Source organism: Eublepharis macularius, chromosome 14 (genome assembly GCF_028583425.1).
Source record: "Eublepharis macularius isolate TG4126 chromosome 14, MPM_Emac_v1.0, whole genome shotgun sequence".
Classification (NCBI taxonomy): domain Eukaryota; kingdom Metazoa; phylum Chordata; class Lepidosauria; order Squamata; family Eublepharidae; genus Eublepharis; species Eublepharis macularius.
In genome coordinates this window covers 46,148,778-46,292,956 of record NC_072803.1, presented here as the reverse complement: position 1 = coordinate 46,292,956, position 144,179 = coordinate 46,148,778, and the positions used below count along the sequence as shown (strand labels likewise).

The following is a 144,179-nucleotide window of genomic DNA, read 5'->3' as shown; positions in this document are numbered from 1 at the left end:
GCCCTTCTCAATTCCTTTCAACTGAAGAGGGATGGCCAACTGCTGATTCACCGGTCCAGGTTCCTGGGACAGTTTTATAGGCCCCGTGTGTTCCCACCAGATTTTCACTGATTTGTCGTAAGTACATTTGCCCAGACGCTCACTCTGAAAGAAAAGGAAATGGTTTGTAAAAGCTGTAAGTGATGAAGATCTTTCACATGAATGTCTCTTGTTGGTTTTTGCATGGATCGCTCATATGCTTTCGCACCGTAACTATGAGGCCTCCACTCCGGAATGCCATCAATTTTTATCATTAAGTCTGGGCAGGGCTTTTTTTCTGGGAAAAGAGGCGGTGGAACTCAGTGGGGTGCCCTCGGAGAAAATGGTCACATGGCTGGTGGCCCCGCCCCCTGATCTCCAGACAGAGGGGAGTTTAGATTGTCCTCCATGCTGCTCCAGTGGCGCAGAGGGCAATCTAAACTCCCCTCTGTCTGGAGATCAGGGGGCGGGGCCACCAGCCATGTGACCATTTTCAAGAGGTTCCGGAACTCTGTTCCCCCGCGTTCCTGCTGAAAAAAAGCCCTGAGTCTGGGAGGAGATCAGTGCCTGTGGCAAACTATACTTGCCTATCCCCAAAACATGTGGTGAATAGAGCGGCCTGCAAGAATACAGAAATTGGTCTTTGGGTCTCTAGGACGTCCCAATGGATTGGTTTCTTCCATTGAAATAGAAAGGGTGAAATGTGATGTTGGAATTCTGCGTGTGGAATTGCTGATGTGTCCTTAGAAAGTACATGCAGGGAGACCCAATATTGGAACTCTAGTACTGCAAAGCAGAGGGGCTTGTCTCTTACCCCAGACCGTTTCTTCAAGTGAAAATGGCTTCTTTGACTTACTTCAGATTCCAGCAGGGAAAAAGGCAGGTACCCATATTGCATCAGTATTCCTCCCACTCTTCACTTTGGCTTAAAGGAGCCAGGGGACTTTTCCAAACTGAGGAAAGATCACAGGAGGAAGGCCCAAAGCCCAGTCCATACAGGAGTCCCCCACAGCTGTTTTTTAGGACTAAACATCCCATTGGAAGATGCAATTATAAAACTCTAACATCACATTCAGTTTGGCCCTAAGTTATCCCATACATGGTGCGCATTGCACACAGTGAAGCACTTACAGGATGGTGGACTGGGACGCTGGCAATGGCATTCAACACAAAGAGTTTGAGGAATGCCGTCAACTTAAAATCAACATGCATGAGAGAGATGGTTGAAGATAGTCCAACAGTTGTTCTGGATAAAAGCAATGTCTCATCCTGACGATCAAAGAGTTAACCAAGTTTGTCTGAGCACACAAATAAGGGCAGGCGAGATAATTAGGAAACAAATTCTGCAGACATCTTGAAAGGGGCCGGAGACCTTTGATCTTTATAGACAAGAAAGCCCTCCGCTACCCCTTAAGGTTTCAGGGGCATAGCACATGTCATGAAAAAAAGTCAAATGAGAGGACGATACCGTTCACAAAAAAATCAAGTCACACATAATTCCATAGTAGCCTCATTATCTTAACCGGCTGCATATGTTGCAAGGTATTTGGCCGAAAGATTAGAGGGGAAAGCAAGACTGACAAAATAATTAAATCTGCAATTTGCCAAGCTTGGTCAATATGGCTTTGAAATCACCTTTTCAGGAAGTTTTACGGCTTGTCCCCTGACATATATATTGCGGCCATCAGATTCTCAGCTAAGCTCTTTTGATTACTTTAATGGATTAATACCTGAGTACCATTGGCTTAAAGGACGATAACGTAACCTGCTTCTAATTTGGCTAAAATTGTCCCAACTTCCTCTTTGGAGCTCTGACCTCCCAAAAATATTATCCTTCTCCAAAGCCTTTCTACACACACTATATGCAGAATTTCTGGTCTTCTAATCACAAAAAAGCATTTTCCATTGGTGGTTCTGTGATCCTTAAAATATGCCTGTTTTGAGTATCATGTTGAGATTCTTTAAGAGCTTTTATACATGCAAAACATTCAAGAACAGCATGAGAATCTAGTCAAGCAGTTTAAACTAGGGCCTGGTTTAGGGCACCTGAGCCAAATAGGATTACTTCTTTATTCCTCCAGGACTTATCTTGGATGGTCTAACTTCATGTGTGGGAGTCACAAAGGACTGTAACAGTTTTTAAGTTCCACAGCTTGTATATGGCACATGTGAACTAACATTAAGGACATCTTTGAGCATGCTCAGCTGGCATTTCCTGTCAATACTGAAGCCCCCTTCCTGTTGTGCTCTTGTGGCTTATTCCTGCTGGTATCATTTGAATCTAGAAAACATGTAGGCAGCCATATGATTTATTCCTCCCACATTGCTGACTGGTGGGATCAGGCAGAAGGAGCCTGATTAGCACCACACAATTCTTGTTACCAGTGTGGTGTAATGGTTTGTGCTGGGCTAGGATCTGAAAGAGCTGAGTTCGAATCTCCACTTTGCCATATAAGCTTCCTGGGTGACCTTAGGATGATCTCATCATTCACAAGCTGGCTGGTTTGGTTCACATATTTCCATTTTTCTTCCTTATGAGAAACAAACCCGAGACCCTTTATTGTCTCCCTGGTTTCTCTTTCCTCATGCAAATCCACCCCCCCATTAAAATGGACACATTTTGAATATTTCTGTGTCCATTGCATAAAAATAGCTTGTAAGAAAAGAATCATCAACAACAGCAACAAAGATTATGTGGATTGAAAGGAACGAAAATAGCCATATCAACTGAGTCCTAATTGTATTCAGACTGTTACTAGAGCTATGTGGGAAGTCACGGTGTCTGCTCTGGCCAATCCCAGGAGCTTTTGGGGAGCAGGGCTTGGGGAGGAGGAAGCATCACGGACACTGTGATGTCACTTCTGGGATTACCTGGAATTGATGTTATATAGCAGTTGCAATGTGTCCCCCCATTATTTCTCCCAGTGCGCCACGATTGAGTGTGGGCAATGGATGGCAAAGGCAGGAGTTCGCCTGATCTGAGTGAGCAAATGGTAAGCCTATCACCAGATTCACCCTTTAGCTACTATGGCTATGAATAAGACAGCTGCTTGAGTGGGGTAAGAAAGGAGGTAAGTAATGGTGGAGTTCAGTTTGGAGGCTGAATCCCCCCCAGCCAAGCTGCTCAAGATCCAGATTCTCCCAGCCATGATGCCACCAATCCTGCCCCCCCCCTTGGCAAAGGAGGTTCCAGTCCTACCTGGAAATATTGCAGTCCCACCTACTGAGAAATGATGGCTCTGGCCCTGTTCTGCAGAAGAACTTGTGACTGTCTCCTCTAGGGATAACATTACACACAGAAGGCTGTCTGGAGAGACACTGCGATTGAAATTAGGCAGTCAGCTGTATTTGAATCTACTCCAGCCACATTTGTTCAGCTACACCTCAATGTCATTGGACAAAGCTGTGCATTTGAATTTTGATCCAGAAAATGTTACCCAAAGGAGGGGAGGATCTCCTTGTGAATTGGAGGAATTCGCATTCAAGGAGACGCAGCGAGAAGGGGTAACTGGGATCTCCACCAATGTATACCAGGATATTCCCTTAGAGAACTCTCAAGTAAACAGACGGGTGTATTAACAGAGCAATAAAAGGAAAGCATACAGGAAATACACACAGCATACACACAGAGCTAGCTAAGAAAACAGGGAGGAAAATGGGAGAGAGTAGTAGAGATCGGGTGACATTTACCAGTCTCGAGGAGAAGGAGGAGAGGATCCACGGAGGAGCAGTAAAGTGACCTGCGCTTCACGGCAAGAAGGAGGCTCAAGCAAACCTGAGGGCACGTGGATGGGTACCAACACACACACACTGAGCATATGGCTGGGCAGTCTAGTTATAGTGCAAAACACACCCTGGAGCAAGACTGGCATCTTGCCTCCAAAACAATGGCTTAATTGCTTGTCCGACACTGGGACAATAAGTTGGGAAAAGTGTGATACGATTATCTTGGGCTGGACTGTAGGTTAAATATTGCTTGATGACCTGGTAACTACCAGATAGAGAGGCTATCAGATGCATTGAATAGCCTTCATTAGGTAGGTGGGAAAGGAAAGGTGGAGGGAGGTGTTGATGGGGTTAGGCAAGGAGGTGTCTCAGGAAGTCTCGTTATCTCTGCTGCTCTCTGGGGCGGGGGGCTGAACAGTCAGTCATCTCCTATGACTCATGTCTTGGTCATTTTCCAGTCTCTACACCACCTGGCATCCATGCTGCCTTGCTAGGCAATGTCTGGAACTGCTGGCAAAGGGGTTTAGGATATTCCATATCCATAAACTACCCTTCTAGTATGAGAGAGGGGTCTGACTGCTAACAAAAGGGTTTCATGGACTGCTTTCTATTGACCCTTGTTCTGTCAGGGTCAGTTCTGTCTCCTCTGCTCTCAGGCAGAGGTCTTTCACATCACCTGTTATCTGACTAACATTCCTCTGTCAACGCTGAGCAAATAGACCAACAGTCAGTGTTAGACAGCTTCATACACACACTAGCTATTAAATGCTATCCTTGCACATCAGATATTCAGGACTGTTGCAAGCCAGTTCACCCATCATCCTGTTTCACACAGTGCCTACCCAGTTGACCTGGAGGGCTGGCAAATAGAGCATAGAAGCCAATGCCTTCGCCTGAGGCTGCCGCCAGCACCGGTATTCAAACATATTCATGATGACCTCTGACTACAGAGGTTCCCTTTTGTCACCATGGCTAGTAGCCATTGATGGGCCGTTTCCCCCATGAATCTGACTAATCCCCCTTTAAATCCATCTATAAGAACATAATCTCAAAAGACAAATCCAATCTTGAGATCAGACATCAAATTATGTTATTAAAAATCTGGGCAAGATTTGACAAATCATGGAGAATATGCAAACTGCTGAGTCCGCAGTAGATTTTGCTGAGGTGAATTCTGATAAGAACTTGAAGGAAGTTGGCTTAAATTCGTATTAAGTCCCCTATCCTTCCAAGAACCCCGTGGTTGCATACAAGGTTCCCCTTCCTCCGTTTTATCTTCACAGCAATCCAGTGAGGTACAGGTTAGGCAGAGAGAGCTTCGTGACCTGGAATCCAGGTCCTCCTTGCTTTGAGTCAAAATGCTACTCGCTTCAGCGATCCTCACTGGAGCTCGTGTCTACCACCTTGGAGTTGTTCCACCTTCACCACCATTTTAAACAAGAAACTGGGGGTGGCCACAAAGGAAGCGACAAAATACTGAAAATTGGGTTATTAATATTACCAGAGAGGGAAAAGTACAACAGACAGAAGCTCAGACTGAAGTTCAGGCTGTACGCTCTCCGCCCCCCCCTCCATTTAAGACCACAATTTTATGGTGACACAAGAAAACAACCTTATTACAAGTACCCAGAGACCCCATCATTTAAATCTGGAACATTAGATACATTCCATTTATTTCAGGGTCAATTTCTCCCGGCATGTTCCCTTCCTACCAGCACATAAGCAAAAAGAAAAAAAGAAAAGAAAAAAAGCACATACCCAAGACATATTTATAGCAACCGCTACTTATCGGCTTGTTGTAAATATGTCTGTGCTCAAATAAATCAGCCTCAGGATTATACAGAGAAGCAATCCCACGGCTGCACTGGAAGTGTTGGTGAGATGCTGGACTGCCAAAGCAAAACCTCAAGCCTTGGCAATGGATTTATTTATTTAAATACATCTCTCAAGCTAGCTCTTAAGTTCAGGGCAGCTCCCGGCACTCAGAAGAAGTCTCTCCCCCCTCCTCCTGCAATCCAGAGCTTTGAAGCTTGCCTGCATGCACAAATCGGGTTTGCTTTATAAGAACTGGCATTTCCATTTGTGCAATGTGCACAATACCTGAAACACCCACAGCATGAGCCTTATGCACACATCTTTTCTGTTTCTCGAAATAAACAGGAACTGTTTTGCAAAAGGCAGGGGCCATATGTATGCACTGGATATTTTATGCCCCAAAGGAATCTCTGCGGAGAATCTGGAAATCGTCCTCACTTCAGTTAAGCTTAGGGCTCATTCACGTTACTTATTTCATAATTTGGACAAATATTTTGTGGAGAAGGAAGGGGATTTGGGTGTTTGATGTACCATGCATAAGATCAAGGAAGTCTCCAGATGCATCAAAACATTCAGCAAGCACATAATTCCATAGTGCAAAAATATAATATGGAGAACGTTCATATTTGTGCAATTGGTCATACAGGTAGGGCTGAATGCATTCTTTCCTCTCTTGTTTCTTTTTATATTCATATTGTTTGTCCACAGGTTCAGATGCTCCACTTTTTCCTCTTGGTTTTCTATCATGTATGCCTGCTTATATGGACTTCACACACACACAGTAAATATCGTTTAGCCATATAAAATACAGATAATCTGCAATACTGATTCATTGATGCACAAAAAACCTTGATAGATGCTTCTGGCAGCTTTCAAACATTCAACCTTTCCCTTCCGCAGAGCACCCTGCTTGCTCTAATAGCCTAAAGGACCAGGCCTTGGTTGGGCTGCCTCAGTCTTATTTACTAAATAGTTAAGAGTCCAGTAGCACCTTTAAGACTAACCAACTTATTTTTAGCATAAGCTTTCAAGAACCACAGCTCTCTTCGTCAGATGCTTACAAAGAGAGCTGTGGTTCTCAAAAGCTTATGCTACAAATAAGTTGGTTAGTCTTAAAGGTGCTACTGGACTCTTTACTATTTTGCAACTACAGACTAACACAGCTAACTCCTCCGGCTCTATAGTCTTATTTACATAGAACATTTTATATGCTGCCTTCTCTAGAGAACCTGCTCAATGTGGCTTACAAAGGAAAACACGATAAAATCATTAAAAAGCATAAAAACCAGCATGCTATGTAAAATACCAGCCAGAGCATAAAAACAGCACAAACCATTTAGCTTGGAGTCTCGGCCCCACAGAGATTCACCTGGCATCAAAGCTGGTGACTTCTCAGTGCAAGGCAAAAACATCCCCTGGCCCTTATGTGAGTTCCATACTGCTTTAATCTTCCAGAGATCCTGGAATACTTTAATTGTGAGAGTTTTTATAAAGATCTATAATCTCACGGTTTTCTGTGTTACTTTTACCCGCATCCTACACTAGTCTTCAGAGTGGATGCTACGTAGACTGGAGATGAAAACTGGCAAAAAGCTTGGATTTGGACACAAACTGCAGATTTTCTGCAGTATGGTTTTGAAATCTAAATTGGATAGAATTTATAATTTAGAGGCATTCCCTAAATTGGGGAACTGGTTGTCCTTGCTCTAACAAAAAATAACCATTGTTAGTTAACTGAGGCCGAGACAATATAGTGTGGGGATGAGAGCATCAGACTAGTATGTCGAGAGACCCAGGTCTGAATCCCTGTTCTGCGCCATGGAAGCTTCCTAAGTGACCTTCTAGCCTGACTTACCTCTCAGTGATGTTGTGAGGCTAAAATGCAAGGAGAACAATATAAACCAAAATGGGTCCCCATTGGGAAGAAAGGCGGGATATAAATGAAGGAAATAAGTTCTGGAATGAGGCTTTGAGAATGAGCCATTCCTCATTCTGGTAGTCTTTATATGTAGACTCAGGAATATTACAAGACACTTTTGAAAACCCAGATCTTTACAATGTAATCCTAAAAACACTTTCCTGGAAGTAAACCCTAAGAAAGAAAACTGAGCAGTCTGAGGAGACCTGCTCAGGTTTGCTTTCTAAGTCTTGTTAATAGACATTTAAGACAACAATGCCAACATTTCCTCTCTGCCTTAAGTATTCTGCATTCTGGTTTTTATTCTATAATCTCTAGATCCAACTATATATTTGGAAATTCTGTCATCTACAGCATTTTAATACCACCCTCAATCCAAAAAGCTCAAGGCAGCACATGCATTTCTTTCCTACACCACTGTATGTTCAAAACAACTTGTGAGGTTAGGCTGAGAGAGGTCGCCAATGAGTCCCAGGGCTGACTGAGGATATGAACTAGCAGCACCCCAGCCCTAACAATGGCACCACACAGGGACTCCCAAATGGTGGAAATGACTCCCATAAAATGTCGTGATGGCGACTAGTTTTTCAGAAGTAGCTGACTGATTCATGAAGTCCCCATTTCTTAGAGAACATTAGCCATAATCACTAAAACAGAACCTCTCATAATAGGGCGGTGGTGGTGCCCTCCAACCACTAGGTCACAGTACCAATTTGGCTTCTATTGAACCCTAGCCACCTGACGTTTCTCTCTGGCCCTGCCAGCCTGATGGCCTTGTGTTTCTTTAATTCTGCTATCTGCCCTATGGAGAACAGGCATGTTCCTAATGAGGGCTGGAGATGGATCCAAATTACTGCTGGCTCACTACGTTTTGTGCCAATTAGGGTATAATAAAAGTATGGCGGGGTCATAGCTCAATGGGTAGGGCACCTGCTTTGCACGCACAAGATCCCAGGTTCAGTCCCCGCCATCTCCAATTCAAGGCTCTCTGCTCTTGTTGGGAAAGATCCTTCTCTGCCCCAAACTTAAGCCCCTGCTATTCAGAGGATGCAATACTCAGTGCAACAAACCAACAGACTGAATGGATATAAAGTAGGTTTCCACATCCAGCATAACAGCATGCTCTCCTTTCCCTAATTTGATTATAACCTTCCTGGGGGCATCTGGCTGAGAACTGGGTTTTGAGCCAGCTAATCTTTCCTTCCTGATGCAGCAAGTGCGTTCTCTTTTGCTTATGACAGTTTTAATCAATGCTACAAAAGCTAAATGGAACCTCCATGTGCAGAGGCAGTGTATCTCTGAATATTGGATAGTGCACATAAACAACACGGATCTTCACGTTCTCCTTGTGAGCTTTCCAGGTGCACCTGGCTAGCCGCAGAAGGATGCAAAATGCCTGACTGATGGAGGGCTCTGGTGTGATCCAGAAAGGCAATTTTTCACAAGCTTGCATTCCAGTTAGGAAATGTGTTTTCCAATGGCTGGGAAAGTGAGATGGAGAATCCCTCCCCTCTTCTGTTTCAGCCCTAGTACTACTCACATCCCAGTGGTGCACCAGCACTGGCAGAGGTCATTGCTGGGACAGCCACATAGCCATAAAGTGTGTGTTTTAAGAACAACCATTTCCTGACAAACAGGGCCCCTGGGAAGGGCCTTCCTGCCTCTGTGTGGACACCAACCCAACAACAGTTGGGAGGATTGTTTTACTCTCTTCCAAGGCTTCAGGGTTTATTTTTCTCCCCAAAGAGAGCCTGTTGACCTTCATTCACCTCTAATTAATAACTCAATTCCTACACCAACCTTGGTTTTACTCTTTGGTCCTTGACACAAACCAGAGAGTTAATTAGGCTTGATCGCCTTTGTAACGTCAGAGGCTCAAGCACTGTCTTTCTTGGGCTGAAAAGCTTTCGCTTCAGATGCAAGCCACAGACACCGCTAGCAAAGCGGGTCTGACGTATGTGATGAGGAACTGGATCCTGCAAGCTGGCTGGCTGATTGGATTCAAGTATCCTGTAAAGTTTTCCTCATCCCTTGTGAGGACCACAACCAGCGGGCCTTCATTTCCACGTCATTTTTAAAAAACCTTGTGTGGAACTTCCCACCCATTAAAATATTCACAATTTTTCAACATTATTTGTTCATTGTTTGATATTAAATGTTGGGGAAATGCTGTTGAAGAAACAAAGATGGGAACAAGAACGAGGCACACTAAAAATGCCAACGACAGCACATAGAATCCAAAAGGAAGCAATGCAGCCATATCAGAGCGGTGTAATTTAAGCTATTGGACTAGGATCTGGGGAACCCAAGTTCAAATCCACAATCGGCCAGAAACCTCTCTGGGTGACTTTGAGCCCATTGCTCTCTTTCTCTCTGCCCATCAAGGTTGTTCTGAGGATTAAAAGGGAGGAGGGAGAACCATGCATCCCCCCCCCCGCCCCCACCAAGCAATTTCATGGAAAGGCAGGGTAACAATGTACTTAGTAATCATATTAATTTTGGATCCTCCCCAACATGCATACAATTTTAAGGCACTTGAGAGAGGTGAACAGGATGTCAAGTGGAAGCATTGCAAGAGAGATGATATTCAATTTTTCATCGCCACTATTTCAACTCAATCCTATTTCAGCACAATGTCTCCCTTGTGCAAATCAAACTTGTTGTTTATTTCCACACCATCTTCTGGCTGCTTCGATACAAAGGTTTTTCTTCAGTTGGCATCACAAAGATGTTTTTTCCCAGGGTGAGGCTCATCCTTTGCACTGTGGGTGTGCGGACCCCTGTGATTTCCTCAAATGTGGGAAACTCAACTACATAATTTGTGGTTTTTTGAGCTATCCCCTAATTCCACTTTCTTTCCCCTGCTTTGGTAAGAACTTCCTGATCCTGGTTTGATACAATCTCTTTGGAAAGATCACAAAATGCCTTTGCACTTCACATCACATTTCTGAAGGTTCCAGTCACATTGGGGCCCATTTGCCTCGCTCCATTCTGTTGCAGCTGCCATTTTTTCTCATGCTGCTTGAAGACTGGGGGGAGGGGGCTTTTTAAAAACCAGCTAGCTTGCTTTAGTGCAATCAGAGTACAGCACTTAATTGCCATGATCGATTAGTGCCTCTGAATCCCCAGTTTCATTTTTTCGAAAAGGTAAGCCTCCAGCATCCCTTATATCTCCACAATGAAAAGGGGTTGAGAGTTGCTTTAAAGGAAGAAGAATCTGGGAAATCAGAGGAGCTAGTAGGTCATGGCAATAGGTTGATATAACATTGTGGTGCAGTGATCTAGCAATTACTGTTAACAAAAATCCCCCCAAAGCCTGTGGGTGGTCAGTGGGGGAATGGTAGTCATGGGCCGAGGCAATGGAAGTGCCAGAAACACTGCCTTGTGGATGCTCCACTGCTGCTGCAAGTGCAATGACAATGAGAGCTATACAGAAAATTGTCACCATGTGGAAGCCTCTGTTTACACACATTGTATTCTCCCCATAAAATGTACACATTTTTCAATGCAGCACTGTACATATTATCATACATATAATGTACACTGTATGCATAAATTATATGAAGTGAATCTCAGAAATGCATAACAGGTATATACACAGTAGAACCAAAACTACAAAACCCACACTCGAAAACTGAGTACCTAAACTGTTGATCAAAAACTTGAACAAATATTCTTAAAAAATGAAACTTGGTATTTGCACATACCTACATGGCAATTTATTGAAAACAAAAGCAGCTTTGCAAAGAGCAGAAAAATGAATTGGCACACAAACTTAACAAACTTATGACATTCTAGCACAAACTCAGTTTTGCCTACTGGCTGAGCTTATATGATGTCACAGAAGTTTACATAGGCACTGGAAAGATAAAGATGCTGGAAAAGGAAAGGATACTGAATGTGATGGATGTGAGAAGGATGGGGACTGGCAAAAGACAGAGCTTATGGGAAGGGATACAGAGAGTCAGAAGCCTGAGGAAAAAAGTGGGAAAAGCCAATAGAAGTGAGAGAACCTGCCAGGTTTTCTTTATTCTTTGCATCACTACAGTGCATCACAACAGTCAGAGAACTGGTCCATAGGATATGCCTCCATTCTGCAATTCCCTCTCCTCTATAAAACCAGCTCTTCTGGTTTGTGTCAGGCTCTAGCTAAGCTGATGTTTGCAGGCTGATCTGAGGCAAGAAAAGTTGAAACACAAGAAAGCAAACCTTCACTAGCTACCCCTCCACCCAGTTGGATCAAAATCCAGCTATAATGATCTAGGGAAGCTAGCCAAAAACTAGACAAATCAAATTCAACCATTGATCGAGAGATCCTTAGAGTTCCCCCAAATTTCTGATGGAAAAATAATTTGAGTTATGAAGTTTGGTCTCTGGAGAATTCCACTGTGATTTGATTATTTTTGTTCCCTTGATACGGTGGGTCTTTTATTAACCACTGCTTTGCTTTCTCCAAAGAAACCCGTCATAATGTTTAAAAAAATTTCTGACTCTCTGTATTGTAATTCAAGTGTCAGGCTGGATTATGTTGATGGGGCTGTGTCATTTCCCAGGGGGATGGAACTTCAAAACAGACAGTGTTTCCCCCCTTGTAACATATCATGGATTGCATTAAAGCTGCATGTGGAATTCTGTCACTTAATGTGTTAAAGTTGGCACGCATTTGTATCCTGGCGCAAGGTGAGAAATTACTTAGCGAACAATACACTTTGCTAACCCGCTCGGGCATGGTTTCTCCTCCTCTCCTTTATGAGCCTCCAAGTGTGACTCCTTCGCCAAAAAATCCATGCCTTTAGCCGTGAAAAAATGTACATTAAACTCCCCCCCAAACACATCAAATGGAAAGAAACGACCAGCTGGTTTTATTCACAACCAGAATTAATGGTCTTTTCAAACTCTTTATAAATATTAGAAGCAGATGAGTTTACCGTAATCGAGAAAAAGTTTCTTTGTGTTGACAAGACAGCTAATTATCTTGAGTTTCTACCAAATAATAAATTGACGTTTCCTTTGGGGAGGGGGGAAGAGTGGGGAACTTCCAGATAAATGAATATTTTTCACAGGCTAAACATTTGGAAATGACTTCCACCGTCTCCCCGCTTACCAGAGCTATTTTGAAAACTGCTCCTAAACCCCAAAATGGCAAAATATTGATTTTCTTTTGTGGGCACCCTCACTTTTCACATCTTTTGATAAAGCCTGCAAGAAAATGGAAACATCTGAAGAATGGTTACATCAAAAGAGTGAGGCTCAGCGAGTGAAATCAGGATTAAACCGTGGCCATCTTTATCTCCTTAAGATCTAGAGAGCAGGGCTTAAAGGGTCCTTGAACTATTAGCATCACTTTTAGGCCTGAAACCTTAAAGTTACCACACAAGTCAGGGTAAGAAGCAAAATTTGTAGAAAGAGGGATAGTTGGCATTTCCCAGACAAGGGGATGAAACATCTCCCATTTGAGGAAATGCTCAAGTGTCAAGTCATCCTTGAGTCTTGGGGTGTGCATTCATTTCCAAACACTGTTTCATTATGCAATCTTTTCCACACCGCAAAGTCAGCATCTGTAATAACCAGGGCTTTTTTCAGCTGGAACGTGGTGGAACGGAGTTCCGGCACCTCTTGAAAATGGTCACATGGCCGGTGGCCCCGCCCCCTGATCTCCAGACAGAGGGGATTTTAGATTATCCTCCGCTCCAGTGGCTTAGCGAACAATACACTTTGTGTATTGTTCTCCCTCCCACCAGTGGTGTGGAGGGCAATCTAAATTCCCCTCTGTCTGGAGATCAGGGGGCGGGGCCTCCGGCCATGTGACCATTTTCGCCAAGGGCAATTTAAACTTTAAAAAACTCCCCCCTTGTTCCAGCTGACCCAAAGTGACATCATTGTGCAGTCCTGAGTTCCACCACTCAGTTCCACCACCTCTTTTCCCAGAAAAAAAGCCCTGATAATAACATTATAATTACATTCGATTTATATACCGCCCTTCAGGACAACTTAATGCCCACTCAGAGTGGTTTATAAAGTATGTTATTATTATCCCCACAACAATAATCACCCTGTGAGGTGGGTGGGGCTGAGAGAGCTCCAGAGAGCTGTGACTAGCCCAAGGTCACCCAGCTGGCTTCAAGTGGAGGAGTGGGGAATCAAACCCGGCTCTCCCGATTAGAGTCCCACGCTCATAACCACTACACCAAACTGGCTCTCTACCTTGTTGATTCAAGACATCCACAGGCTTTTAATATTTCCTGACCCAATGTTTTGATATTATCCTAGATTAGCTTCCTCAGAAGACTTTTGGCTGAAAAAAAAATCTTCCAAAATAAATAAATGCACAATGAAAAAACTGAACTGAAAAACTTCAACTGTCATATCATGGAAGTCAATGAAAAGAATAATGGATGCCATTCATTTGGTTTCCCTTCATTTTGCCTTTAATTATGTACAGAACAGGAGCTCTTCTCCTTAATTTTCTGAAGTTTAGCAGAGGGGTAAGGGGTACGCTCCCTTAACATTTAGTCCAAAATAGACAGAAAATAAACAAGTTACAGCTGGAAATGTCTCCCTCCCTGCCCCGCCCCCAATCCACAAAAACCGACAATAACAACAGAAGGGCTGGATCCTCTGATTCTCTTTCACCAAGTCTTCCTGCGCTGGAAAAAGAGTTTCCCCATCAAAGGGGTCTTTTTCCATTGGAAAAAGCCTTTCTTCACTGGAGGAAGTCTTGGCAGAAATGAGACAGAGGACCCTACCCAACGAAAACAAACACTGCTAATAATGAATACAACAAAAATAATCATGAAATGAATATTAAAAAAGGGTGGAAAGCACATCTCTGTGAACCTCAAACAATGTGCGGATGTGGTCTTAAAGTCATGAAACTTGGTGCCCACGTTATACCTTGTAATGTTTCACAACACACGTTCACCCAAGGAGAAGAAATGTTTGATCTTAACCCTGTCTCACTGGGTCAGATCAAGGCCCAGCAGGTATGGAATTCTATTTTTTTAAGGGTTGCCTGCCAAGCAGAGAATGATGGTGGTGACCTTGCTTGGTTGTTTGTTCCCAAGCCCATTGTTGGTAATTCAGAAGCAGGCGGCTTCAGCACATGGAAATTCCATCCAGCAATGGCGATTACCAACCACTTGATAGACCCCCCCCTTTCATTTTTAATGTCCATCTAATCTAATTGTCCGTCACTGTGCCCTGAAGTAGTGGATTCTACCTTGTGCGAGGGAGCACCCAGTCCATCCTGGGTTAGTTTGGGTGATCTCACATGGCAGTATCATGAGAGACTGTTGCTGTTATGCTCTGCTAGTGGGCTTTCCAGAAAAACTTAGCTGACCATGTCGGAAACAGCCTTCTAGGTCAGATGGATATGTATCCAATCCACCAGGGTCCTTCTTGCATTCCCGTAAGGAGTTGATTCTGATGTCTATACTAATGCACATAGTCTGAGAGCGGGACCACAAGTGACGCCTGACACAGGTTGGACACTTGCCAGCTTCCCTCAAGTTTTGATGGGAAATGTAGGCAGCTTGGCGGAATGTTGGACAAGTGACAGTTGAAAAGTCCATTGGACAGCAGTCGGAGAGCCAAGCTAGAAGACCAGGATGCCTACATTTCCCATCAAAACTTGAGGGAAGCTGACAAGTGTCCAACCTGTGTCAGGAGTCACTTGTGGTCCCGCTCTCTGAGAAACAAACAAGAGGAACTTGAAGTCTTGATACAGGAACGGGACTAAGGCATTACTGAAACCTGGTGGATTATTTGGATTGAGGGCTATAACTTGTTTAAAAGGAATCGACTAATAAGGAAAGGGAGAGGAGGAGCGTTATATGCCAAGGATGTATATACTTGCCAGGAAATACATGAATCTGAGCATGGAAGGTCAGTTGAGAGATTCTGGGTAAAAATAAAAAAGGAAGAAATAATAGGGATATTTTGGTGGGGGTCAGCTATAGGCCACTGAACCAGGCAGAGAACTTTGATGATACACTTCTAGACCAGACTACAAAATTTACATCACGGTCATGGGAAATTTGAATTACTCTGATATCTGTTGGAAGTCAAACTCTGCCAAAAATGTAAGGTCTAATAAATTTCTGACCTGTCTTGCTGGCAACTTCATTTTCTAAAAGGTAAAGAAGTAAACAAGGGGGTCTGCTGTCTGGGACTTGATTCTCACCAACAGGGAAGAACTGGTTGATGTAGTGAAAATAGTGGGCACCCTGGGCAGCAGCGACCGTGTAATTTTAGAGTTTAAGATCTTGGGTAAGGGAAAAGATGAACGTAGTCAAGACATATAGGCTGGATTTTAGAAAATCTAATTTTAACAAGCTCAAAGTTATGCTAGGTAGAATCCCACGGTCAAAAATACTCAAGGACAAGGGAGTTGAAGAGGGGTGGGAGTTTCTTAAAAGCAAGAATTGATGGCACAATAACAAACGATTCCAATGAGAAGGAAAAATGGGAGGGATCTAAAGAAGCTAGGGTGGCTCCATAAACAGCTTTCTAAAGATCTGAAAATTTTAAAAGACAACATTTAAGAAATGGAAGGAAGGCTGTATAAGGATAGATATAAACAAATTGCTACTGCTTATAGAGAGAGTGTTAGGACAGCTAGAGCTCAATATGACCTTAGGCTAAGCAAGAGATACTAAACACAAAAAAAAGGGTTCTTGTTTGGAACAAGAAAAAGAATAAGGAAGTGATAGGCCCATTGTGGGGCGAGGAAAGTGAAATGTTAACAGGTGATTCGATGGAAGAGGGTCCCTTACTCATAAAATCCTTGTGACTAAGGGCATTAAACAGGGGTGGGTTTTGGCCCTCTTTCTTTTTAACCTTTTTCTTTCTGATCTCTCTTCTTCTCTAGCAAAAATTGATGGCCATCCAACTGCTCAGTTCCTACATTGCCTTCATCTTCTCTTGCAAGGGGAACTGTGCTCAGTCTGGCAAAAAGAGAACCCACGAGGAAGGAAGGGAATTGCAGCCTAGCGTAGGCATAGGGGTGGTACATAAACACCTAGCTTCTTTACATGAAATCAAGTCCTCAGGGCCAGATGAATTGCATCCTAGGATACTAAATAGACTTGCTGATGTAATTCTGGAGCCTCTGACTATCAGCTTTAAGAATTCTTGAAGAACAGGTGAGGTGCCGTAAGATTGGCGGTGGACAAATGTTGCCCTGATCTTCAAGAAAGGGAAAAGGGAGGATCCAGGTAACTACCAACCCATCAGCTTGATGTCCATACCTGGAAAGGTTTTGGAATAAATCATCAGTCGGTCAGTCTTCAAGCATTTAGAAAAGACAGCTGTGATTACTAAGGGCCAGTACAGGTTCCTCAAGAACAAGTTATGTCAAACTAACCTTATCTCCTTTTTTGACAGTTCGTGGATCAGGGGAATGCTGTGGACAAAGTTCATCTTGATTTCAGTAAGGCTTTTTATAAGGTTCTGCATGATATTTTTGTTGACAAGTTAGTAAAATGTGTTTTGGATCCTTCTACTGTTAGGTGGATTTGTACCTGATTGACAGATCAGACCCAAAGAGTGCTTGTAAATGGTTCTTCATCCTCTTGGAGAGGAGTGATAAGTGGAGTGCCTCAGGATCCATCCTGGGCTCTGTGTTGTTCAACATCTTTGTAAATGACTTGGATGATGAAATAGAGGGGATGCTTATTAAATTAGAGGATGCTAAATTGGGAGGTGTAGCAAATAGAGTAGAAGACAGAATCAAGATTCAGGAGGATTTTGACAAGCTGGAAAACCGGGCTAAAAATAACAAAATGAATTTCAACAGAGATAAATGTAAAGTTCTGCATTTAGGTAGGAAAAAAATCAAAGTCATAATTATAGGATGTAGGAGAACTGTCTTGGCAGTAGTCCACATGAAAAGGATCTTAGTAGATTGTATGCTGAACATGAGCAGTAGTTAAAAAGGCAAATGTGATTTTAGGCTGTATCAACAGAAGTGCAGTGTCCAGATCACGTGAAACGATGGTATCATTTTACTCTGCTCTGGTTAGACCTCACTTGAAATAGTGGGTTCAGTTTTGGGCACCACAATGTAAGAAGATGTTGACAGGCTGGAACGTGTCCAAAGGAGGGCAACAAAGATGGTGAAGGGTCTGGAGACCAAGTCCTAGGAGGAAAGAGCTGGGTGTGTTTAGCCTGGAGAGGACTGACAGCCCACTTCCAGTATTTGAAGGGCTGTCACATAGTGGATGCAGTGGAGTTGTTTTCTGTTGCCCCAGAGGGTCAGACCAAAACCAAGGGGTTGAAATTAAAGCAAGAGTTTTCAGCTAAACATTAGGAAGAACTTCCGGATAGTTAAGAGCGGTTCCTCAGTGGAACAGGCTTCCTTGGGAGGTAGTGGACTCTCCTTCCTTGGGATATTTAAGAACCTAGATGGCCACCTGACAGCATTGATGATCCTATGACTCAATATGAATGTATGTTGCTCAGGAGAGGGAGAGCATGAAGGGCTAAACTGGTGCTAGGGGTCCCATGGCCCTTTCTTATGTGCCCAGGGTATAATGCTGATTGCCACTTTAGGGTCAGGAAGGAATTTTCCTGCAGGACAGATTGGCTGGGGATCCCAGAGGGTTTTTTGCCTTCCTCTGGACATAGAGCAGTAGTCACTGGGGGAGGTAGCTGTGAATTTCCTGCGTTGTGCAGAGGGTTGGAATAGATGAGCCTTGGGGTCCTTTCTAGCTCTATGTTTCTATGAATTGATGGTGGACATAGGTGAGATATAATTTGCAGAACTGAAACAAAGACGCATGGAACCTCCATGTTCAGAAGCAGTGTAATTCCGAGCCTCAGATGTCAGGGACAAAGAAGGAAGATCTATGGCTTTCATGCCCTTCTTGTTGCTTCCTGCAATCCTCTGGTTGGCCACTGTTGGAAAGAGGATACGGGCATAGGTGTATCTTGGTCTGATTGAGCAGGGAAGCCCCTTCGTGCTGGCGATGGCAAGGTATAGAGCTGCCACTTTCAGCAGCAACCCTGGGCTTAGTGTGAAAACACACAGTTTGTTTTACTGCATCCAGACAGGAGGCAAAAGGAGATTCCTGTCCCAGAGAACAGGTCAGGGTAATTCTGCTTAACATTCTCCCTGCACTTCTCTGCCCACCTCCTCCCACCCGCAGTCCTTGATATTCAATCAGGTGCTGGTGATGAGTCCCACAGCAATTGGAAAGACGCCTCCTCCCCCAAGCACCCCCCCCCACCTCCTCTGGGATGGCTGCCGTTCATTTGGAAGACGAGGTTATAAAAACACAGACTGTCAGAAACATAGGAATTCATCTCATTTAATTCGAAGGCCACTCAAGGCGAGGAGTGGGAGGTGGAGGGGTTCTTGGGGGATGAGAATAAGGAGAGCACAAAAAATTCAGACACGTCACTTACTCAGCCAGGTTATGTCAGGTTTTGACAAAGCGAAGTTCCCCAGTGCGAAAAGCCCTCTGCATTTCAGCATGACAGGATGCATCAATTCCTCTCTCTAGCTCACAGGGGGGTGGGAACCCCTTGGACTTCCAATCCCCCAAAGAGCCACTTCTCTGCAGTTATTAATATAACATCAATAACAATAATAGAATCATACAACGCCCTCATTGTGCACAGCTTTTTATAGAGTACCAGAGAACTTATATTCGAAGTGCCAGAGAGGTGTAGTTATTAGAAAGTCAGATTAGAATCTGAGGGATCCGGTTTCAAATCTCCACTCCACCATAAACCTCACTGGGCAACCTGGGGCCAGTCCCCCTCTCTCAGCGTACCTCACAGGACAGTTGTGCAAATGAAGCAGGGGATGGAGGACCATCTACGCTACCCTGAGCTCCTTGGAGGAAGGGTAGAATCAAAATGTGAGAGGTGTTGGTTGGGATTTAGTTCTTAGAGCAAAAAAGGTAGTCAGGACTCCTGTCATACTCTGCAAGGCCCCCGTGTACTGATTGCACTTTGCAAGGCCTGTGTGACTCTAGGGTTGCCAGCCTCCAGGTAGTGGCTGGAGATCTCCAAGAATTACAACTGGTCTCCAGGCCACAGAGATCAGTTCACCTGAAGAAAATGGCTACTTTTGGGGTGGACTCTACGGAATTATGCCCTGCCAAGGTCCTTTTCCTCTCCAAACCCCTTTCTCCACGTTTCACTCCCCAGATCTCCAGGAATTTCCCAGCTTGGAGCTGGCAACCCTATATGACTCTGATGTTAGAAGCTGTTCACTGCCTGGATTGGGACAGCCTGCTGTTATCCGTTTCTCGGTCTGTGGTTTGCCTTTCGCCTGAGAAGGCCTTGAAGTTACTTACACATCATCTCAGCTGGGTTCTGCTGTTCATCTATTAAACTTTGCTAACTGTTGTCTGAAGGAGGGGAGGGGCTGGGGCTGCATTTAGAATCCTATGCACATTATGTGCTTGTAGAGAAAGGCCATTCCTGCCAAGGAATGTAATAGTGTATGAACTAGTAGCTTATCAACAAAATGCTTTAACTCAGGCAGTTCCTGGGCTCATCATGCAGTGAAGACTCTGAGTTACTTGGCAGAACTTTACAGTATGTATGTGTGACTGAGGGGAGATGACTACGTGGGTTAGGTCTATACTGCCTCACAGCCTTTCCCGCAGCTGAATTCACTTTAAATAGCACTAGAAAGAGTTCTGTGATCAGTGAAAAAACAGGAACTGGGGGAGATTTGAGTTCCGATCCCCATTTAGCCATTGTATGTCCTTGGACCAACTGTTCTAAGCCTTACAGGGCTGTTGTGAAGATAAAATGAAAGTAAGGAGAAACATGTACCCAGTCCTGAGCTCCTTGGAGGGAGGATGGAATACAAATGTGACCAAGAAAAGGGGGGGACAGGGAGGCTTTCATCTCCTCTGCATTCCTGTTGTCCAACAATCTGCCCCCCCCCTTATACATGACTAACGCAGACCTAATTTGAAATAGGTTCCATCATCTCTAGCTCAACCGAAAGACCCACTGATTTCAGTCGGAAGCGCTTCCAAGGAAGCCATCTGTCCTAGTTTAGCATTCCTTTTTGGGGGGCAGAGAACAGTTTTTCAGGGTCTCACTCAGCATCTGCCGGCCATGATCTTTGAAGAGGTGTCTGGGATCAAATCTGGGACGTTCTGCATGCAAAGCAAAGTTCCTGCGCCAGGCCATTCTCCCAAGGACGCCCACTTGAGATTGCAGCCTTAAATTCAAAACGCTGCCCTTCTGAGTACTCATAATGCTTTTTGCACAATGGGGTTACTCTAAAGGGGTTTATTTAAAATCAATTATCATTTCCCCTTATGTGACAGACATCTACAGAACTCGATATTGTACAGATGGATGAGAAAACGAAGGACTCTGCCGGCAGGCTTATGTGCTGAAAGAGTTCTGAGCGCAGAATTCTGGGGTAGGGGGACACCACATGCATTACTTTTGAGTTCCTCAGAACAATAGGGTCAGAACCTGCACGGCATTGCATCCGCACCTACGGTCCTGTTAATAACAAAAGATCAAACTATACAATCAGAAGGGCAAGATGATACATATTTGTTGCTACTGTACTGCTTTCAGAATTTGAAAAAGAAAAATCTCCCTGCTTGTAAAAAACTAAAACAGGGAAAGCACTAGGCCTGCCTGATGTGCTGGTTGTCTACAGTCTGTTTAGGATTGCATAGTAAGGGGTCGATTCACATATAAGTCTGAGACCTCCACTAAGACTTTCTATTGAACATGAGCCTGGAGTTCCCTGCCGGGAAGTTACACGCCCGGGCCCAGCTCAGACAAGCCTCCAGCATGTGGGGAGAAGGGGCTGGAGCCATTTCCCTGGCCTAAAACAACCCTGGGGAGGCTCTATTTGGCCTGCTGGAGACACTTAACACGTGCTGATTGCTATGTACAAGGATTCCCAACAGAGCAAGTACTAGCTCCTGGGGGGGGGGTGTGCTTCAGATCAGGCAAGTGGCATGGAGGCAAAGGGAGGATTAACTTTTTTCTTGTCGTATGCCGCAGTCACAATCCCAATCGCATCTGCACACACCTGGGAATTAAGTTCCCAGTGCAGAACCCTCATACCGTGTCTGGTGGCCGCAAGGACTTTTATCATGTTGAATCAGGCCAAAGTGCAGAGAACTTTTTAAAAAAAAATCATAGAGGAGAAGCATCCAAACAGACCGAGCCTGAAGTAGTATAGCCCCAACAAAATTTTACCATGCATTTTTTTGAACATGTAGGGTCCCCCCCCCCCCCCCCGTCCCTGAGCTATCGCTTCTCCCTGGCATTTGGTCTCAAGCTTTCAGAATAAGCTCCAAGTTGAGTGCCACATGTAACATTTGGTTATAAAAGTGTTCTTTCCCTACCACATCTGAATAAGTAATAGTTGCCTTTTGGGTCCTTGAATTGATTTGAGAGCATTGTTTCTCTCTCTCTTTCTGTCATGCAACTACACGGGGTCATAGAGGCAGCCCAGCTCAAAGTCAAGGAGGAAAGTTTGGAATGGAGACAGGCCTGCTAGGTGGCAAGCGGATGATGAAATCTCTTTAAAAAAATCTCAAATACATTTTCATTGTAGTGGGATGAATTTTCAATAAACATCATGTTTCTATTTTAAAAAAGGAGTATTTTTTCTTGCGGTTTGATTGCTGTGCAATGCAAGAAGCCATCAGAGCACAGGAAAAATAAGGCCAAAAAAGGGAACCGACAAGAATGGGCTCCACTAAAGATTTCCCCCACTTTAATTGCCATGATGTTCAATATAGCAATGTGTACCATGGATTACATGGATAATAAAAGCCTCTACACCAAAGCAGGGCCACAGCCAAGGAGACAGGGGGTAACACAGACAGACCATGCATGGGGGGCATCAAGGACATCTAGCAAGGCTCTTGGGTTCGGGAAAGGAGGCTGCACATCTGCTACCATATGGTCTGCTTATGTCATTTCAAAAATAGACATTTTTCTTTAATGGCTTTGGAAATTGGCATGATAAATTCCCCCTCCCCCCATGTCTAGAGAAACGATGCTTATGGAAGCCTGTCCTCTTCCTCCAAAGGAGGAATCCAGAGGAAGGGGAGCACAAGAGGTGGGCATAAACAAAAGATGATTCTGTGTTAATTTTAGATAGGTACAGGCACCATTCAGACAACACACAAAACTGTAGTTTAACTCCACCAACTATGGTCAGTTAGGATCCCTGAAACCAGGTTCTGAAACCAGGGCTTGAAGTTGGTTTCTCAACTAGTTTATTATAACCGTAGTTTCCTGTGATGCCCTCCCTGCAGCTGTTCCCACCTGGCCAAAGTGGAGGCAATGAAACCAACATTTGTTGAGGCAAACTCAAATTTAAGTGATGGTCAGTGAGCCATAAACCGACGATCATAAAAATAAACCATGGTTCCGTCTGGTGTCTAAACCGAGCCATAGTGAAAATATGATCACCTAACACTTGTGTGCACTCCACTCTGTGGTATGGGAATAATAATCCTGACCTATCCTTGCAGCGGTGTTGAAATGACAAGGTAATATACGTGAAATGCTTTCAGTAGTCTGTGCTCATATATAAATGCTCCATCTTACCGAAAGCAGGGGATATATTGGATGGGTTAAACAAGTGGATCTTCCAAAATAAAAAATTGTACATTTTTGCAGTGGGACATCTTCCCTAAGAAACTTGCAAAAACTAGAACCCGAGGATGAAGTATATCCTTTGGAATAGCAGGCGGCAAGTCCTCTCACCACTTCAGAATGAAGATAGAAGAATCACGTCTGGACACCCAACGACTCTCATGTGTAAATCCAACACCTCAACAAGACCAGAACTCTTTCCCTGGTGTACTAACTTTCTACATACAGGGAGATATTCATTTGGAGCACATCTGAACATGCAGTTCCTCCAAATAAATGTTCTCACACTGTCAACCCCTGATTTATTAAATGCTGCTTTTGAAAGAAAAAAAAAGTATATAGGGGCACAGAGGTTAGGGCTCAATTTTACAGTATCGCAAAAAATACTTCTGGTCTTTCAAGCAAAGAAGAACAGGTTAAAACAAACTTTTATTTAACAAATTATATTAAGAATACAGACTAAATTCTCACACACAAAAACTTCCCTTTGCAAAATACAAGGAAGGCCATCTAAAAATAAATATGAAAGGATATTATTAATAGGATTAATGAACAAGTTAATCCACTTTCAACATTCCAGCACAAATAAAATGCATAGCATCTTAAAAAAATAGAAACAAATACACACATAGAGACACACAATACAACCAAAGATTTCCAACTGCATAACACAATGTTATTCTTTTCGCCTGTAGGATCTGAGAGCTAAAAATAAATGCTTTTCTCGAGACATTTCACATTACAGAGTCCCAAAAGACTCTTTTCACCTCTGGTGGCCCCACCCCATTGAAATAAACACCCAGACAAGTTTTAAGGAAAAGAGACAAAACACTGACCATTAGTGGAAGGTAATTTTCTGGCTCTCTCAAACTTTATTTTATACGCCATTTGAAAAATGACATATTCACGCCACAGGATTTGTCCACATTGAACAAGTTCATACCATCAAATTCCATAAAACATGAGTGACCATGAAATCACTGAAGGAAATTCGTATGAATCAGGCTGTACATGGGGAGACAACTGGTAACTGTTACCACAGTTTCAGCCTTTTCCATCTACCACAATTTCAAACACAGTTGCTTCTGTGCCCATCGACAGCCTGATTCACACTAGAGTGTTGCCTGGGCAATCAGGTGGTCAAGACTTGGCCATGGCGGCCTGAGTGCAGCAAACATAATTTTATGTATCTATCTCCCCCCAATGGCAGTGTTTGGGATAACACATGGGAAACACTTGGAAAGTTCCACAAAAAGGAGGAAAGCATGCACTGGGAAGCCACCACTGGCCAAAGTTTCTTAGCATGCACACACACAAAACTGGACCATGTGTGATGGTTATATGAGATACTGTACATTTGGGTTGCATGTTCCTTCTAAAGTGGAAAACATTCATTAGTTTTGAAGCTGCCCAAAGTACTTCAGGCATGGTATCCCAGAGCAACCACCACTATGGAGAAAGTAGAGATTCATAACTTGTGCATTTCTTAGCAACTGCCAGTGGGGAAGAATGAAGGGTGCCTCAGATCTGCTATGACAAGGCGGTTCAGCGCAAACTGCAGAGACGAACCTGCTTGCAGGTAAAATTGTGCTTCCTGTTCTGGCAGACCCCAGTACAGTGGCCTTTCCAAATTTGTGAGAAAAGGGATTAACTCATAAAATGGTGGAACAGTAGAAGATACTAGGCAGAAAAGAACTCCTCCTTTCAAGAAATTGCTGACTATAAGAAGGCCATTTTTTTTAAATCAGAAGATAACCAAATGTTAAATGTAGAACAGGGCAACTAACTAGAAAAGGAAAGATGCAGTCATCACACCCAAAGGCATGCCTGCACAGCTCTAAGCAAAAGGCTTGACGGTACTGCATCGATGCATTTGAACATGCAGGACACATGAGCAAGAAACTGGTATCTGCCAGGCCCTCCTTGTCTATGTAATTGAGTTGACACAATTGATAGAGAGCAGTGTGGATGGCTCAGTGTGCCAAACAGCTGTGTGTGTGATGTGTGTGAGAATCCAGACTACGTAGCATTACAGCACCAAATTGGAAGTCTGGGGAGCTGCCAGTGGAGCGTGCCCTTGAAATCTCTGAGAACTTCATGGTCCACATTTTGGACACCTCTTTTCTCAGCCATAAAAAATCATCTGCATTTCTGGAATACATCTTTAGGAAACAACTGCACTTGTTAACTTCCCACCTATCATTTTTGGGTACAAATAATACTTTTTTTCTCGGTTAGCTGCTAATGGCCACACATTTCAAATAGTACATTTCAGCATCTTGGGAAATAAAAAACAACAGCAGCAAGGAATAGGGTGGGACAGAAGTGGAGACTCGGAAGAAGTTGGAATTCTAAGGGCGCAACGCATTTTTCTGTGTCTTTGGATTCAGCCCTGAGAGCTGAACCAGAAACACCGAAAAGGCAGATCACATTTCTTCACACTTGACCCAGTGCCTAGAAACCAGTTATACAGACTGAACAAATCCTGCAACAGCAGAGGACGATAACCTACGCCAGAGGTATCTGTGCAACTGATTTGTAGGGCCAGAGGTGCTGTGCATAAACATCCAGCTGTTATCCGAGCTGTCAAATACGTACACTGAGTGAACTACCAGTTGATTTTGCTACAGGTCTGCAATGGCAACATCATCTTCCCAGAAGCCAAGCTTTCCAAAAAACGCCATTCTGAATGGGGGGTGGGTGGGGGTGGAAGCACCCTGGCTAAGAACAATACAGAATGGGACTCTCTCTCTCGACCCAAATTACCTGCTAAACTCTGCAAACGGCATCAAAGGAACAGGAGAATGAGAGCCAAACAACCCACATTTGAGCAACATGACCATGGCAATTAATTGCATTTTAATACAGTTAGACAATAAGTATTTACAGGTTCCGCATTTGAACCTTTCCCCTTTTTGTTTCTTGCTCTTAAAAACCAAATACATCCCTCAAAAAGCTCCACCTGCCATAATGCAGTGCTTGTTCTCTGGCAGGAACTCGTGAAGCAGCACAAAAGATCTGACAGGCTTGCCGAAATAACTTGTCAGTAACACATTTCACCATGACATGCACTGGGGAGGCTCAAAGGAGAGTGTGGCTGGAGCTCCCCATCACATGCATGCTGGAAGCTGAAGCTTCATTGTTCTTGGTCTGGCCAAACTGGACCAGCCGTGTTAAAAACTGAAGTCTTAGGATCCTTCCAAGAAGGCTTCTGGAGGCACACATGGTGGTCGCTCTCATTTTAAGCAGCCAACAGGGGTCAAAGACGTAAGAGGCAACCAAAGTAACCAACACATTCGAATGGGCCTTTTGTTCATCGCCACGTTCAAGTAGTTTTGGGGGCAGGAAGGAAGTCGAGACGAACTTTCAGGCTTGCAATGAAGTGGCAGTTCTGAGAGAACTCCACAGAGTATCTCCATGCAAACATCTCGGCTGGTTCCTCTTGAATGAAAAAGGGCTTGACAGCAAATCTGTGAGGAAACTGGTTTGGGAGACCTCTTGAACGTAGATCAGAGCAAATACAATTCCAGGATTCATGAGCCTGAAGGAAGGCCAGGCTACGAAAGGTCGAGAGTTCATCCCAGTCATAAATGACCAGTTGTGCGATTTTCATCACTGAGAAGGCAAACGATTGGCTTTTCCCTCCCTTCATAAGCCAGTACTGAACGAAACAACCACAGGTTATACAAGAACACTGGCCCACGGAAGCGATGAGCTGACTGTCCATATACAAACCGGAGAAAATCCCATCCTGTACCGAGATACAGGTGCAAGTTTAGGGCAGATGATGCGTCATTGTTCTGGAGACCCATTTAGGGACGGCACCGAGTTCCAATTTTGATCTCCCTTACAGAACAAGCTGTTTCCACTGAAGTGTGGATAACACTTAAAAGTCGAGGGCTAGAGGTCCATTCCTTCTTTCTAAGTGTATCTATAAAGGTAACTGGGGTAAGGGGCAGGGATGTAAGATGAGATGGACAGAAACGTCCATCAGGGTCTATGTAAATTCAGTTATGATGTGGAGCAATTCCAGAGGAGGTTGGAAGATCAGGGCAACCGACGAAAAGGGTTAACCCCAGTCCAATCCAAATCTCCAGAACAAGAACAGGTACAACCCCTCCCACCCAAAGATTAAGACATCCCAGACAGGCATATGGTACAAAAAAGGATGATTTGTTAGAAAAAAATGTCCCTTTTGCTAGAAAATGTTCTCCCGTAACACTGCTTATCAGGGACATGGGGAGGGTGGAGGGTGAAATGAAGGAAGGGGTCAGTTTCACGCTCAGTAGTACATGTGATTCCCTTCCGAGGAGGGGAGGGGCCTCAGGACTGTGGTAGCTGCTGACATCTAGTGGGGCTTGGCGGAAGCCTGGCTGCAGCGCTCTGCTCCGTCCTGAAGCTGTAATCATACTACAGGAAACAACATCAAGAGAAAGAAATGGTTAATGGGATTCCAAGAAAATGACCACCCTGCGCACCTGTCAAAAGTACAAAATTAAAAACAAAACAACTCATGAACAAGCATGCTGCTATTCTCCAGCTGCATTTATTTTTAGGTATATTATAAATGGTTCTTGCCTAATAAAAGAAACTTCAATTGCTTAACACGGCAGTTTTGGTGGACCAATTAAATCTACATAGTCATGCAATAATGCTTCTGAACAACAACAACAACAACAACCCTTTGTTTTCAGAGCACGCATGTCATCATAAGCACAATCTTGGAAGACTTATTCCCTCCTACGGGGGAGAGATGGAGAATGCTGGTTCTACAATGGATCTCGTCACCTATTGTTATGTTCTTGTATCAACATTATTAAAAATCCTTTGTTTAAAAACTTCTTGCTGCACTGTTCACTGGAGACTTTTTAGCCAAGTGAATTGGGGAAGGGGGGAATCAATTAACAGCCGTTCCCTGCATTCCATCCCACACTGGTGCAACCAAGAAATGGGAACTTGGTCTGGGTGCTGCAGGCAAATGACTGGGGCTACGCAGGTTTGATTCCTGAGTGATGGTGGCCTTGTGAACAAGGATGCCCAAGGTCTCCCCACCCCAGCACTGTCCCAGAGTTCTCCATGTTATTGTCCCATAGCAATACATATATATAATTCATTTATATCCTGCCTTTCTCCTCAAAGGGGATGCAAATTGGCTTACATCATTCTCCACTCCTCCACTGTAACCTCACAACAACCCTGCAAGGTAGGTTAGGCTAAGAGCAAGTGACTGGTCCAAAGTTTCCCAGTAAGTTTCCATGGCAGAATGAGAATTCGAACCTGGGTCTCCCAGATCCTAATCTGACACTTGAACCACTATGCCACACTGCCTCTCATCTTTATATTCAGCTCTTTCATCATGGAATGCAAGGCAGCATATATAGGACTCCTAAGTAGACACTGACCAAAACCCAGATCACCGTAGATGTGACAAACTAGCTTTATCAGCTGCCTTCAAATTGTACCCTAGGCCATATATATTCATAAGAGAGTATCTGTCATTCATTCTTGCGTAACTGATGCAATGTGGTGTGTCTACAGGACCGCCTTGCATAACTTCATTAGCTTACACTCTGCTCCACCTTCTCTCTTTCCTGCATGGTTTCTCCCTTGCCTGTAAGCTTCTCTGGGCAGGACTTGCATTGCTTTGGAAATCACTGTGGACAATGATTCAGTAGGTAAGATAAAAGTAGTCCCCTGTGCAAGCACCGAGTCATTACTGACCCATGGGGGGACGTCGCATGATGATGTTTTCTTGGCAGACTTTTTGTTACCAGGTGGTTTGCCATTGACTTCTCCAGTCATCTACACTTTATGATTCAGTATGAAGTAACAATGTCCCCATCACACCGCAGCAGGTACTTTGAGAGGGAGGGGAGAAGATAGACTGCAGCCTACCTGTGATACCCCAAGTGACTTTCAATCCCACCTACCCCCCAACTCTAGCTAGTCAAGATGAAACTGGAGAAAGGCACTGTCCAAAGCCAGCAAAACTGCACTAAGAAAGCACATATGGCAATACTGCCACCGTGTGGTAAAACTGCAACAATACACTAAAAAGATCAAAAATCTTCCACTGACTATTGTGGTCCCTTGGACAACTGCTGCTGCATTCTGGCTTGTTTTTTCAGAAGAACCAAGCAAGCTTCCCTCCCTGTCCTCAGAGCAAAGATCCATCCTAGCCCTGAGCTGCCTCCGGTAGCAGAAAAGCCAAATAAACGAATAAGCATCCTTATAACACTTTTGAAGGTCAGGGTGCTTGGCAACTCTTCACAACAGGAGTGTAAGGCGGAGCAGAGTCATCCCTGTCACCCTCAAGACCCAGACTCTGAGCTAAGCTGCCTAGCCCTTAGCAACAACTTCTTTGGGGACTGAGCTACTGACTGGGTGCCCTCCATGCAGAGCAGAAAAGATCACCCTCTTCTCATGCCATGGATGATGTTTGGCTACTGTCAATATGACCCCCTCTGCCCTATCATCATTTAAGGATCTGGTTTTAATCCTTCCTCCAAAGAGATCAAGGTAACACATGCAGGCTCACCCCAGGCAGTCCTCATAAACAGCCTCCAAGACAGGCTTGGCTAAGAGCAATGGGTTTAAGCCGACACTGGGAGCTTTTCTAACTGGGTGGGGGAATTCAAACTCTGATCTTCCTGGTCAAACGTTCATTCTACCCAGGGTTACTGCCAGAGGATTGGTATGGTGGGTCTACCTGCCTAGCATATTTTCATTCTGTGCTTCTTCCAAAGAGCTGAGTTAATGTACAGGATTCTCCCCTTTCCCATTTTATCCTCACAACAACCAGGGCTTTTTTTCAGCAGGAATGCGGTGGAACGGAGTTCCGGCACCTCTTAAAAATGGTCACATGGCCGGTGGCCCCGCCCCCTGATCTCCAGACAGAGGGGAGTTTAGATTGCCCTCCGCGCTGCAGAGCGGCACCGAGGGCAATCTCAACTCCCCTCTGTCTGGAGATCAGGGGGCAGGGCCACCGGCCATGTGACCATTTTCACCAAGGGCGATTTAAACTTTAAAAAACTCCCTCCTTGTTCCAGCTGACCCAAAGTGACATCATTGTGCGGTCTTGAGTTCCACCACCTTTTCCCAGAAAAAAAGCCCTGACAACAACAATCTTGCCAGGTAGGTTAGGCTGAGAGAGTGGCTAGCTCAAGGTCACCAGAAGAATAGGGCCAATAACCGAAGCCTCCAAAATTCTAGTCCAACACTAACCATCACCTCTTAAATGATTTCCTGTGCGGCACACACAGGCTTTGGGTAGGATGCAGGTGGGGGAAATGGCACAGGCAAAACACCTGGACCCCTCCCAGGGCTGCTTTCTCAATCAGACTTGCTGCCTGTCTTCAAAGTGGGAGCTCTCATCACAGCTATGGAGGTACATGTTTGCCCTTTTCCAGTTCTTTTTATTTTTGTACACTGCCATTGTGGGTCTCTCATTTTGGTGCTGATTTTTACGATTCCTTTCTCCCCACCCCTCACCATTTTAATGTTATAGGCCATTTCTATGCAATGGATGCAAAAAACTTCACGGGGGGGGGATGCATAAACTTCACAGGGGGGGGGAGGGGGGCGGGTGGCACCAGGAAAAAAAAAGGAATAGAAATAAAGACTCACGGATTTGATACATGTACCAAGAAGCAAAAGCATGAATTGGGGGTTTTAGTCAAAGCAGCAGGCTGTAAAATTCAGTAGCCTTATCTGCCCCCTCACCCACCCTCGCCATCTGTCCCCCATGCACTTTGCCCCAAGGTCTCATTCTGACATAATCCTAGCAGTGTTGCAGCTGCTGGTGTAATGAGAAACCCACAGACTGCACTGAGAAGCCTCATTCCATCACTTCCTCCCCTCGCCCACAGTGCCCATTTCCAGAAGAATCACAACAACTGCCTCATCGAAAGGAAGCCCCGGACCAAGTGGAAGAGCTCCTGTTGGGACTCCAACCACCCCAGGTGCCGGAAGGGGGGATGCAACAGCGGCTCCTACCACCCCAGGTTCTCTTGCTCCCCTGCAGTATGCACAACAGTGGTTATGGCGTAGCCACCAGAATAACAACAACATTCAATTTATATAACCGCCCTTCAGGACAACTTAACACCCACTCAGAACGGGTGTTAAGTATGTTATTATCATCCCTACAACAATCACTCTGTGAGGTGGGTGATGCTGAGAGAGCTCTGAGAGAGCTGTGACTGACCCAAGGTCACCCAGCTGGGTTCAAGCGGAGGAGTGGGGAATCAAACCCGGCTCTCCAGGTCAGAGTCCCACCACTCTTAAACACGACACCACACTGGCTCTCAGTTGGTTAAGAACCAACCCTTAGAGGAATGCTAGCCTCTCTTTTCTGCCTTAATAAAACTTTGCATCTTCTCTCCCTCATATACTCAAATGGTCGCACAGGAGGCTGTCTTACGCTGAATCGAACCATGGGCCCACCAAGGTCCACCTTGTCTTCTCTGACTGGCAGCAGCTCTTCAGGAGCCTCGGGCAAAGATCTTTCACATCACCTGATGCTTTTAACTGGAGAGGCCGGACATCGAACCTGGGACCTTCTGCATGCGAAGCACAGGCTCTTCCACTGAGCCACAGCTCCCCTCTCATCTCAAACAGCGAGAGTCTCTGGAGGGGCATCTCCCAACTCCCTGAACCCTAACTGTGCAATTTTTCTTTCTCTTTTCTCTGTCTTCCCTAGTCTCCATCAATAGGCTGCTGGGAAGAAGTTCCTCCTGTGTACTGCAGCTGAGAAAGGGGGGCAGCCGTAATTACGTGGGGCTCTGAGAGGAGCTGAGCCAGAACCCTGCAGCTCTCCAATGTCTCCGTTACTAACCCCCCTTGGCTGTTCCCTCCTTTCCCTTAGCAGCTGTGTTGGGCAGGTGTGCCATAGGACAGGGGAGGAGGAGGGCGACCAGTGGGGAGGGCATAGGTAGAAACAGGTTCAAATCCCCACTGAGAAACACATGAAACTGCCTTACACTGAATCAGACCCTTGGTCTATCCAGGCCAGTATTGTCTATTCAGACTGACAGCAGATCTCAGGAAGTCTCAGGAAGAGGTTCTGCATTATTCCTACTACGCGATCCTGTACAGAAACTGCAAGTGCTTGATATAATCAACGTCTAGGGGATTCATGCAGGAATAGTATGATAAAATGATTTCATGAATGTAACAGACGTCGATACCAGCGCGCCAATAAGTGCCATCTTTGATAAAGATCAGAAACGGGATCAAGAAGAAGAACCGGTCAATCCATCAGACGGTCACTTCTGCTGGGCAATAATTGGTGCCCTTTACATCACCCTTGGATGAACTGTGCATAATTAACAGTCTTCTATGGACTTTTGAGCTCAATGAGCTTGGCTCTGGGGATGTATGCCTTGTAGTATGCAATTTATGAAGTGGTGCTTTTCTCTGTATGAAGAGCTGCAACACTGTAACATTGTAATTGATGAATATTAGCACTTGAATGGGCATTTGCAATATTGTTTCCATCGAACACGGACACTTTGAAGGTATAGTACACAGGAATTGTGAATGGATGATTTTATCAAGCACTTGTACCTTCTGTACAGTTCTCAGGGTTCTCTGCCTGTGTCTTATTAATGTTCTGAAGGCAGTACATCGAGAATAGAGTGTTATTCTTTTGATATAAAAATACCTATTACTTTATAAAGTCCCCAAAAAATCACAATATAAAAATTATTTTGGACAGAGATTTATTGTTGTAGTGCTTAGCAAGTTTTCACGACTGTTGCTTTTCTTGTTAGATGAATTTGCAAGTGGGCAGGCCTCTTCCCCTGCATCTCAGCCCTGCCAACTGCAAAACGGAGATAATAATACCGACGTAACTTTGAGGGCTGTTTTACAGATTACTGTAGTAAGGTTACACGAAGGGCTTTGAACACTCAAAACGGACAGTGTAAATGCTAGCAAGATCCTATCTCGATGGATCAGGGGTGTGTGGCCAAATTCACTGACCTTCTAAGCCACATGCAATAATCTTCAGAAGTTCAAGAGCCCGAAGAAACACACGTGTATTTGGGAAGGGTGGGGTTTTTTTTTAACTCTCTATCTTAAGGAAGGAGAGCAACACACAGAAAGCTTTTCTTGCACTTCTGCAGGCAGCAGCTAGTGACAGAAACAGGGCAGTGCAAGAGCCAAGGGCAGCTGCGAGAGGACAGCAAAACACCCATTACTGGGAAGAGAGGAAGGTGCCCGTGCGCTGCTCTCTGTAGATGCGCCACATGTGGCTTGTGAGCTGTGGGCTGGCCTGATCTCCCTGCAACAGCCTTTTTCTTCCAGGGAGCTTCAGACGCCTGCTCCCCCATGAGGGAATGTCTCCCCCCTTCCTTTGTTTTATCAACACAGCAACCCTGTGAGGTAGGCTAGGTTGAGAGCCGCCAAATCACACACTGAGCTGCAGGGCTCAGTAGGAATTTGAACCTGGATTTCTCCAATCATCACACCATACCGGCTCCCTAATTGTTGTTTCTGCACTGTTACGGAGCTTTGTAAACAAAAAGTCTCGTATCCGCCCCTAAGCAGCTTGAAATCTGTATTTTTAAAGGGGAGAAGGGTGCGCGTGAGAGACACACAGAAACCTGCCCCTGTCCTATGATGAACTCACTCAGAATAGCGTGATTTCCCCCACCCTGAACCTGCAACGTACCAAAGGACTGAGGCAAACGATGATTACCTAAGGAGAAGCCTAGGAAGACCTCCAGTGGCCTAGGAGGACACTCCATACAGGAGCCTCAACGGGACCTCTCTGTTCTCAGAACCCCCATGATAATTCCTGGGAGCCCACCCTACAGCCCTGTTTGGAAGCAGGGGGCTGACTGCTTAAAGCCTGGTTAGGATCAGAGCCAGGGCTTTTTTCAGCAGGAACGTGGTGGAACGGAGTTCCGGAACCTCTTGAAAATGGTCACATGGCTGGTGGCCCCACCCCCTGCTCTCCAGACAGAGGGGAGTTTAGATCGCTGGTGCGGAGGGCAATCTAAACTCCCCTCTGTCTGGAGATCAGGGGGCGGGGCCACTGGTCATGTGACCATTTTCACCGTGGGCAATTTAACTTTAAAAAACTCCCCCCTTGTTCCAGCTGATCCAAAGTGATGTCATTGTGCGGTCCTGAGTTCCACCACTGAATTCCACCGCCTCTTTCCCCAGAAAAAAAGCCCTGAGAGCCCCAATCAGAAGAGGTGGGGAAACTGGGCAAACTCCTTCAGCCGAAGCTGCATTTCTGGCTGTCAAAGATCTTCCCCCTAGCAAACAACCTTCAGAGCTCCTCTGCTTCCTGTCTCCAAGGCTGCGTCTTGGACCCAGCTCTTGTTCTGATCCATGATCGGCCATGAGTCAATAGACGCTCATTACCCTGACCAGCTGACCTGGACCGGAAATGGCAAGGGTGAAGGGAGCAGGAATGCATGGGAGCAACTGCTGCAGCACGCACATCCAGCAGCAGGGAGCCGTTCTAGATGCCGTCTGGACCATTTGGAATACTGTTAGGCCTCTGCCTGGGTGAAGGTGTGCAGAGACGTGTGGGCATGGCACTGCGTACAAAGGGGACACTTGTGTTTCAAGGGTGGCCTTCTCCTTTAAAATGCTCCCAACTGGCTGACAGGAAATGAGTGGGTTTGCCACCTGCAAGAATTCTGAAAGGGAAAACCGCATTTAAAACAGGCCCGCTACCCTGCACGCCAGATGCCAAGTGAAAATGGTTCCCTTCTCTTATTGCTCAGACCGTACAACGCCCCTCCCTCCTCACCCCCAAAACTGGCTCCCATCCATCATAAACTCCACAGCCTCGCCTTGGAAGCTTTGCCCAGCCTATTCTTTCTGTCCTTATTTCCAACTAAATCCCTCTGGACATCCCACAACCCCTAAAGTTCTGTGGCAACATAACCATCTGTGGGCTCGGGGTGGGGGGAAGTCAATGGACACTTTCTTCCCCTCCCTAAGTCCATGAGATGTGCCAAAAACTGGGAGAGCTTGGCCTAACACACGTCTAGTTTTCTTAGCTTTTAATGTTTTTTTAACATACTGACTTGTTGGCTTAAAGTTAACTGTTCTTAAAGCTTTATATGCAAGCAGGAAGGTGGGCTATGAATGCTCTATAAAAAGAATAACCCCAGCTCATGATCTTTGGCCCTCCAACTTTACCACCTCCATCCCTGTAAAGGTCTTCTGCTACCTGAAACCCCTGTGGCCCTTTCTCCCTTGTTGTCCCTTGGGCCTCAACCAACTTCCCAGAGCCTTCTATACGGCACTGTGTCTTTCTTCAGATTCTGCCTCTTCAGCTCTTTATCCTCTACACTTCCTGGGCTTCTACCACCTTCCTTTCACGATTGTCTCTCTCCTACATATCCATTTTCTTTCTTCTTTTCTGGTTTTAAACACCGTTTTGATTTAACATCTAAGTTGACCAAATGAAAATACACGGCTTTGGACTTAAAACTTCAGCCCAAATGAAATGAAACCTACGTCTGCATTTTCTATCTTGCCTGCACCTCTCTGGTTAAACTTTAGTTTGTAACTCCTCTGGGCACACATCTGTCCTTGTACGCTTCTTGGATAGGACATCCTAACTGGTGTGGTCAGATATGATGTGCTATGAGAGAATCACTAGTGTGCCAGAAGAAATAATTCAAATAGTTCAAAACTCCGCTGGGCTCAAAGCACTCACCTGTTGGAAGAGGCTGCGGCCTGCAAGGATGACACTGAGCCTCTGTTTCAATTTGCAAAAGAAGAAAGGGATGCTTCAGCCCCTAGCAGTATGAGAAAAACTGATGCCCAGCAAACAAATAGTGCAGCCTCATGCTCTTTAAACCTGTAACCGAGTGCAGAATCTGTTGCGAGAAACAGAAGCTGCAATGCCTGCCTGCATTGTGAATCATAGACCTGCTAACAGCTCTTGCTGGGATCCTTGGAAAAAGCCCATGCAGAAGAGGCCAAGCATGCAGGGAACAAGTTAACATTTGAATTGGAGCTAATCTTGCTGGAAAGAAAGCTGGAGGAAAACTGCCCAGTTCTGATTAGAGCCACTCCATTTAGCTTTCCTGCCATGGGCAATGGAGCCAGTTGGCTTTAAAGCAATCCACAGCATTTGCTAGACCCTGCAGGCTATTTCCACCAAGAGGCAGGCCCAGAGAGAGAATCCAGAGGCCTAGATCCAATGAGCTCTGTCTTCAATGTCATATAATAGGAAAGCTTCTAGATAAAAGGAGGAGGAGAGGGTGGAATTGTTCCCCGATTTCCATAAATCCCAAATCCACAATCACAGCCAAAAGCCAAAAGAGGAATCAAAATGTGATTAAAATGTAGTAGGTCCCACTATGTGGGGCCATGAAAAAGAAAGGCAGTTCCCTGTGCACGGGAGCCACTACACGGCCATCCCTGCTGTACCGCAGGAGGGGCTGTGGACACATCCTTTGAACATGTGGAACGGTCTCATTCTGGCTCCAGTCACTGGTCCGTTCAGCTCAGTAATGTCTACCTGGACTGACAGCAGCTCTCTGGTCTTCCCCAACACCTGGGATCCTTCAGCTGGAGATATCAGGGACTGAACCTCCCTTGGCTCCGTGGTAGAGCAGAAGGCCCCAGGATCAATCCCTGGCATCTCCAGCTAAAAGAATTAAATGGTGGGTGATATGAAAGACCTCCGCGCGAGACCCTGGAGAGCCACTGCCAGTTTGAGTAGACAATACAGACCTTGAAGGACTGACGTTCTGGTTCAGGACAAGGCACTTTCATGTGTCCAAACCTTCTGCATGAAAGGGGCATGCTTGACCACTGATCCTCCTTCCTTACCTTCAGCAGTTGAAGGGCCCTGAAAAAGCTAAGATAGGCTTCCCCCCATGCCTGCGAGCACATGGAAGAGGTATGAAGCACGGATCCCAATGGGAGAGGCTGTGGGTCAACAGAAGAACCTCTTCTTTGCATGCAGAGTAGGCAGGGCCGGATCTAGGGTTGCTGGCGCCTGGTGCAACCCTTGTCTGGCCCTCTGTGCATGTGCCACTTCCGTGACGGGAGGCAGGGCGGAAGGCAAGCTGGCCACCCAAGCACCCGGTGTGCCGTGGAGCTGGCAGCGGCGGCGTGGGCGTGTGCTGGGGCAGACAGCTTGCCACGTTGGGGGCTGAGCGCAGGTCTAGGAGGCCCTCCATGCGGTTCACCTGCCCCTTGCTGCCCGCGCAGCAAGCTGGCCACCCCAGCGCACGCCCGCACTGTGCAGCTGGCGGCAGTGGTGGCGAAGGTGTGCGCTGGGCCAGCCGGCTTGCCGTGCGGGTGGCTGAGCGCAGGGCTCGGAGGTCCCGTGCACACGGCACATATTAAAAAATGCAATGACAAGTTATGTCTACGTGAATTGGGTATATTCAAGTGTACAGTTCATATTTTGTTGGTGTTTGTATGGCTTATGGCTTCAGCTGGAAAAGCAATAAACATATTATTAATATTATTAAAAATGCACATTTAAAAAAATGCTATTTTTTTTAAAAAAGAAAGACCCTACTAAATCCTAATTTTGTGATGCTAATGTAGCAAACCGGCCAAATCTAATACTTTGTACCCCATTTTTGAGACATAAAGAAGAATATGTTTTAGTTCAGTATAATATAGATGAATATTGGATGTAAGTGGATGAGGATTCAACGGCAGAGGGTGAGCTTTGTCAGCAAAGGATCCCAGCTTCAATTCTGAGCATCTCCCATTAAAAAGATGTCAGGAAGCAAGTGGTGGGCAAGTCCTTTCTATGCCTGATACCTAAAGGCGGCTTTGAGGTTCCTAACAGTTGCAATCCTAAGATGGTCTGCTCAGAATCCTACTGGGGAGGAGCTGTGGCTCAGTGACAGAGCATCTGCTTTGCATGCAGAAGGTCCCAGGTTCAATTCCCAGCATCTCCAGTTAAAGGACCTGGCAACAGGTGATGTGAAAGACCTCTGACTAAGACCCCTGAAAGCCACTGCCCACCTAAATAGACATTACCGACCTTGATGGATCAATGGTCTGATTCAGTATAAGGCAGCTTCATATGTGTTCATCTCCCCACCCCACACCCTCTGCCAATATATGGGCAGTAGTGCCATCCCAAGAGAGGGACTCAAGACATGCTAGGATTCCTCAAAAAAGCCCACGCTATGCCAGATGGACGGTGGGAGACTTCCAGGAGCATCCCTGCTGCTCAGAGGGTACATTCTTATTTGCACTCTGACAGTCTCTGAAAAACCACTCCCCCGCCCCTGGCCAAAACACGGATGATTTGATGCTCTGGGGGACTGGGATTAAATAGTTCCTTCCCATGCCCCCCCCCACACCCCGATGTCACTGTGATTACAGCCCCGGTGGGGACCTGAGGCTCTCCCCTCACATACACACATCCCCATTAGTACCCTCTGGCTAAAGACAGGATCAGTGGTACCTCAATGCACCACGGAGGAACCCAACAAGTCTTAGAGTGATAGAACACCCTCCTTGGTCTCTTGTTAAGGATTTTCAAGGGCGCTGCAGGTCTGCACACAGACAGTTGGGGACAGAGGGGCTGACTCCCTATCCAAATCACTAGCTAGCTTGCATTTAAGTCTCATGCAAATTTTGGATTTTAGACATTGTATAATGTATGGCGCATCCTGATGTTGAGTCGATCCTCCCAAACCAGTATGGCCTACTTTGACCAGTAGTAGATCTCCAAGGAAAGGGATCTTTCCCACTCCTGCCACTTTAGAGATTATTGGAACCCTTCTGCATTTGGCACAAGAGCTGTTTCACTGAGATCTAGCCTCCCGCAGGTTTTAGGGCTAGCTTTTAGTATTTTGGTTTTTATGATGGTTTTGGCTTTTCTTGGAGACGTCCTGGTTTATGCCGGGTACTGCCAATATCTGCATCCTTTCTCTGGGTCCCCCAAAGCGTCTTTTGCCATGCAAAATGACTCCCTTGCAAGCAGTAAGGGTTCAGAATACAGATGGCGCCACCTGGTGGCCGTGCCTTTGCAGTTATGGAGAACAAGTACATTATCTTGGTCAAGGTTATACATACAAAAACTGGAAGAGAACCATACACATTAACATTTCTCTTCCTTGTGCAATGTAGTACAGTACTCAAGGTGCTGGACCTGGGATGGGAAGACCTGAGCCCATATCTTCACTCTGTCATGAAGCTTACTGGGTGATCTTGAGTAGAGATGGGCATGAACCGCATTACGAACCTCAAAAACCCACAAAATTGGCGATCGCAATCCGGCACTTCGTTATCGTCCATGGCAAATGAACCAGTGTTTGGTAGAGGCCTGGTTTGTTGCGTTCAGCCGCGGTTCGGGAAGCCAGACACTCAGGCGCCAGCAATCAATTCCCCTGGCAACGAAGCTGGGGGAATGCCTGAGCTCTGTCTGTGCTCCTTCTATCGCCCTGGAAACCCGAATGGAAGCGCAGCTTTCCTTGATCGGCAGGTCTTCCTTCCAACCATGGAGCTGCAAAGCGGTTACAAGTTGGGAGAAGCCACCCAGGGGAGGGAGGGAGCCCTTTTGCAATCTTGTCCAAACTTGGGTGATGGCTGTAGGAGAGCGTGCAAAAGACTTCCCGGGAATATGGGCTGTGTAAGTGCCAACGGGGGCTGTTCGGCAGCCAACGAACCGCAAACCAGTTCGATAACGGGAAATGTTCGTTGCAGTTCTCGATCTCGGGTTCGTCATCAGCACTGAACCTCAAACCACTGGTTCATTAAATTTTTTTGGTTCGTGCCCATGTCTAATCTTGAGCCAGTTACTCCATTTTCCCTCCACATGCATTACTCAGTGCTACCACTAGATGGCACTTTGAGACCATAAGAGACTTGGTTTTGTTTTTGTGTTTTTAAAAGGTGGGATTATTCTTGAAAGTTAACAGGTCCAAAAAGTTAGGAAGAGGTGAAAGAAAGAAGAGAGGAAAAGAAATTTAAGTGTTATCCCACAGGCAAGGTTGTATGCTGCTTAGGTGACTAAGGAACAGGCACTGAGCTATTGCAAACATTAAAAGGAATGTTTGCTTAGCAAACAGGGCATATGGAAAATGATGTACAGGCATGCGTCTCCCTCTGTTTTTGAGAAAAAATAAAATTAAATGGCATGAAGGAGAAGGAGACTCCTTTGTCAAGGAGGAGTCTTTCCAAGAAGGGCTTTTTAAAAAATTGGCACACATCTCTTCATTAATTTTAAGTCAATGTCGTGATGTCGCGGCGAGCAGTGAGTGCCCGCAGCTAAATAAGCAATAAGAGCTATTTTTCAAACACGCAAACACATAAAGATGTCAGCTCAAACTGTTTACTAATTAACACTTAAAAAGACACAAATTAGATATGCGTGGGTAAGAGCAATTATAATCAAGACGAATTTCTCCAGTCATTTGGGATCCGGGAAGGGGGAGGAGGTAGAGGGTGGGGAGGAACTCTCCCCCTACTGAAACTCCCAGCTAATCGCTGGAATCAACATTTCTTTCTTTTTTTAAAAAAAGAAACCTGAACGTCTGCCAGTTAGCAAATATGTTCGTTTAAAGACCATTACACGTGACTGTGCTCTGGAGGGTTGGTTGCTAAAAAGGAGAAGCAAGGGAGATTAAAGAAGAAGGAGAAGGGGAAAAAACCCCTCCCCAACCAAGTTGGAGATCTGCATAAAATTAAGCCTTCCAAGTTCTTTCTTATTTATAGTTCCTTTGTTAAAAAGGCTTGGGAAGACATTGTTGCCTGAAATTAAGCAGTTAAACAAACATCTCCCTTGTCAGTTTTAAGAGAGTGATTAATATTGAACATTCGCACTGCTAATTAGAACCTCCCAGGCCTCTTCGAAGCAGAGAAGCTCTGAGCGGGCTGTCTGGAAGAAGGAACTGAAGCAGTCGGAGGGCCTTCAGGACTTGGAACAAGACAATCACAGCCTGAGGTTAAGATTGAGCCAAGGGTGGCCATCAGAGACCCCTGCTGCTTGTGCCTCCAAGCCCAGGGGGCCACTGAGGACCCCCTGTGCTTGACTGGAGACAGACCCCAAGTTTCTGGCCCTTCTGGTAGAGACAATTTGCTTGAACATGCAAAGGTAGAAGTTGAAGGAGGTCCTGAATAAGATTTCCAGAAGCTTCATTGTCCTAATGCAACTTTTTTTAGCCCTCCCTGGTGACTAGCAAAGCCAGAAAACATGACGCAAAACAGTAAAAATGAACTGAAAAATAAATCACACAAAAGAGGTATAATTTGTAGACAATGAAGAATTTAGCTTTTCTTTTGCTACAATTCAGGTTCTCTTGATGCTTAAAAAAACCCTCAGCATATGTAGGACCCTCATTGTAAACCACGAAATGCAGATGGGTGCTGAAGCATGGAAAGACAATGCCCCCCCCCCCCACTTACCTCCTTTTCAATTTCTGCCAAGGATTTAATGGTGATGCCCAGGAGATCAACGGGCTGCATCTAGAAAGGAATTCCAGAGACATCCAATTTGAATCTGACAATAATCATAGCAAAAAGTTCCTTCATTGGTCCATTCACTGGACCATCTGCAAAAATAACTATATAAAAACTGCCACCCAAGACTTCTGAATGCTACACACGTTCTGCGGCAGGAGCCACCACCACAAGGACATCTTCCTTCTAAAGAGGACAGGCGTGTAAACCTCATTTTTTTCATTTCTGGGGCTATCTGCAAAAGGGAATGCGTGAGAGTGTCCACAGGGGTTAACTGTCGCACATTGCAAGACCACTGCGAAACACAACTGCACCTCATGGTGCCTCTTTCAAAAGTACAGGCAGTACTGCCATGGAGACCAGTGTTGCACTTGCATGTGCAACACAACCAACTAACAAATCTAAATGTAGTTGCATATATGTAAACATTAATTATAAAGTGCCATAGTGCGGTTTTGGTTATAAACAGGGCTTTTTTTTCAGCTGGAACGTGGCGGAACGGAGTTCTGGAACCTCTTGAAAATGGTCACATGGCTGGTGGCCCTGCCCCCTGATCTCGACAGAGGGGAGTTGAGATTGCCCTCCACGCCATGGTGTGGAGGGCAATCTCAACTCCCCTCTGTCTGGAGATCAGGGGGTGGGGCCACCAGCCATGTGACCATTTTCTCCGAGGGCAACCCACTGAGTTCCACCACCTCTTTTCCCAGAAAAAAAGCCCTAGTTATAAACAACAATGAATTTATCCACAGAGAAGTTTTTAAAAGTGCATACAATAAATAGACCATATCACAGCGACAGTAGAACTCATACAATAAATAGATCATTCCATAAATATCTCAAGTGTCAGTAATACAAAAATATGTCATGACCATTGAAATTCTCTGTGGATAAATTCATTGTTGTTTATAACCAAACTGCACTATGGCACTTTATAATTAATGTTTACATATATGCGACTACATTTAGATTTGTAAATTAGTTGTGGTTGCTAGTGAGCCTTAGTTTCGGTTGATTCACTCTTTTTTTTGGTTTCTTGGCATCTGAGGCTGCCACTCTTGCTTGCTTTGCACTTGTACATGCAGCTGGCTGGATTGCATGACAGGATACGCATCCAGGTGCCAGTTTTGGGGAGGCTGCCTACAAAATTGTTCAGTTATAATAAACGTTCATTGAACAACTGTATTGATTTGGTTTTTCAACAGATTTTAACTATGAACATACGAAGCCGCTTTATACCGAGTCAGACTATTTGTCCTTCTAACCTAATGCCAGCTACTCTCTGACTGGCAGTGGCTCTCCGAGCGGCCAGGGCAGAGGACTTTCTCAGACCCTGCACAGAATCGTTCTTAACCAAAGATGCCAAGGGTTGAACTGGAGTCCTCCTGCATATAAAGCCTGTGCTCTGCCACTGAGATGAGTCTCTCTTCCAACATGGCTATTTTAAGCTCTCTAGTAGACCAACTGGGTCAAAAGGCAGCCTAGAATTCTATGAATGTTTCACGCTTGCAAAGGCAGACTGGAGTATGATCTCTCTATCAAGACCAAGTATTGTTTGTAGGCCACTGCAAGAAGCCACACAATGATCGGCATGATTTATACGCACAGTTCTCTAAAAAATGCTAAGCTGAACCTTCAAGGCTGAAGCCTTCCCAACTTAAAACTGGAACCTTTGGAGATGTGCATCTATTCCAAGAAAGCCGCCTTTACTCACTTACTTCGTTGCCCTTCTGTGATAGCAGTGGTGGCAATCATGGTCTCTGCCATTGCCAGGCACCATTTTTCTTTCTGTTTTCTATTAAAAGACGCCCCCCTTTTGAAAAATCACCCCCAAAGGAGGGTCCCCCTGCATAAACACCACGGAAATGGTAGCTGAACAGGAGGGAGAGGTTGAAGTTTGGCTCAGACCTTCTTTTTAATCAATATGATCCATTACATCTTTGGGGCTTGCTCTTGTCCTGCATTTAATGTTTCTAAACACAATGCCTCTGCAATATTTCAATGCCTGAAACTCTTCATGTTTCACCCTTGAAAGAGAAGAATAACAGCTACTTCCCAGCATTCCATGGAGAAGAAACAAGGCAGGGCTATGCAGATGAAGGGATTGAGCTACACAGATACGACTAGCTGGATTCTCAGCAGCAGACCTCCCCAGAGGCAGGAAACTGGTTTAGAATTTGTCACCAAGCGTCGCCTCACGCCATTCACTCCTTTGGGGAACAGTGACGACTCGTATGTGGAGCCACTTTTGTAGGCAAGGTAAAACCTGGTCTCCTTCCTGACAGTGGAGTGCCTGAGATGGACAGGGAGCCAAGTCCTCTCCTCCTTCCTGCAGGCAGTTCCAAGGATCCTGAGAAAAAGGCAATACATTTCCGAAGCTCCCTTCCCAACCCCTCCAAGAATTTCAGGAGTGGGGGTGGAAGAGAGATGTTCCTTGCTGCTTTCTTTGGGCCTTGAGGCCTTGGCGTCAATTTGGGGTAACAGAAGATGGGACCAGCTTTGGAAAAGCAGCTTTGGGCTGGCCCCTTGCTCTGCCCGCAAAGAATGCTCTTGCTCAACAAAGAATAGAGCAGGCGGAGAGGCTGCAGTGACCGCAGCAGGACGGATCAGGCCAGCTTTTCCTTTCAGGGAGTGGCTGTAATAAGTAGGCAAGAGAGGAGATGGTGGCTGGGGTTCGGAAAGGAGCCCTGCTCTCAGTGAAGTTGACAGCAACTGATCTAGCAAATCCATTTTAAGAACAGTGCCTTACAACTCTATTTCAGAAGCTTCTTTGCCTTTCTGACGCATCGTGGGGCATGCCGTCTGTGCCAAACATATGCCGGCAAGAGCATCTAAAGAATCTTAGAGGGGGATTAGGAGGGGCTTAAGTTTCTCTGGCATTTGGCCTAGCAGCTGTGGAATTCCAGCTTCCTGGCAATGGAAAAGGACCTGGGGACAAATTCACCCCCCTCCCCAAGGCCACTTTCCAGGAAAACTACACTGTCTAGCCTCCACTGCTGTCCAGTTACAGCACAATAACTGCACGCAAACCTCATGCTCAAAAATGTGAGTCCATCGTATCCTGAAGGCAACTAGCAAGGAGGAGAAATATAAACAGATCCCATATGCTATAGGGTTGCAATGTTTAGTTTATGAACTAATTCATCGATTAAAAATCCTTTGGCCAATTAAAAAAGTGTCACCCATTTAGCGAGCAGCACATTAAAAAAACCCTGCTTTTTAAAAAGGCTGCAAATACTTACAGAATGCAGCCAGCTGCTGTTATCTTAGAAGAGACCTGCCCCATCACTCAAAGGAGAGAATACCTGTTCTAAAATGGTGCTATGAGGGATCATATAAATAAATATAGGAATGCATCTCTATGCTCACTTGTATTCCTATATGGATTTGGGCAAATTTAATTAATTAAACAAATGTTTTAAACTCACAACATTAATCGACTAAGACTTTGTCGATTAGTTGACAGCCTCAATCTGTACATTTCACTGAAATAAGGTATTAAAGGTGTATTTAGCATTTCAGTTTGGTGATTGTGCTGACATGAATCACCGTGGATACTGGACATGATTTAGTACTTTGAGAAAGTCAGCATTCATTCAAAAAAGTTTCTAGCTCTCGTGGATGGACAAAACTGGCTTGGAAGTATGTAGCAATGTCTTAAAATGAAATAAAATGCTTGAAAATGGTGGAGATATACGGTTTTATTCTTGTTTGATGTTTTAATTACATATTGTAAGCCACCTTCAGCCATGGAGAAAGGTGGGATATAAATTTGTCTATGTGACAACTAAAGTGAATAGGAAGAACTCAAGCATTGTAAATTAGGCACAAGAGGTCATGTGAATGGATAAAACAGTGGGACAGAAGTATGGACTAGAACTAGGGATGTACAAATATGCCCTCAGTTCTTTTTTTAAAAAATTGCCAATGTTACGAAACTTTTAGTTATTGATGCTCTTGATTTATTTTGCCTCTTTTTTGCCATTTCTAAGTCACACGTCATTTATACAGCAGTGATGCAAAAATGTTAAACAAATATCAAGTTTCATGGGAGAAATTCAGCATGGGAAGACAGAAAATTCGTGTGGGAAATAAGACTCATGGGTTTGATTTGCATAAGGAGAAATGAGAATGAAATGGGGGCTTTAATGCAAAACGGGGGTTGCAAAATTCGATAATAGAGCTATAGTTGCCTCTGGGTAATGATCTCTATACTCCAATCACTTAATCGATTAACCAGTTGCTGGAAGTTGTCATCACCCTCTTCCTTGAGAGATGGGTGCACCCAACACCCAATTCAGTCTCCAAATAAGCCAACATCTTAGCACAACTTTGCAGTACGAAATATGGGAACCTACGAAGGTCTTGAGCTGGAGGGGGAAAAGAACAGAGAAGATGGAAGAGGTTTTTCTTGAAACCCGCAATTCTGTTGCCTGGACTCCAGCGGAGGTCCATCTGCTGCCTCATTAGGATGTAACGACCTCTCAGCTTCCTAGAGTGGAATTGGTAAACAGGGCCAGAGAGGCCTCTTGCTCTGTGGCAGCTGGAGGCTGGCCAATATCACCATAGCAACCAGGCAGAGTTGGGTCAGCTAAAGTTACTTTGCACTCCATGTGCAGAATGGCTGACATTTTTCAAGATTTAAGCAGCTTCCAGAAATAGGGAGCAGGAAAAGTCACAGACTGAGTTTTATTTGGACAGAGATCAATACGACTAAGTACAGAGGGAAGGGACCATCATTTTATTCCTTTTTAAAAAAGTTTTTTTTTAATCCCACCCTTTCTCCAAGGGGCTCAGGGTGATGTACAAAGTTCCTTTGTTTTGTTGTCACAATATTTATCCTACAACAGAGAATTATTGTGACAATAAAACAAAGGAACCTTGTACATCACCCTGAGCCCCTTGGAGAAAGGGTGGGATTTAAAAAATGTAATAGCTACGACGGTTGAAAGACAGTGAATGGCCCAAGGTCACCTCATGAGGTTCATGGCAAAGCAGGAATTTGAACCCAGGTCTCCCAAGCACTTGTCTGACACTCGGAGCACTACAACATGTACTTGCTTGTACTTGGTTCTGGACTGTACCACTTTAGGCTGCTGTGACATAGCCTACCTCTGGGGAAAAAATTCAATACCTGAAAAGTTCGCTATCTGCCGACAATCTCCATCTGTCATCTTTTAAGAGTCACCTAAGCTGATAGCCATCCCCTCATCTGGAACCCATTCTGAATCTGGGTGTCTCTACATTGTGCAACATATTCTAGGCACTTATCATATAGGGAACAGATTCTCTCTCATGAAGAGCTGATGCAACAAGGTGGGCAATTCCAGAACCGAGATGAGCTGCAGGTCAGCAACATTTAACTCACCCCTTCAGAAGCGCAGGCAAACTTCTCTGAGATCATAAACGGCACACCTTCCATAGCTACAAAGAAACAGAAAGAGGGCATCATCATAGATGAACATCTCATTACTGACTGACGGATTTACAGTGACCTTTTGATCGAAACCTCCTAAGTGGTCCACAAGATGGATGATGCACAACAGATACAATAGAAGACATTAGCACTTGGTCTTGCCTGTATGGATGTTGATACACTTTCCGAGTATCTGTACATTTCCCAGCTCTCCTGCCCAGCCAGATCATACGATTCAGCTGGCTACCGCATGATATAGAGAGCTTACTGGAAACTAAGCAGGTCTGGAGCTGTTCACTGCCTGAAACCTCTGAGGAAACCTAAGCATGCCATCTTAGGTTGTATCATGAGGGAAGAGAAGCAAGCGTAGAAATGCAATGAATGAAATTAAAATAATTTAGAACCAGTACCTAAGCCAAGGGTATCAACACAAGAATGGGAAGAGTTAAAAAGAATAAACCTCTGTCTCCAGGTTTTAGACTTTGGAACCTCTTGCACCATTCCAGTACGGATGGCCCCTACAACAACAACAACGATGACAACAACAACAACAACAACATTTGATTTATATACCGCCCTTCAGGACAACTTAACGGCCGCTCAGAGCAGTCTACAAAGTGTATCATTATTATCCCCACAACAAAACACCCTGTGAGGTAGGTGGGGCTGAGAGAGCTCCAGAGAGCTGTGACTGACCCAAGGTCACCCAGCTGGCTTCAAGTGGAGGAGTGGGTCCTGCCACTCTTAACCACTACACCAAACTAGCTCCTCATCCTGGAGTAAAATCTTATGCTGCCACACGTGGGAGAGCAAAAACAACGATTTCTTGCAGAACAGAATCATGTCCTTTCTAGAATGCTGACTAGGAAAACACAAAATAGAAATGCCCAGAAAATGTACAAAATAGAAATGCAAACGTTTCTCTTGCCAAGCTTCTCCTTCCCTTCTTCACCTCACCTTTATTGCATTCCTCATGGATTATGTTAATAATAACAACAATAACATTTGATTTATATACCGCCTTTCAGGGCAACTTAACACCCACTCAGAGCGGTTTACAAAGTATGTCATTATTATCCTCACAACAACCACCCTGTGAGGTGGTGGTGGGGGGCTGAGAGAGCTCTGGAAGAGCTGCGACTGACCCAAGGTCACCCAGCTGGCTTCAAGTGGAGGAGTGGGGAATCAAGCCCGGTTCTCCAGATTAGAGTCCTGCTGCTCTTTACCACTACACCAAACTAGCTCCCTGAGTTGACCAGCTATGAAAACAAAAGAAGCGCCTGAAAATTTACACTAAATTGACTAATAGAATTTTCCTTAGAACGTAGGTAGGTAGGTAGGTTTTTATCCTGCTCTTCCTCAGAGTTCTGCCCTTCATTTTATCCTCACAACAATCCTGTCAAGTAGGTTAGGCCGAAAGAGGCAGGGAGACACAATGGCCCAAGCTCATCAAGTGAGCTTCATGGCCCTAGAAGGGATTTGTACACAGGTTAATCCATTCCTAGCCCAACCACAATGGCTCTTCAAGAAACTTTGGCAAGAATTTGATGGTAAAAACCTGACACTACTTGCTAAACATCCAAGTCACTTGCACTGGGAAAACCGGAATTATCACTATGGAAAAAAAACCTTCTCAGAAAGAACAAATAACATTTGTTCAAGGCTCAGACCAACTTCTTCTCATTCCCTGAAAGCCTAATGCCAAGACCTACCAGCGGAAATAGCCATTAGAAACTTACTCATTAAAAATGTCGTTTTTCTACAGAAGACAATTTATGAAACTAGAAAATGAAATGGGTGTGTGTAACCTCAGGGTGAACAGGTTTCTCTTACAAAGCACAACTCAGGTACAAATACCAGATAGTGAGCTATTAACCATCACAAACATTTCCTGCTGGAAACAGATACCCATAAAACAAGATCCTTTGGTGTGAAACCACTCTGCAGCGTACCAGCATGAAGGCCCCATCGGCATCTCTGCTCCCTTTCAAGGGCTCTGAACGGGACGCCAGCTGTTCCAGTTTCCAGTGCTAATAGTGGAAACTGGCCCACCACTCAGAGCCCTCAAGAACAGGTGGCCCCTCTTTTATTCTCCGTCTCTTAATAACACTCACCATTGAGCTGCTGAACAATTTTCTGACAGTATCAGCCCGCCAACTGATGCTGCAATCTGGTGAGCTGATGTTCCCAACTAACTGTGAAGCAGCTCGAGGCTTGCTGGAAAGCTCCCAGGTGCTCCAACCTACAATTTGCCCACCTCTGATGCGCAAGACAGACTTGGAACTCTCTCACCCACACTTTCAGGTTGAGAATTGAACCAGGGATACTTCCAAAATTCTCTTCCCCTGAATTTCTCCCCAGATTTGAGAGTTCCAAATTACTTGGTCTTCTTTCCAACGTGGATCCAATACATTAAGCTTCCTCCATGGCTTCACTTTTTCATTCTCAATTTTGTACAAACCACCCCACGTATGCAATCTGATAGAGCTTTCGGTTCATTCACATTTCTCTCCCGCATGATGCCAATCTGTGCATGCACAGTAACACTGCACTGTAGCCTTGTGCAGATGACGCAACTGTACAGGGAGGGAGCGTGCACAAGCGCACTGGCTCTGTCCCCTGCTTTCCAAATGCTGCTGATCATGGGGAGGGGGGGTGCACACAAGCACTTCTTCCTTGCAATTTCACTATGCAGATGCCTCAACAATTGGGTAGATATGGGGGGCCTGGGCCAGTGCACTCTTGCCCGCTCTCCCTGCCCACACAGTGAGTCAGTGCATGGACAGGTAGTCTACACAGAGCCTGTGTGACTGTACACATGAGTGTACGAAGGTTCTCTGTTTGTGATGTTTAATGATGCACAGAAGCACACTGGTAAAACACTGCAGAAAAAAAGAAGAACCGATGTAGTTGAATGTGCAATCACATCAGTATTGCTTTGTTGCAAAGTTTTATTAACACAGAATGCTAACATTGGCGGGACATGCAAACGAAGGGAAGGAACTGAACATTCTCCAATTAGAGAATTAAATCAGAAAAATTCTCTTCGTTAAACTGGAATTCAAAAGGGGCAAAACATAGTGCAGAACAAAATTATGGAATAATAAAGGAAGGGATGTGTGTAATCCTCTCACCCCTAAATCAAACTTTAATTATCTTTGTTTACTTTGCATGAGTGATAATCTTTCAGTATCTTGAAAAACTTTTGTGATATTCCATTCATTCATTGAGAAACAAAAGAGAGAATTCATGCGTATGAGGTACACAAATGGTTACCATGACAGTAAATCAAGGATGCCAATTACTGCCTGTGCTTTATTTTTCCAATAAAGAAAAGATACTTAGTTTTCTGGAAATTTGCCACATTTTAATATTTCTTTAATCCAAAGTAATATGTTGATTTGGACACAGTAGTAGACTTGTTCCATTTATTTTCCTGTTCTCCATGGAAATATGAAATCCTGGGGAGAGGGGAATCTGTTCACCCCCACCCCTAGACTCCCTGCATTTTTTTTCTAGTGGAAAAACTGAAGCGCTTGAAAAAAATTGTTTTTTTAAATTAGTGAAATGCTTTTTAAGACAAGGTTTTGCAAAATTTGTACTGTGAAAATTTTTATGCAACACAAAGTGAAGCATTAGAGGATGATAATTCCTATGTATAGTTTATACATGTAATTCCTATGTATACTGTAGTCACGTAGAACACATTTTCAGTAAGTTTATTGTTTAAATATGATTCATTTTGCCACAATTAATATGTTATAATGTCTATGACAATACACTATTGAGGAGTTCAATGCTTTCAATGTTATAAAGTTTAACTCGATATCCAAATATGATGCTAGCCCTGTTGTGCCCATATCAAACTGTTTCTGTCCAAATTATACGCTTTCTTTTGTTTACTACATAGCTTGGGTTTTAAATTTTCAACTCCACTCTCACATCTTTCAAATGGAAAAAAAATTAAGATATATGTGCAAAGGTAGTACAGGATGCAGCAATTTGCAACTCTCTTTTTCTAATACTACTGAGTGTATTCACAGTATTGCTTGTAGTACAATCCTAGGCAGTTATATCCTTTGAAGCCCATCAACTTCAGTGGCCTCTTATAATAGCTGTGCAAGGCAGATCTGAAATATGTCAAATACCACAATTTTACAGGCTATATATGCTGTTAAAGCAATATATTGCATATATTATTTATAATAACTGTGCCTATATACCACTCTTCTAGACTAATTACTGCTTCACTCAGAGCCGTGAACAAAGTCAGCATTATTATCATCCCCACAATACAGCTGGGGAGCTGGGGCTGAGAGGAGTGGCTTACCCGGGGCCACCTGCTGAGCTCATGGCACTAGTGGGATTCGAGCTAACAGAGTGCTGACTTGCAGCCCAGCTACTTAACTACTATGCTACAGCCTATTTCTGTTTTTTTTCATGTTTTAACAGAGGATGCCAAGGATCCTGGAGCCTTCTATATACAAAGGTGTGTGGAACACCTGGAAGCTTTCCTGTATTGAGTTTGGTCATCTATTCATCTAGCTCAATACTATCTTTTCTGGCATGCAAATCATGTGCTACACTGGTGATCCTCAGCCCTTCTATAGAGCTACATCTCTTTGGCGTTTCCAGCATAATTGTTAACCTGATCCTGTTCCGTTTATGCAATCAATTTGGGAGATATATACTATGTCATTTCTCAAAGAGGGAACAACAGCTCTATACCCAGATTATGTACAGTCTGCAATTCTATGCAAGTCCAGAAAAGAGCAACAGAATGTAATACTAACTGAGCACAGAATACAGGATTCTGAGTATCTTGCTTTTCAGTAAAAAAAAATATATATATACAAGTTTCTGGCCCATATGGTTTACAAACTATAGCTTAACTGTTAACATGTTACCAACTAGCTGTTTAAACAGAATAAGGTATGCAACAAGTTTAAGATCCTATCAAACATATTTACAAGGAGTGGCACTGAATTTCAGAACATTGTTGTGAATTTTGTTGAGGTCAGATGTACAAAAAGGCTACATTATAGGCCCTCTAACTTCCCTTGCAACTACGGATTGCATAAATTTCCTTGGAAATTCCTTGGACTCTCAACAAGTGTGATCTCATTTTTGTCTGATCTTCACATAAAAACAATTTAATTTAAAAAATGGCCTACTGCGTCTGCTTTGTTTGTCCCCCATATACATATTCTTTCCTGAATACATACCTGCTTATAATAGTGTATTAAGGCAGCTGTTTCCATCAATCATTTATTTTTATCCTCTCTTTCCTCATAGAATCTAAAGATTTTCCTCTCTTCCATTTTATCCTGCAAATTTGGTTGGTTATTATTTATTCTTTTATAGTCTGTCTTTCTCACTCAGACCCAAGGTGAATTACTCCGTGCAAGTCAATGTAATCAATGGCTAGAACATGCAACAAACAAAAATACAATATGATCAACAGCTAGGACGTTCAACGAACAAATACAATAGGGTATGGGGTTGCAGAAATCTGAAAACAAAAATGAACCCAAATGCCAAGATGAAACATTTCTGAAACAAAGCTGAAATAATTCAACACGAACTCTTTAATGAGTGTAGTGGCCATGTCTGCAGATTACTGAAGCCCACTGATTTCAATGGGTTTTGACTAGAGTAACTCTGCTTAGGATTTCACTGTTATTCAAGATGACTGTGAAGAGATCCAGGTGGATCTCCGCAAATTGGATGAGTGGGCAAAAATGTGGTAAATGAAGTTCAATGTTGGTAAGTCTAAGGTGATGCACACTGAAACAAAAAAAAAAAATCCCAGTTTCAAGTATATGCTAATGAGGTCTGAACTTGTTGAGACAAGAGACCTTAGAGTCAAAGTGTCACTCCAAGGGGCACAGCAGTGAATAAAGCAAACTCATGCTGGATATTAGGAAAGGGGTAGAAAATGAAATGGCCAATACTATAATGCCTCTGTATAGATCTATACTGAAGCTTCATTTGGAATACTGTATGCATTTCTGATCATCGTATCTCAAAAAGGACATTGCAGAGCTGGAAAAAGTAGAGAAGAGGGCAACCGAGATGATTAGGGGTTGGAGCACCTAAGGGGGGGGCAGGACTTGATAGAGGTTTATAAAGTTATGCACGAGGTAGAGAAAGCGGGCAGAGAGAGAACTCTTTCTTCCTCTCCCGAAATACTAGAAATCGAGGGCATCCAATGAAGCTGACGTATAGCAGATAAAATGTGGAGCTCGCTGCCAAAGGATGTGCTGATGACAACAGGCATAGATAGTCTTAAAATGGGATTAGACAAATTTATGGAAGACAGGTTTAGCAGCAGCTACGCGCCATGATGACTGAAGGGAGCCTCCACATTTAGAAGCAGCAAATACCGGTGGCCAGGAGGCAACTACAGGGGAAGGCCTTGGCTGCTACGCTATGCTGTTGGTTCTCCAGAATAATTGGTTGGCTACTGAGTGAGACAGAATGCTGGAGGAGATGGACCAATGGCCTAATCCAAGAGGACACCACTTAGGTTTTAGAGCAGTGCTTCCCAACCTTTTTTTCATGGAGGAACCTTTAAATCAATTTTTCAAATCTCAGCTTCCGCTTATGAAAACATTTACTGGCCAGAAAAAGTTGATGTCAGGGAGCACTATTTAATGACTGCTAAATTACTGACATTTCAATCGTTTGTCACAATGTGAAACAAACACAGACACAAAACAAATATAACCTTAATAACTGCAATATTTGGAGGGATAGTTGGTATTTTCCAGTATTTCCAAAAAAAAAAAGTATTTATCCTATACATAAAAGCCAATTGGCACTGGTGATGAATCACTTTTTTATTCTGGCACAGGTGTGCCGTGGCCCGGCAGGTGCACCTGCACCAGGATAAAAGGAGAGTCGTCAGCAGCAGGCCTCTGAGGGGGAAGCCTGTCTGCAGAGCCAGCAGCGATGCGCAGCGTGAGGGAGCCCCCCCCCCCCCGCATGGCCTTCCAGCCACCTCCGTGGCAGCTATGGAGTCACGCTGTGCCTCCTCTCTGGCTCCTCGGCTCCTCAGAGGCCTGCCTGTGGAGCTGGAAGGGAGGCGCAGCCCCCGCCCCCCGCATGCACAGCCTTCCCAGCGGGGAGGTGCAGCACAGACCCACAGCCGCCAGAGGCAGCAGGAAGGCCGTCCTGGGGGGGGGCAGGGCTCCCCGTAGCCACTGCAGAGCCTTGAGAGCTCCATGCCCAGCCTCTGTGCTGTGGCCTCTGAGGGACTGTGGAGCTAGCGGGGAGGCGCAGCATGGGGAGCCTTGCCCCAATCGTGCAGCCTTTCGGTTACCTCTACCAACTTTGGGGCTTTGGGAGGGCCATGCCAGCACAGCTTTCCCAAGGCCCCACTGCTAGAGCCCATTGTATTTATTTTTACAATGCAATCTGTTGATAGCTTATTCCATAATTTCTCACAGAACCCCTGACAATTCCCTGTGGAAGGCCAGGGTTCTGTAGAACTCTGGTTGGGAAACACTGTTCTAGGGAGCTAGACCTTTGGGGCTCTGGATTGCTAATCGAGAATTATGATTCTCACTTAGAGTGCAAGAGATCCTGAGTGTGAATCCTCTATCAATTCTGCCCAATCAGTGGGAAAGGGATGTTACCGATTTGGCCTTTATGAGAAACAGGTTGTTGGACTAGATCTAATCTAGCAGGACTATTTTCATGTATTGAGGAAAGCATCCTTCTCTTGCCATTATTACTGAAATGTTTTTTCCAAAGCTAAGCAGTGAAATCCAGGGTGGTTTGTGCTTGGCTCTAGTACCATTTACTGCTTCTTGTCCCCTTCCTTCCTCTACCAGACAGATGTCTTTAAGTAACCCTTTATTTACAAACCAAAATTCCTCCGAAAAAAGGTTTAATTTCTAAGAACTTCAAATTTGCATGCTGAAAAAAAAACCCCTCACTTGCAAATTCTACACTTTTGATCAGGATTTAAAGTTCTAAGGGAGCTTTTAGATGTAGTGAGTGAATTCCAACTTTTGGAGCATACACACAAACTAGACAGGTTGGTAGCAAAATTTGAGATTTGTTAAATGAACAGATTTTTGAAAAATACAACATTGGTTTCTAAACGTTGTAAAATTCAAGTTTAAATGAAAGAACAAAAAAAATCAGATGGAATTTTGTGAGAAAACAAAGCAGATGCACGAAGATTTACAAAAATCTGTGAAAAATCACAGGAGCTCTGCAAGATCAGGAGCAGGGATCGATTTAATCCAGCATCATGCTTCCAATAGTGGCTAACCAGGGATCCCACAAGCAGGGTACAAAGGCCAACGCGTTCCCTTCTTGTTCATCCCCTGTAACTATCATTCTCAAGTATGCTACTCTGAACAAGGCGCTTCTTGTTGCTGCTTCCTCCAAGGGTGCAAAACCATGAGGCTGAGCACAGAGAAACACAGCAGTCCTGAAACAGGAGATATGCCAAACAAGCTTGACAGCGTAACATGGGCTCTCCCAAGCAAACGAGCTTCCACAGGGCTGTAATTAAGCAGGCATATAATTAAGTGGATGCCCTTTATCGGAACGATTGCAGTTAAAAATGGCATGATGCACAATGTAGTCTGTTATTAATGCCTTAATCCCAAAGAGAAGGAAACACACACTTGCAGGAATCTGTTCCATCAGACCTGTCATTGAGAGATAGTTGGTAATATCTATGCGGGGGGGGGGGGGGGTTGGTGGCACAGGACACAACTTGAATGCAGGTGGAGGAGACACAAACAACAGAATGGAGGCCGAATTTACTAAATGACTTCATATTTTTATGCACTGAAAGTCAACAGGACGCCGCATGTTTTCAACCAAGACCCATTTCAGGCAGCCAGAGTGGGGCATATTCCTTCCATCCAATAATACCTTCTCTTGCCTGTGCCCCCCCCCCCCCGACTCCTCCTGATCCCTTCTCTGGGTTATCATGACAGCTTGCTGAGCAAGGAACCTACCAGTCCGCGCTCTCTGCTACGCTTCACTGCCACCATTACAGACGGACAGAGCATGCTATTGCACCTACCAGTCCAGTGGTGAGTGGTGGTGACACAAGTGTACAGCAAAATTCTATCTGTGTCCTGTAAAGCTGCTGAATCTGCCCATCCCTGCTTGCTCACTCACATGCTCCACAGATCAGTGGGTCAGTGTTTTTACGGTCAGTCCTACCATCCTCTTCAACCACATGCCCACTCCTCTTCTGCAGCTGGAATTTTGCAGCATATGGCAGTCCTGATGTAAACCTCAGTCATTTCTGGCCCAGACATGTTTATTTCCAGCAGATATAACCACGGTATGGAAATTAGGTGCACCCCACGCCGATTTCTGTGTGATTTTTAGCACAAAGCATATCAAGTTGTTGAAAACAATAGGAACATGATACTGAAAAGGGCCAGGGAAAATGCTGTTACCGCTTTTCTAGTGGCTCAAATTTACAAGGCAGCCAGCAGTGATGAAAACAATGGTTACATGCACGCTTGCACAAGACAGCGATATGGGCTTCCTGCATAAGGAACAGATAAGAGGTACCCGGCTGGATAAGGCCATGGGTTCATCTTGTAAAGCATCATGCTTCTGTGGAAGCAACTCGTTTTCCCTTCGTTTCCTACAAGGTAAACTGCCACTGTGATAACTGGCTACCTTGTTTGCATTATATTTTTAATATTTTTGTATTTTATTTTTCACAAGGCAGCAGATGCTTTAGAGGAGCTACTGGAAAAAAAAGAAAAGGAAAAAAGATATCCAAAAGCGCACTGTCACTCCCTCCGCACAGAAGCACATTATGCGCTGTAATGAGCTTGCCCTTCTTCCTTGCACACCAGATCCCTAGCTTCAACCTCAATTGTCAAATCAGCAATTCATCTCTCACCAAATAGCTATATTTTTAGCAAAGGCTACCAATGCTATCCTAAATTTAAACGCGCCAATGAATTCCCATAGGTTGCATTCACTAAATATAATGAGTTTCGAGAGGACAAAGAATCCAAGCTGGGACAGAACAACATCGCCCAAAATAATGAGCACTTGTTCCCTTAAAAGAAAACAAACAATGGGATCAGAAACAGGAGGAATTCTAACTAATGATTGCTGTTATTATCCCCCCCCCCTCCCCAAAATAAGCAGCAATTCATGGTGATTATGAAAATGATTGCAATTGTTCCTTTTGACTCATTGAAAGATCAGATGGCTTCTTCAAATTGCTGCTAATAAAGAACATTCTGGGACAAAGAGGATGAAAATTCAAAAAAGGATCTTTAAAAAAACAACAGCCATTATTTCAAATATAGCTGTCAGGAACCACTGCAGTAAGAACAAGCGTGGCACTGAATTCTTGCCCATAAAAATGGGGGCGGGGGAAGGAAGGAAAAAAAGTTTCATGAAAAGTGCTGCTTGCCTGCCTTATTTGTGCACTGTTTGTCCCCTATTTGCAGAAGCCACCGTCCAAACTGCAGCTTCAGCACTATTAAAAAATACATCCCTTCTTCTTGAAGGGATTCCAACCAATCAGGGATCATGTTGGTAATACAAGGATGTCCTATCATCACCAGCCATTTGTTACTTTGTGGTAATGTTTCAAATAATAATCAGAATAGGGACAAGGAAACCTTGCCCTCACTCAAAATACTTTGACAATGTCATGCCACCAATTGGATAGGGGTATATGATGACACAAGGCCAAATCAGAAAGACAGCTTTCTGCCTGAATCAATAGTTATCTTCAGTATCTCCTCAGACTGCTAATAACATGGGGTAAATTTCACAGGTGTCCGGGGGCGGGTACCCCAAGCACCCCGGACTTGCCACAGACCCCTTACCTGCAAACCGACGGCACCCCAGCAGCAGGCACAGAGAGCCCAGAGGAGTTGACGCAGCTCCGGCCAGAGGAGAGGGAGGGGGGAAAGGAGCCCGCTGGGGAGGCCAGCCAGGCACGTGCTGCCCAGCCGAGCCTTAAAGGGCAAGAGGCACGCACGCCTACCTGGGACGCTGATGCCAGGGCAAACAGGCTAGACGCCCCTACCCAGGTCCTAGGGGGGACCAGCTGCAAAGTTTGCCCTGGGGAACTGGCCAGAACCCAGGAGGCCCGGGTGGCTCCTCGTAAGCAAAGGCAGAGGCAGCCAAGCTGCATTGCCTGGAGAGGCCCTGCCAGCCCCATCCTGCAGGAAAGGATAAGGGGACAGGGAGGAATGAGAGGAGGAACGCCTGAGGGTGCCCCCAGCTGAGTCACATCGAGCCCCACCCTGCAAGGAAGAGGAGCAGGGAGAGACTGGGATGAGAGAGGAAACACCTGAGGGCATACCCAGCTGGAGGGCATCAGGGATAGGGCAGGGCCTGGTAGGAAGGGAGCGGGAAGTTGGGAGAAGCCCTATAAAGGCAGGCTCAGTGGGGAGCTCGGGGTGGGTTGCGTAGGAGTGGTGATAGAGAGGTGGAGAGTGGCGAAGGAGTGGGGAGTACGTGAGCGAAGAGAGAGGAAGTGAGAGAGAGGAAAGGAGGACGAGGGTTGGAGGCAAGAAGCAGAGGCGGAAGGGAGCTCGACAGGTTGAGCAGGCCTGTGAGTAGTAGAGAGGGAGCAAGGGTGATGTATACCTCCCCTCCTTCCACAAAGCTTGAACCTGTGCTGTCCCTGTCCGCGCCTGGGAGCTGTAGTTCAGGCCCACCGGTGCTCTGCACAGCCACGCCCGTGCCAAAGCCTGACAACAGGTTTGCACAAAATGCATCAATTTTTTAGTTTAGCTATGGCTAGAAATAAGGTCCTCTGGATCGATGCTCTGCTGCCCTCTTGTGGTGAGGCACTCAGGGCTGCAGCTCAGAGGGTTCTTACCAGAGCTATCACACTCCTCCAGCTTGAGGGTGACTCCCGGGCACCTAGGCAACAACTGACTTCCTCTGAGTTGGTAGGGTGAGGAATCCCATCCCATCAGGTTTTTCAAGGGTCTCCCCCAATCCCTTAGGCTCTCCCAGCCCAGCACTGCAACACCAAGAAGGCACAATATGCAAAATCAAACCATCTAAAATCTTACTGAAAGTACAGAACAAAAGACCACTGTATAAAACCTGGAGAATCCAATGGGACTATACCATTTCAGACAGCAGAGGTGTGTGTGCGCACGCAGAATACAACTGTGGATGTAGCGTTTCAAGTTTCAGTGCCCCACAAAAAACCACAGTGCTCTGCCTGCATGACGGAATCTTCCATGTCTTTAATAGTGTGGGTTGTTCAGTGCACTTGGGACACGCACAGAGCACACCACCCTCCCCCTTGCAATGGAAGAGCGTCATCTTGGGCAATGTGCTGCGAGCATGGTGGAGTCTGAATCGGGGCGATACTCGACTCCACTTCTTCCTACCCCTGGCTCAGGAGACACCCTCAATCTCAAACTCATCTGCGTGAGGGTTCCAAAGAGCCGGGTTCAAGCCATTATTTATGCAAATAATTAATTACTCTCGTTCCCGTCAAGTGGTTTGTCACGACACATTAATGACTTGATAGACTTCCATGAACTCGTGAGTACTGAAACAGCCCGTGCGTCTTTATCGTCATTTAATTTAAAAACGATCCTGTGTGAAATTATCTAGTCGTGAGTGATGGAAGCATAAAAAACAGACTCAGCAAAGCTGCTTTTGGATCATTGCTTTATTAATGGGAACGTCAGGAAAATGAAAAATGCCGGCATTGTCATACTTAGGCTCCCGGAAGAACTGCCTCGACACTTGGAAGGAGGGCTGCATTTTGCACACCACAGTAAGCGCATCAATTTGAACATAAAACACACAAAGCTGCCCGATATGAAGTCAGACCACTGTCCCGTCTAGCTGAGCATTGTCTACTCTGACTCATGGCAGCTCTCCAGTGTCTCAAAGGAAGGCTCTTCCCCACCACTTTCTGAGATCTCTTAACTAGAAATGAACAGGGGATGTTCTGCATCCAAAGCTTGTCCTATGGTCCCCTCCACTACACTAACAGAACTGCCTTGTACCGTCCATCTATCTGGCCCAATAACATCTACTCAAACTGGTGGCAGCTCCCCTGCACCTGAGGTCCTTCAACAGGTGGTGGCAAGGAATGAATTTATGACCTTCTGCATGCAAACCACGTACTCGTCCCACAATCCTCGTCTCTAAACCTAAGAGGCTGCTTTACACTGAGTCAGACAATTGGTCCATTTGGCCCGGTATTGCCCACTTGACTAGCACTAGCATCTCAAGACAGAGAAAGGTCTTTCCCACCCTTCAGCCGGAGCTGCCAAGGACTAAACTTGTGTGGACTTATTTGTGCACTGCTATGAAGTTATAGCTCCTCTGTCTAGGAAGAACAGAAGCGGACTAACACAGATTCGGACTCTGAGCCAATCTAAGTCCAGGATCCTCTAGGTTATCCACCAGCAGCAATTCAGAGAGGAATTATTGTCTTTCCCACCACATACCAAGATCCTTCGATTGGAGATACCATTTCAAACCAACCCCAGGATTCACTGGCTGACTTGAAACTAATATGAGCTTTCTCAGCAAGTGAAGTTTTCTTTTTGAGCTCCCTTGCTCAAAGTTTGTTAGCATCCCTAATTAACATGTGGAGACAGGGAGGGTTTACACAGTTCAAGGACAACCTGCTTTTGGGCTTTGCTCACCCTACACACACAGGTTTATGGCACATGTGCACCTGACCCTATACATACCCTTACAGTGAGGGCGAAAGGCAGTTTTGCCTTTGCCTGGCCCTTGTCGCAATGGGTGGGACCAACAGCCACTCACAAAGACTGGGGCCGTCAAAGGAGCAAACCATCAGGGTAGAGGCTAGGTTTGCTCCCTGCTCTGCAGTTTCCTAAGCACCTGAGACTCACAGCATTCCCTATCTGCAGACCCTCACTCCTTCCCCTGCATATCTCTGCTTGTTACTTAGTCACACTAGACTGCAATGCAATGTTGGGAGTTGTACATGACAGCCACGGACCGTTCTTGCTATTTTATTTTTTTTCAGCCACTACAAGAATCCTTTGAGAAAGAAAAGGGGGGGGGCAAAGAGTCCAATAAGAAAGCACCAACCACCTGAATGGGACAGCCTTCCCTTCTCAAAGCCATCGTGTGCTCCATATGCACGAGGCTGGTTTTCACTCCTGAAGAAAAATAGTGATCACGTGGCAAAGGGGAATAAAACAAGCCGACTCTCACCCAACAGAGTGCCAAGACATGATAAATAGGGCTGCCGACAGGGCAAAGACATATTGAGGTTTACTTTGCTGTTTAGGCCTGCCATCTGTTGCCGTACCAATAGAGGCTGCCTCTGCAGTCTGCTTGGAAAGGATTAGCCAAAGCTTAACAGGCCCCAAGAGTTCCACATGCTCAGCCCAGGATTTCTTAAGTAGCCTAAGGTGGGGACTGACAACTTCCTTGCCAGTTCCCCACCCTCATACTAAGAGTCCGACTATAAACATCTGGGAAACTCATAATTTTTTTTAAAAAAAAAACCTTGGTATTTTCAGTTTGAACCAATTATTGCTATTTGGACAGGTTTGGGTTGATACTGCGGTTTCTGTGATCTTTGTTTTTAACTGTTTTTAAACGACTGTGATTGGAGCTTGTGAGCTGAGAGCATGGGCTGCAAACAGAATCCAGTAAGGCACGAGTGTTATATTCCATCTCCCCTCCCCAACAATCATTTTGAATGCTGATTCTATAATGCTTTTCATGAAACAGAATTTATGTTGCAGATAGAAAACGGCAAACCGGAAGTGCAATCCGAAGCAGAGCTACAACGTTCCAAGTGCTTAGGATTGCACTGCAAGAATATACTGCAAACAGGCTGCCCAACTGCTCTGCATGTGCGTAACAGTTGCAACGTGCATGGAATAAAGGGAGAAAATACCTCACTACTATTTTCACTGTCACTGGATGCTCATGTATGCAAGCAAAGAGAACCAGGCAGAGCAAATTTTAATGGTTGTGTTTCAATGGCTTCACTGTATTATCTTAGCTGTAAGCTACTTCAAGGAGGTAAAAGTGTGGTGTAGTAGTAGGATCTGGGAGTCCAAGGTTCAAATCCCCATTCTGCTACCTTGGTTCGGCCACATACCCTCAGCCTAACCTACCTTACAGGGTTGTTGTGAGAATAAAATGGATGAGAGAACAATGTAAGAGAGTTTAGATCCCCACTGGGGAGAAAGGTGGGACATAAATGAAGTAAATAAATAAACCTGAAGATCCAACGGGGCATGCCCGTGACGACGCAAGACATTTCATACAGCCTGGCTCCCTCAAACAGGAGCAATCTATCAGTCCTCTCTCCAAAAAAGACCATGACTGAATGACAGAGCACATGCCTCGTATGCAGACTGCTCCAGGTTTGATCCCTGTAACCTCAAGTCAGCACATTCTGGACAATTCTTGGATTTTGGATAATTCCAGCTGATCTTGAGAAGGACCTTGACCTACTGGAGAGATGTTGTCAATCAGAGTAAACAATACTAAGCTTGACTGACCAGGACGGGCTTGGCTGATCTGGCCACCTGGATTCATGCCACAGTAGCATCGAGACTAGACTACTGTAACACAGTCTACATAGGTCTCTCCTTAAAGTCAACTCAGAGGCTCCAGCAGGTGGAGATTGTTCACTTGTTCACTTTCAGGAGCTAGATGAAGCATCCATATTCCTCCCACTCCGCTGGCTACCCATCAGTTACTGGACACAATTCAAGGTTATACTATCACATTCAAAGTCCTTTCTGGCCTTGGACTCTCATATCTGTGCAACTGCCTCTCTCTATGTTGTGCCACAGCAGCTTCACTTATCTGAACAGGGCCTTCTGCAGATACCACTCTGCAGTTGGGCAAAATTAACAGCTGCCCATACACACACTTTCTTTGTGGTAGCCCTCATCTTATAGAATGGCCTGCCTGATAAGGTCAGGAAAAGTTCTCTCTTTCCTGGCTTTCCAACAAACTATGCAAAACTGAATTATTCAGGAGGGCTTTCTACTCAGATTATAGGGATGAGTCATAAGAAACAGCTCAGAAAGATGCCTCGGTAATGGACGGGGGTCTTTAGAACATGCTATTGGGCACTGAGTAGCTTTCACATTGTGAATAGATGTCATGTTAATTAGTTTTGCTTTGTTTCAGAACGGTTTCATCTCTGTGTTTTGGCTCCGATTTTCTGCTACCATACCTTATTGTATCTGTTCACTGAATGTGGATCATACTGTATTTTACTCGGTGAATGTCCTAGCTGTTGATTATATTGTATTCACTTGCACTGTGGGTCTGCCTTGGGTCTCAGTGAGAAAGATAGTCAATCAATCAATCAATCAATCAATCAATCAATCAATCAATCAATCAATCAATCAATCAATCAATCAATCAATCAATCAATCAATCAATCAAAATATGTATATGGCTTCCCTTCACCCCATGAGCATCTTTACATTAACTCTGCAAGAAAGACTAACTCACAGTAACAAGAATCCATAGTGAGCTTCCAGATGAGCAGAGATTTGAACCCAAGTTTGTAGCTCTATCATCTGCCCTACAGAAGTTCTTTCCTTAATATGCTAAAATGTGTTTTCCCATAGATCTCTCAAGGTCGACAAGATCCACATCTCTGCCTCTGATATGCATGCTATTTGGCACAATACTAGCAGCGCACAACACCGTCATCTCACTGATTAAATTGAAATTAATTCATTTAAGCCCCTATGTAAGACAACCTCTGGTCTCTCTGGTATATTAAGTGGGTAGATATATTCTGTAGGAGTAAATTCATAAAGGAGAGCAATTCAGTTGCAAATGATTTAAAAACTATTAGGAGGGATCCCTTTGCCGAGAATCATCCAGACCGCAATACATTTCTACTAGGTATGTTTTATTTGCTATGCAAACTCCATCAAAATATGATGCACCCATTAATGTAATTGCTAATTACATAATAATAGCCACCAATCTCCATATAGATCAAATGCCCAAGTCTTGTCGCTATTAGGGAAATGGCGCTTTGTAATTAAGATCATCCTCCTTTCCAGATGCCAATTAACTACATAATTATTAGCCCCCTTCCGCTAATGCAAAATTAAGGATTTTCACCCTTACTGGTAAAAGGATTTTTAAAAACTTATTGCTTTAAGAAATATCATAACAACAAACTGACTCCCTAGAAATGGTGCCTCATTTCAAAGGTGAAAAGGTAAAGCTATCTTCTATAATCCTTCTTAAAACAACCATGCTTTGATTAATTGATTCAAAGATTGAGTGTACCTAGCAATTAACACCAACAGAAGAGGCCCTCTTAAAAATTATTTATTGGGTTACAGATTTACATAAAAACACAAGAACAGCCCTACTTAATGGATCAAACCCATGGTCCATGTTGTCCCATGTAGTGTCTCCAACAGGAACTGACCAGATGCCCAAATGCAAGGCATTACAGCAACAGACTTTCTCTCTTGCTGCCCCCCAGAAACCATATTCAGATGTATACTGCCTCTCAACATGGGGTTTCCTTTTAGACAACTTAGTAGTCACTGATGGACCTTTCCTTCACGAATCTGTTCAATCTCCATCTAAGCTGAGGCCAGAATTGCGACCTATGGCAGTGCATCCCCCATGTTAACCATTTATTTATTTATTTATTTATTTATTTATTTATTTATTTATTTATTTATTTATTTTCCGCCTTTCTCTCTGAAACTCAAGGTGGATTACCCAGTGTGAGTCAATAGTCTATTTCAAAGACATTTCAATAAACATGCAATAGGAATATGCATACAAATTTGCAAGGATCTGAAAACCAGCAGAAATCCAATCCAGAGCTGAAGAAATGTTGACACAGAGTAAAAGCAATTCTACAACTGACATATTAAACAACAGAGGAACTACCCAGTAGCAATAGTTGTGGAGTTTATGGTCCATCAATATTTCCAGCAATAGAAGTAAAGTCTGCAGTCCCTTCCTGTTCCTTACTGATGGGTCCTCTATCCCTTTACTAACAGATCTCTTCGAGACCACTTCCTTACAGTACTGCCCTCCTATCTGAGTAAAAAGCCCTCTTGAGTAATTCAGTTTTGCATTGTCTGTGGAATGCCAGGAGAGTGGAAGCTTTCCTATCCTCCTCAGACAAACTATTCCATGAATTGGATGAAGAAACAGTTCCTTTTCTCTGCCCTAAATCTACCACCTACCAACTTAATTGGATTACCCTGGGTCTACTTTTCTGGGAGACAGAAAAAGGTATTTCTATCCATTTTCTCCATATCATGCATAATTTTAAAACCTATTATGATCTCCCCATCTCAGCTATCATCTTTTGTAAACTAAAAATCCTCAAGTATCATAAGGAAGGTGTTCCACCTTACTCAAGCTGGCTGCTCTTTTCTGATCCTTTTCCAGGTCAACAAGATCTTTTCTGAGGTGGGGCAACCAGACCGATACACACGATTCCAAATGTGGCTACACCATCCATCTATACAAGGGCATTATGATACTAGCCATTTTATTTTCAGCCCCTTTCCTAATAATCTCTAGAATGGAATTTGCCTTTTTACCAGCATGGTACACTGAGAGTTATATGCAATGCCTCAATCCGTTTCAAAGTGGTGTCAAAAATTCTTGAAAACACAGCATGAGTTTTAAAGCCAGACAAAACCAATAACAAAGCAAAGCAGAAAAGTATGACAGAATCATAACTCAACCACTAAAGGCAGACTGGAAAAGAAAAATCTTAAATCACTTTCCAGAAAAATTGGGGGGAGGGGAAAGAGCAAATGCCACTCCCATGGGGGGCATTCCAAAGTACTGGAGCTGACAATGAGGGCTTGCCTTGCGGAGGCAAAATTAGTTTCAAACCAGATGGAATTTTGAGTACTTGAGAAGAAAAAAGCCCAAGGTAATAAAGACCAAAGTAACTAACAGTGTAAACCCATGCAGAGTTATTGCTGTACAGGACCGCACTATGAGAATATTAAAAGGTCAAACCAGTATCCTACATTGGGCCTAAGAAGAAAACTGGTAGTCAACATAATTATTTTAGGAAAGCTTATACATGAGCATACCACTTAGAACATGTTAACATGCAAGCAGCTCTACATGAAATTTCCAAATTAGAGCTGCCAGATTCCTCTGCCACCGAGGTTCACGGCCTCCAAAACCATCTGATACAGAGTCTAAGATCTTCCTCCACATCTCTCTAGAGGACAACAAATCCAAGCATCATGGGAGTGGAAGCTTGAGTGAAGAACTCAAAACAACCCATCAACCAAGACAGTTTATTTTCCTCAACAGCCTCCAAAGCCAAAGGGAACACATACCAAATTTGTTCAGTAGGGTTCCATCCATGGCTCCAAGCTGGAGAGCAGTTCCTCTAAATCCCTTGCAGCCTCACTCAAGGAGGTTGGGCTCTTGCAGTTGTCAGGCACTGCATGGGGATAAAAAGACTCTGTGGGGCTTTGGACTGTTGGTTCAACTACTGCAGTCCCCTGGAACTTTCCAAGGTCCTGAAGTCTCTTATCAACCAGACTCCCTTATTTGCACCTTTACTGCTGACCGCCTTCTGTTCTGGGTCAACCTTGCCCATCACCCTGTAGGCTCTCAGCCCAACCTGACTAAGATAAGCAGGAGACATCTGTGTAACTAACAGAAAAAAATCCTCAACTACTGGTGATATTGTAAGCAACTATTAGAAGATACTCTGCGGAATTTGGGAACTAGAAGTGCCTGAGTTATTGAGTTTTTGCCATGTTAGAAATGACAAGGAATTTAAGTTGGCACCTGCACCCAGTGACTAATGAGGGCTACCTGTGCAGGAACAGAAGGCCAGACAGCCAGGTAAAGCCCCCTTGGCAGGAACCAACTTGGGCCATGACACATTCATCATTCGCTAAACCAATCCACCAGCTCCACACCACCATTTGTCATTAATTATGCTAATCAGCAAACCATTACTCTCTGGATGACAATGCAGCACTTATTAGCTAGTTGTGGGGGGGGTCTGCCCTCTCCCCACAATGCATGGTTATACATGAGCCCACAGGGAAGAAGTGCCTAATTACGAAAATAAGAAATTTGCTATTATTGTCTTCTAATAAACCAGTTGAGTAATTTTAACCATCTTTAAAAGCTCCCCACTCTCAAAGGATCAGATAGTAGCCTCTAAGAACTTGGCTTCAAAAACAAATTTTGACTGATCAGTGACAACAGTAAGATTACATGTTATGTGCACAGATCCATGCCCACGCAAAACATAATGTAACAATCAGTTGTAAAAGAGAAGAATATCCTGTAAAAATGGCTAGTTCTCTGATAGTATTTGAAACAAAGCACCAAGCCTAACAGTGCAATCCTAAAAGGAGTTATTCCAATCTAAGCCCATTGAATTAAATGGTCTTAGATTGGAGCAACTCTTTTTAGGATTGCATTGTCAATCTTTGGGGCAACCAAATTTACAATACTTTGCAGGAGTTTCATCTCCCCATATAAGAAAAGAGGTCGTAGCGCTGAAAAGTTTAAGTAACACAGCAATAAAAATTTACACATAGATTAGAACACCTTCCTTAGAAAATGTCTAAAGCTTCAGGAGAATGTGTATTTCATGGGGATGACAACACAGAGGGGATTTCAAAGTTATGAACAGTGTAGGGGAGAAGTTTCTCACTATTCTTCATTAGTATTAAAGTCAGCGTTACTCACTGTCAATAGGTTCTGGACAGAGGGTAGTAGTTCTTTACCCAACTCTGAATTATATGTAGGCTTATGCTGTTTTTTAGTTTTGGAGACAAACATATTACATTTGAGGAGGATCAGAAATACTTTCCAAGAAAGCCCATAACTGAAAATATTTCCCAATATGTTACTTTGCTGCCACTGACTCCTTTAACGGGCTGATTTGGTTGTCCCCCATCCCCTTGCCTCATTATTCAAGTTAGCATTCTCAGTCAACGAAGGATCATATAGAGAACGGGATGTTCTCAGGATACTACAATGCCAGATTTAGCTCAATGATACTGGACTGTGCATTATCACCTCCTTCAAAGGGTGGTTTTGAAAATAAAATGGGGAAGGCAGAACCATATGAGAGCACATAAGCTCCTTGGAAACAAGGGAAGGATTAAAGGGCATGAAATAAATATCCCTGTTCCACTGACAATGGAGGGGTGGTGTTGCCCAATTCCCCTCCTTGCCACAGCCTCCCAACCTGCACAGTCCTCATTCCCCTAGCAATGCCTTTGGGGAGGGGGCGAAAGTTCTGCTTCCATCAACAGAACAGTAGTACGGTACAACCCTTTGTCATGGAAGAAAAACAAAGGTAGTGAGGGTACTGTGTCTTGGATAAGTCGCATGGGTGTTACCAACCAATCAGGGACTGCACAGGGGGGATGTGATATCACAATTATACATAACCAGAGTTGACTATATGACATCACTGAGGGCAAAAGCAAATCAATTCAATTCGAAATGAAAACAATGCTCCCTGATCAGTTTGAAAAGAATTACAAAAAGAGCACCATCACCAGGGTGGTATGAAATTCATTGCTGCCAAGTACAGTAATGGCCATTTGCTTAGATGGCTCCAAAAAGGACTGGGGAATACATTCATCAATCACGATAGTTAAGAGGTGGCAAATAAGTTCCGAGGCAACACCACCACTGGATACCAGATGCTGGGAAGAAACAATCTCCACTATCTGTAAGCTTTATCATTGGAAACCGAACGCTGAATAACACAGCCGCATAGAACATGTGATAGTCACCAGGAAGGCAGGATGTAGATTGACCCAACCCACAAATTTACTGAGCAGTGGTGCATGGTAGGAATCCAGTGGATCTGATGGCCTCATTCCAACAGCAATGCACAAGCATTTCCCCATTGCCTTGCCATTCCCCAACCCCAAGTTGTTTTGTACAGTTGCAAACTCTTAACACACATTAAGATTCTTACACTAGTGGTAAGAGCTCATTAATATCGTCCAAGTAAATGGGCCTATTAAACCATCTTTAAGCAATATTGAAGCATAAATCTCCTTAAACTATATTTAATGACTGTACTTAAGATACATTATATGAGACTCTTAATGAAACATTAGATCGCATTTTGGAGATGAAAATGAGAAAATCCATGGAACGACCATCCAGTTAACACACTTGAAAGCTACACTCATGAAATGCATTACTACCAAATGATTAGTTCATTAGGAGAAATATTTTCTAATGCTTCCTGATTTATATTATCAGGTCCATAGATATTTCGACAATGGACAAGAAGTCTTTCCCAATCATCTGCAATGTACTATACTAACGCAGTCCAACAATGTCCGATAATGACTTTTTACTCCAAAGTAGGTTTAAAGTATGGCTGTCAAGCAATTAAAAGGCTTCCTAAATGATCAATCATCAGCTTATTACACCAAGAAATCAATTAAGTTTAAATGACCTCAATATAAGTGCCTTTTTGAGACACTGAACCAAGTTTAAGGTAATTTACATTATAATGAACAAAAATCACCCATCAATATGAGAAGACCACCTTTAATCATTCCTTCATTGTTTCTCATTGCAGCAACATACCAGGAGCAAAGTAGCGGCAAATAAAGTTTTAAGAAGAGTAGAGGCTTGAGCACTTGAACAATCAAATAATTGTCAGGCAATTTTTCAATTTATTTAATAGAACAATAGAAAAGAAATCTAATTAATCAGATATAATTAATAGATCTGATATTTATGCTCACTGCGGGGGGGGGGGGAGAGTTAACTGTGCTGAAAAAAAATTAGGTAGGGTTAGATCCTGGTTAAAGTTTCTGCTAATTGAAGCAGGGCCAGCGCGCCCATTGAGGCCAGGTAGGCAGTTGCCTCAGGGTGTGGGGCACTGGAGGGGGCGCCAGAGGAGGCGCTGGGGGCAGGAGCACACACCACGGAGCTGCAGCCTCCCAGATCTCCCGCCCCGCACTGCCGCTGCCATCAGCACATGCTCCTGGCTGGGCACAGCAGCTGCGGGCAGGCATCTAGGGCGGCTCGGGGCAACCGAGCGGGAGAGCTGGGAGGCCACCCGTGCGCCGTCCCAGCTGCCCATTGCAGCAATTGGGCTGTTTTGTGCGCATGCAGGCTGATGTGCGTGCACGCATGCACGCACCTGGCCGGCTGGCCACACACACCACAAACCCTGGCGCTGCTCCTGAATGGGGGGGGGGGGGGGGGAGAAATTTCCACAAATTACCCTATCATATGGCAGACATCCCAATATTTGTCTAAAGACTTCTCTATTCCCCAGTAACGGCATTTCTTGGAAATCAATGGACTGCAATAAGGAGAAGGCAGGAAACTTTCACACTGCTGGTGGAAAATGTAGCCTGGATCCAACTCATTCACTTTCAAAATGGCATCAGAAATTACCCAAAGCTCTAAGAACAGCTTGCGTAAGAGCTTAGGGGTGCAAGCAATCCCAAGTGACACTGCCAGGACATTCAAAAGGGAAGTGGCTGTGTACACTGCAGTATACTTGGCACCATGGCCTATTTCGCAATATTTCACCATGTTCAAATAACAGGCAGTCAACTAATCGGTCAATATCTGACTGGCTGATTGACCAATATACCATCGCAGGCTGAAAATTACTTCCACAGATTAAAATCAGCCTCAGCTGAAGAAGCAATTAAAATTTTAGACTAGCCACCTACGCTTTGCAGCCTTAAATTTAAAGCTTTTTTTTTTTTACAAAAAAAAAATTAAACGTCCTTAATCTTTATAATTTAGTTTGCAGGTTTTATTGCATATATCATTCTTCAAATTACTTCAAATTAATCGAACTCATCTCATTAAAACAAGGAGTTGCTGTATACTAACTGGAACTAAGAAGACCTATCTCAACTATGTAAATGTCAATGCTACTGGAACTCCAATCTTAGGCAGCAAACTTTTCCAGTCTGAGATTTCCTAGATGAAAGTTAACATGGGCCTAAAAGTAAAGAAAGCCAGCAAATGCATAGGGAGTATAGCACCACAGCACAACATGGTAGTTGTGAGGCTAAAAAGGAAAATAACAAAAATCCATGTACACTGTTCTGCGCTTCCTGGAGTAAGGGCAGGATAATAACATACTCACAGATTCACTGTAGAAGCAGCCATCAGGACAAAACTTGACTAACTGTATGGATTTGTTTTTAAAAATCTGTTTTACCTCTATGGTTTGGATTCACTGGGAAGTTCACAGAAGGTGCCAGCAGAGTGGATTTGCCTTACTTTGCCCTTCCCCAAGAAAGGAGAAGGAAGACTAGGATAGCCTCACAAGAATAATGAGTCACAGGTTAGGGGGCCACAGGGACTACAGAGAATCAAGTAAAGTTGCCTATTTCCCCTCTTCTTCTGTCCATGGCTTGCATCAGAGAAAGGAGGACAGCGTGGCAATTTTATTCTATTCCACTTTGCCACTGCAGTCCCCTTTCTGATGGCATCTTTTTCTTATGAGGCCCTCCCAATCCTCAGAGAAGAGCTGCACCAACACTGTTCATGAACTCTTCTGGTGGACCCAACCCCATTTTTTCCCATGCCTTACTGTTGTGTTATTCTAACAATAAAATGGCAGGATATAAATTTCTTAAATAATCCACAGAAAGATTCAGTACTCATCTCCGTTTACCAAGAGCAGACGGTACAGAACAATAATTTTTTTTAAAAAGAGGAAAGTAATTGAAATCCATGTCATCCATGAATTCTGGTTCATGCTACGTCAGAAGTAGACCATTAAAAGTCTAAGTATGGCATCTCATACATAAGGTCTTGACTAACAAAACTCATAAAACAACCAAGCAGAATAGGCCCAAACAAATATTTTAAAAGCCACAGAAAACAAAAGTGGTTTTAAACCTCTTGATCAGTGATATGCCACTGTGGGTGGGGCCAGTTGAACTTCACAGGGCAAGACATTCCAGAAGCCAAGGGCTACCATGGAGAAGGCTCAGCTACACACAGAGTCTAACTTGGCCTCCTCCTGAGATAAACCCTTTAGCATGGCCTTGTCAGTCTATCTCAGTACATGAAGATGGGGAGACAAGTTTGTATGAACATGTGCCTATTATGTAGCATGCTTCATGGCTCTGTCTCAGTAGGCTGCAATATCCTTGACTTTAGGCTTTCAATGGACATCTAACAGTTGTGGAACAAGATAATAATAATAACTGTGTTTATATACCACTCTTCTAGACAGACTAGTGCTTCACCCAGAGTGGTGAACAAGTTAATGTTATTGTTATGAACTGCTTGGGGATTGTGATCTAAACTAGCAGACGGCCATCAAGAGGCAAGGTCATAAAACCTTCAGCACCAAGGACAGTTCTGAGGCAGCCACCAAGGGCAGAGCTCAATTACAGCCTTTTAGCCCAGTTGCAGGCCTTGGGGATAGCCCAAGTGGAGATGTGCTTAAAAGAGAGCAGCACACCTGGGCATGGAACTCTGCATCTTCTGGTTTCACAGGACCTTGAGCACTGGGATGCAGATACACAAGGATTCAGGACATAGTGCCAAGTTGCAGACCTTGTGACCCAGGTCTGCCACTGATTCCCCTCCCCCTCACAGAAGACTGCAGGTTCTTCCTCTCAGACAGCTTCAGCTGAACTTGGGGCGTGCAGTGCTTTTGGATCTGTATCACAGGTCTCAAAGTGACAGCTTGGGGCCAGATTAATGGCAAGTGCATGACCTTCCAACTTGGCTCATGTTTAAAGAAGGCCAAGCTGTTTTTGCTTCTGTATATTTGCTTGGGCAAGGGCACATGGATACTTACTCTGCATAAAAATGCTCGTAATTAGACAAAGTCTAAGAACTACTCATTCCAGAAAGGAATCCTTTTGACGCACAACACAATGGAGAGTTCATCTGCCATACCAAAATGCAAACAAAGAATTTTGCGGCATCTTAAAAATTAGCACAGCTACTGTGGCAGAAGGTTTGTGGGCCAAAACCAATGGTGAAATGGTCTCCATTCCCTGAAAGCTTCTGCTGCAATAAATATGTTCTGTCTTTAAGGTGCCACAAATCTTTATGAATGGCCTTTTCAGTGACAGAAAGTGGACCACTGAGATATCAAAATGGCATTAAGCAGAAAGGGGGATGCCAACGGGCCCGTCAACAGGACGCAGACGGTGCTAGCTGCTTCTCTTAATCTAAAAATAAAATCATACAGTTTTGCCACACAAGTCATTAAAAGAAAATCCTTCTTGATTAGGAGAAAGCTGTAGCAGCAGAAAGATTCCTTAATTCCTTCTGCCCAGATCTGCTATCAAAACAGGGGAACAATTCCTATGCGGTGTATCTAAGCGTATGAATGATCCATTATGCATTTTTCATTAACAACTGCTTCCTTCTCTCCCCAGAACTGCCTCTTTTTTATATATTAGTGACATTGTAATGAACAATAGCCAATATGTTATATTCTTCTTAATCAAACCTCCAAATAAGAAGAGAGAGAAAGAGAAAAAAAGAAGCAGCTCTCTGTTACATTATAATAGCTGCTGGTCAATGTAATGCAGTAGATTAAATTCAACTTGTGTGTGTTTTAACACACCATAAAACAGCACGATAAGGCAGCTATAAAATTTTTTTAATTTTACTCTGAACTCCATCACGCGCATCATATACAAGCACTGGAAAAAAAATCGTGTGAAAAGTAATTTTGCATAATCAGTACACGCCATCTGGAACAATTAAACGATTTCTATAGAACTATGGAGGATCAGTCATATCTGCTTATTAAAGATCAGAAATTATACAAGTAATAAATCCTCGAAAAAACTGAGCGTACTCCCGCCTGTCAACGCTATTTTAACTTCAAATACTGAAGAATGCTCGATAAGACTGAAAAAGGAGAGATTAATATATGCAAATTACATCGAGCATTTAAAATCTCCTACAACTGTCTCCGGTTTCCCTGTCCCTTATTGCAGCATTTATGTTTTATTCATTTCACCCAACTCACCTGTCACTTCATAAGCTATAATATTATGGGGGTATTATTAAACAGCATAAAAGCCCCCGCTTTAATTGGAAAGCTTCATTGCATTTTCCAATTATTTGGACTAAATTAAAAGCAGATGTACATGGTTTAATAAGGAGTCTAATATCAGTTCCGGGAAATCAAAATTCATTGTCATTACTGCGCTACGATACTTTTTTTTTTTTTGCACATAATATTCCATTTTCAGGGACCATTTTCCCCCCTTCTATCCAAAAGAAATCTGTCTCGGCAATCTGTTAATTGTCATTCTGTTAATAACTGTTTAAATATCTGAACGGCACAGCAGCTTCCTATTAAAAAAAATTAAAACACTGGGACGCATACAAGCAAAACAAATAGACTGCCGATTCCTGATAAGGTGAGCGCTCTCTCCCGCAACTGGTACATGATGCACGCAAGCCTGTTTGATTAGTGGAGCAATGAGTTGGTAGGAGGGATGGTGGATCTCGAACCTATCCTTCGTTCAGAGTTTATACTAATCGGAACGCCGACTTATCGCTCTCCTGCACCTCTACACACAAGCAAATGATGAGGCTTTTTGACTCTCAGTACAGTATTTCCTTCCCCATGTTAACAGTAATTCCTAACACCAGATGGCAGTAAAGTGAGGTGGTTGGATTGGGTCTTGAAATTAACAGAGGCTCTACCAAGGTTGTTGGAGGAACTCATGCAACCAGCAAGGCCTTCCTCATGGTCTTTTCTTTCTTCCCTGAACTTCTGAGCTTGCTATCGTTTTCAAATGGGAAACAAATAGCAACATCTGCACACAAGTTCTCAACTTGCCCTGTAGCGCAGAGCGGTAAGCGGCACTACTGCAGCCCAAGCTCTGCTCACGACCTGAGTTCGATCCCAGCGGAAGCCGGGTTCAGGTAGCTGGCTCAAGGTTGACTCAGCCTTCTGTCCTTCCGAGGTCAGTAAAATGAGTACCCAGTTTCCTGGGGGTAAAGTGTAGATGACTGGGGAAGGCAACGGCAATCCACCCCGTAACAAAAAGTCTGCTAAGAAAATGTCATGATGTGACGTCCCCCCATGGGTCAGCAATGACTTGATGCTTGCACAGGGGACTACCTTTACCTTTACCTTTTTTCTCAACATGGTATTTGACATATGGCTCAACTCATTTGTGGTCCTCTTGGGCCTGGCTGACACATGCAAGAAAACAAGGAAGTAGAATGGACTGCATCTCCTCAGAGGACAGATGGAGGATTGCATTTCGGAATACTTCCTGGTGTCAGGAACTCTCCATAAGGAGAAAACCAAGCAAGGGAGGAGGGATGAACCTTCCTCCTGCCCCATGCATTCTTTTTGCAGCAAGCTTATGGTGCAAAAAAGCATTCAAAGTGGGAATCAACCACCCAAAGCAATACAATTCCAGTCTCCCAACCACCACGTTCCACTTCACCCTCCACCTCAGTTTGTATTCTTGTGCTCCTTCATGCATACACGCACATACATAAACATCTTTTAAAAGGATAGAAGAGTGTGGGTGCAATCCGGTGATTCTGATAGGCATGCAGGGCACATTGGGTGCACACAGAGGCTTTCCCATTCCTAACTGATTCTTGTGTACAATAAAGGAATCCCCAAATATGCAAGCACATCTTGTCCCTAAAATAAAGGTAATGTGCACCCTGCATTGTTTCTGATTATTTTTTTTCGATTTCAAAAATTCACATTTTGACATTTTAACTTAAAATGGCGATCAGGGCTGCTTACTAAATTTAAAAGATTTACAATACACATTTTAAAAAATTTACACAGAGTAAAAAAAAATCACAAAGGCAGCAGTGCAACAAAATCAGAAACAAATAGCCTTAAGCATGAACCATGGTTTCTGTGAAAGCGATAAAAACAAAGAACCCAACAGTCAGCAGAGAAAATGTGGGCAAGTTTTATTTAGACACAGACACATTGGGATGTTGGTGAACCTCCATTAGAAAGAAATGGCTTGGAGGTTCCACAACCACAAAGACCCAATGCTGCACTGTGTTAACAGCAGGGAACAACCAGTGTTTACTGTAAACGTGTCTCAGATTAACCTCCTAGGCTACATAACTCTACCATATTCCTCCCCCCTCCCTTCAATTGATTATTTTCTTGTTTTTTCTCTCCTTTTTTATATTCTGGATTTGATGTAACTTTGAATGGGAACATTCTCTCATGCATAAGCTGCTGGCTTATCCCATAACTGTTTAAAACCAATCAAAAGGTGATTATTGCCTCCAAATAGCTGGGTTTCAGCATCCACCCTCATGAACAGAAGGGCAGAGGCAACTGATTCTAGTGGGGCCTTTCTCCTGTCTTTAAATTCCATCTCAGTAATTATGGCACAAAAAGAGATACGTATCAAAGGAAGAGTGAGGCATGGGTTCCATTTCATTGTTGCTGTTTGGAGTGGGAAAATGTACATGGTAGTGACAGTGATCAGGGCCAGGTGACAAAGAAGTTGCAGGGATGGGGCTATTTTTACATACCTAATCCTATAAAATATGGGAGATCTGGGGAGGGATGCTTATGCTACACATGCTGTGCTTACTCTAAACTGTCTTGGGCTTGAGCAGGCTAATGCCCTTTCCTTGCATTTTCTTTGGGACTTCTAAAACTGAAAATTAATGCAATGCAATGCAATGCAAGGAGCATGCTCAGTCCTTGCCAGACTACTCTGATTTTCATCATCTTGCTTTCAAATTTACAAACTAGTATTTTTCTGCACACCTGGGGAGTCCCTTGAGCAGGCAGAAACACCTATTGTGCCTCTGGGTGGCCCCGTCTTGCTGTCCTCCTCCCACTAGGCACTCGACTGTCAACCTTGCTATTAGAGGGACCGCCGTTCACAAAAACACCCAGAAACTGAATTCCAGGATAAAGCTGAAAGCAATCCTTGTGTAGTGATTTAAAAACAATGGCATCTTCTCCCCCCCACTTCAAAATTACCTGTTTTAATAAAGAAGGCACACTGTGCCTAGCAAACTATTTAATTATCTTTGAAAGAGAAGGGGGGTGGGAGAGGAATCAAAACAATAGTTTTGGGGGGGAAATATGACTAAGCCCTGATTAAAATGTCTATCCTCATCACATGCAGATAAAAGATACAGTATCTTTTTTTAAAAAAAAATGCATATTGAGGAGCAGCAAGCAAACAGTATCATGGCAGGGAACACCTGACATTTCTGGCAACGTGGGGGGAAAATTATAGAGAGTAGTCTGAAAGGGAAGCGGAGGTTTTCACTGTTCCCCCATTTGCAAAGCAATAGAGAAAGGACAGTTTTTCTATTCAAGCTGCCACCCAACGCTCATTAATCAACGCCAAAGTACTTCAACAGGCTCCAGGTTTAAGACAAAGCTGCTTCCAACCAAACCGTTGGCTAGATATGTCAGGTTGCAAGCCCAGTCGCCATCTTGGAAACCTGGACCTTGTGTGACAACTAATGTTTTGGCCACAGTGCTTTGTCCCAAAGTTGGGCAGTTTGTTTAGAATCCAAAGGAAAGGGGTTTTTGTTGTTGTTGTTGGCAGGAGGGAGACAAGGGAAATGTAAACCTTGCTATGATCTTATTTCTAAATATTACATATTCTTCAGAAGTCTGAGGCCTGGAAGCGTTTAAGCACATTAGTGCTATCAACATCTTATGTAGTTACAAGGGTTCAGTGGCCACATATTTGAGATTTTTATGATCTGTTCAGGGGGAAAGGGTGGAGCTTTGCTAAAACTAGTAGGAAATGGGTTGGATCCAGCCACGTTTTCCACTGTCAAAATAGGAGGGAGGGGCTGCCCTTTGAACAGCAAAAAAAATGTGGTGGGTGGGTAAACTAGGACCTATGTGGATAAAAGTCATGTGAAATTGGAGTTGTAGTGAGGAGAATTGGGTGAGATTGAGCAATAAAAGCTGGCTGCCTTCAACCTAATGTATTACGGACAACACTTTTTCATATCTTATCACTTGGCCAGCTTACAGTGTGTCGTTAGCTGAAAAATGGGCATGACAGCGACAAGTTGGAGCATATTAGAAGCATTACATAAAGTAAAAGTATCATTTTATAACACCAGCAGCTATTCTAGAAAGGATGACCTAGGCAATCACAGAAATACAAAATATTGACCACATAAATTAACATCTGACCTCTTTCACACCAGAGGCACTCCCTCTCTTGACGCAATCACATTCTGCCCCCTTACCATCTGCCTTCTCCTAGGGCCCAGAACCTTCAGGAAGCACAAGCAGACGACTCTTTCCATTCTGCTGCTCATGTATGGTGGCCACCAGCACCCAGGTCCTAGTTGCCAGTAAAGTATATGAATATCAAAAGACACCTTAAAATCAAAGGAAGGCCCTTGGAAGTATACCGCACACAAGATAACCACTGGTCTCTGGGGACAGCAGAGCAGGTGGCAAGCTGTCCTTTTTGCTGAAGATCCCCATTACTCATTACAACCTGCCTTAGGGATCAGTAACTCAAGACAATTCAGCCCCACATGAAAGCTGGTTTAATATAATGGATAAGAGAGTGAGCTGTGAACCCAGGAACTCCTAGATTAAATCTTGCTTCTTCCATGAATTCCCTAGGTGACTTGTGACAGGATATTCTTTCTGCAAAATGGCTGGTGTTGTATAAATGGGCCTTCCCACCACATAAAGTCCCATCCACCTCTCTTGTTCTCTATGTATCTTGTACATTTGCAATTCCACCTTCCTCCAAAGACCAAAGGGCAGTGTAGATGGTTCTCCCGTCCCCATTTTCTCCTGTGAGGTAAAGGTACAGGTGCAAGCACCAAGTCATTACTGACCCATGGGGGGCCGTCGTGGAGAGTGACTAACATCCAAAGGGAGCTCTGAGGCTAAGTACAGATTTGAATTTCTCCCTCCCAGATCCTAATACAACACTAATCACTACACCACAATAGCTCTCTGGTTCCGAAAGAGCCCCCCCCCCATATACACACACTGTCTTCACTGAATGTTTGCTGCTGGCTTTAGTTAAGGGTCATATTCCTGGTTACTGGTCTACTCTGTTTGGATGGAGCTATAATCCACAATCCATGCCATTTAGTTTTGAATGCTATTGGAGGTCGTTTAATTGATCTTTGTTGGTTTTCATGCAATTTTTGTTCAAACATGCTCTGGAGAGAGCTGGATACAAGACACATTAAAGAAATGCATGTGCTCCGTTTGGGGTAGGGGCACAGGGCAAAGATGAACATGTGGGCCACGAGGGCCCGTGAGCAGCAGAGGGTACTTTGGAAGGGGCGAGACAGTGAACCCCTCAAGCAGCTTGGATCACCAGATCTTTAATGTCATAAAACGATCCAGGCACGCAGGACACACACGAACCCTGTCATCAAAACACACATACACACCATCTCTCTGGATAACAAAAGGATCTCCGTCTGGCATCGTTCATTGTCTCGTAGACAATGGTGAGACAAATCTGTCGAATAATGAGCTTCTATTCAGAGAGCTGACAGATCAGCTCCATCTCAAACCTAATCTATGGGACCTAATGTTCTTTACGGTGAAGGCAGCCGTGATGTTCATCTTCGGCTCACACTCCTTTTGTGTTAAAGTCAACAATTCCCCAGAGGCATGAGAAGAACAGAGCAGGGAGCAACTACTGAGGAAGATTACCACACTCTGGCCCCAGCCATCCAGCAGTTTTGTGTCAGGAATCTGAACCGGGGTGCTGTTGGGAGGGAGAGAATATTCCCCGGGAGGAGCCACAGCTCAGTGGTACAGCACCTGCTTGGCATGCAGGAGGTCCCTGCTTCCACTCCCGACACCTCTAGCTAAAAGAAAGCAGGTGCTTTCACAGCTTTGGACCCCTGAGAGCCACTGCCAGTCTGAGCACACAATACCCAAGCTGGATGGATGAGTAATCAGATGCATTTTATGGCAGCTTAAAATGACACTAGGATTTGGACTGGGGCGACGGGGGACTCTGAGGGAGATGCTAGCCTAGTGAGCTCTGGGAACACGTCAGCCTCAAGTACAAATAGGGCCTCACAACAACCCTGTAAGATTGGTTAGAGTGTGTGATTGGGTCACCCAGCAAGCTTCCATGGCAGAATAGTGATTCGAAACTGGGTCCCCCAGGCCCTAGTCCTACACTCAGGAGCAGCGCCAGGGTTTTTGGCACCTGTGGCCGGCCAGAGGCGCGCACATGCACGTGCATGCACACCAGCCTGTGTGATGACTTCACTTGTGACATCATCATGGGCACACGCGCATGCGCACACGAGCCAGCCCAACTGCTGCGGCGGGCAGCTGGGACAGCGCGCGGGTGGCCTCCCAGCTCTCCCGCTCGGTTGCCCTGTGCCGCCCCAGCCGCCTGCCTGCAGCTGCTGCGCCCGGCCGGGGATGTGTGCTGGTGGCAGCGGCAGCGGGGGGCGGGAGGGTTGGGAGGCTGCAGCTCTGTGGCGCACGCTCCTGCCCCCAGCGCCTCCTCTGGCGCCCCCTCCAGTGCCCCGCGCCCTGAGGCAACCGCCTACCTGGCCTCAATGGGCGTGCCGGCCCTGCCTACACTCTAACCACTAAACTACACTGGCTCACTTGTGCTTAGCATTCTGAAGAAACAGCAAAACAAAAATTCCTGCCCAAGAAGGCATTCAATTTAAATTTTGACCATTGACTGAATATTCTCATTTTTTTTTCAATTTTTGAGTCAAAACTAGCAGTTGCAGTGGGTAGGGAGTTTCTTACAAACTTGTAAGAATATTTATCTTTTTCAATCCTAAATTAATGCCTCAGTGACCTGGAGGAGTCACATAAGAGATCCTAGCAGGGAACAGGATGCCATGACGCTGCACTGATCAACACATCTGGCTGTGTAATGATAGCAACAGTGAGAAAGGGCAACTTGAACAAACATCCATTTTTGTGCGGTATACTGAATAGCCAACCCAAAAGGCAGTTTTCGGCATTGCTGAGAGACATTCACCAAAAGAAAAAGTAAGTAGTTTCAACTTGGCCTCAGTAATTTATGACTTGCCCAGAAAACTGTCAGAGGGCTTTTGTGTCCAGTGACTGCCGAGAGAAGAAACATCTTGCAATTGAAATGGCTCTACTTCCCAGCCAAAACATTTTTTGGAAGCAAGTCCAATCCACATCCCTTTGGGGATCATTAACATATTGTCCTGAAACAAGCTGTTTATTAACTTCACCACAAAAGCTGCCGAGGTATTAAAAAGCTCATCTATTTAGCACAAACTTTTGACGGAATATTTGCACTCCTTAATTTGACACTTTTTTTTTTTTTTTACAGATGCAGCCCTGGGTCCAGTTGCCCAGACTGTAGTCCTACTGAAATCAATGTTTTGGAAAGAATGAAGATTAAGCATATTTCATTCTAAAGATATGAAATTTTGGTTCTATTACTTAAAACATATATGAATGTAAATAGAAAGCTGCAAAAACACAAGATCCAGTCCAATATGAGTACTTTGTATATCCCACTGATTTCCCTAGCAGAATTAAGCACATTGTTTCAGGTGCGTAGCCATGCTTGTCTGCAGTAGAACAGCAAGACCCGAGTCTGGTAGCATGTTAAAAACTAACAAGATTTTCAGGGTATTTTCAGTTGAGCTCTCTATCTGATGAAGGAAGTTTGACTCTCGAAAGCTTGTGCCCTGAAAATTCTGTTGGTCTCTAAGGTGCTACTGGACTCAAATCATGCACATAGCTAAATCTCACCCACGAAAATAAATAGGATATAAAAATACTTAACTGGGGTTTAATTTGCTGGTGTGTGTGTGCTGTCATCATTCATCTTTAAGTGCAATGAAATAGGGCAACCTAAAGGCAGAGATTTCTACATACCCCCAACCCCTGAGTATGCAGAAAAATGACAATTAAAAGAAAAACAAATCTGAACAGCCTAATGAGGACTGAGAATGGCCCAGAAGGCATAAAACATTGAGAGTAGTGGAGGGTCAGTTAAAAGACAGCAAACAGAGGGAGATGGGAAAACTGACCTGCTCAGCTCCCTAATACCTTATGGTACCCTGGGCCATGGAAGGGATTTCCCAGTTGTTTATCCTGCCACAACAGTACTCGCCCCCAGTTTGTTATTTATTACTGCACTATCAATGTACATGATGCAAACAGTCCTGCCCACTTGACAATCTAAACATTTAACTAAATGCTTATCCGATATAAGCATTTAGTTAATTAGTCATCTGCCTTTTAACGAACTGACTATATTTAAATATGTTTGCATCTCAACAAAAGCTCTATGCAAAAAGCCTTTCTGAAATAAAATAAGTGTGAGATAATTTCCAATCTGAGAAATTAAAACTAGTGATACTGCAGAATCAAAATAGCCTAATAAATAAATAAACAAGCCAACCACCAAATCCCAGGCCGGCAATCAAGCAACTATGGCTTTAGTTGCTGATTAATCGACCAATTAAACTGATTAAAGATTGTAGCCATTATCTACCGCTTGGAAAGGGGCTCCAGACTTATTATTAACAGATAATTTACAGGCCCTTCCTCCCGCAGAAGGAACAACACGCTATAAATGCCACATTCGTTTTAATAATACACGTTACACTCTGTGCCCAACATCTGCAGAAAGGTAAAAAAGACTCTTCCTGTGCCCCCCCTCTTCCTCTTGACGCGTCCCTCTTTCTCATCCACGCCTGGGCTTATTGTTTCTTAAATGACGGAAGGTTTAATCAAGAACGCAAGCAATTCATCAATCGCAACGAGGCCGCCTGCGTGGGCCTGACAGCCCCCACATGGTTTCATACAGTGGAAAAACCTGGCCACCTGTCAGCCGCCAACCTTTTACATCAGGATATACAAACGCACTCCCCGATCAATCCTCCAGACCTTCCCATTCGTCCCCTCCCTCCGCTTGATTATATCCACCTTTATGTTCAGCACCATCCCCCCCCCCCCCCCAGTTATTGGCGGAGACAGACGGGGAGAGACGAGGCAGGGAACGGCTGTTTATGCGCCATCGTAAAAATTTATGCACCCTTAAAGTGACTTATTCCCCCTTCTGTTTGACTCCTATTATTATAAATAATTTCCCTCTCTTCATTCAGGATTCTGCTTCTCTTCTGTATTTTATTATCTGTTGTTCCTGTGTGAGGATCAGTTGGGCTCTCCTCCTTTGCCCTCTGCCAGCGCTCTCTCGGCCACCCCCACTGACCTTGCAGTTTCATTAAGCCAAGGCAGCCTGAAATAGTCTGGAAGCTGACTTTAATTAAGTCTAAGGCCACAAAGTGCTGTGTTTCATGTGCGCCCGCAACCAGGAGTGGGTATGTGCCAGTTCTGATCTCCCAATCCGTCATACGCTTCTGTAATCAACATACTCCAAGATGGGAGCCGGCTGGATTCTTATCGGCTGGGTTGGGGACAAGTTTAACTGCTGCCCTGGCACACCCTGTTATCTTCTCCTACATATCTTACATTTATATCCTGAGTTGGTATACAAAATAAAATATCCTAATTTTTTTAAAAACAGCAATTCTGTGAGTCAACAGAAATCAACAAACAAGATAGTTATAAGGTTTGAGTGTAGTCTTTAACAGAAAAGTTAAGCAAGTCCAAAGTTGACAGAAGCACCTTGGGAGGACACTCTGCAGTCCAGGTGCCATGGTCAAGCAGGCCATGTCCCTGACAGCCACCCAGCCGACTTCGGAAAGTGGATGTTCCTGCAGCAGCACATAATGATTGTGTGTGTGTGTGTGTGTGTGTGTGTGTGTGTGTGTGTGTTACATGCCATCAAGTCACTTCCGACTTATGGCAACCCTATGAATAAAAGACCTCCAATACGTCCTATCGTTAACATCCTTGCTCAGTTCTTGCAAACTGGAGGACATGGCTTCCTTTATTGAGTCAAGCCATTGCATTTTGGGCCTTCCATCTTTCCAAGAATTATTGTCTTTTCCATGCTACTGATTAGCATGAAAACATTCAGTGGTGCAGATGTGCTGCACTTAGGAAACAATTCTGCAGTAGAGACTAAGCCTATGAGTGGCTTTCTGCTTCTGCGGAGTTCCTTCCCCCATGCTCCCCCCACTAGGGATAAACTCACTACCACAAGATAGCGGAGGGGTTTGTCTTTAAACAGACAAATTCCTGGAAGAAAGCAAGGTTGCTAGTTGACCAGAAAGTGCCTGGCCTGCACCTGAGATTTTCATAATACCTTGCAGAAGTCAGCAGAAGAAATTTATCAAGGAATGGAAAGGAGTATTATGACTTGCTAATGCTGGAAGACAAATGACAGGAACAAGGTCCTATAATGATCTGACAAACTAAGAGCAGAGGCTACCAATTAGTCTTGATAGCTGAATGAAGCCTCTATGATTTGCAGCAGTCTCTCTTTATATAGCAGATGCTGGGAACAGCCACCACAAGCATGGGATCAGTATAGCCCAAGGGCGGAGTGAGCCAAGACCCTGCCCTGGGTTCAAAAGGTGCCCCCCCCCAAAAGCTCAATTGATGGCCTTCAGTCACTTCTTGGCCACAGTTCACCCCATCTGCAATATGGGAGTAACAATACCTTCCTATTGGATAGGACTGTTGTAAGGATTGTTAACCATATACAAAAAATGGAGAGGGAAGAGGCTCAGCAGTGGAGCATCTGCTTGGCATGCAAAAGGTCCCAGGTTCATTCCCTGACATCTCTAGTTTTAAAATGATCAGGTGGAGGGTGAAGTGAAATACCTCTACCCAAGACCTCCCAAGAGCTGCTCCTAAGTCAAAGTAGAGTGCTGCCTTTGACAGACCAAGACTCAGTATAAGGCAGCTTCGTGTGCATGTTTATTTTTGGGCAGGGGCTGTGGCTCAGTGGAAGAGCCTGTGCTTTGCATGCAGAAGATCCCAGGTTCAATCCCTGGATCTCCAGTTAAAAGCATCAGGAAGTAGGTGATGTGAAAGATCTTTGCCTCAGACTCCTGGAGAGCTGCTGCCAGTCAGAGAAGACAACGCTGACCTTGATGGGCCAATCGTTTGATTCAGCATAAGGCAGCTGTGTGCACACAGATGTGCATGCAAGTCTCTTCTGCCCCCGATTACCTGTTCCTTTGGGGAGAGGCCATAGTTAAGTGGCACAGCATCTGCTCGGCCTGCAGAAGGATCAGGTGATGTAGAAGACCTCCACCTGTCTGAGTAGATAATACTGACCTTTGGGGACCGATGGTCTGATTCAGCATAAGGCAGCTTCATGTATTCAAGTACTTTAAATGCTAGAAGAGCTAAACAAATGCTAAGGATTATTAGTGTGAAACTTCTGAGCTTTCCAGATAGATTTGGCTATCCACTGCTGGAAAGCAGAACTCTGGGCTGGACGGACCTTTGATATGACCCAGCAGATCATTTTCATCCGGGTGGCTAGGTTCTCTCTCAGGCAACGTTCTGGCAGAAAAATCATTTGAAACCTCTACCCTGAGTGAGAATGCATGACTTTCCTTCCACTTCCCACCACCCCATCTAGGATCACTGCCAGGGCAACGTTTCTCCTTTTGCATTTCCAAACCCATTAGACCACCATAATAACAAGGAAAAACTAAGTGACATGAATTATGCCATTGTTATATAGAAACCCACGGTGGCAGTTTTAGCAAGAGATTACCGTTTGAGAGGCCCTTTCATTAAGGTACACGAGTTAACACCATGTTCCTCTGATATAAGTGTCACTCACCATTAATAAAAAAAAAGAGGAAAAGAGGGGGGAGAGAAAAGAAACCAGCCAACAGGCTCTTTTCATTTCCTGTTGTGCAAGCCCCCATGTGCATCCACCAGAATTCACCACAGGATCACCTGGGAAAGCCCAGTGTCTCTTGGCACGCCCCCTTAAATATAAACTACAATTCTTAAGAAAGAATCAGACTAAAGTCCATCTAAGCCCAGCACTCTTAACTGAAGCTGGACACCTATCTCACAAGGAACAATGCCCACTGCTTGTTAGCCCTAGCCAAGAGTTGGTATTCAGTGGTAGATTGCTTCTGCACATGGAAGTTCTATTTAGGCATCAATGATATTATAAACTCTATGTTAAAGAACCAGATCTATAATATCTACCTTGTCCACCTTTGTAATGACAGCAAACCAAGTGCCTCAGGGAGCACCTGGTATTTAGGGATACACTGCCTTCATACATGGAGGTTTCATGTAGCTATCAAAGCCAACATACAGTGACAGGCATATCACAAACACATACAAACTGCTGGGTGAGACCAAACATTCATCCAAACAATTTCCAGCAACGGCCAGCCAGATGCATCAAGTTCAAAAGCAAGATGTGATGGTAACAAGTGTTTTGTCCCCAGCAATCTGGCATTCAGAGGTAGTCTGCCACAGAAAACGGAGGTTCCGTTTAGCTATCATGGCTAAGTGCTCTTGATAGACCTGAGAATCTACCTACTTTTTTTAAAAAATGTAATTTAAAGCCTCCAGTGATCACCAAATTTTGAGATACCACTTCATAAGACAGTTAACCAGAAATTCTCCTGTTTTGCCTAAATGGTGAGGCCCCATCAGTTCCGACTGCAAAGTCAAAATCCTCTCAAAAGTTTGTCAAAAATCTGGCAGGATATCCAGTTAGTCTAAAAGACACATACCGGCTGAGACCATTTCAAGGGTCTCGAGCAAATGTGGGTCACACTGTCACTCGTATTTCTCTTCCCTCCACCCTTCCAATTTTTTTTTTTACAAATTACCTTCTTCTTTCCCAGAATTAAGGGAGTAATTTCCCCCCTGTACACGACAGAGAATTCAGCATACTCTGTAGAAAATTAGCATTGAACACCACACGCAGGGTCTTGTGGTGCTCAGGAGAAAGGGGGGCATAGAACTGCTCGTCAGAAAACCCTGAATAACTTACAAGGCAGGGCATGACTGAGAAAGTGATTCCCAGCTGTCTGTCCCCCTAATACAGTAATCTGAAGTATATTAAATCTGAATACTAAAACTATTTTCTTCTCTTATTGTGTCTAACATGACCGGGACAAGACATTTTACAATACTAAATGCCTACACCGCAGAGAGTTTCACCTTAGAATTTCTTACACTGCCTGAGGATGCTTTGGTGCAATTCTCCAAAGGCAGTGAACACAGAGGAAGCCTAAACAGGAAGCCTCCCTGTGGCTGAAGCCTCCAGGTGACTGTAACAGCTATTAGTCCTGACAGCCGCAAGTCAGACTGAGATTTCAGTTCTAGCCGTCTCTCACTGCCACTTCCACAGAAGATTTGAGGGATGGTTGGGCATACCAATGTGGAACAGGTATCCTAATATGTGTGTTTGGCACACATGCTCCCCTCACCCCTATCCTCTTAGCAATCCTGTAAGGTAGTTTAGGATAAACAAGAGGGGAACCTGCATGGATATGCGGGGGGGGGGGGTGTCTCATTTTCTCCTCCCCACTATTTTCTTCCTTCCCTTCTCTAAAAGCCCCCACATCTTCACTTTTCCCTGCTTCCTTCTCCTCGCCTCCATTTTATCCTCACAATAACCAGGTGTTTACACTCTAAAAATCTTGTTGGTCTCTAAGGTGCCGCTGGACTAAAATCTTGCTGTTCTACAGCAGACCAACACAGCTACCCACCTAAACCATCCTGTGAAGTAAATCAGGCTCAGAATGTGTGACTGGGCCAGGGTCATTCAGTGAGCACCATGGCAGAGGGAAGTTCTGAATCTTGGTCTCCCAGATCCTAGTCTAAAACTCTAATCGCTCCCCTGTACTGGCTGCTGTTGAACCGTAGCAAGCAGCTGGGACTAGGTGAGTCATGCAAGTCAGGCAGCAGCAAATCACCTGGTGGCTGCTGCCAGGTCTGGCCTCTCTGAATCCTCCTTCAAAGCCCAAAACAACCGTGGGAAAGGGCTCCGCCTCCTGCCCTTTACTGGCAGCATCTAGAAGCACAACTGTCACAGTCAGGGCTTTTTTTCAGCTGGAACGTGGTGGAACGGAGTTCTGGAACCTCTTGAAAATGATCACATGGCTGGTGGCCCCGCCCTCTGATCTCCAGACAGAGGGGAGTTTAGATTGCCCTCCACACCACGGCGCAGAGGGCAATCTTAACTCCCCTCTGTCTGGAGATCGGGGGGGGGGGGCACCAGCCATGTGATCATTTTCGCCAAGGGCGATTTAAACTTTTAAAAACTCCCCCCTTGTTCCAGCTGACCCAAAATGACGTCATTGGTCCTGGGAACGTGCGCACACTTTGCATGCGCACATGTGGTACCAGGGGCACCACCTCCTGCCAAGAGTTGCCCCCTGTGCTGGCAACCCACTGAGTTCCACCACCTCTTTTCCCAGAAAAAAAGCCCTGGTCACAGTGGATGTTAAAGCTTTAGGTGCTGCTTCTACTATTGGGGGAGGCATTAACCACCCCCACCCCCTGGCATGTACTTTCTTAAAAATAAAATTTAAGAAGTGACTTGTGTTGGCTAGTTATCAAAGTTCTGTTGCTCCCTTTAGTCAGAATGATGGAAGGTAAGAGAAGGTTTGCTACTGGACCAAGCAACTGAACATAATCCTGCCTGTACTTTTTTCAGTATATCTTCCCAAATAAAAAGGCAATCAGTGTATTTATTTTTTAAATGAAAACTGTGGCAATGACCCAGCTGTTCACCCACTTGCTCATTCACCCATTGGCAGTTCAGGGATTCTACCTGCAACCACAGAGAAAGAAAAAGATCATCTCAGCAATGCTATTATGTCCTCACTGATCTCCGCGGCTATGAAAAGAATCCATGAGATGCTGGTGCGTGAGCAAGGGGGCCAGCAGCCGCATGGAAAGAGGGCAAAAAACAGGCCTCAGAAACAATCACTGCTGTAGTCAATCTGCAGCTTCTCTGGTTCTACCAGCAGAATCCCTGTAATGCCAGTGTACGAAAGCAAACTGGTGATAGCAACATGAGCATGGAACTGGAATGGAACTCTCTGGCTGCCTGTAGGTGCCATTAAAACCAATAACTATTACAGTCAATCAGAGGCTGCTCACCACAGTGGAGGCTCCTTTTAGGATTCTTGTGTGTACCATACCTGAGGCCTATCTTCTAATATCCTCTGCATCACTGCAACAGATTATAGATTCACTTTTCAGATCATACTTAAAAGTGTGCCTGTAAAGTTATAACTGCTATGATCAGTCAAGTTGGACTTTAGATCTACGCCCGTACATAACCACCAACTCCAGTAACCAATGCAGCCTGTGTCTTACCTGATATGGCATATAAATTAGAGTGCTGGTACTCGAAGTCCGGCCGCGTGCCATGCCCTTTCCCTCGAAAGCTGGCAGGAAGTGTCAGGGATATATGCCTAATGAGGAAAGAAAAGCGGCATCATTAGCAAAGAGATACAAAGAGAAAACTGCCAGCAACATAATTAGAAGGCAGCAACAGAAGCCCTGGATGCAACCTGGGTAGTGGCATAAAACAAGCATTAAAAGATTACTTATTATACCAAACATATAAAGCTGCTTCATGTGGAGCCAGACCTTTGGTCTATCCAACCAAGTATGGTCTACTCTGTTTACTGGTGACTCTCCAAGGACTTTCCCAGTCCTCCTCTTTACTATTCCTTTGACTTCTGCACATTACTGATCTAGGCCTCTCCCCTACCTAATACACTAACATTATTTTAATACTGCTATGTGTCTTTTCCCCACATGGTGGTAAAAGAAAAAAACAGATACCAGTTTGCATAGAGGCTTAGTGAGGTGGGCAGGTTAGGCAGAATGAGAGTCAGTGCGGCTCTGTATTGATCCTGTGCCAGCAGCCTAATGCCACAGAGAACACTGAGCTGCTGAATGAGGATGGAGGGGCGGGAATCAGATACTTACAGAATTTCAGAAAAACATCTAAAGTACAGGAAAGTAGAAGGATATTTGGATTTCAGCAGCATCCTAAAAGACCCTCGGCCACCCTCACTGCACCCTGATGGCAGTTCTCACAAAGGTGGGAGGTAGACTTGGGAGTCTGACCTGGACGTAGAATTGACTTGGGACAGCATTACACACCTTCCATCCCTCACTCTTTACCTTTGAATAAATCCCTTCCGATGAAGGGGAAGACAGGAAGTATAATCAACGCTGGATGTTTTCTGAAATGGCACCATGAAGGAGTAAAACAACCAGCACTAGGTAAAATGAAGCATCCTGATATTTCTAGCTTTAAAAAAAGAAAGTCAAGTTTTCAGCCTTGAAGGCTGCAGAAGTAGGCTTGAAAGCATATTACTAACACCTGATGAAATCACAGAGCTGGGAAGTGGGAAAGGTATGCCAGAGAAAAGGATGAAGGGGGTGCAATTTCAGTGCCCAGAATATCTTTTTGAACCTCCTTATGACTGGCAGGAAAAAATGCTGGAGAAATAAGCAAAATGTTTACACATCTGCTTGACCAGGGCTTTTTTTCAGCAGGAATGCAGTGGAACAGAGTTCCGGCACCTCTTGAAAATGGTCACATGGCTGGTGGCCCCGCCCCGATCTCCAGACAGAGGGGAGTTTAGGTCGCCCTCTGCACCACTCAGTGGCGCAGAGGGCAATCTAAACTCCCCTCTGTCTGGAGATCAGGGGGTGGGACCACCGGCCATGTGACCATTTTAGCTGAGGACAATTTAAACTTTAAAAAACTCCCCCTTGTTCCAGCTGAGCCAAAGTGACATCATTGTGTGGTCCTGAGTTCCACCACCTCTTTTCCCAGAAAAAAAGCCCTGTGTTTGACATACATAATTTGCAGACCGATTTCATGAATGATTCTAAGTCACCCTGTTTCCAAAGGGCTTCCCTCCAAGTAAGCATTCATGGGATTGCAATTTTATAATCATTCTTCATTTAATACACCCAGACCTGATCATAACTGAAGGGTGAATCACAACTTTGACTCAGAACCACCACTGCCAAGGCCCTGCTTCTTGTCGTAACAGTTCTACTTCCTATGCCAATCCAAATCAAGGCTTGATTTGAAGAGCATCATTGTGGAGAGGGGTGATATAAGGAAATACAAACTCTGAGTATATCAATCCAAGGCTACAGGCTTTAAAGGTTAAAAACAGCAACATGAATGAAGCCAAAGGTATACCTCCAGCACCAACCAGTGCAGCGACACAACAAGTGTATAAAAAGTTCATTAAGGAAGTGAGTTGCCCTAATTTGTACTAATTGACACTCATCTTCAAGGGCAGTCCTATCTGGAATACTGTACAGCTGTCAAGCCTAGAGGTAACAAAAGCACGGCTCAGCATGGTGAGATCTCTATCATTTAGCCCACGCAACAGATGTAGTTAATCAGAAGCCAGAACTCCAGACACTGCTGAAGATACTACAGGTAGCTCTTTGATTCCTACCATCTTCCAGAGGAGCTGGGAAAGGCCTCTCTGACCATTTAAACAGTCAGCCGCTCCACCAGTGGTAGCAGAAAGTACCATCAAGGCATAGCTGACTTACGGCAGCCCCTACTGGTGTTTTCAAGGCAAGAGACTAACAGAGGTGGTTGGCCATTGTCTGCCTCTGCAACCCTGGTCTTCTCTGGAGGTCTCCCATCCAATTACTAACCAAGGCTGATCCTGCTTAGCTTCCTGAGATCTGACGAGATCAGGCTTGCCTGGATTATCCAGGTCAGGGAGCTCCACCAGTAGGAGAGTTAATTAAAACATTCTTCCTTTTTTTTAAAAAAAAAGGAGTGCTGAGGCTCACTGGCAGAGCACCCACTTTGAAAGCAGAAGACTGAATCTTCAATTCTGGTATTTCCTATAAAGCACCTTTCTCTGTCAAAGACCCAGCAGAGTTGTTGCCAGTCAGAGTGGACTGTAATTAACTAAAGGAACTAATGGTTGATATGACTCAGCTTTGAGGTTAGGGACACACTGGGCTCAGTCTGCAGGCAGAAGGTCTCAAGCTCAATCCTTGACATCTCCAGTTGTAGAGTCTCAAGGAGAGTCTCAATTAGCAGGTGTCAGGAAGAACCAATATGAGATCCCAGAGAAACTTTCAGAATACACAGTGACGGGTATATAGACCAAGGGTCTGACTCAGGATGTAGGTCGGTTCTCATGAGGAGCAGCCTCAGCTCAGCCACTGTGCATAACTTTGCATTTAGAAGCAACGAATGTTGAGAAAGAGCCACTGAGAGCCAGAAATCTATAAACCAATGATCCAATGTGGTCTAAGGCACCTACACCATATGTTTAGTAACTTTTTAGGAAAGTTGAAAAGTGATTCAACAAAACAGAAGTATACACACACACCTCTCCCAGCAGCCACAGGGTCAAAGAGCAATCCCAGACTTCATAACATTCAGAGGAAAGAAATCAAATAAAATCACACATACACATCAAGCCTGGAGGGTGTCCCACTAACACCTCCTCCAGCTCATTCTAGGTTCAGTTTCAACTTTTTCACCCTCATCCATTTGACCGCAGCAGGTATAAGCTTCTACCTGCTAGCCGATGGCAGAAATGCGTTTTCCTGATGGTTATAAAACGGCTTGTCATTTTGTGCTGTAGACAGGAAATTAGATATGTGGAATGTTCCCCCACCCACACGCACAGACCCCATTGCTGGGGCGGGGGGGAACCAAGAACAGCCCAATTTATAAAATCCCCAAGTTCCTAAACACATATCGTTAAAGATGTGAGCAGCTTGGTGGCATATGGCAAATCAATTACTAGCTTCAATTCTGAAACACACGCACACACACACAAAAACCCGAACAAAGCCAGGATGGGAGGAGGGAGAAGAGGATCGGCAATCGCGTTGCAGGAACAATCAAGGAACAATGGCTGAGTCGAGATTAACGGCGGCCACTGGAGTTTTGAATACAATTAATCATCATTCCAGGCAACGGGAAGCCATATTGATGCGGGTGCTACATTTGAATATTTAATTAGGGTGAAGTTCTTTATCAAATTATCACAGGCGGGGTGGGGGGAGAGGAGGGGGGCTGGAACAATTCAAAAACAAATTTTCTCATTTCAAACTGCTGCTGATCAGCCCCATTTAAACGTTCACAATCCCCCAATACTAATTCTGATGCTGCAAGAGGCATTCAACAAAACTGAGATTAGGGGGGATCATTTAAGTTAAGTTGATCAAAAATGCACCGTGGGTGGGATGGTGGGGGTTTCTGCTGATTCTAAATGAGGGAGCAGAATGCTCAAATAAACATATATAGTTCATAAAGGTAAAAGGTAAAGGTGCAAGCACCCTGCGCAAGCACCGCATCATGGACCCATGGGGGGGGGACGTTTCTTTGGCAGACTTTTGTTACAGGGTGGTTTGCCATTGCCTTCCCCAGCCATCTATACTTTACCCCCAGGAAACTGGGTACTCATTTCACCAACCTCAGAAGGATGGAAGGCTGAGTCAATCTTGAGCCGGCTACCAGAGCCCGGCTTCCGCCAGGATTGAACTCAGGTCGTGTGAGCAGAGCTTGGGCTGCAGTACTGTCGCTTACCACTCTGCGCCACAGGGCCCCTATATAGTTCATATCATGAGATAACTTGTGCCCTGACCTCTACTACTTCCTCTGTGACTGCTAACATTTACTCAGCTGGAGACACACAAAACACAAAGGACAGGATGCCCTGTCCAGAGGGGCTCACAACTGTACACTCTTGAGTGCACCCTGTTGAGCCTGGGAGGGTGTAGATCAGGCAATATTTTCATTAAATCTATACTGAATTACATGAGACAGACATTCCTTTGCTTTTCCACTTGCATGTTCAGCCATTTTTGATGCTCATTTCTAATCACAACCTGAAATAAAAATTAATCTAGTCCTTAAGGAAAGAGGGAGTGAGCAACTAAACGGTAATCAAGCGCTTGTCTGCACCTTACCAGTCCAACCATTTCTTGCTTTCTAGGGCATCCTATGCTGGTAGAGGCTGCTACAGAACTCGGACACTTTTGGTGGCCTGTGAAGGCCAAAACATTTTTCTCTGACCAAAATGCAAAGGCCTGTTCTCAGAAGTCCTCAACTTCTTATATGCAGAACATCAGAAGACAGCAGGGTGAGGAAATCTCTTTTAATGAGGAATGAAACAGTTGCAGCCTCTCTGGAGCCATAATTAGAGCAAACTAATTGAAGTTGTGTTTTGACACACTTTCCAAACACACAGGCGACACATGACAGATTTGCAGCTTTGCCTGCCGTACAGCAAGTGTGTCACGTGCGAGGAAAGGAAACCGCTAGGCACGCAACACCCATTTGCATTCTTAGCATGCTGGCAATGTGCTGCTCACCACCATTCCAGCCCCTGCTCTGAAAAGCTGCCAGTGAAAGATACAAACGGTAATTGCTAAGACTTCGAGAGAATCTCTAATATGAGACTGGGGGGAGGGGGCACTCATTAATATGAGCTAAGGCCTTTTTTTTTCTTTAGCACAAGAAGCCAGCGCAAAAATAATTTCCTGCTGGTGTTAAAAATGACAGAACTGAAATGGGATCGCTGAAGAACTGGAAGCTTTACTCCAGGACTAAGCATCCGTGCCAGGAAAGACTACCTTCCCAGTTTCTCTCCTGCCCTGCACCAAAAGACAAGCTCTGCCCACTCACGATGGAAGTCCTCCTCATGTGGACACCAAGCTCCACCCATTCCAATGTCTCCTCTTTAAGCCCTTGTAGTGGAAGAGGAATCTAGGCTCTCCTTTTGTCATGGAAAGCAAGTGGGCTGGATGATCGATTGGAAAAGGAAAAGATGGGTCCTTTGATTTGGAGATGTAAAGAAATCACCAAGGCCTGAAAGAAATGCATGGAGTGCATTTAATTTACAATTATTTACTGTACAATTCAGAGTAAATAAGCAATAGAAAAGTTTAAACAGGCCTCAATGCCCCTACAGTTCCACTAAACTCAAAGCCACTTGTACTTCCGTACATGACAGAAAGAAGGCCTTAGGTAGGGAGGTAAACCACCAAACTGTGTGTAATCCACACCCACCACAAACACTCTGCCCTCTCTTTTAAAGGCCCCTCCTCCAGTCTTAGCCCACCATGTCCTTCCTGCTCTTATTTCCCACAAGGTCTTTAACAGCTGGCCCTCGAACTCTACCACTTCAGTCACCAAATGAATTTGAACACAGGAGTTGCAACCATGTTTGAGTCATACAGGGGTAGACTGTATAGCACACTTCTGCATAGTCTTCTGCCAAGACAGAAAGGTCTCTTCTGATGGAGAAAAAAAACCCAACTCTCTCTTTTTTGGAGGAAGATTTGACAGAAGGGTAACCATAAGATCCAACTTAGTGGAACATTACTGCAGGACCCAATACAAAATTTATGTTTTGGGGTGTGTGGATGAAACCTTTCAAGTGCATACTTTAAACTTTAACAAGTTAAGGCAATGGCAAAAAATGCTTTCTACAAGCTCACTCTAGCCTGAAAGATGGCTTCTTATCTCGACACAGCTGACCTAGCCACCTGGATCCATGCTATGGTAACATCAAGGCTTGACTATTGTAATGCACTATACATAGGTCTCCCATCTAAGTTAACTAGGAGGCTCCAATTAGGACAAAATGCTGCAGCTTGACTATTATCAGGAGCGTGCAGGAGCATGAGCATCACCCCCATCCTACAGTCACTCCATTGGCTACCTATCAGTTATGGTGCTCAGTTCAAGGTATTGGTTATTACATACAAAGCTCTTCACGGCCTTGGTCCAGCATACCTACGGGACCGCCTCCCTCCCTATGTTCCTCCACAGCAGCTTTTCTCATTTGAACAGGGTCTCCTGCAGGTGCCAGGCTGCACACGGGCAAAATCAACAGCAGCCCACACACGGGCTTTCTCTGTGGTGGCCCCTACCCTGTGGAACAGCCTGCCTGAGGAGGTCAGGAGAGCCCCCACTGTCTTGGCTTTCTGCAAACAATGCAAAAACCAATTATTCAAAAAAGCTTTTTACTCAAATGGGAGGGCTGTGTTATAGGGATGGGATCTCAAGATGCTCTGCTAATGAGTTAGGGACTGTAGACTTCACCACTATCTTGCCTTACATATTGCTTCAAACATGTACTCCTATGTACTACCTGTGCTTTATGTTTGCTTTATGTTGCCTAATGTCAGTCCTAGAAATGATTATGTTCTGCTTCAGTATTTTCTTCTACTTTATATTGGATTCTTGCTAACGCTAGGTCTTTTAAAACTTGTATCTATTTACCCTATGGCATTGTTTACGGAAATGTCCTTGATTCTGTATGGGTATGCACTTGATACAGATTGTACTAATCTCATACTGTGTAATCCGCCTTGCATCTCAGTGAGAAAGGCAGACTATAAATGACATAAATAAACAGACAGACAGACAGACGCAGTATATGAAGCAATCCCACTCAGGGATTGAATATATGAAGCTGCCTTATGCATTCAGACTGTTTGGTCCATCAATCCCAGTGATGTCTACTTCAACTAGCAGCATCTCTCGGGGTCTCAGGCAGGGAAAGATCTTTCCCAGAACCTGTTATCTGAGATTGTTTTAACTGTAAATGGTTGGGCTGCATATAGGCCATCTAACATGAAAGACATGTGCTCTGCCACTAAGCTAGGCATCCTTCACCTCATAATTGCTTTGCACGTAAAAGGTCCCAGTGTGACTTTCCAAGGTCCTGGGATGAGAGAGATCTTTTCCAGCTCCTGCATCCTGGAGTCCAGGAGCTGGAAAAGATCCCTCTCTTCCCAAGACCTTGGAAAGTTACAGCTAATCATACTGATCGAGAAGCGACCAACGACACTTGGTATAAGGCAGCTTTTATATCATCAGAGATTGAGGCAGCTTTTGCCAATTCCTCAGCTTCCCGCACATACTCTACAAATTAGCCAAGGCCACAACTGTTGCCAGACTCCAGAAGGCCAAGGGGTGATGCTTAGAAAGTGGGGAATAAGCAGCAGTGGAAAGACACCCTTCCCAGGCAGCCTTCAATCTGATCACAAGCAACAGCTGAGTCAAGGTGCCAAGCCTTCATGACGGCAGCAGAGCATCCAAAACCACGAGAGCTAGAAACTTGATTCTTAATTGCAAAAAGAAAGCCAACATGCATGTATTAAATGAAAGCCCTATTTCCTGTCAAGGGCTACTGCAAGGTATTCCTCCAGAGGTCAGCAAATGCCAACCATTGTGAAGTCTGTAAATGTTTAAATTCTCATTGAAGCCTAGCAAAATATAAAAGCAAGCTGCTCACGAGTTCCACTGTGTCTCGGATCCAAGAGCCACTCCCCGTTTGCCTAACCCCCCTCATCTGCAGCTGGCAGAAAGCAGGCTGGAACAGCTTTCTGCATTTCCCCCCCATCCATATGCAAATTTTACAGTTAAGGCCAACTTTAGTGAACAAAGCCCTTTATGTGAACATGCTCTGGACAGCTACGCTTAAATGGATTCCCTAAGTGAGGCACATGGGGGAGGGTCCAAGCAGAACTGCTGCACTTGGCCTGGTACAGCTTCCCACCCACCTTGCTAATGTTTGAGTGGGTCCCAAAGAGCCATCAACAGACAAGAGCAACTAGTGCCATCCCATTTCCAAGAGAACTTGTACAACTGTAAAATCAGCAGACAACCCGTTAAAAAACAGAGCAATAATCCCACAATGCAATTAAAGCTTAACACGGCAATAAAAACACAAAAAGAGCAGCAGTTGCTAACAGCAACTAAAATATCAAGGCAGAAGATAAAATGGTGCAGCATAGCAAATCAAAACTCAAACAAAAACCTAACAAAATAAAACAAAAAAGGTAGGTAACTGGAGTAAAAATGTCAATAATGAAGGCTCTAAAAACAACAACAACCCGCCTGGGGAAAGATATTCCAGAGGTCTGGCGCAACTGTCAAGACCTCACCCATGGATCACCAACCTCAGTTCCAGTGGTGAGGAACTCCAGAGAAGTGCCTCAGGTTTGCATAGGAGAAGGTAGTGCTTCAGATACCTGGGGCCCAGAGCTTTTAGCAATAATTTACACCAGTGACAGGCTATGTTGCCTACTAATGTGTTTTCTGGCACCCTGTTGCTTCTTCTCCCAGTCCTGGCTTTCCTCCACCTCAATGGAACAGAAGGTGCACTCCAGAAAACACCAGGAGCCACCACTTTGATCTTCAGGGACTGCCCCATTTGAAAACTACTTCCCTCATCTTAGAGCCAAGCTACAAGAGACGAAGTACACAAGGAGGACCATGTGAAGGGAGTTGCAATGTTAGCTGGGAAGCTGAGTTTTAAAAGCCATCAGAAGGGTTTGTCAATTTCGCCTCTCTACAGAGCCAGGGAGATCAGAGAGTTTGTTAATTTCTACTTTACCTCCTGAGGGTTCTGTCAGTTTCACCTCCCCTTCTAAGGGGGAAAGAGGAAACTGAGCAGGCCCCTGGCTCTGTAGAAAGGGGAAATTGACAAAGCCTTCCGATCTCTTTTAAAACTCAGCTTCCCGGCTAACACTGCAACTCCATTCACGTGCTCCTCTCTCATGTAATTCATCTCTTGCAGCTTAGCTCTTAGTGTGACACTTGGCACAGCACCTACCAACCATCTGTAACTGAGACCTATTTTCTGCGGAAGGATCTGCTTCCCATGGCAGCCATTGGTTGGTGGCACTAGCTACCCTTTCTCAAAACTCCAAAAGTGCCCACAGGTTCAACAAGGTTGGGTACATCTATATATTTCCAGCATCATATAACCTTGCTCACTGTACACATGAAGCCACCTTCTACTTCAGTCAGACCACTGGCCCACCAAGGTCAGTGTTGCCTGGTTAGACTGGCAGTGGCTCTCTGGGGCCTTAGGAAGAGGTCTTTCACATCACCTCCTACCTGATTGCAGGAGCCCCGTGGCACAGAGTGGTAAGCTGCAGTACTGCAGCCCAAGCTCTGCTCACGACCTGAGTTCGATCCTGGTGGAAGCTGGGTTCAGGTTGCTGGCTCAAGGTTGACTCAGCCTTCCATCCTTCCGAGGTCGGTAAAATGAGCACCCAGTTTCCTGGGGGTAAAGTGTAGATGACTGGGGAAGGCAATGGCAAACCACCCCGTAAAAAGTCTGCCAAGAAAACGTCGTGATGCGACGTCCCCCCATGGGTCAGTAATGACTCGGTGCTTGCACAGGGGACTACCTTTACCTTTTACTACCTGATCATTGTAACATGGGATGCTAGGAATTGAACCAGGGACCTCCTACATGCAAACTACATCCTACTTCCCTCCTATGACCGAAACCCAGAAAATGTGTTGCCCCCTCCCCACTTCCTTCCTCTGGGAGGTGGGTCACCTTGTATTTCAGAGAACCTCCAGTTCCAGTTATTTGTCTCTCAAGGTGATGCTAAGCCCCAGAACCTCCCAGCTGCATCTCTGCAGAGGTTCTACAACTCAGCATCATCTGATGTAAGATAAACTGGCAGCTTGCGCTTCTACTCCCACTCCCACCACAAAGTAAACCATTAACCTTCCCGTCAACAGCCCTGTCCTGCAAATCACCGAGTCCTTCCTCAGGGTCATCCAGCACCCTGCTCGTCGCTGAAGGATCGGGGGTTCAGGAGGGGGGAGATTCTGCATCAACATTTGAAAGCTGAGACTGAAATCCCTAGGTCTCAGTAAGAAGGAGATTAAATACAGATGACACATCTTTTGCAATCTGAGTGCGTTCAATTTCCCACAGTATCTGTCACAGGCAGATAACAACCATGCAACAACAAAAAAGAAAAGAAAAAAAGAAAGAAAGAAAGAAAAAGTTAAGTACAATTATGTCTGCTGCTGTGGAGGGAAAAAAAGAAACACACTTCAGTAAATCCAGAAGTGACATTTTGCTTGAAGATGACAAATTGCTGAGAGACCTTTTGAATGATGGCAGAGGAATCTCCTGTGGCGCTTCAGGAAGGAATTCCAAGCACATCAGCTCACCAAAGAGAACAATACAGGCCGGAACTTATGGTCTCTAAGGCCCAGTCTCCACAAACAGTGGGAGCCAGCAGTGGATGAATCCTCTGGTGGTGAAGCGGCGTGACGGTCAGATCACAGGTGGAACATACCATTTCCCCCATGCAACCTGCCCCCCAAAAAACCCTCACAGATTTTTTTATTAACACATCAGGGAAAATTACTTCAGTCCTCTGCCCTGTTGTGCTAGCTTTCTACTTGCAGGGAGATTTTTCACATAAGGAAGTATTAAAAAATGTAATTTGGCCACAGCAATCTGAACTCTGAAGTCTATCCCACCACCTCAGGACTCTCACCAACTCATTCTCCTGCATGTGTAGAATAGATCTAATAGACATTTAAACAGTATTGTGGGGGGGGAAATGCCTTAAATTTATGAGAAAAAACATGGCTGCAGAAGGTGAAGAAGGGCCAAATACAGGTCAAAAAATTATCACTACCGAAAAGACAATGGATGCAATCAGGGATGTGAAACTGGCCTGAGAAATTATTAATTGGCTTCTTTCGCGTTGTCTCAGTTGCAGTTGCTTGAGGAGGAACATCTACATTGTCGTTGAAGTTTTCTTGAGGTCAAAAATCCAGTGATAACCAGGGGTTTTAGGTTTTTTTAGTTTTAGTGATCTTTAGAAGAGAGTGGGGGGGGGAGCAGCCCATAAATAAAAGAGGACCAGAGGATCACAAATGTATAATCAATATAGTACAACTGGAATGAAAGGCACTTTTCTCATAATATTAGAGAATACTTCTCATAATATTAGAGCTCATATTAAGCTGATCTGCAGAGGATTCATGACAAAAAGGGAGATCCTTCTTTGCACAGTATGTTATTAACTTGTGGGATTCAATATCACAAGACAGGATAATGGTAAATAGCTCAGAAGGCTTTTTAAAGCAGATTTTGTTTGGCATTACTACCCATGCATTTTGAGGCCTTAAGGACTACAAACTTCCTTCTAAAAATAGTCAGTTCTGCACCTGGTATTGAATTCTAAGTTTGCATGGCACACGCATGGAAAAAACACAATCTTGGTTAAAAAAAATAGGTGTCAGGAATTGCCTGAACTATTTCCCTTAAGACTGTGGCAGGGGGAAACATTATCATAATGAAATATGCAGTGATTGAATGTTTTGGATGTCTTGGACTGCATAAGCAACTCTGTCTGCTCATACATCACTTCACAGCACGCACAGAAAGAGAGAGACCCACAGAAAAGCTGAGAGGCAGTGGTGGAAAAGAAATTGCTTGTTTGGGGACACCTTGCCTCCCCATATCACCTACCTTTAAGAAGAGCACGAAAGAATAAAAGGCTCTCTTAATACAAAGATACTGGTCATTATGACATCAGCTGCCAAATGACCAGCCTTTTCCTTTTGCACTCCCCTGTGATGTGCATGCTCAAGAATTATGAGGACAAAACAGCAAGATACAGATTTCACACACTTTTATCACTTGGCACTGAATATATATAGAAATCATCTCCCTAGTGAATATAGATAAGCCAAACAGAGACACCTCAAGAGACCGAAGCCATAATGAGCAAGGGAGAATTGGAGCGGAAAGCCTTACCTAGGAAGGTTAGCAACTGGCGTCGTAGCTGGAGCTTGTGGAGAAGGCGTTGTGGGCTGAGATGATTCATGATTTCGTGGAACCTTGCCCATTCTATACCAGATGATCATGCTGTTTAGTTCCCTTCACAAGACACAAAGAAATCATTAGCTTTGTAGTTCAGGTACAGTGTTCAGAATCAACATCTCACTTGTGGTTTTGCTATGGAACCAGGGCTGGTGCGTCAATGGAGGCAGGTCCGGCAATCGCCTCCAGCACAGAGGCGCCAGAGGGGGCACGCGCCACGGAGCAACTGAGCAGGAGGGCTAGGAGGACGCACGCACGCCAAGCATTCCCACTTATCTCCTGCCTGTCACCTCACAAACTGGAAAGGAGTGGAAGAAAAGTGATACGTTTGTTTTGGGGGACTGGGGGTGGGGATGGGATGGAATAATGACAGAAGAAAGCAAAGAGGAAGGGAAAGGAGAAAGCGGGAAGGGCCTAGAGAAACAGCTGCGCCTCAGGGTGTGCGCTTTGAATGAGCTGCTGAAGACTCAAATCCTTCTTCCAGGCACAAGCCTGCTGGACACGAGGGCACCCAAAGACCATTCCGGGGTGGGCTGCTGGTGCTTTCTTCCAGGATTCCCTCGCATCGGGGGTGGGGAGGGGGGCTTGTGCTTGGAAGAAGGATTTCTGTCTTCAACAGCTCATTCAAAGCGCACACTCTCAGGTGCAGCTGTTTCTCTAGGTCCTTTCCGCTTTCTCTTTTCCCTTCCCCTTTGCTTTCTTCTGTCATTATTCTGTCCCATCCCTCCAAGAAAACTTGCGCGACCCTCGTCTCATTTGGGCCGGTTCTAAGTTGCCCTGTGCTGCTGCCGCCGCTAGCACACAGCGGCGGGGCAGGCACGGCAAGCGGCCAGGGCAGTGCGGGGCAACTGAGCAGTCTGGGTGTGCGTGTGCGCGCATGCGCATGTGCACAGGGGTGGCAACAACCATGACGCTGCCCCCGGCCTCAGGCACCAGAAACTCTGGCACCAGCCCTGTATGGAACTCATAGCCACAAGATATTACAGCTAGGGGGTGATTTATTTTTTTTAAAAAAAAAGATTACATACATTGCTGGAAAGGAAGTTTCATCAGTGGCCATAAGAACATAAGAACACAATAAAAGCACTGCGGGATCAGACCTGTGGTCCATCTAGTCCAGCATCCTGTCTCACACATGATTTTTTTTTTACCTTTGGTTTATATTTTTGCCAACAGTTTCGCCTAGGAATGTGCGGTTCAGGTTCCAGATCCGAGTTCTTAACCCAGATTGGGCCCAATTCGGGATGTTTTGGTATTCCCCAATCAGCCTCAGTATTGTTGAAATGATTTAGGAATGCTGAAGCAAAGCTTACCGAAGCACTTCGGAATGCTTCGTTAAGCTTCAGGTAGTGCGGAAGCAGTTTTTCCCTTGCCGTTCCTAAGGAACACCAAGAGGAAACAGTGCTTCCGCTGCTAGTGGGGCTTTCTAGGAGGCTAGGGGTGGCATTTTGCAAGCATTTGAAGGGGACCTACTCCTAACTGCCTTCTCAAGACCCCCCAAGTTTCAGGTAGATTGAACTCTGGGGAGGCCACGTTATGCCCCCCAAAGAAGGTGCCCCTATCCACTGCAGATCTCCATTATTCCCTATGGGGAAAATTGGGGGTAGGGTTCCTAGGTGGTTGAAGGTGGTATTTTGCAAGCAAAATTCACCAAACCTCTAGGAGATCCTCTCCTAACCCTCCTCTCATGGCCAACCAAGTTTCAGAAAGTTTGGACTTCGGAGGGCCATTCCCCCCCCCCAAGAAGATGCTCCTATCCACTGCCAATCTCCACCGTTTCCTATGAGGACCAACCTTCACACCAGAGAATCACACTAACAAAAATTTAGGGCTACACCTCTAATTTAGGGGTGCACACCCCTAGTTTCAGTTGTCTACTTTTTGCCATTGAGTTTGCAATTAATTTACATCATACATGTTGTATGGGTTTTACACAATTTATACAGTATTTATATGTACACTGTAATTTATCTATATGTATAATGCACAATGCTAATGTGCACAAACTGCACTGCAACATGCAATGAGAGAGAAGCTGGCACCAAAATAAAAGAATTGCTGTTTCAATTTACATAAAGGAGACAGCAAAACTGAAATGGGGAACTTCTGGTCAAATCGACTATGATGAGAAATTTGAACTCGGTCCTAGTTTGTAAACAGTAACTGGGTGCAGGCTTGTTGCTTAACACATGATACCCAACTTCATGAACTTTTCACCGCATAGCAACTAACTCAAGAAAGCCATGTCATCTTGCAACATCAACAGTCTTCAGGAAGAAACACAATAAACAAAGAACATCCAGTGAACCCCACTACTGAGACTTTCTCTAAGGCTTGATGACTGCTTCTCCTTGGCAGAGTGGAGCCAGGAGCGAAAGTGGGCCAGAGCAGAAAAGCAAGAAGGCAGGTTCTTAACCCTTCTCTTTTCCACATCTTCCCCTCCCACAACACCCCTAGCTGAGATTCCTTTTTCTAGAGCTGTGCCATTTAACTGCGAAAGCTCTGATCTGAGAGACCAGCATCAAAAGCCTTGGTTTAGGGGAAAGAAGAGACAGACTCTTACCCTATGAAAGTATACTGTGGAGGAGCTTGCTTGCCCCGGCCCAGGATTCGGATATCACAAATGGCAGCCTCGGTGGAATCCCTAGGAATGAACTTAATGCAAAGCCTCTTCTTTCGGAACGCTGTTTCTTCTGCAGGAGACACAGCGAAAGAGTTAAGGACCACATATTCTTCCCAACTTAAAAAAAATCACCTTCTAGCTTAACCCTTTGCCCACCTCCCACAACTAGAACCAAACCTAATTTATACTTTATGTACATCAATCCCCCGTTATGCCTCGAGTCTCCCTCTCCTCTGATGAACTTGCTTAAATTGCGAGCTCCTTGAGACAGGACCAATGGTTGCCAAACATCTTCCCCACGCACAAAACTTCCACCTTAGCAGAGATTTTGGGACCTGTTACCAGTAAAGCAAGGGTTACAGCCATTTCTCCCATCTCAGCTTTTCTGGGAGTTGTACATTGTAGGTGAAGAGGCAACTTTATGCTGGATTCCAACCCTTAGAAGAAAGGGGAAAACGCTGCTTCCCCTCCAACAAGTCCACCCCAACCCACTATGGGCTCCAACCTGTCTCAATCTTGCTTGTGCTGCCCAGAGGTATCCATGACCCCCCTCTTGGCTTCGCTCCCCTCAATCTACTCTGCAGATTCTCTCCTAGGCCCAGCTCAAGCACCAGAATTTTTTATTTCAACACTTAGGAGGATTGTAGCTTTTCATGTGAGTTATATGTTATGTTCTGCTTCTGTAAATTACCATATGTACTGGCAGTACTAGAGAAATTATTAGTACTGATAATCAGTAGCAGAGGCAGCACTAACTTCCCCTGATCAAATGTTAAAAATGTGGCTGTAGCCAAAGCCTGAAAGTGCAACTCACGCGTGTCCATGGTCTCTTGGATGGGGATGAAGCCCACCGGCAGCGTGTCCTTGATGTCAATGAGCTTCATGTCAACCAGGACGTTGCCCAGGTGGCTCTTTAGAGAGAGAAAAGAAGAGCCAAGTCACCCTCAAAAGCAGCAGCAGACTCAGAGCGACAACTCCAGGCACCAAAGAAATGTGAGATGGCCAGCACAAAGGCTGAGTACTTATCAATGCACAAAGCTGAAGGCACATGGAGAAGAAGGGTGGTCTTAGGGCCAATCTGGATGAGCTCCATCAACTCCCCTCCCCAGTTTCAAGCGGAGGGAGAGAGTTAACAATTGGAATTGTGCAATGGCAAAGGTGCAGATACTTAGCTCCTCAAGAGAAGTTAGGGATGCTTGTAGTTCTCTCTTCCTGCTTGCTAAGCTGCTTCCTCAATTGTCCCAGAGTACAGATCTCCAGCTTCTTTCCTTCTTCTCTCTCACACTTCCTGCCAGCTGCACAGCTGTAAGGTTGCCAGCTCTGGCTTGGGAAACTCCTGGAGATCTGGGGGGCAATGCGTGGGGATGGTGGGGTTTAGGGAGGGGAGGAAGCTCTGCAGGGATGTGATGCCACAGAGCGCATCCTTTGAAGCTGCCATTTCCCCCAGAGGAACTGCTCTCCCTCGCCTGGAGTTCAGTTGTAATTGTGAGAAAAGCCCAGGCCCTGCTTTGAGATTGGCAATCCTAGGAAGCTATAATGCTTCACCTTCTCTCTATCTAGGAGTGCAGCTCCCTAAGAATAAATAAAAGATTCCTATGTTCTCTTTGGGTTGTGTAATCCAATCTCATCAGATCTCAGAAGTGAAACAGGGTTGATACGTGAATCGAAGACAACCAAGGAAGACTGGGATTGCTCTGCAGAGGAGGGCACTGGTGAACCACCTCTGTCTACTCTTGCCCTGAAAGCACCTTGCTGGGGTCACCATAAGTTCAGTTGCAACTTGATGGAACACACCAATACACACGCGCACACGTTCTCTTTAACTGCAAAACAACTCCAGTGCATTTCTTTATTTCAAAGAAAATTCTTAACACTGCCAGTATAAACCCTCCCTCTGTCCCTTTTCCCAATACAAATTGGCCCCTGGGGGTGCACCACTTGCCCCAGTTCAGACAGCTTGTACGTTCTGTGTACTAGGACAAACATCACCACTCAACAGCCAAGCTACGTTTGGAAAAGCAGACAAAGGAAGTGTGTTCATTTTAGAATATTTACATCCTACCTTTCTATTTAAAATAAATATTCAGGACGCTGCACAAAAGAAAAAATTAAAAACAGCAGTCCAGTAGAAGTTAAACCACCTTCAGCAGCACCACAATTCTGATCCACTGCAACTCACAAATACCTTGCTTTGGAAAAATTTAGAGTGTCAGGAGAACCAATTACAGGTTTCCAATATCTTCTCTGATTTGGCCCTTAGCAGAATGCCTGTGAGGATCTTTCTGTGGAGAGGATTCTTGTGCTATAGATCTCTTCCATAAAACTGCTGAATAAGAGTCTCCTGTGCATGTGCAGACTGCAGCCTCTCATGACTGAGAATGCTCTTCCACACCTAAAGTCAGTACACAGAAAATTGGACAGGCAAGTGAAAGTTTTTGATTATCTTCCATCCTGTGGTATGCAATGGATCGAATGAATATTTATAAGTCCACATTACCCTCTTGATTCCTCTAAGAGAAAAAAATCTCTACATTTCCCACTGCCACTGTTCCTAGGCACTGTTGGTTTTTAAGAACCAAGAGAAAAAAAATCAACATTTGAATTTTTTAAAGGACACACACCCTTATTTAATCAGATCAACCGCAAGCTTTTTTTCTAGCCAAAAGGGGAACGTTCTTGCAACCTGCAGCCTGACTGCAGAAACGAAAAACCACATCCAGTTCAAAAGTTGGTGGTTTTGGCTGATCTGCAAAATTATCTCCAAAACTGTTACAAGATAGGTGGCCATTGTCAAGGGACTTTTTTTTTTTTGCATGTGCTGCTTCCCAAATGGGTAGATTTGAAAAACTGTCCCATTTGAAAACTTCAAAAAATGCTAGTTGCAATCCACTGTCTGCTACATCTGTGTGATTTTCTCTCTCCAGCCCCTTGATTAATAAGGGAAGACGTTAGTTTGGATTCCAAATACAGTTTCCTGATCCAACTGGCATGCAGGCGTTACTTTTTTTCTTTTTTGGAACTTTTCTTGATTTTGGATCTAGCAGCTAACATATTTAGAGCTAATTAGCCAAATTTATTACATGTGTCTCTTCTGTCCAGATAAAGCTCTTCTGCGCTTTGTTTTGTTTGCGTAAAGCACTGGACACCATTGCTAGCTTAGAAAATAGGGGCTTTTTGCATGCTATCAATTTTAAAGATAAGCCATTCATTTTCCAAGTCATCCCAGTGGTCCATCTAGTTCAGCATCATGTCCTTTGACAGGCAGCAGGTCTCCACATTCCCTGGCAGAGAAAGGTTCTTCCTAACATCCAAGATCTTTCAGCTGAAGACTCCAGCAGTTAAATTATGCATACCTCCCAAGCAGTGATATGAAAATGCACACATATTCCATGATTAGGAGAGATTAGCACTTAGGAAGGTATGCAATGGAGGGGAAGGGAGCAGAAAGTCAGCTGCCCCAACTCAACCCCAGTCTTGCAACATGTCCACATAGAAGCACCCAGTGTTGTAGCCACCCTCCTATGTAGTCAGAACTTAGAGACACAACATTTCTAGAAATTTTGAAGCCATGGAGAAATCCCTCTTTTTCCCTGGGAAAAACAGAAATTTGGGAGAAAATAAAAATGCATACAGTACTTACCTTCCTATCAAACCTAAATTTACTTCCAGTTTGGTGTAGTGGTTAAGAGTGCAGGACTCTAATCTGGAGAACCGGGTTTGATTCCCCACTCTTCCACTTGAAGCCAGCTATGGGACCTTGGGTCAGTCACAGCTTCTAGCTCTCTCAGCCCCCTCCACCTCACAGGGTGGTTTCTTGTGGGGATAATAATGACATACTTTGAAAACCGCTCTGAGTGGGTGTTAAGTCATCCTGAAGGGCGGTATATAAATCAAATGTTGCTGCTGTTGTTGTTATTCACTGTTTTAACAACATAAAATGGCTCATTTATAACTTAGTTAGCATATGAAACTGTACTAATGCCATTTAATAATATAAAAGCCTTGGTTTTATTTATTTAGATATTTATATCCCATTGTTCTCCCCAATGCAGATCCAAAGTAGCATACAGCATTTTCCCTTCCTCCATTTTACCCTCACAGCAATCCTGTGAGGTAGGTCAGGCTGACAGAGTAGGGATTCGAACCTGGGTCTCCCAGATTTTAGTTCGACACTTGAATGCAGTGGTAACTCACCTCACAGCTCATGGAGAGCCACATTCGCAAATCACCATCAATGCTAAGAGCCACATAACCACTGTACGCCTCTCCACCGAACAAACTCATAATAATAGAAGACGTAACTATTTATATAATTATTACTTTGATGATATAAAATATATAAAAATTATATTTATATAATGTTAACCTTTTTAAAGTACCAGATTCAGATTACTTCTGAGCATGCAGGGTCATATCTCCCACTGCTGCTGAACCTTAGCCAGCCTTTGTGTATCTGGAGGGAGAGGAAGGGTTGTGCTAGAGAGCGAGGCAGCTGAGGTGCCCAGAGCAGAATAAGCTGGCTGTAGAGAAAGGGGAATAAAACCTCCACCGCCCCACTGCAGCCAGCTCTTTTTCTGGGTGGCTTCTGTGATGATGCTTTTACCCTCTCCTCTTTGGCGACAGCTTGCTGTCCTCCTGACAGCCACCTGGGTGCCGGCATCAGCATACACAGAGGCTGCAGAGAAGGTTGAGGGTGGTTACTTCCACCCTAGGCATAAGGCATGCACTTTTGGGAGACTCACAGCTTACTCGTCCTCCAGTGGCAGCTGTTTTAAGGTGGAAGTCATCAATTAACTATAAACCCCACCATGTAATGGCCTTGCCCACTTTCCTGGTACATGGAGGAGGAGCCACATTGGGGAACAATGATCAGAAGAGCCACACGTGGCATGTCAAAAGAGCCAGGTATGGCTTCCATGCTACCAAGTATCACTGCTCTACGCATTACACCACATAGGCAAGCATAACTGCATATATACCCAATACTTGAAAGATAGCAGCAAACTTCTGCAACCCATGCCACTTTAGCACGTTCTTTAATTTTTGCCATATGAGAGGTAGGAAAAATAGAAAGTGAAATTGGAAAACAAATTTTGTAATAAAGAAAATAAAATATTATTTGGACAGTTTCATACCGTCACAATAGAAGGGTACTAAGATATTTGGCTATCAATTAAACTTTGTAACGTTAAAACAATGAGCTGTTCACAAATTTATCATCATGAAGCACAAAATTATTCACATTTAAACAATATTCTTGAAAATATCTTTTGGGTCTACAGTATACATCCGGATAGTTTAGGTGGGTAACGTTGTTCTGCAAGAGAACAGCTTTTGAGTCCGGTGGTACCTTAGAGACCAACAAGTTTTTCAGAGTATAAGCTTTTGAGAGTCAGAACTCCCTTCTTCAGATACGAGTAGTCTAAAGAAGAGAGCTCTGACTCCCAAAAGCTTACACGTGTCTGAAGAAGGAAGTTCTGATTCTCAAAAGCTTACACTCCGAAAATCTTGTTGGTCTCTAAAATGCCACTGGATTCAAATCTTGCAGTATAGATCAGAATTATCATTATATCCAGGGCTTTTTTTCAGCAGGAACGTGGTGGAATGGTGTTCCGGAACCTTTTGAAAATGGTCACATGGCTGGTGGCCCCGCCCCCTGATCTCCAGACAGAGGGGAGCCGCGGCGCGGCACAGAGGGAAATCTAAACTCCCCTCTGTCTGGAGATCAGGGGGCAGGGCCACCAGCCATGTGACCATTTTCTCTGAGGGCAACCCACTGAGTTCCACCACCTCTTTTCCCAGAAAAAAAGCCCTGATTACATCTAATTCTGAACTGGGCCATTCAGCATAGATCAAAAAATCTGCACAATGAGGCCAAGCACTGTTCAACAGGCCCGGTGGAAGCCCTAGGTTTGCAGAATAATATGAAATGTTAACCGAAAAAGTACACCGAGAGAGAGAGAGAGAGAGAGAGAGAGAGAGAGAGAGAGAGAGAGAGAGAGAGAGAGAGAGAGAGAGAGAGAGAGAGAGAGAGAGAGAGAGAGAGAGAGAGAGAGAGTTACAGAAGTAATGTCTGCTTCTTTTATGCCACTGAGATCTCATGAGACTATACTATAATGTTGGCAGTCATTTGAGGGGTTATTAGGCAAACTACAGCCAACATTGCTGCAGATTCTAAGCATTAGGTTGTATTAGCACTGGAGGGGGCAGGACTAATAAACATAAAAGACAGGGAGGGAAGATAAAGCTGGATAGTGGAGGACCAGAAAAGGTAAAAAAGGAAAGATGAAAATGGGAACGGGAACAGGTGAAGGAGGGAGGGGGCAGAGGCTGTAAGGGGAAGACACAGACAAAGGTAGCTAGTAAGTGGAGAGAGAGTAGGAAAGGGGAGAGGCTGCAAGCAGTGTCAGGGTGAGGCAGAGAGGAAGTAGGGACATGAAATTCTGCTCCGATCACCCTTGTGGGTACCCAAAATACTGCAGACTGCTTACATAAAATGCTTTAAGCTATGTAATCTCTTAACCTTGTGTTAAAAATCATTTAACTCATTCAAAAAGAGAAAAAAAAGAACGGCAATACAATTTTTTCATCACTTCCATCATAAAAAACAGAAAGAGTCCTCAGATTTTCATGCTATATATTTTGAGTGCGTAAAAGGCTTTTGTATTGTAGGGAGGGGCTCTCAGATGCTTCGCTAATGAGTTAAGGAGGACCATAGACTTCACCACTATGTTGCCTTATGTACTACCTGTTGTCTTAAATATGTGCTCCTATGAGCTACTTGTGCTTCATGTGCTCTAATGTCAGCCCTAGAATTGCTTATGTTCCGTTTCAGCATTTCTTCAACTCTGTATTGGATTCTTACTAATGCTATGTCTGTAACAGTGTGTTTATTTACCCTATGGCATTGTTTATGGAAATGTCCTTGAAACTGACTGTATTAATCTCACGCTGTGTAATCCGCCTTGAGACTCAGTGAGAAAGGCAGACTAAAATGGCCTAAAATAAATAAATAAATAAAACACCTTAAATTTCACTCATTCAAAAGAAATAGCTCTTCCCCCAGTCTTTCTCCAAAGTTTCCAATTTTTACATTGAAAAAACATTGGGGAAAAGCCCCCCTATTTTTCCAAGCCTTCAAATCTCTAGTCAGACAACCTCCAGATCTATCTGTTGACTTGAAGCAGATCTCCCAGGACCAAGGATCTTCCCTAGCGCCTGCTACCTGAACCCCTTATACATGCAAAACACCTCTGCCACTGAGCTACATCCCCTCCTGAGGTTAAATGTCCAACTCTTCCCTAGCCATCATATCTGCTCTCCTTGGAACCCAAATGTACTTGAAAGGCATTCTGAGGGCTTTTAGAGGGTGCACTTAACCCATTAGCCCTAAGTCTGCCTCCCTGCAATGACAGCCAGTGTGAGGCAATGGCTAGAGGGCTTGACCTGGGCCCAGGAGTCCCAGGTTCAAGCCTCCATTCGGCCATGAAGCTTACTGAGTGACCCTGGACCTGTCAGGCTCTCTCAGCCTGACACAAGGCTGTTGTGGAAATAAAATGGGGGAAGCTCCATAAGCTGGCCCGAGCTCCCTAGAGAAAGGATGAAATACAAAAACAGAGAGAGGCAGAGATTCCCCCTGGAGCATGCTGTGCTGCTTGCAGGGACTCTTCTCCCCAATGGCAAGGCCAGCCTCAGATGTTAGTGTATGTTACCTTCCTACACATGCACCTTAAATCGGCTGGTATGTTTGCATATGTATTACTTATTTTAGAGAATTCCTATCCATTTTTCTGTTTAAGAAAACACAGCAACGTGCAAAGCGGCACAAGATAAGCACAGATGAAGAATGTACGACACTAAAACTAATTAATAAACTGCAAGCAATAATCATAAAACAGCTATAAAAAACAGCAGGCAATACAAAACTAAAAGAGTTGTCAATAAAATCTTAAGACCAACAGTTTATTAGCAAGAATTTTTTTAAAAAACAAGGATAAACAGGATGGGAGACCAAAGTCATTTAAATGATCTTTGAGACAAACAAACAAACAAACAAACAAAGTCTTAACTGGCTTCCAGAAGGCTAAAAGAAAGGATGTTATGGAAGCTTCCTGGGTCACTTCCACAGTCTAGGGGCCACCACCAAAAGAGCTCTGCTCTGGGTACTTACTGATACTGCAAGCTCTTAGCGATGAAGCAACAGAAGTACCCACACACCCCTGAACATCTAGCAAGCCCACTGTACATATAGCATACAGGGAATTCTCCATGTGCAGTGTTGTGGGGGGGGGCATCTGGAAATGAGTATTCAACCATGCCAATTCCCCTCTTCTACCTGAAACAACACAGCCCACATGTAAGTTCTGCAAGGACCAGGCTGGAGAGATCAGCTCTGAAAACAAGCCTCCCTAACTGGTGCATTTATTGCATTTTTTACCAATGGAAGTGCTTCATCGCAGAAGGCTTCATGGTAGCATTCTTGAATTGCTACAGCTTTGCAGTGATGCAAGTCAGCAAGAGGCACACTGCTATCAGAGAGTAGCTGCTTTTCATTTAAAGACACTAGAGGAACCAGGTCCCCTAAGCAAAGCTGGAGTAAAATTAAGCAAAGTCTTGTGGTACCTTATAAACAGACTTGTTTTCATGCAGTAGAACCCACTTCATCAAATGCATGAAGTGTGTCCTCAACTGGCAGACATAGATACATACAAAGACATACACTGTCTTAGAGAAAAGGCAAGGTAAACAGTAAATGTGCACTGCAGAGATGTCATTTTAAATAAGCAATTTTTTTAAAAAAATCTGATAAACAGGACCCTTAAGGCCCCCCCAAAAAACTTTTGCCACAACAAATCTATTTGTCATTCAGGTGCAACAATGTTTTGGCTGTAACAGACTTCAGACACTTATTCCACTGGAATATGTCTCAAGATAAGCACCTTGTCATTTGATTGCACCAGTGTTCAGTCATGCCCTGGATCTTCCCGACAGATTTCGGACTGTCTGCTCTACCCACAATGCAACAGGTGCTGATCTTACAAACAGGAGTATTCAGGGCAAAAATATAAGTCACTTACATTCTCTTTAGAAAACGTCCGTGTAAAGCACAAATATCGGGTGACCTTGGATTTAAAGAGGCCATCTTTCCAGAGGTCAGCATCCAACCCATCAGCTGTTTGTGCAACCTGGAGGGGGGGAAAGGCAAAAGCGGGGGGGGGGGGGGGAGGAGAGGTGAGCCACATTGAAGCAAATAGATAGGCACTGCATCCCCTAATTAATGTTGGCCTGAGGCTCTCTTGACACCTCATTAAGTCTCTCTTCCACGGTAGAGAGCCTATGGGAAAGGGAGGGAGTTCAAATACAAGAGGGTCGATTCTAAAAATACTGTCACCAGAGAACCAATTGATTAAAGAGACCCTAGTGTTCAGCACTGTACACAGTAAACCATAACGTGGGTCACTGCTTTTTAGCTAGGTATTTTGTTTTGGGGGAGGGAGGGAGAGGAACAAAACCCTTGTCCTCCTCTGCAGACCCTCATTTGAGAAACCAGGGCTCACTAGGAAGAAACAGAAATACTGCCCCCATGCTCTCTAGCACAAAATGCCCTTCATAAATTTGAGGACATAAAAGTAAGAAATATGGTGAATCAATAGGAATTGTACAGAGTGATGTGAAGCTCTCTGATTGGAAATAGGTCGAAGCAGGTCATGTGGTATTGCCTGACCCCTACTGAAAGCTTCCAGGTCAGACCTGTTGGCCTGAGTTAGCAGTGAGGGGACAATTCAGGAAGCTGGTTTAATAAAGGAAAGGGATTGTACTACTGTGTATAGTACCCAGGGCTTTTTTTCTGGGAAAGAGGTGGTGGAACTCAGTGGGTTGCCCTCAGAGAAAATGGTCACATGGCTGATAGTTCCGCCCCCTGATCTCCAGGGGACAATCTAAACTCCCCTCTGTCTGGAGATCAGGGGGCGGGGCCACCAGCCATGTGACCATTTTCAAGAGGTTCCGAAACTCCGTTCCACCGCATTCCAGCTGAAAAAAAGCCCCGATAGTACCTACTATCTGTTGCTGTACATATTACCCTACTCTGTAATTTTTGTACTATTTAACATGCCACATTAACATTTATGCTTTGTTTCAGCTTTCTGCAATCCCAGTCCTATTGCACTGCTTAAGGGATGTCCCATACTGCTGACTGCATTGACTTACAGTGTGTAATCTGCCTTGAGTCTCAGTAAGAAAAGCAGATTATTAAAATATACATAAAATAGGCAGCAAGTCCCCCTTTCTTACAGTGCCATCCTAAGAGGAGTTTCATTCTTTTAGAATGGTGTAACTCTGCAATGAACGGTATTTTTAGTCTTAGACCGTTCTCCAATACATGAAAGTAATTCTGACCTAACTTACAGGGCTACTTACTGTGAGGATTACTCCAGGATGTGTGGAAAATGCTTTTAAAATTGGTATAGTTCTTTAAGAGAAAAGTTTTATCAGTCAAAGGTGTCCTTGGGAAGCAGGAAAGCACAATAGCCATGGAGAACAGACAAAATAATCCATTGGCCAGACACTTCAAAAATACGAAGATTCAAGGGAGCCATCTCAAAGCTGTATGAGCTATACCACTTCTAGAACCAAGTCTATGTCTAGACAATTCAGCTATTTTTAGCTTTTCTCAATTTGCATTTTTAAAAAATAAAACTGTTAGGAAAGTAACAAAAGAACGATAAATGTGAGAGTCTGGGACTGAACCAGAATCTCTACCATATGTTCTCAAGATGTTACAGGCACCACCTTCAGAGAGGAGCATTGAGAATAAAAAACGCACAACAAAAACCAATTTTATGCAACTAGATTCTTTAATGACAGATGAAACTTCTCTTTTCAGATTGCGCTTCTCTTACCTGAGGAAACTCAAGAGCAGTGCATAAGGTGGTATATTTGATTAAAATATTTTATTCTGTCTTTCCTAGTTAGTGCAAGGCAGCTTACAAGCAAGATCACACACAAGACCAAAACTCAGTTCAAAACATACAATCACCAGCAGCTTCAAATGAAATGGCAGAAAAAAAACCTCCACAAAAACATCCAACACAATTAAATTTTCTTTAGTACAAATAACCCAGCTCAATTTGAAAACATGAGCTTGCTAGAATACTTGTGGAAGTGCAGTTAAAGTGCTGAAAAGCTAGATTTCAGATTCCCACTCATTCATTCTCTTTCAGCCTAAACTAACCCTATAGGGTAGATGGGAAGCTAAAATAGAAGAGAGATCATTGTATGTACTCTTAGAAGGAAGGTGGGATAAAAATGTAAGTAATATTATTAGTGCTGCTGCCGAGATGGTGTCTTCTAGACTGCTTCTAAAATCCATTCCATAAATTTGGTGCTACCACAAAGGCAACTTGGGAACATGTAGAGACAGAGACCACACCACACAAAGAATGGGAATAGCAAAGAGGGACACAGGAGCAGAGTGTACAACTGGCACTAGGGTTCCTAAGGGATTACAACACTACTCAGCACTTACACTACACTTTCAGTTTTCAAAGCACTTCATATACATTTTCATGCTGTAATCTTCACTACAGCCCTGTAAGGTAGGCTTATATTATTCCTTATTAAAGTAATAAAAAGCAAAATTGGCTCCCAGTTGTGTTTTTTATTTTCCAATATGTTTTTCAGGATGCCACATTCCTAAAACAATGGATAAGATCTCCTTCCAGCTTCAGGAAATTATTAACCCTTCCTATGCAGATACTGGGGAGTGGGAGAGATGGCTATCATTTCTGCTTTTTGTTCTAGCAACGTTTTGCAAAAGTTATGCTATACTATAATCACTGTGAAAGCCAAGTTAACTGTAAAGACGTTAATGTAAGGTAAATACCTGTGGTCATTGTTGCACTATAGAAATGGAGGGAAAGGGGGCCATAGGTAAAGTTCCAGTTAAGACTTGCATTCCAATAGCAGAAGCAGAAAACCTTCAAGTGCCTCATTCCCCCCCCCCTAATTCTGTTGTGAAGGTAAAATATTGCTGCAAAATCAAACTAGTAAAAGGTATGTGTGCTCATTTTTTGTTTGTGTGTCTAGTAGAGTCATACGAAGTCAGACCAAAAAAAACCCAGTGTGAAAGAATCTTTGGCTCTTGCAAGCCTAGGAATGTTCCAACAAGAGTTACATAGGTGATAACAAACTTTTGTAAGCCTAGGAATGTTCCAACAAGAGTTACATAGGAGATAACAAACAAATCTGAAGAATTTCACTTGCGGATACTTATTTCAATGTTTAATGGAAGCTGCTTGGGTGTGCCAACACTTTAAAGTTACAAAAAGAGAAAACAAATAATCCCGGTGGTTAATGGATGCAATGTGTCTCACTTGCAAGTCACTTTATAGTGATGGAAGATAACGTGTGCATTACTGACCAATTTATGGCAGACCATACAATGTCTACTGGCTGCTGGTAATTCCAAACGATCACAGTCCAATCCTGAAAGAGGCTTCCTACATTCTGAAGCGAGAGTCAAGATCAGGTGAGACAGATTAGTTAAGAGTGACTTAAACTAGAAGTCAGAAAGTATCCTGGCTGTACTTTGCAACATTTGTAGAATCAGAGTCAATAATCTTGTTTTGTTATTTCTGGTTCCACTGAAGTAATTAGCTATTTCACCCTCTAATTCAGAGACTTGCCATTCTATTATAAATAACACCTAATGCTGCTTACAACAGATTAGAATGTATTAGGGGAAAAAAACAGGAAAAGAAGTACAATAAAAACGACTGCCTGCAGAAATCTAAAACACAGACAAAACGGGAATAAAAATTAAACTTTAAAATCACTTAGAAGTAGTTATTGATAATTTTGGGGGGAGTCCACTGGAATTTTAACAGATAATGTTGTCAACAAAGCTATACCAGGGATTCTACGTCTTGCTACTTTAGTTTTTCTGACTGTGTCTTTTTCTTAAATATTCTCAATAAAATATAAAGAAATCACCCCCACAAAGAAAGAAATCTCAAGTTGATATTCTTTGTAAATTTAAAAATACATTAGTGCACCAGAGGAATTCTAACAGGGGAAAAGCAGAATATACAAGTCTACTGGGCAGAACGGAGGTAGTAGAGTTTTTCGGGACTGTACCACTTCAGGATGACTATGTAAATATGCCCCTCATAATAAAAAAAGGTTTCCTGTTTTAATGGACAGAACACTCAAAACAAATGACACCCCCCCCACACACACACAGCCTAACACACATATGTGCCGCCCTTACCACCGATCAAACATTCATAATACTAATCCAAGGGTATCCAAAGCAAAAGGCACCCCTGATCTGAGGCAGGGGGAAGGCTTTCTGAAAGGCCTGAGAAATAAAATTTCGAGAAAATGCAGTTAAGAAAGAAGTTAGGTCCTTGAACGTCTGGTTCCCTCTCAATTTCTTTTTGTTACAGAAGTAGTACTGCAGCCCAAGTTCTGCTCATGACCTGAGTTCGATCCTAGCAGGAGCCAGGTTCAGGTATCCGGCTCAAGGTTGACTCAGCCTTCCATCCTTTTGAGGTTGGTAAAATGAGTACCCAGTTTCCTGGGGGTAAAGTGTAGACGACTGGGGAAGGCAATGGCAAACCACCCTGTAACAAAAAGTCTGCCAAAAAGACGTCTCCCCATGGGTTCATGACATGGTGCTTGCACAGGGGACTACCTTTTCCCCCACTCAAAGGAGATTATACACAGGAGCTTAAGAAACTCACAGAACCACCTGCCATCTCTGGGCCAAGCTACACATGACGAATGACACTTGAACAGCAAGTGTATTTCTCCCTGTTCACTTGCCCTCCACTAAATCCACTTGCCATTCAAGTGTCATTCGTCATGTGTAGCTTGGCCCTCACTCATATGGGAAAATAAGCTCTTCATGTGTCCTACTTAAAGGCAAACAAAGCTCTAAAGATGGTGGGGAGTGAGTGAGCTATTACTGCAAGAGCTAGCCTCTTCAAGCGCATCTCATCTGTGGCCTATTCAAAAGTAGCTCTAACATACGAAATCAAAGCCAAATTCCCTGGGCCAAAAGAAGCATTGCACAGATATTTCAGTGCAACTCCCCCACCCTCCGTTTCGTTTTAGCAAAACCCAGAAAGTGGGGGGCATGTTCCCTCCTAGTCTGTTTTCCTTTTTATCTTACCCTGCCCCCTCTAAGCTGCTATTCTCCCCGATGAGGCAAAAAAAATCTTGTCTTTGTGCCAGCTGTGTGTGTGGGGGGGGGGAGCACTCAGGGGCAACCAGAGGGAAATAGAACCTGCTAAAAGGGATAAGCACCCCATCCCCACTGGTCATTCCTTCATTATATAAAAATAATTTTTAAAAGGTAAGTTACACGGAACTCCTAATTTTGGACTATAGGGAAGCACTAAGCCCTTGTTTGAGCCATTCAGACCCACATGATGGAATGCTCTGCCATATAAAAACAAAAATCTCTGCACATAGAAATCTAGAAAGTCAGGGAAAAGCCCAACGTGCTTCCACACACTAGCAGAATAGGAAAGTAGTTCTGCATTTATATCCCCTTGTATTATAATATTTGTAGTACATCTGATACTGAAGGCCTGATGTACTACATTTGACACTGAAGCCCTCAGTGAACTCTTTGGGGCTGACTGTCCTAAAGCAAGAAAGTTTCTCATTTTCTGTGCAGAAAAGATACTGGGAACTGCAGCCAGTGCTATGTAGTGGTTACAATGTCAGACCAGGACCTGGAGGACCTGTGTTCAAATCCACACTTTGCCTTAATGCTCACTAGGTGACCTTAGGTCACTCATTATCCCTTCCCCTAATCTACCTCACCAGGTTGTTGTAAGGAAAAAAGCTGGGCAGTAAAAGATAATGAAAGCTACCCTAAGCTTTTGGAAGGAAGGACAGAAGAAAAACCAGTTTTTTAAAAAAAAATCAAAACTGCTGTATGCCTTATTGTGCTTTATTGTGTTATGTCAAATCAGACCACTGGTCCATCTAGCTCATTAGCCTCTACCCTCTCCATCATCACAGGTGGAAAAGGGCCTTTCCCAATACCTCCCACCTGAGACCTCTGAATTGGAAATGCTAGGAACTGAACCTGAGGGCAAAGCACGTGCTCTGTCTTCGAGCATCGGCCTCCCTCCATCAAATGGACATTGCATCAAAGAGACAAGGCTTTATTGTCTGCCAAAGAGAACTCTGTCTAGGTCTTCTTACAAAAGTCTAGGTGTGGTGAAGCCTCAACTTGAAAAACCAAGAAATTTCCTGGAAAACTGCCACACTTTGAAGCTGCTACTGATAATTACAAATGCCTATTTAAAAAATGCCACTCTCAACTTTTGAACTATGGTTTGCTTAGTTTCTTTACATTTGACATGTGATTTGTTACCAAAAAGCACAGAAGGGCTTTTGTTTCTTTAGAAAATGTATATAACACCTCTCCAGATACCCACTTGAAGTGGCTCACAAAGTAAAAATGCTACAATAAAATCCTAAAAAAATGTAAGAAACTGTGAATAATAAAGAGAGACAGGAGCATGAAAACCTGGGATAAATAGAGGAAAATCTTAGCTCCAGGTACCTCTCCCCTAACATCTTTCTTTCCCTCAGGAAAGGATTTAAGTGAGTTTAGGGAATGGAAAGACTCTGGGATATTGTTGATTATTAAAAATGGGACAATTCTGGATAAATCTGTAGTGGAAGAAAGGTTCGGAATTAGGATATCTTGGTTTAGATATCTTCAGATGAAACATCTGTTCACCAAGCTGATCAGGTCCAAGGATTTGCTTCAGCCCCTAACTCCTTTTGAGAAAATGATTTGGAGTGAGAAAGATGGTAAACAGGGTAGGATTTCAACCCTTTATAAATTATTATTAAGGGTGACACATAAAGACCCTCTGCCATACCAAAACAAATGGTCTGATTCTTTAAAATGGGTTTTCTTGGAAGCTGATTGGAAACATATATGGAACCCCCCTTCCAACAAATCTAGTTGCTGGGATATTAAACTACAATTGTACAAGCTGTTGTCCAATTGGTATTTAACGCCACATTTGCTGAATCAGATGAATAGGTCTTTGAGCCCTCTATGCTGGAGATCTTGCAAGCAGGAAGGCACGACCCTACATATGTGGTGGGAATGCCATCTCATTCAGGAATTTTGGAGAGTGGTTCACAAAGAGATATCCAACATGGTGGGTCTTTCGTTGCCATACTCCCCAGAATTTTTCCTATTGGATTTTTGGCCTGAATCTGTGCTAGATAGGAATACCAGATCTCATTTCAACATTAGTTGCCTCTGCTCGTCTGGTCATTGCTGAGAATCGAAAATCCCTCGTAGGCCCATAGTTTAAAAAATGGTATCAGAAAATCTGGGAGCAATATTTGACGGGTAGGATTATGCACAATCCGTTTTTTGGGAACTTGCATATGGTAGTCCCTTTATTCGAGTATGATGTAATATGGAAACCAGTTTTAGATATTTTGAATGCCAAAAAAGTAATCCCCCCAATGTAACCAAGTTTAAACACTTGTTTATTGTAATTCTTGGGGTTTTAACAATTTGCCAAGAGTTGTTTTGATCATTTCTTTTACGGTTTAATTTTAATCCCTTTCTTGTTTGTATTTTATGGTTTTATCATTTCTTGTATTAAATCTTTTTCTTCTTTATTAAAAAAAGAGAGAGGAGCATGATATTCATAAAACAGTCCTCACAACAGAAGCAGATCATTAAAAATAACTGTAAAAGATGGAACACCCTCCCACGACCCCCGGTTAAAACTCTAGATAAACAGGAATTATTTGGCCTGGCACCTAAAAGAAAATAAAGTAGTAGGTGCCAGGCAAACTTCTAGATGGAAGGCAAACTGCTCGTTGTCATCAGTCAGCTGCAACTTGATGGTACTTAGCATCAACATCACATTCATGATACCATGTCACAGAGTAGTGTGGCCTGGATTAGACATATTCTCAATGAATCAAAGTGCAGCTATTAGCTAGGATAGCTGCATGAAGCCCCCATGTTCCTAAGCAGTATTTTCCCAAGTATCAGAAACCGAGATCAGTAATCACTAATCACACATATGCATGATTTCGATGAGGGGTCAAATACTTGGAAAAAATGGAGCTGATTTTGGACTGGGACTGGTTTGGAGAGGGTTTCATCAGCCTATGGAAAGGTGTGGATATATGTGCAATTTGTGGGTAGGGGACCAGCACCAGAGGGAAAGTTTCCATATTGTTTCTTGACTTGAGCATAAAGTGACTGCATATTTGAAGCAAAACACAAGCCTCGTCCCCGTTTGTTTCCAGCACCTGCTACGTTTTGGCAAAGGCAACTGGTTTGAGCACTGCAGGGGTCAGAATGCTGGAAGCAGTGGACCTTCAGCCTGAACCAGCAAGGTGGTTCTTACGAGAAGGCAAGGCAAAGCAGGTGAAGTCAAACAGGGACATGAATTGTGGGTGGAATAAGCAGTGGCCTCAGGCCTGGAGGAAACACCCCATCTCCTTTGCAAACCGTTGTAGCTTCCAATATTATCACCAACAAGGTAATTAAAGCAAGATTGCTCGACCAGAATTGCCTTGCAAATCCAAGGAACAGCAGTGTGCCATATAACTTGCCTGACAAGTCAGTGGAGAAAAGAATGAGACGCACACGAAGTTCCACTGATTGACTGATGGAGGATATTTCAACTAACCCTTTTCCTTAGGCAGTAGGCGGACAGCTTTACATTTTACACTGATGCACACAAAGCAAATCTGAACTCTTTGGCCACAAAAGCAAACTCTTATGCCTAGAACCAGGACCCAAACATGGGTGGAGAGGGGCAAAACAGGTACACTTTAAGGGAGGTCTGACCCAAAAGTCCATTGGTCTGTTTATTTAAGGGACGTCTGACCCAGAAGTCCATTGGTCTGTTAATTACGGTGAACATGCATACAACCTGCATTTATGTGCAAACACCTGTTTGTAAGAAAGAACCAGTGCACATTCACTTTACAAATAAACCAGGGACTAGTACCTAGCCATTATGATGTTTCAATTACACATTCAGCTGTGCATTACTCAATGCACATATTAAGAAAAATCAAGTGTACATGGTACATGGATTGTACGTGGGTTCACTATAACTTGTGAACCGGGCTTCTGACATTTCAGAAATACACACAAGTTCTTCTTTAGGAGATTCAAGAGAGGACTAGGTACGTGTTGAAAGCGGAGGCAGAACCCTATGTTACAAATCTGTATCAGACCTCAAGATAAGATGGCCAGGCTCTGCCCATGCCAACCATAATGCCAGGCATAGAATAGGGGCCCAACCCAGTAGCCTGATTTTGTGGTCACAGCTGGTTAGGTAATAACCTGTCAAAAACGTCTGGATCAGATTCACTACACCAAATTAAGTGGTCTAAAGAGGGAAGCTCAGGTTGACTCATACAAGGCACTTCTGATGTCAAGATATCACCACCAGGTGATTTGCTCAGTCATTTTTTGCCCAGCCCTACTCTAAATTCTTAACCCCTCAGTGACATCAGTAACTCAGGCCCAAACTTTATTCTTGCTGAGCAACCTGTAACACCCATACATGGCCATGAATCCCTCATTCATACAATCTCATGAACTGTGAAAGAAAAATTTCTATTTTATTTTTGAAATGATGTAAACAGATCAAATCACGACCTTAGGCTTGCAGCTCTCCACACTCCACCCCATGTTTGGTTTTGATATAAGGCAGTTTCTTATGTTCAAGACTGGGATTAAGGGGTCTATAAGGCTGCAGGATGGCTGAGCAATACAAACAGATGTCTACCCCCTACAAAAAACGATGCCTGGGCCACTTTGGTCCTCAAGCCTTCACAACCCACTCACCCACCCAGTACACCATAAGGGCTTGAAACATTTTCTTCTCCTCTACTTCTTAAATAAATTCGACCCCCAGAAGCTCAAAGCCATAAATTAGGTCAAAGCCATAAATTTGGTGGATACGAGAGCTTACATCTGAATGTAAAATTAGGTGAACGTATTTTTAGTCGCCCAACGTTCAAGTGCTCTTAATAGACAGGTTTTGACTGCAATCTGCAAGTTTGTTATTATTCATTACTGTAATATTTATTTTTAATTTTATTTTCTTTGGAAGCTGCCTAAGGGCTCCTGGAGCCCTTAGGCAGGAGATAAATTTATCAGGAGATAAATTTAATAAACCAGACAACATAATACACATTTAGAGGAAGAGACTTGTTTAGGGCAATAGGTGCATCATGCAGCCACGAAAAAAGATTTTTCTGCTTTCGCTGCAAAAACCACACACTTGCAGATAAGTGTCCCGAACAGGTTATAAGCACATTATCTGTGGATGCCAAAGGGACTGTATGCATAACCTGATCTGCAATTAAGCCAATCGTTAATGATCCACACCAGTCTTTCATGTCCCTGGAGGGGCTGGCATTGACATGGGTATGCTTTTTACATACCACTTTCAAGGGCTTAAAGCACTTCACACAATTTCCAATTCTTACAACATACAATTTAATAATATTTACCTACCTCTGCATTGCAGCTGGGGGCAGGGGAGGGGGAGACTGAGAGAGAGACTTGCCTAAGATCGTTAACTTGAGTTTTTGGCAAAGATAAAATTTGAACTGGAGGGTTCCAGATTATCAGCTGAGCTTGTCAGCCACCACAGCTGATTACAAGTATGCACAAAGTGTCTGCAAGGAGCTAGAGAGAACAGCAGCAATGGGAGATCATTCATCACAAGGATGCATTTCTGTGTGGTGAGAGAAATAGGCAGGCTAAGTTATGGGTACTTTATAATATTTTTATAGAAGATTCTGCCCCCAACAGAGTTCACACTCTGAGCCAAAGAAAGCTAGATTCTAATAAGCCTAAGAAACACACATTTAACAGAAATTAATACAAATAAAGAGATAACTCCTAACTCCCTTATACTTACTACATCATAACCTGTAGGAGCCCGGTTCCGAGAGGCAACAACCCCGACTCCAGTGATTGGGTCCATTGGCACATCTGGCAAAGCATCAGCAAGATCTCTAACCTCAGGCATCGTGGACTGATCCTGCAACAGCAAAGAGGGTTTAGTGGAATGGCAAGGTCACCAGGCTACAAGCCAGCAGACATACCACCGTGCAGCAAAATGCTGCCAGAACAAACACTCCAACTGGGCACGGCATGCCTAAGCGAAGCAGCGCTTGTTCCTGACAAGAAACAGCACAGACGCCTTTCTCTGATAGGCCGGCACTCTGAATAAAGGTTATCCTCCTCAGAACATTTAATTGGTACAAATCTCCCCGCAAATATGGCAGATACACCAAAGGATACTAGCCTGTAGAACGGAAATGGAAAACCAGACCTGCGCATAGACTCATATTCACTTTCTGGAAATGTCAGCTTTTTGAAAATCATAACAAACTTCTAGCCCTCAAAGTAGCCAAAGGAGATGCGAGCAGTACTTTCACTCAAAAGCTAGACAAGGGCAGAAAACTGGAGCTTTCATTGCTTTTGTCCCTCTGAACAGCAGTTGGGCAAAAGTATGAAAAATACATTCCAGTTCACAGAATTTCTCTCAGCAACCAAATATAGCACAGCACTTGGGCTTTTCAAGCAGCAGGTTTGAGTCAGCAGCTACAGCCTCCTGTGTTGTACTTGCCTGGCCGAGAGCTACAGCCTGTCCCTTGACCCAACTGTCAGACTGGAGACAAGTAATCTAGACAATGAGGCTACAGAAAGTGCAGGAACTTAAGCTCGTCACAAATCTCATCTCTATGACTCCCCTCTCACCACCCCACCTTCCTTTCCACACACATTCTGGTTAGACATAACTTAAATACTCGTTACAGTCACAGGCATGTCGGGTTAACTGTAGTTAGTAAACTTCATGACATGCCGCATGCAAAAAAGTCCCTCCCCCCCCCCCCACACACACACAGCTGATTCAGTGATATGCGGAGATAAATTTTCTAATGCTATATTTTTCCCGTGGAAACATTTCCACCCCACATATGTAAATATGGTCTGTTTACTGATAGGTGTCAGGGCTGTTGTGCTGCAACTCAATCACATTAGATGGGCTAAATGTGGGATATGAAGAATAGACAGGCCTGTTCATGGTGCATTTCCCTTATTTTGCTAACATTATTTAAATTCTATCATTTAAATATTTTATATTTTATAATATAATTTTATAAAAATCTAAATATATTACATTATTTAAAGAAATGTGAATCAATTCACGTTTTCCTGGAAAACCAGTATCACTGGAAATAGTGCAGGGGAAAGGCCTTGAGTGCCACAGTCCCAAACTGAATCTGGCAGTACAGCACTTAGGCAAGCAAGTTCCCTGCAGCTGCTGACCTGGCTCGTGTCTACATGTTTCATGATGACTGGCCCCTATAGTTTAATCCAGGATTAAAATCCTGAGAGGGAAGGCTAGTTTAACCCACATGCCTATGTTTGTAAATCATGAATAGTCCAAGTTATTGGAAGGGAGGAGCAAAGCACGCATCTAACTTCAGAGACAAGCTGAGCTTGTGCAAAAAGAGGGAAGCAGTTTTAGTGTCTGTAAAAAACATTAGGCAATGTTTATTATTTTGTTTGTCGTATGCAGGACTTTTTTCAGCTGGAACATGGTAGAACGGAGTTCCGGCACCTCTTCAAAATGGTCACATGGCCAGTGGCCCCGTCCCCTGATCTCCAGACAGAGAGGAGTCTAGATTGCCCTCTGCACCGCTGAGTGGTGCGGAGGGCAATCTAAACTCCCCTCTGTCTGGAGATCAAGGGGCAGGGGCACCGGCCATGTGACCATTTTCGCCAAGGGTGATTTAAACTTTAAAAAACACCCTCCTTGTTCCAGCTGACACAAAGTGACATCATTGTGCGGTCCTGAGTTCCACCACCTCTTTTCCTAGAAAAAAAGCCCTGGTCATATGTAACATTATCACTGGTCAGGGGGCCTTGTAGGGCTGGTCCAATAAAAGCATCTCCTCCCAGGCACCTTCTAACTTACCCCTTTCCCTCCTGCCCCATTCAGCCCTGGTACAGGCAAGGGCCTGACTGGCTGCCACCTAGGGTTGCCAGCCTCCAGGTAGCAGCTGGAGATCTCCCAGAATTACAACTGGTCTCCAAGCCAAAGAGATCAGTTCACCTGGAGAAAATGGCTACTTCTGGGGGTGGGCTTTACGGAATTATGCCATGCCAAGGTCCTTTCCCTTCCCAAACCCCACTTTCTCCAGGTTTCACCCCACAGATCTCCAGGAATTTCCCAACTTGGAGCTGGCAACCCTACTGCCACCACTCTAATCTGGGGATTCAAACAAGGAAGCCCCAGAGTACCTCTTCATTCCTCCATCTTTCCAAGCAGTGCCTCTGTATTGGGGAGAGTGTTGCCAAGTGACCCACTGAACTAGAGACATAAGAACCCAGGCAGAATAAAACAGTTTTATTTAACAACACTTGCAAGCAATGGATTTAACGGGGGACACTTTTCAAAAAGCAGGGCAAGATTAATAGATGAAGGAGCCAGCAAGAAAAGAAAGCCTCCTCATGCTGCTATCTGACTGGACCCTACAATACCTGGCCCTTCTTGGGTCCAACCCACTGTCCCATCTCCAGCTGTTAGCAACTTCCCTGCCTCACAGCTCCTGGGAGAACAATGGCTTCTCCCTTGGGGGGGGCGGCTTATATTAGTTCTCCCATTGCCCAGCCTCCTTGGTGCCATCTGGACTTTCTTTCCCCTCCAATTTCCCTTAGTCTTATCCTAAAGTTGGGAAGGATCTTGGGATATGTAGCCCTGCAGGGGAATTGGCAGTCAGGCCTACTGGAAATTTACTCTAAGGCCTCAGGCTTCCTTTAGGCTTACAGGCCCAGGATCATGACAATCACACTTTTATTTTTGCATTGTCTTCTAATTTTGTAATTAGCTTCATTACATTGTTTGTTGGACATATAAAGACATGTAATACAAGAGAATTAAAATTCTCATGTATTCTGCAGATGTTTAAATTGTTTTGTCACAAATAATCTGACAAGTATGTTAATACACTATTACAAAAGTCATTGTTTCCTCTGTTAAGTTTAACTCAAAATTCAAACCTGCTGATAGTATTTAATACTCTGACTGTATGAAGACCAATTCTAAATGCAAATAATATGCCTCCTTTTGTTTACTGAAAAACTGATTTCCTGTTACCATTTTTTGCATTTTCCAGTTTTCAGATGGTAAAAAGATATAGGTGCTTAAGTAGCAACGGGTGCAGTGCTCTTTCTCTCTCATATTAGATATATTAACAATTTTGTCTTAATAAACCAAGTATGCCATCCTAAACAGTCTTACACTATTTTAAGCCTTCAATTGGCTTTGAAAGGGGTAAGTCTTACAACTGCATGACAAGGCATGTACTCTTTTAAATTCCATAAACATGCCAAACAGCACAATTGTATATACTAACAAAGTTATAAATAATGTCTCTTATGTTGTTAAAGCAAGAAAATAAATTTCAATTTTGATGAGAAAATAAGTATTACATTTTTTCCTACACAACTGAGTATTCTTAAAAACTTTTTCTTCCCTCCAGAAATGAACATCTCTAAGAAGCAGGAGAAACTTTTGTCTGTCCTACCAATCAGAGCAGACAGTACTAGCTGTATGAGCCAATGGTCTGACTTGATATAAGACAGCTTTGTATGTTTTCCCAAGGTGTTTTAATGTCTATGGTTCTTGATTGCCATCTCTTGCTACCTCCTTAGTGCCTAATCATAACCAGCTGTCACTCACAGAAGGGAGCTCCAAAGTCAAAATCTATAGTCTCTAGTTAAGATTGCAGTCTCTGCCAGAGGTGGGTGTGGGGGGTGACAAACCAGAATACCATATTCCCTCTCCTCGGCACACACAGAGAGCCATATCCCCTTTTTCCAAGTTGACTTCTCAAAAGTCTTGCTGGCTCTTCAGTTTCTCCCACCTGCAACTTTGGCACTGCTGCATTTTACAACAAAAAATGAATTGCTTCTCTGCTTGGAAGAGAACTCAAAAACACTTCCAAAAGCTGTGTTCTCACCACCCCAAAGACTAGCACATGATGCATAATTCAAGTAGGGAATACCAAGATTACACCTGTCACTGAGAAGTTCACACTCTACAAGAAGACAAACAAACTGCAACACAGAGTGGAAAGAGCTGCATACACACAAGACTTCCAGGCACTAAGAGGGCCATCAAGTGGGTGGATGTTCCAGGGGAGATTATGTTAGGCACAAGAGATTGAATGAGTAGGGGAGGGAGTAATAAAAACCAGCACAGGAAGCAGTAACAGAGCAGGAAGTACCATATACAGAAAAAACATTTTCCTCTAGGATTCCATTTCACGTAGAAGACAAAACTGTTTTTGTACGACTAGCCCATGTCACCCCAAGTGCTAGTAATATTACAGCAAAACCAATGTGAGATATGAGTTGTGAGATATGAGTACTTTATGCCATGTGTACAGGGGAATCAGTAAATGGCATTCACGCTGCCTGAAACAAACACTCACTGGCATGGGATTTCTATGTAACTTCTCACCTCCCTTCAGGACCTTCTTTTTGGAGAGTGATGGTCTTTAGCAAAATGTCCCCCCAGAAACCAGGCAGGGCTACTCTGGTCTAAATAGCACCCACACACACACATTCATTTCTGAGAGACAGCCCCATCCACCTTACACTCGCCTTATACACCTTCAACACCAGGGACTCCAAAACCAAAATTAGATACCTCCTCTATTAAGGCTGGGACATGGGGCCTAGTTCTCACTGAGGCAGTCCTCCCCTGTGTCCAGGCTGTATCACATCATTTGCTATTTTCATGCGTTTAGCCAGAAGACTGTTTTACAGACATTAGGCCGCTGTTTTTACACCCCGGCTTGTGTTTATGCTTTGTTTTTATTTTTCACAAAGCCTTGTCGTTTTTATAATTTTATTGAATTGTTTTGACTTCGTGAGCCGCTATCTATATTTTCTAAATAAATAAAACCATTCTCCCTGACATGCTGGATTTTTACATGAAAGGGACAGGACGTTATAAATGGAGATAGAGCATCCCAGCTTCAATAAAAAGTAGATCTGCCAGTAGAGGGAATTGCAAATGCTTAGAGCCCTCCCTCTTCAGGCACAAAACTGAACAACTGAAAAAACATGAACTACATGAGCCCCTGTGATTGGTTGCCAGTATGAAAAGTCTGTATTAGCTGACACTGTGAAGTCTCTGGGTTTTCAACAAACATTCAGTCTACTGCACTTCAGGCTCCTAAAGACCCATTACTGGCTCCAGCAAGTGACTCAAAGATCCGTCCATTGAAGAATAGGCCTGAATTCATCTGCATAAAAGCTAGGCCTAGTCCTCATACCCAAACATAATTCTGCAAATGTTAATTCCCTCTCTTCCTCCCACCCCACCTCTACTGCAATATAGGGTATCAGATCAGTGAACAATATCCCTATGAGGTAATCTAGGTCGAGAGACCAAGTGGCCCAAAGCCACCCAGTGCTAAACAAGGATTTAAATCCAGTCCTAGTTTGACACTCTTGTTGAGAGTTTGTTCTGTAGGATCTCAATACAACTTCTATTGGCAAATATCTCCAACTATCTGATGACTCAAAAGTAAATCAGGTGTTTTTCCAGCCTCAACTTATTTTAAGATCAAGGTTAGTTTTGTCTTGGCCTCGTTGATGAAATAAGACAATGGTGTCAGCTTCTGAACACGTGAAGTATCAAGAACAGACTATCTCTGAACATTTATAGAGTGTTGTTCTCTTGCTGAAGGACTGTAATCAACCATAACTCGTATGGGGAGAAAAGTCAGCTAGGATAAAAAGGCCAAAGTGCACAATTTAAGCCTACAAATTAGGGTAAGGAACAGCCTAGCAAAATGGCCACCATCTTTTAGAACAACTTCTGGTCATCCAAGTGACCAAATAGGGTCAGGAGATTCTGGGTGTACTTTGGCGCAAATAGGAACATTTTCCTGTCCATTAGGAGCTGCCAAAAATAATCTAGCCTTCATTTCTGGAAGGAAGAACGAGAAAGGGAAACCTTTGTGAGCCTGAAAGCACAAAAGCGTTCTTGTGGGTGTGCGACTCAGAGCGAGCGGCAGGGGGCGAGAGGAAATCCACATCAATTCGGACTTTGTCGCAACAGCACAAAGGCCTGTTTTGTAAAGGGACGGATGAAAGGGGGAGGGGGGTGGGAAAACGAAAAGAGAAATAAAGGACTTTTACATTAGGGGGGCTGAATCACCAGCACTCTCAGTGTGCAATGGGGGAGCAATCAACCAGCCCCCCCACCAGCACAGGAAACACCACATAGCTAGGAACTCAGGACCAATTCACATAATCGATTTTCCTCGCCTGAGGAAGCCTTTGGGAATCAACTTCTGGCAGATATTCATACATGTAATTCAAATAATGAGCAAGACTCTGGTGTTCTAACTAATCATATCTTTCTCCCCCACCTCAATACAGCTGCCCCATCATATCCTTTTGTTTTCTATTTAAGACAACATGATTTGCATGTATGAACAAGAGCAATCACCAATTGAAAACCACAGACAGTACTCTTTGGCCACTGACAAACTTCCAGCTCTCAAGCATTAAGAAATCAAGTTAAGCCCAAATGTAATCAGGCCTTGATGGAAGCCAGACACATGAACTAACCCGAACAAGCACAACTGTATTTAGTTCATATATACATGTGCATCTCTCAAAGGTGTGCATGTGTAAATGCAGAGGAGTTAGCCGTGTTAGTCTGTAGTAGCAAAATCAAAAAGAGTCCAGTTAATTGCCGCCTCTCTTCTCTCTCCTGCTCTTCTGTATTTGGCCAGTATCTGTATCAGGCATCTGACGAAGAGAACTTGATTCTCGAAAGCTTATGCTACAATAAAATTGGTTAGTCTTAAAGGTGCTACTGGACTCTTTTTGATTTTGCATGTGTAAATGGATCATCATAGGTTCTAAAACCACAGGCAACACTTACCTACTACCTCACGTCACCTCAAATACAGTATTTTTCAATGGAGTCAGTTCACTAATTCAGCTGCTGCTCCAAGTTCTGAGAAATTCAGTTATGTACACAATGTGCTGAGGCAAGCTTTACAGTTGCTTTACACGTGCATCAGAATTTTTCTATAACAGATGACATCTGCAACTGGCATCTGATAAATGGAGCTTTGAAAGCTTACACCTTGAAAACCTTGTTTGCCTTAAAGATGCTGCTGAACTTGAATCCAACTGGATTCTTGTGTACCCCAGAGCATTCTGGGCCACACAGAGGTTAGTCACTGGAGTTCAACACTGGAAGAAGAAAACTGTTGCCTTCATAGCTTGTGTATGGACTTCTAGAAGACATCTTACTGGTCACTGTGAGAAGTGAGATATGGGACTAAATGGATCCTTGGTTGATCTTGTTCCCGGGCCAGCTAGCATGAAGCACTGAACAGATCACCACCCCTTCGTACCAACTGAGAACGCACTCAAACATACACCCCTGTGGCTGAACAAGTAGAAATAGTAAGCAAGTAGACTTTAAAAAAAAACTTGTCCACCATTAGTAGACTTTTTTGGCAGAGTCGCTCCTGGTAAGCTTCTGAGAAATCCCTTAATTACCCAGAAGAGTCAGAAAAACAAGAATCAATAGCCATTGCAGAGCCAATGCTCATTAACATACACAAGTTAATGCAGCACTACAACTGTGGAGTTACAAGGCTTCATATGTGAACCACCCCTAAATGTTCTGTGGCTTGGGGCCAAACTAGATGCGCCAGTGTCCTTGCATCTGCCATAGGAATGCCACCGCCATTTTAAAGTAATTTAAAAATGCTACAACAGCCTGGTCCTAACCAGGCCCACAGAATAGCAGACTGATATGCTCTTGTCCCCCTCCTTCACGTGCTTTTTTAAGAGCCAAAACAGTTGCACCCCCCCTCCCTCCATGGCTGTTTCAGCACGTGAAAAGCTTCGGGGGGGGGGGGGGGAGAGCCTCAGCCAGTGCTGCAGTGTGGACCTGACCAGCATCAGGCCCTCGCCACATTTTTAAATCATTTTAAAATGGCAGCTGTGGTCCCACGGTGGCCACAAGGGTGCCGTCACATCTAGCTTGGCCCTTAGAGACAGAACAGGGACTTTGTGTACAGAAGGCTGCAGCGTCTATCCCAGCGTCGTCAGTTAAAGAGATCAAACTGGGCACACGGTGACCCTTGCAGAGTCTGGAGTAGAGATGGGCACGAACCTAATTGCGACTCAAAAAAACCCACGAAACAGTCTGGTTCGTGGAAGGTCTTTTCACGGAACTTCCACGAACTTCACACTGGTTCGTTGGGTTGTATTACATGAGCAGTTTAAATGGCCAAATGGACATTTAAACTGCCCCTTTAAGGGATTTGTAAGGGCAGGTCCCTTTAAACTATCAGCTGGCAGGCGGTGGGGGGGAACCCCCCCTGCCGCCTGCCAGCTGATAGTTTAAAGGGACCTGCCGCTGGCAGGTCCTTTTAAACTGCCCAAACCCCAGCCCCCCTACCCCCCAACCCCAATTGCACACTTACCTTAAGGAGGCCCGCGGCATCCTCCCCCTCCTCCTGTGAAGGGTGGCAAGGCCGTTTTTGGCCTCCATCACCCCTGCGCAGGCCCACAGAGGAACGGAGGAGGCCAAGAATGGCCTTGTCGTCCCTCAAATGGCTGCAGCGCAGTGCAGCCATTTGAGGGGTGGCAAGGCCATTCTTGGCCTCCTCTGCCCCTCTGCAGGCCCGTGCAGGGGCGAAGGAGGCCAAAAACGATCTCCTCCATCCCACCGCAGGCCCGCAAAGGGACGGAGGAGGACGAGAATGGCCATTTGAGGGGCAGCAAGGCCATTTCTGGTGTCCTCCGTCCCTGCACAGGCCCGCGGAGAGACAGAGGAGGCCGAAAACGGCCTTTGTGGCCATTTGAGGGACGGCAAGGCCATTTTCGGCCTCCTCTCCCCCTCTGTAGGCCCGGGGTTGGATGGAGGAAGCCAAAAACGGCCTTGCCACCCCTCAGAGGAGGAGGAGGACGACGACGACAACGCAGGCCTCTTTAAGGTGTGGGGTTGGGGCTTACGGGTGGGGGAGTGGGGGTGAGGGGGCTGTGGTTTGGGCAGTTTAAAAGGACCTGCTGCTTGCAATGCAGGAAAGGGCCCTTTAAACTGTTAAATGCCCCCTTCCCTGTTGCTGCTAAGCAGCCGGAAAAGGGTGTTTAAACCCCACAAACCGGGTCGTAACTGGCACCAGTTCCATGCCAGTTCATGGTTTTTGGTTCATTAAAATCCACAAACCACAAATCTCATGGTTCTTTTTTTTTTTGGTTCGTGCCTATCTCTAGTCTGGAGGTCCAGTTTCCCAGAACCTCTACATCTTCCGAAAACCTCTTCCAAACACACACAGGCCTGTTCCTTATTTCACGCTGCACGGCCACTGAGCCAAACAAGCCCCACAGAAAGGCTGCTAGCTGACTGTTTAAGGGCATTATTTTTCAGTCTTGCAAAGCTGCATTCAGCTCAGACCCAAGAAGGCAGGATCTGCTTGGGAGATTTAGATAAATGTTATCCTCAGCTTTGCTCAGATTATCAAGCTTGTTTGCCTGGGGAGGCAGCTGACAGATTTTGAACTATCCCCACGCCCACCCCGGGACACTGACCAAGTTATGTTTCTTTTGACATTTTTTAAACTTCCTGGGGGATTTTGGTTTTGCTGTACATCCCTAGGAATGCTTGAAACTCTTAAAAATTAAAAAAAAATATGGAGCACCCAAGTATTTCTGCATTGTATTTTGAGCCTGTGTGTAGCACAGTCGAAAGCGTGCTGGACTAAGGCTGAGAAGATCCAGATTCAAATGATCACTCACTGTGGAATTTACTGAGTGAACTTGCTCCAGACATCTCTCTCAGCCTAGACTACTTCAGACAATAATTGTGAAGATAAAAAGAAGGAGGGGAGATCTATGAATGTGCCCTCAGCTTAGAGTTACCAGCCTCCACTTGGTAGCTGGAGATCTCCCGGAATTACAACTGATCTCCAGGCAACAGAGACCAGTTCCCTAGGAGAAAATGGCAGCTCTGTAGTTTGAACTCTATGGCATTATACTCCACTGATGCCCCTCCTCTCCCCAAACTCCAACCTCTCCAGGCTCCAATCCCAAAATCTCCAGGAATTTCCCAACCGGGCAACCCTACCTAAGCTCCAGGAGATAGGACTGGACAAAAGGGGGGGGAAATAGTTCCCAGCTGTTAAGACTGCACTCAACAGCTTATACTGTCATGGTGGATCTCTGAATTTATGAAACCTGGATTCAGGGTCTATTCCTAACACAGAACAAAAGCCAATTTACAAGGCTGCAGCCTAATGGCTACAGTGGGATCAAGCAGGCCCAAGCTCAACCCCCACATTCTGCCATGCAATTCCCTAGATAGTCTTGGGCTAATCACACTCTTTCAGCCTAGACCTACCTCACTCGGTTGGCTGCAAGGATAAAATGAGGCAGTCACATATACCACCCTGAGTTCCATAGATGAATGGGATAAAAACCTAAGAGTCGCATTCCCATAACTAAGGATGCACATTCAAAGAATTCAGGCAGGTCTTGCACACTGGCTAAGCACATGACTGGTGAGCCAGGAGGTCCTTGATTATTATCATTATTGTTGATGTTTGTTTATGTCTGTTTTTCTCATGGAGATTCAAGGCAGATTACATGCTACAAGTGAATACAATATAATCAATAGGTAGGACATTCATAGGGCAAAAATGCAATATGATCAACAGTTAGGACATTCAATGAAAACAAATCAGTAGGGTATGGTAGCCACACATCTGAAAACTACCAAAAGCCGAACGCATAGATGAAATCTTTCTGAATTAAAGTGTAAGTAATTAACATGACATCTTTAGCAACATCAAACTATTCCTCAAACTACTCTAAGGGCCAGTTTGGTGTAGCGGTTAAGAGCATGAGATTCTAATCTGGAGAGCCAGGTTTGACTCCCCACTCCTCCACTTGAAGCCAGCTGGGTGACCTTGGGTCAGACACAGCTTCTAGGAGCTCTCTCAGCCCCTCCCTCCTCACAGGGTGATTATTGTTGTGGGGATAATAATGACATACTTTGTAAACCACTCTGAATGGGTGTTGAGTCATCCTGAAGGGCGGTATATAAATCGAACGTTATTATTATTAATAGAAAAGTATCTACATCAGCAGACAGTACCCAACAGCCTAGTTTATAGTCCCTGTCCCTCTTTGAGCTATTTCTTATGACATAGCCCTATAATCTGAGTTCAAATTTCACCTCAGCCACATGCTTAGTAGGTAGCCTTAGGCAACCCAACATTCCTTAGCCTTAGTCCCCAGCCCGTCTTACCTGCCTACCCTGATGGGTTGTTGTAAGGGTTACCATATTAATACATGGTATACAATATACAGACAGACTGTATATTACACATGGAACTTAACTTATTAATATTATTACAAAGGCAGGCAATGGCAAACCACCACTGTTCAACTCTTGCTTTGAAAACCTTCTGGGGTCACCACAACTTGGCTATGACTTGATGGCACTTTGCACACACATTATTTATTATTAGCCATGCTAGTAAACAACCGAGCCACCTTTTGAGAGAAGTATACATTTAAACCCAAGATGCTGGGCAGGGAAATGGTAAGAGGACTTTAGTCTTCTGGTTCCACTTGTGAGGTTCCCAGGAAAATATGGCTGGTCACTGTGAGAAACAGAATGGTGGACTAGATGAAACTTGGTCTGTTCTGGCAGGTCTTTTTTCACATAGGAAGTGGCAAAATCTGCTTCTTATGCCTTTTAGGGGGCCTAATTTTTCAGCCACCACTGGCTAGTTGGCCTTGAATTATTGTAGCTATGGTTGAATGTACGGAAACTGCCTAAAAATTTGTACGCGTGCTGGTGCCAGCCCACAGGCAGCCAGTAACATATCAGCTATCATTATGCTGAGGATTCTGTTTTTGATTACCGATGCATGAAACCTGCCTCTTTTTCACACTTTCGCTTTCCCTCGCACTGTGGCTATGCACTTGCTGTTCTTCTCCACAAAGACAAATGTGTGGTTGTAAGCATACAAGACCAAATCGCTGTTGCGCTTTGCATGTATGTTATAATCCACCACTAAATTAATTGTACATCTACTGTTTATTCAGAAACACAGACATGTCAGTGCACTGTCAAACCAATTCACTATTGCATGCTGAATGCATCAGTTCCAGCATGGTCACTTGTGAAGGTTTGCCTTAAGTTGAACAGGCAGGGAAGAGTTATCAAAAAATATAGTAACTTCTGTGGTTATATAAACACAGCAGGCTTGATGGTATATGCAGCCAGACAGTATGAAATTGCCATGGGTGGGGTAGCAGACTCTTATCATCATCACCATCATCATCATCAATCAATCAATCAATCAATCAATCAATCAATCAATCAATCAATCAATCTATCGCATTTTAAACTGTATGGTAAGGTAAGGTTATATTCCCTTACTGGACGTTGAGTAAGTGACTTTCTTGTGCACATTCCAGTAAGTTCACAAGAAAGGTTAGATTTCAATTAGGGGCTTCCACATTCATAGCTCTATTAGCCACTACCTTAAAGTAGCCGTGAAATCCCTAGTTCAAATTTTAACTTGATCACAAACGTACTAAGTAGATTTAGCCAATCTGTTATTCCATAAAATGGTTTTATTCCAGAAGGCATTTAGTGGAAACTGACAAGATTTGTCTACATTTTCAACTCTACTGGTTTTAATTGTATATTCAACTGGTTACATTTTCAACTCTGCTGGTTTTAATTGCTTTTTTTGAAGTGTGCATTTTAAATGTTTATTATTTTTAACGTGTTGCCAGATGCATGATATTGCGGGGGGTGAGTCTGGGAAGATAGCGTGGGATACAAATATGCTTAAAAAATGAATTTTATAGTCCCTTCCTCCTTCTCCAATACTGTGATAAAGTTACTGACCTACTTTTCAGGACTGTTGCAAGGAACCCATAAACGCAATCTGCTTTTAATGCATTAAAGCACTATATGCATGCTACATTGTGCTATATTTGACAGCCGCTTAATGCTGTAATATATACATAAGACAGGAATTCTTAACAAATAAGAGCATCTGGTTGGGAGATTGGGTTTCTTTTCCGCTTTGATTTCATCTTGCCAGACATGTGGTGTGGTTATATCTACCCTGAGCTGTATGACAGGTGGCGATAGGGAAAGAAAGCCAACATTGTTATCAAACAGGATGCGTGCTTTTTTTTCTGGCACGTCAACGGAAGCATTCAACCCTCCCCTTAAGCTTCCTGTAGCTAAAGCAAAGGAAATGCAGATGAGAGATGAATTGGGACCCTCAATCAGGCTTCCCAAAATAACAAAAGTCGATAATGTAGACCGGTATCATGGCAGGATGTTGACTGCTCCACACCCCAAAGAAACCTAAACAACTGGGTAGTTGTTTAGGTTGTTTAGCCCGGAAAACCCACAACAACCAACTGGGTAGTTGCCCAGTTAGCATGTTGTAATTGACATGCACATGGTGGCCAATACAGAACAATCTGATAAGCCCAATGACTTCAACACTTAGAAAGGTGTAAACTCTGTTTAAGGATGCACTGTAAAGGTGGAAGACGTGTAATGGCCAAAAGGATACAAATGAAGCAGAGAGGTGCCAGATTCCTGACACAGTAGAGCAGATTCTTCAGACTGCCACTACGAGTTGCCATTTTTGAAAGCTCCCATGTGCAAAAATTCCATGCAAGCAAAAAAACTAGCACATCAAAGAGAAACATTCTGGCTCAGCTCAATACTATCTGTGCTGATTTTCTAGTTGCAAGGATTTTTTTAAGGCAAGGGAGCATTCAAAAATACAATCCATCCCCTCCTGCAGTCTGAAATGGTACTACTTCAGAACTCTTACGCATCATTCTACTGCTTGAATCAACTGCACACCCAACCCCTCTTGTGTTTTTCAATTTTTGCCAACACATGTTAACTGTTCGGCTGATTCTGGGCTTCTTTGGAGGATGTGTACATTTGATGAATTACAAACATGTGCACATATTACACTTGCTGCAAGGTATGCTACCAAATCTACACCCTATACACTGATTACAGTGCAATGCTATGCAGAGTTACTCCAATCTAAGCCCATTAAAATCAATAAGCTTAAACTGCATAGGATTGCACTGTTAGTGGATTCATGTTGCAAGACACATGGATAACTTGCTACAGGGAGGCCTTTTCTGGCAGCATCACCAGAGTATCCATGCACCTCCATGCTTGTTTTATGTACTTGGCCAGAAGACTATCAACCATTTTTTAAAAATCTACTATTCAATTAATTAACAGCATACTTTTGCAATCAATAAAAAGAAAAACCCATAAGTTAATTATGCATTGTGTGAAGAAGTTCTCTCTTTCATCTGCCTGAACCTGCAGCCTTGCGCTCAGTGACGACCCTAGTTTTATAAATGGGAGAATTTTTTTTCCATTCAAAATTTTATCAACCCCTTCTATGTTCTCCATTAGCTATTATCTTTCCCTAAACTCTAAACGCCCAGGCTGTTTTAGCTTTTACTTGTGGGGAAAGGATGTTCCAAGCCCTTGCTTGTTTTGGCTGCCCTTTCCCCAACATTTCCAGCTCCATCTTTTCACAATGCAGCAACCAGAATGTTGGTCCTCTTACTAAAAGTATTTTATTGTCTCTACTTAAATTGTTTTTTTTGTAATGTGGTAGTGGAAGAAAACTGTAGAGCTACAGCTCAGCCAAAATGCCTGAGCCTCCGGACCTTCTTTCAGCAATGAGTTCCACAGATCTGCAGCACATTGCAGGAAAATTCTCCTTTGCTCTGTTCATTCTGCCTAGATAGTCTTTGAATGACTCACTCTGCAGGAGAAATCATCCTACTCAAAGTGGCAACACAGGAGAGGAGGGAGAGATGGAAGCCTTTTAAAAACACCCAACTAAGGTGTCATTTGTACCAGAACCCAGAAAAGGCTTTGCATGCCGGAGGTCCCTGGATCAGTCCCAGGCATTTTGGGTTAAGTCTTTCAAAGCAACCTGCCAGAGAGAATACTAGACGGACCAATGGTCTCACTCAATAGAAGGCAGCTTTGTGTCTTCAAGAAACGGGGGGAGGGGGGGCGCTGAAGGGGTAGGGTTATAAATATATTACTGACGCTTTGGGGGGTTGATTAAATATTGTGACAGGTCTTGAGAGATTTTGTTATTGCAAACTGTTTGCAGGCAGATAAAAAAAAGAATCTTCATTTCCTGTATGTTAACTGGGGGGTGTATTATAATGGGGGGTCATAAAGCAGAAGACAAAGCGCGTCTATTGTTATGAACCTTTGCCAGGAAATCCCTTTTGCCAAGGTCCGTCTCCAGCTCGCCAGAGGAGTCAGAAGCTAGAAGCCGCGTCCCCGCAACGAGCAGGTCCCCCAACAGCACCCGGGCCAAACGGGGGGCGAACTGAGCCCCGCATTGTTTGCCCAGGGAGAAAGGAAGGGGCGCAGCTCCATCACGCTCAAGGCCCCCCTTCCCTAGAAAGCCACCCCAAGGGGGAAATCAAACCGAAGGGAGAACTGGGGAGGGGGGCAGCCACGGGAAAGGCACCAAGGCCCGGGCGAGGAAAAGGTTGCAGGGCCCAGCCCGCAATGGGGCCACAGCCAGGCCTGGCTCCCGGGGAGACACTTAACTGTTGCCCGGGGCGCTGGCGGCGGCTGGTCCCGGCTCCCCCGTTTCAGGCAGAAGCAGCTTCTCATTGCCCGGCAGGGCGGGGAGCGGAGCGGAGGCAGCAGCAGGAGGAGGAGAAGCGGAGAGGCAGCAGCGAGCGGGCGAGCGAGCGGGCGGGGAGAGAGGTGGCCTTTCGGGGCCCGCAGGAAGAGGAGGAGGAGAAGGCGGCGGCGGCGATCCTTACCAGGCGCGCCAGATCGCGGCCCCCGGCCCGGTGCACCCAGCGACGGAGCCGTCAGGAGCCTAGGCCGGCGGCGGGGGCCATGGGCGAGGGCGGAGGAAAGGCGGCCGAGTCGAGCCCGCCTGACGCCGCCTCCGAGGCGCTCCAACGAGGAGACGCCGCCGCGGCGCAAGCACAGAGCCCCCTGCCTCTCGGAGCCCGCACTGCTGCTCGCTTTCCAGCCGCCTGCCCACCGCAGTCAGCCCGAGGAGCCCCCCGCACGGGTTGCGGCGGCGCGCAAAGGGCGCACGGGGCCCTCGGACGCCTTGCCTTGGCGCCCAGGGCGCACTCATGGCTGCCTCTTCCCCACGCGAGAAGCAGGCAGGAGTGCCGCCCTCTGCGCACCTGGTGCCGACCTGCGCCAGGGAAGCCTTACCACATGGCGGGGGTGGGGGTGCCCGGGCAAGGCGCGCGCTCACCTTCTTCCCGGGCTAGGGCGCACGGAGTTCAATCCCCCAACCGAGAGGGCTCCAAGATCGCGCCAGGGAGGCAGGTAGTGGATTCCTGGGCACGTGGACTGGAGAGTGTGTCGGCTTGCAAGCGGTGGAACGGAACTTCCGAGCGAGGAAGGCTTGCCTGTGCTGGATGCGCCTCAGGCTGCAATCCGACGGGAGCAGCGCGCGGTGGATTGGGTGGGCCTGGCTTCTGAGCAAATAGCCCGAGGAAGGTTGGGCTGCCTGCCGGGGTCCTTTAGCCCTGTATTCTGTCGGCCAGCTAGATGCCTTTGGGAGTTCACAAGCAGGGCATAAGCATCGGGCGTTGAGCGATATACTGCCTCTCAACCTGGAGGTTCTGTGGCGCTGTAATGACCAGTCGCTGTCGAGAAACTTTCCCCAGCATTTACCTAATACCTCCTTAAGGCTGCGACTCTGGGTGCACTTACACGAACTTCTCTTGCACTCAGTAGGACTTTCTTCTGATTAATCATTCATAAACTTGGGCTGTGTTAGTTAATGCTTTATTAGCACACCTTGTGACAGTGAGTCTCATAGGTTAACTGAGTACTTGAAGGCTGCCTGCCGCCGTATAGGTGCATATAGTGGGGGGGGGGCACTGTTTGTTGCTCCTCCAGAGTAACTGGTTGGCCAGTGGGTGAGACAGGATGCTGGGGTAGATGGACCACTGGTACAGGACAGGTTGTTTTCTGTTGTTGTGCTTCATCTGTGAAATTCTGTCCTTGCATCTGCTCACTTTATGCTGACTCTTTTGAGATTTAGGTGCCAGGTAGATAAATTCCATCACCTTGTGAATTTGGTGAGATATAGGGGTGGGGGTTTGAGGAGGCTCCTTTTCTAATTGTGATCACCATCTAATTGCACCGATGCCTTGCTTTTAAATTATTGCATTTATGCCTGTGCTTTTATATTGTTTCTTATTGCTATTAACTTTAGTTACTTTAAAAAAATTTAAAACCCACCTTTCTGTTAAAATTAGCACCCAAGATGGCTTCCAATTAAACATTTAAAAAGAGACAAAATAATTCAAAAGATGAAACCCAGTACAAGCAGACAGACATAAAGCAGCAATAAAACACAATTTTAAAAGCAATAAAAACCAGTATCATCAGTAAAAATACATAAGAATCAGTGAAGGAAAGGAAAATCAATACTATGTCAGAAGATCAGATCAGTTCATCCACCACTAAACACCCTGTTCAATCTGAATAACTTAAACTGATCACTGGAAGTCCAGAAGTAAATGGGGAGGGAAACAAGTTTCCTGGAGAAGGGACTTCCAAGTATGGGGGCCATCACTGGAAAAGACCTGTCACATGTGCCCACAAATCTCACTTCTGTTAACCTAGGCCCCAGTGTATGACTGTCAATGCATGACTGTTAACCTCAATATATGACTGTCATAAAATTGTTTTATTGATTCCATGCTGTGGGTATTATTGATGGTTTTAATTGTATGTTTTGCGTTTTTGTATGTTCATTCTTATATTTATTTAAAACACTTCTATGCTGCTTTTCCAGCCAAATACAGCCCTCAAGGTGGCAAACATCAAATGTTTTCAGCATTAAAACAACATTTACAATAAAGTATATGCAAAATAAGCAATTCAATAAAAACAGACCAACAAACGTAACAACTCAATAAAGGGAGGAAGGCCAATAACAGTTACAGGGTGGAGGTATGCCAAACAAAACTAAAAAGTCTTTTGCTTGGTAAAAGACAATGATAGAGGGAGACAATCTCCGCAGAGAGAGAGAGAGATCAAAAGGTTCGGTGCCATAAGAGAAGGTCCTTTCTTAGATTAATATCTGTCTAGTCTCAGATGGCAGGGGCACCCAACACAAGGTCTCCAAAGACAACTACAGTTGATGGGTAGGTTCATATGGGAGAAGGTGGTATGCCAGCTTCAAGCTGTATAAGGGCTTTAAAGGTCAACACCAGCACACTGAATTGGGCCCAGAATCAAATGGAAGCCAGCGTAGATGGAACACGACTAGATTGATATGGTCCCCATGACCCACTCCTGTCAATATTCTGGCTGCAACATTCTAAACCAACTGTGGCTTCCAGTCTTCAAGGGTAGTTCCACATATAGCACATTGCAATAATCTAATGTAGATGTTCCCAAAGCAGGAGATATCCAGTTCCTGGGTCAAACCTTCTCCCCACCAATAGCACCTCCATTTTGTCATGATTAAGTTTCAGGTTTTTTTAGCCCTCATGCATCTCAAAACTGCCTCCAGGCACCTGTTCATAGCTTCTGCAGCCTCCCTGGAATCTGCTGGAAGCATGAAATAGAGCTGTCATCTCATATTGGTGGCAACCCAGTCCAAATCTCTGGATGACCACTCCCATCTGCTTTAAATAGATGTTGAAAAGCATGGGGGTCAAGATAGAGCCATGCAGGCCCCATAAGCCAAAGGTCTAGAGGTAGAGCAGCAGTCCCCCAGCACCACACTCTGCCACCCACTTTCAAGGTGAGACTGGAACCACTGTGGGATGCTGCCTCCCTGTCCCAATCCAAAAAGGCAGTTCAAAAGGATACCATAATTGATGGTATCAAAAGCTGCTGAGAGGCCCAGGATGTTTAACAGGGTTCTTGGCTCAGGAGCATTTATTTTCTTGAGAGGCAGCTTAAAATAAATAAATAAAGGTTTGGTGATTTGTTTGTCTATTAAGACTTGTTCAGTCTATCCTTGCATCCACAAAATGAGAGGAGCTAACAAACAAAAGCTCTGATCGAATGAAGTTCAAACCATCTGTATCACAACAACATACAAACACTGAGTCTCTAGGGGGAGGGAAAAAAGACCCCCAAAAATTAACATTTTAACAACACATAAATTCATAAAGCATCAGTGGTAATGTTCAACAAGCACACAGCAACCCAAAAAAACCTCCAAACAATGGCCAGGTCAAACCTGTGATTCCATGGCCTGAGCTTCCCAGTTCTGAGCATTTAGGCCATTCGCTTGGGTAGATTCCCAGCTTTCGCTTTTTTAAAAAGGTAAACCTCTAGACCTTTCAAAGAAACAAGGCAAAATGCAGTCTTTCACTCAAGAAACAAGTCTAGTCCTGCTTTCCATTGTTCATACCAGTGAGGGAAGTCACAGCTATGACTGACATGCTTGCTATGCCTGACCCTGACAAACTTTGTCATTGCCAGCAAGAGCAAAGGATCTGGTCAAAAGATGCTTCCTCCTCATCCTTCCCCAGCTTTTTGCAAAACCTGTTGGGGGCAAACACAAAACAACTGCTAGTAAATGTAAAAAATCTGCATAATCATCAAGAAAAATTAGGCTGCCTGGATCTAGGAAATCCAAATATGGCCATCCTAATTCCATGGTGAGAGAATACTGTCTTGATCTGGTGCTTAACGGTGAGCAGTGCAATGTTTTTACCAAAAGAATGAGTAGGGAAAAGGACTAGAAATGAGAAGCTAACACAGGGAAGGCCCTACTCCCATCTCTCACAGTACAGGGCCCTGGAAAGTAATCGTAATAGCTGGGCAAGTTCATATGAAAGTGATCTTTCAGATACGTCTGCTGCGATTGTTAAGGGCGTTCATTTTAGATCTATCAATTGCAGTACGGCGGTGGTTTATATATGTGATTTATGTATTGACTAGCGACAGAGCCCGCTGTGAAAATAAATACAATGGGCTCTAGCAGCAGGGCCTTGG

At 44.4% G+C, this 144,179-nt stretch overlaps 1 protein-coding gene across 3 annotated transcripts; it reads right to left on the bottom strand.

Moving 5' to 3' along the window:
• Positions 1 to 23,496: 23,496 nt before the first annotated feature.
• On the bottom strand, positions 23,497 to 140,099 carry MVB12B (multivesicular body subunit 12B). 3 transcript variants are annotated; one of them, XM_054997902.1, is made up of 10 exons: positions 140,006 to 140,099; positions 123,978 to 124,100; positions 113,097 to 113,204; positions 104,834 to 104,930; positions 103,960 to 104,089; positions 101,331 to 101,453; positions 89,086 to 89,183; positions 46,869 to 46,924; positions 41,450 to 41,509; positions 23,497 to 27,496 (listed from the first exon to the last, which is right to left on the bottom strand). In XM_054997902.1, the coding sequence occupies exons 2-10, from the start codon at positions 124,086 to 124,088 to the stop codon at positions 27,410 to 27,412; spliced, it is 870 nt and encodes a 289-aa protein (XP_054853877.1). In that variant the 5' UTR covers positions 124,089 to 124,100; positions 140,006 to 140,099; the 3' UTR covers positions 23,497 to 27,409. The 3 variants fall into 3 exon arrangements, with proteins under 3 accessions (XP_054853877.1, XP_054853876.1, XP_054853878.1); XM_054997901.1 differs by lacking the exons at positions 23,497 to 27,496; positions 41,450 to 41,509 and adding an exon at positions 42,491 to 43,850; XM_054997903.1 differs by lacking the exons at positions 23,497 to 27,496; positions 41,450 to 41,509 and adding an exon at positions 45,430 to 45,870.
• Between the last annotated feature and the right edge of the window lie 4,080 nt (positions 140,100 to 144,179).

Bases quoted from the DNA above. Each gene is read 5' to 3' on its own strand.
- MVB12B (XM_054997901.1), bottom strand. From the start codon at position 124,088: ATGCCTGAGGTTAGAGATCTTGCTGATGCTTTGCCAGATGTGCCAATG. The intron at 113,205-123,977 runs GTAAGTATAAGG...CCCCCCCTCCAG, and splicing joins CTCCTACAGGTTATGATGTA to GTTGCACAAACAGCTGATGG. The intron at 89,184-101,330 runs GTAAGGCTTTCC...TTTCCTCATTAG, and splicing joins CCAGTTGCTAACCTTCCTAG to GCATATATCCCTGACACTTC.